Here is a 131,259-nt window from a genome sequence, read left to right on the forward strand (position 1 = left end):
GCAAGTAGGGCATGTTCTATTTCTCTCAGTGGCCTGGGGGGGGGGGGGGGGAGGGGGGAATAGGATAGGGTTGGTTAAATGGGTGGGTTGAAGTAAGAGCTAGGGCTGGCCTTCATTAAGAAAGAAAGGAGAGAGATACAGAAACAGAGAGAGAGAGAATATTTTAGGGGCTAAAATAAAGGCAAATAAAAGTAAATGTGTGAACAGGGAGGAATGATAGTTAAAGGTGATGAAGAGAGAAGAAAATGGAGCGATGAAGGGGAAAAAATAAAGAATTTGGTCAGTATGGAAAAAGTGGACTGATGTGGAGAGACAGAGACAGAGAGAGAGAGCGAGAGAGAGAGAAGGAGGAATGTAGTAAATCCCTGGGTGATTCCACAATTCTCTGGAGGAAGAAAAGAGGAATTTTTATGTGCTGCAGGTGAGCAGAACAGAGAGAGCAAGAGAAAGCGAGGGAGGGAGACCAAGAGCAAAGAGATGAGAATGTAAAGAGAAGTGATAAGCAGAGGATGAATGTGTGAAAGGGCCCAAACAGACATTTACATAATTTTTTTAAATGAGATTTTATTGAAAAAACAAAAATTGGGTGAAAAAATGGGAAACAAACAGAGCAGCGGACCGACAGACAGACTGACAGATTGACTGAAAATGGCTGAACGAAACATATGGGAAATGCATTTACTGACAAAGACAATGTATGTGTGTGTGTGTGTGTGTGGGGCGGGGGGGAATTGGGCATGGGAAAATGGGTAGAATTGCAAACTTATGGTTCTTTATTACCCAATAATGCTATGCCAAATTTAGCAATTAGCTGCAGAAGGAGAGAGAAATAAATTTGGGAGACTGGGGGAGGGAGCGGTATACATCTTCCCTCTATAGAACAAATAAAATAAATTTGGGGTAGAGTCTAAGAGCAAGATTGGGGCAATTGTGAAGGGTGAGGGGGTGGGGGGAGGTCATGTGTTAACAACCTCTCCACATATAGCTATTGTCTATTTTAAATACATGTTGGAGAAACAAAGGAAATTTGTCTAATCTGACCATTTGTCATGTTTTGATCATGTAGACACAATTTTTACTCTTTGTTTATCACATTGTGTATATAGCCATTTATTTATCATCATGAAAGTTCATAAATTAAGAATTTTTTCTGTTTTGGCAAGAACCATAAGGAAACAAATGAAAATACAGAGTGGGTACACTGAGTATTGTAAAACTGATTAGAATTAAATTCACAGATGCCCCGCTGTTCACTTACACACGCACGCACAATGCAAACTTTGTTAGCCATGTGAGGTCCCCCTTAATCTTGCTGTATGTGCCACATAAGTGCACGTGTCTGTGTGTGTGTGTATATTTGTGAGCAAGAGAGAGTGTGTGTGGGCATGTGTGAATAATGTGTACATTGTGCTGTGTATTTGTTCAGTCGCACACATGCTTATTTCAGAATTCGGACATGGGCGGGATGCTCCATGCAGTGGAAACGTATCCGGACCAGCCCGCCCAACATCTCAGGGCAAACAAGACACACCGCTGTCAGTCAGTCAGCTTCTTTCTCTGGGTCAGTGACTCAGTCAGTGGTGTGTGCATGTCTGTATTATTTGGTGTTAACCCTCTCCTGCCCCCAGTGAGTCAGTCCCACAGCGTGACCGTGTGTCAGCGCTCTGGCAGCAGTGACACACAGACAGCCCTTCATTCCTTCACTTCCTCTCAGAGCCCAATCTTTTTTCTCCTCTCCTCCCCTCTTTCTTCTCTCCTTTCCTGTCAGATTTCCCTGTGGAAAAGATTATTTCTCCCTTTCACTGTTTTTCTGAGTTTTTAAATACTTTTTATTTATTTTTGGTTCAACTTATTTTTTGTTATACACTTTTAAAAAAAGTTATTTTTATATTTTTACACACACCCTTTCCATTATTATTGCCTCTATGTGCATAGCAGTGTTGGCATTGTGAATGCTCCCTAAAGCGTCTGAAGCTCACAGGTAAAGTGGTTGGTGGTGGCAGCTTGTGTGTGGTGGAGGTGGGGGCAGGTGGAGGGAAGAAAAGTAGGAATGCAGGTGTGTAGCTTGGAGGGAAGGAGAGAAGGATTCTCATTGATCCCTTAATTTAATTCCTGTAACCACAGCCCGAGGGAGTGCCAGTGAGAGGGAACGCGGTGGTGTTTCTACCTGCGTAACACACTCGAAACGTGTCCTCAGATGTCTTCTTGGTTTACCTGCCGCTGCGCCTGTCTGGGGTCCATGTGCAGGTGACATGGCAACTAGCGGCGTATTTCGGAGAAAATGGAGAGAGTGACTCATGAGAAGTTTCCGGAAGGAAAAGCAACGAGGTGAGAGGGGAGCTGTGACATGAAAGTCGGATCATAAATTTCTTTGGACAGATGAATAAAACATTTTTTATTCCTTCCTTTCCTCATTCTTTTATGTTTTTTAGTTCTTATTTTTGGTGGTAGACTTTTTAGTTATTTAATGTTGCCTCTTTTTCAAAGTTCAAAGTCATTTAAACTCTTTCTCGGTGAAAAGGCCAACTGTGGATACTACAGGGATCCAAACCTCAAAAACAAACAAAAACAAATGTTTAATTTATTTTAGCTAGAAACATTTAATTGCTTGGATGGCAGTATAGACCTCATATAGATCAATAAATAATAATATTCAATAAATATTACAGATAAAATCCATATGCAGATAAAAATGCACCATGAAGACACACACACACACACACACACAAAGCACTTCCACAGAAAAATATGCGATTCACAACCCTACTGTGCATACTTGTACACTGGTTTAGCTATAAAAACATAATGTAATGAGTTTGTTTTATTCCCCCAATGATTACTATGTTTTTTGGCACAGTCACCTTGATAACTATTCAGTCACAAATGTTTATTCAGTCCAACTGCACTGTGGACTGAACTTGAATTTCAGAAATTGCGTAACTAATTTAAGAAAGTGTTATGTTATTTTTTACACAGAATCTTTCTTTCATTTCAATCACTGCCAAACTCTCGGTACTGTGTTAAAAAAGAAAAGAAAAACACCTGCCTTATCATAGACATAGTGCAATGACCTTAGATTAAATGAGGCAATAAATTATGAAAGAACAAGCCATGATAAATTACAGTGATGGCACAAAATTATTTACCTCTGTCCAACAGGAGAGCCCCCAAAGCAGAAGAGTTAGTCTCTTGAAAAAATTTTTACCATGGGAATGCAAAACTGCAAGTAACTTTACAACACAAGTAACTTGACAGTCTGTTGACGATTGACTATCAGGCTTGTGACAAATACTTAATCTCAAATACTTGGAACTTTTAGACACCAATAAAATTTTATACTGGTTACTAGCAATTTTAAAAGGAATATATTTTTTTTACCAATATTCAGAAGAAATTTGATTTACAACAACAGCTGCTTGAAAATTCTCAGGCATCTGCATCAAATTTTACAGGCATCTGAAGAGTTAAAATTATATATATGACCCAGGTCTGTTTGATGACCAAACTATTAAATTGGCATGCTGAGATATGTTGGGAACAACTTCTAAGCAGAATGTTACTGTAGGACACGACAAACAGGGTGCTATGCTAGGCATTACAGAACAGAGAAAAAAGGATTTTTTAAAAGTAAGCGAGAGAACATGAAAAAAAGATAACATTTTCTAAAGAACACTTTTTAAGTCAATGGAGGAGAGGATGGGAAGAGATGTGGGGGGAAGTGAGAAAGAAAAAAGTGGGGATAACCTCTCCCCCAGTCTGTCACCTCACTGTCTCTCCCCTCTTTCCCATGTCCAAATGGCTGAGTCAGTGTCTGTGCATTATTTAAGCTCTCTCTCTCTCTCTCTCTGAGTTTCTGTCTGTCTGCTCTCGTATTCAGTACCCAGTTAAATTAACTGGAAAGTCCAGTTATGCAGTTTCCTCCTACGATCCAACAACCCTGTCCCCTGTTCTGTGTCTCTACACACACACACACACACACACACACTGTTCTGCCTAGGATTATCTACACTGTACCATTTTAAAATTTAGGCCCCCTTCCCCGACCTTCAGTGCAGGTGTAGCTTATAGTAGTGTCCCCACTCTCTCTCTATAAACCCACTCTCTCCCAATGCAATAATATTAATATACTGTAGTTTGCAGTCAGTGTGTATCTACTGTATTAACCCTCTCTCTCAGTGCAGTGTTAATGTATTATAGTGTGGAGTTAATGTGTATATACTATATTAAACCTCTTTCTATTTCTCAGTGCAGTGTTAATGTACTGATGTCTCCAGAAGTTGCTTACTCTGCACATAATTCATTTTCCCACCATCTCTCCATCTGTCTCTATCCACCCTTCCCTGCCTTACCCCTTCCTCCAATTCCTCCTTCAGTGCAGTGAGCATTAGCACATTAGCGGTTTTCTCAAGCTCTCAGCTTCTTTTTCAAGCGGTTGAAGTCCTTGGCCGACCTCCAAAGCCAGCTCTGCAGCTCTCTTAGAACCCAGAAGCTCTCTACCTTTCGGGAGAAGTCATTGAGGGAGGGTGGGTGGAGCAGGGAGGTGCTGGAGAGGGAGGAGAGCAGGGGGGCAGGGGGGGGAACAGCGTGAACCCCGGGGGCCAGGTCAGACAGGAGAGTATGTCCCTCCCTGGCACTGAACTGGTAGAAGAGAGAGAGGGGAGAGAGAGGAGGATGAAGGGTGGAGGTGTAGAGAGAGGAAGGCAGTGAGCGGGAATGGCGGGGATGGAGGGATGGGGGAGATGTGAAGGCGGGAAAATGATCTCTTCCTCTGTCTCCCTCCTTCTCTCCGATGAGCTCCAGCATGTCCTGGGCGTGGCTCTCCCATCCCAGGCGTAGCTCATCCTCATGGGTATTTTCCCTACTCAGAAGATGGTTGCCATTGGCAACATTGTTGTTGCCTTTGTTGTTGCTGTTGCCATAGAAACTCGGCAGTATCTCATCCATGAGCAGCTGCGTCAGGTTGACTCTGATTGGCTCCGAGACCTGTAGCTCTGCCCCCTGAGGCCCTGCCTGGGGCGTTTGTGATAGACTATGCCGGCCAGAGTCATACAGGTGGAAGCGCGATCCCAGGTAACCTTCACCAAATTCAGCCAAGCTTCTCCTGCTGTTTGTCTCTACCTCCTCCCTCAGACTCAACAGCCTTCTCTTGCCCCCCCATCCCTCCATCTCTCCATCCTCTCCCTCCTCACTCTCTCTGTTTCCCCCCTCCATGGGGTTTGCCTGCCCCTCCCACCTCTGCTGCCTTCCTCTCCTCCCTCTCTCTTCTCTGCTTTGGCTGGGATTAAAAGTAGATGCCCCTTCTTTGGCAAGCTCCCTACGGTAGTCCCCCTCTCTCTCCCTCTCCTCCCTGGCCCTATCCCCCTCCCTTTCTCTCCTGGTACCCCCCCCCACAGTCCCTGCTTCAGGCTGAACAGTGCCCCCAGTGGGCAAGCTGAAATACTGCGGGGGGAGAGAATACCCCAGCGTGGTCATGAGGCCGGAGATGGAGCCCAGCAGGCCATCCAGGCCAGCAGAGAAGTGCAGCAGTGAGCTCTGGAGGTAGGGGCACAGTGTGGCCCTGGCCAGTTCCCGCACTGCCCCCAAGAGCACGCTGTATGCCCGGTGGTTCTGTGCTAACCGCGCTCGGTTCTCCAGACCCCGCCAAAGGTCTAGCCGTGTGGCTGCGCTGGGCAGGGACAGCGCTGTGGTGTTGGGCCGTGGCGGGGAGAAGTCTGGGTCACTGAAGGGGGGGCCCAGATAGGACAGCTGAGAGAGAGAGAGAGAGAGAGAGAGATACTCTCTTTACTGTTTTACAATTTACACAGAGCGCCATAATGTTTGGGACAAAGACTTTTTTTTTTTTGTTGACTTGGATCTGTACTCCACAGTTTTGGATTTGTAATGACACAATTCACATTGAAATGAAATACACATTCTCAGTTTTTATTTAAGGGAATATTTATACATTTTGGTTTCATCATGTGGAATTACAGCACTTTTTGTAAATTGTCCCCCCATTTCAGGGACATCACAGTGTTTTGGGACGAAAAGCCTTCACAGGTGTTTCTGATCAGTCAGGTGGTGTTCATTTGCTTCCTTACTGCACGTATAAGACAGCTTTCGGTTTCTTAATTCTATTCTAGACCTTTTGTCTGCTATTGCCAGTTGTCACATGAGGACCAGAGCCAATGAAAGTCAAGGAAGCCACAATGAGGCTTAAAAATAAGGAAAAAAACAGTCAGATACATGGGCCAAACCTTAGGCAAACCAAAACCGCTGTTGGAACATCACTAAGACAAAAGCTCAGAAATAACAAAGCATCAAAGAGACGTCATGGTGAATACAATGAATTTGGAGGCATTTTGTTGAACTTGAGCAGATAAGATGCTTCAGCACACTTCAGAATTCATTGTGTTGCTGCTATAAGCAGATCAGTGAAAACAATTGAGCCAGTATCTGTGGCAGACATGCATGCCAAAACCATAACCCCCCCCTCCCCCCCACCACATTTCACACATGAGGGGGGTGCTTTGTATCTTGGGCAGTTCCTATTGGCCTCTATACTTTGCTCTGGGTATCACTCTGATACAAGTGAATCTTGGTCTAATTTAAACACAAGACCTTTTTCCAGAACTCTGCAGGCTCTTTCAGATGCTTTTTAGTTAACTGTAACCTGGCCATACTGTTTTTGCAGCAAACAAGTGGTTTACACCTTGTAGTGTAACCTCTGTATTTCTGTTTGTGAGGTCTTCTGTGGACAGTAGTCACTGATAGATCCCCACTTACCTCCTAGAGTGTTTCTGATCTTTTGGACAGCTGTTTGGGGATTTTGCTTCATTATGGAGAGAATTCAGTTTGAAGACATCAGCTGTCTTCCTTGGCTTACCAGGCTCTTTATGATTTCTGATTTCTGTGATTTCCAGTGCTCTCTTCTTAATAATGTTCCAAACAGCTGATTTTGATTGGCCCACAGTTTGGCCATGTCCCTTATTTCTCAGCCTCACAATGGCTTCCTTGACTTTCATTAGCACAACTCTGGTCCTCATGTTGACAAACGCCAATAACAGACTCCAAAGGCAATCAAAAGGCTAGATTCAAAACTAGATACTGAAGCTCTCTTACACCTGCACTAAGGAAGCAATTGAACACACCTTACTAATTAGAAACACCTGTAACACCATTTGTCCCAAACATTATGACGCCCTAAAATGGGGGGACTATTTATAAAAAGTTCAGTAATTTCTACATGGTGAAACCAAAATGTAAAAAAATGCCCTGAAAAGTGATCATGAGCACTTTAACCATACGTGATTGATTGATTACAATTATAAAATTGTGGAGTACACAGCCTAAAAAAAAATTTTTTTAAGTCTTAGTCCCAAACATTATGGCACTCACTGTATATGCTAGCACAACCAAGCTGCCTGCAATTGGCACAGATGTTGACTCGCCAGTGTTTCGCAAATTGTTTCTAGCAGGAAGTCAAGGCAAAGTGGTCAAGAGGAGAATCAGTAATGCAAAGAATAATGGGGGCTGGAGAATGGATTATTTACAATGTTTAAAAAAAATTGTTTCTGTGTTGTTATTTATTTATTTTTCTTCCCGCAGGATATGATCCTAAGTATACCTCCAAAGTTGCAACAAAATGGCTTAAACACAACAAAGTGAAAGCATTGGAGTGGCCATCACAAAGCCCTGACCTGAATCCCGTATAAAATTTGTGGACTGAACTGAAAAAGCATGTCCGAGCAAGGAGGCCCACAAACCTGACTGAGTTACACCAGTTCTGTCAGGAGGAATGGGCAAACATTCTGGCAAAGTATACTGAAACATTTGTGGAAGGCTACACCGAGCGTTTCATTCAAGTTAAGCAATTAAAAGGCAATGCCACCAAATACTAACAAAGTGTATGTAAACTTTTGACCCACTGAAAATCTGCTGTAGTACATATAAGCTGAAATAAATCTTTTAGCTATTATTTTGAAATTATCTCTTACGGAAATAAAGTAGATACCCTAATTGACTTAACACAAGAAATGTATGGTAACATGAATTGTGTGGAGTTGTGAAAAATTGAGTTTGAATGTCTTTAGCTTAGGCATGTAAACTTTTGGCCTCAACTGTACTCACACACACGCACACAAAAAATGAAACGTTGCACACAGACTTACATAAGTGTCCTTAATTTCTCTGAGTTGATGCTCGAGGTATTTGGTGAGCTCATAAGTCCTCTCAATCGAAGATCTCTCATTGGACAAGCTAAGTGCAGGATCAGACACCTGGGCAGAGACCACCACTGCTGCCAATAGTAGAGCCACCTGGAGATGATGCACTGGGAGAAACCACCAATTAGAAAAGAACAACATGGTCATTGCACTGCAGATCACAAATACAGTTGGTACTGCCTGAAGCCAGAAGCAAGAAGTTCTGTTCTTCCCTGCTGGCTTTTTTATTAATTTTATTGTGTATTTATTTCTATGTGTATTTATTTCCACTTGGCCTGTCAGTCAACATGGAAGGGTGGGATCAGCTATGATCAAAGTGCATGAATACGCAATGACCCCATGATGGGGGAAAACAATCCATAGAGTTAGTATGAGCAGTCATAAGATTTACAAGATTATAAAAATGCTGACAAGTTGTTGTGTGGTGGGCTGTACAAATAGCAAAGCCAAGAACACCAATTTTAAGTTGTCTGGCAGTCGGAGGGTTGCCGGTTCGATCCCCACCCTGGGCATGTCGAAGTGTCCCTGAGCAAGACACCTAACCCCTAACTGCTCTGGTGATTGAGAGGCATCGATTGTAAAGCGCTTTGGATAAAAGCGCTATATAAATGCAGTCCATTTACCATTTACCATATATTTGTAGTAGCCATTTTGCCACCGGTAAATACTTATAACTTTAATTAGCTGTAAGCGACTGTGTCAGAAACAGTAATAATTTGTAGGCTTGTTTAACGTAATTAGTTTCTTTAGGATGTGATGTGACATGTAACTTAAAAGCAACTGAAGATATCATAGTCAAGCTTTTATGTCAAGAACATTCACCTGTCTTGTCAATGTTGATTTGATTTTAATTCCCTGGTCACAATATTGGGCCTCACAAACTTATTCTTACTTTTGTTCTTAAAAATGTTCCTACGAAAAAATCAATAGGAGATTCATGACAGATGTGGAGATCGTTGTTTTTGTGCATATGTGATGCACCAGGTGTATGAGATGATGAATGCTGGCTGTTCATAAATTTTACACGCAATCCTGTTCATGTGATTTGCATAAGGAAACAGCAATGAACAAATACAGATAAGAAAAAAATGCTGAATGCCGAAATATTCTTGGAAACGTTCTTATACACAGTTTACAGTCACATGATTCGTGAATGAGGCCCATTAACTAACATAAAATGCCAGATGCCATATGATAACACCATATAGGAGCAAATATAACATCACAAAATTGTTGTAATAACATTAAATACCATCCATTATCTATATTCACTTATTCCTGGTCAGGGTCACAGGGGGTGCTGGATCCTACCCCAGGCAAGAGGCAAGAGTACACCCTGGACAGGTCGCCAATCTATCACAGGGCACACACCATTCACTCACACACTCAAACCTATTGACAATTTAGAGTCTCCAATTAGCCTACCTGCATGTCTTCGGACTGTGGGAGGAAACCGGAGTATCCGGAGGAAACCCACAGGGACAATCTTGCTGTGAGGCAACAGTGCTACCCACTCAACCACCCAACATTAAATACATCACTCCAATACTTCATGACAACAGTATTAAAACAATAATTTCAGCTTTATTGTGGAATTCATCCAAATATTTAAGGTGAAAGTTTCTGACATAAAAGCTTGACTAACTAATATCTTCAGCTGCTTTTAAGTAATTGTGTGAAAACTAAAAAGTGTTAAAACTGCCCCACCTAGCAAGCCATATACTCCATTTGCTTCAAAACTGCAGCTACACTGTCATATAAATCGTAGCGAAGGAATTAATAGATGATTTTAAAGAGCACTATAAGATCAATTTTGACAATATTCTTGATTAGTTCATTGCTTTAAAGTTACAATCTCGAAGATTTCAGTTTCGTTCCCTTTGGCGGTACCAATGGCGAGAAGCGTAATTGCAGGTGTGTTTTTTGGACCTCACTTCCCATAGATCCAACCGGATCCAACCAGTGTCGCCTGTGTGACGTCAATGAGTTGGCACCTGGGCCACGCCAACTATTACACTTACTATTTACTGAAAAATGGTTGTTATAAAAGTAACGTTATGTACATACTCATTAATTGTCTAACATTAGGCCAACTTAAGCTGTCTTTACACTGCCGAGCCGGGTTAAAATGCTGTAGCAGACCTGGGGTAGAATTAGTGATGATCAATTTCCACAAACGTTCTTTATCCACCTTTTGCTCGGTATGAACATCTTTACACTGCAGAGAAGAATTCGCAGGATTCGCTGTGGCTCGTGAAATTACGTATCTCGTGCATCATCATCGTGAATGATTGTTGTGTGATATTTTTGAAACAACTGCCTTGTTTCTGGTTTTGCTAGCTAAACTGTTTGAGAATAAAGCTGAGCTGGGTGTTAAATTAGCAATCAGAATAAGAAGAATAAAACAAAAACAAAGGAGATTTCATCAAAAAAGGGCATCAAGGCTGGAACATATGAGGAAGCGTAAAAAAATAATAACAACGCTGTATTCTTTTATTTAGTTTTCTCCGGCTTGACATCTTTATACAGAAATAAGACCCGGCTCTGCTCCACCTATACCCCGGCTTATATATTGATGAACTTGATGGCAATGTAAATAACGGTAACGTTAAGGCCCAGTTAAGTTCAATGATTCGCAACGCGACAAACGGTTTAGAATGTTGCAGAGAAAATTGCAGCGGTGTGAACTGGTTAGTTGCAGAGCCTCTGAAGCCGTTGCCTAGGGTCTCAAAAGACCCACCTTGTCAAATCGCCAGTGCAGTTTTAGAACGTTTACAATCAGACGTTTTGGAATTTTGCAAGTTGCATCCAGTCTCGTTGCGAATCATTGATCTGAACTGGCCTTTAGTTAGCTACATTGCAACGCTGCAACAACGTAGCATTGCATTCGAGAGACGGTTTGCGAGGTCGGTACCGGTCGGTAGCGTTAGCTAGCGTTTTTTCTAATTGTTAGCTGACATTAGATTGTGTTAATTACATTAGCTAGCTAGCTAACGCAACGTTACCTGATATGAGAGATGGATACTGTGCGCAACGTTGTCTAAACTAATGTTGCCTTTATTGACATGGTCCGGTAGCTAGTGTTAGCTGTGCAAATAGCTATGTAATTTAGTCACCTTACATTGTCATCAAATGTAATACGAAATCTACATCAACAAATAATATGACCTCTCATGTTACACAAAAACTTATTAGGGTTCCATAACCCCCCCACCTTTAACAGTAGCAGACACCGGAAAAAACAGTACGCCGCTCACACACAAATGAGTTGAAGAGCAAGCCTGTTGCGTTAGCTCCGCCTACCCTCTCTGGCGGACCAACCACTGATGGGTGATGGGATATGCGTCACTATCTATGTGCCACTTGTGATTTTTTCCCGGGAATGTCGTCACAGACACCCAGTTCTTTAATCATAAATTATAATATTAATAATAATAATATAAATGAATATAATAATAGGCTCAATCACCATTGTGTTGCCTAATTCAGCGATAGATATTGACTTAACAGACATTTATTTTAATGAAAATCTTCGAGATTATTACTTTAACAGTTTCATCCATTCCAAACACCACTTTGTCCAGATAATAGTGTTTCCACAAAATTGTATTCGTTATGCCACCTAGTGGCATGCCACCAAGTGTCATAACGAATAAAATAATTAATAGTTATTTCATTGCTTATTTCATTATCTATTTTAGCACTTTATTTTTCAGTGCTTACATATTTCATGATCAATTAATTTGTTTAATTCCTCCTTTACTCATTTAATTATCAATTTATTAAATTTTGTCACATATAATCTTCCATATTGCCCAAGACAATTTTCCCTTTGAGGATAATGAAATGTATCGCATCTTACCTTATGAATACCAAGTACCCGTAGATATATATTCTAAAATAACCATAGATATTTATAGTGATAACCATACAATAAACACAACTGTAAACAAATAACTGGAGATTTAATTTCATTTTTGGAATATTTTTGCTTGATTTTTGTCTCAATACCAACTGACTTTTGTGTTATATATTGGCAAATTGAACATAAGCTTCTTTTGACAATAAAGCTTTTCCAGTTTAAGTTCAAATTGTAGACTCACAGTTTCATGGAGAGCTCTTCCTGAACTGGGATGAACTTTTTGAAAGTTAGCATTGTATTGCACTGAACAGACCTTGTACTATAGAGACATTTATAAACTAGTGGAACACGATCCCCACTGGAGAGCAAAGTGTTCTAAATTACACTGTGTTTAAAGTTCTCGGCCAAGAGTGCCCCTCATTTCTGAAGGATCGGGCATATGTGTTTATTCACTACATTTCCAAAAGTATGTGGAAACCCCTTCTAATTAGTAGTTTCAGCTATTTCAGCCACACCCATTGCTAACAGGTGCATAAAATAAAGCATACAGCCATGCAATCTCCATTAATGAAAACTGGCAGTAGAATGGGTCGTACTAAAGAGCTTAGTGACTTTCAATGTGCCACAGTCATAGGATGACACCTTTCCAAAAAGTCCGTTTGTCAAATTTCTGCCCTGCTAGAGATGCCCCTCAACTGTAAGTGCTGTTATTGTTAAATAGAAACGTATAGGAGCAACAACAGCTCAGCCGCAAAGCAGCAGGCTCACAGAATGAGACTACTGAGTGCTGAAGCGTGTACCACGTAAAAATCATCTGTCCTTGGTTGCGACACTCACTGCAGAGTTCCAAATTTCCTCTAGAAGCAACACTGGCGCAAGAACTGTTTGTCAAGAGCTTTATGAAATGGGTTTCCATGGCCGAGCAGCCCTCTAACAAGCCTAAGATTACCATGCGCAATGCCAAGCGTTTGGCTGGAGTGCTGAAAAGCACACTGCCATTGGACTCTGCAGCAGTGGAAACGTGTTCTCTGCAATGATTAATCACGCTTCACTATCTGTCATTCTGACAGAATGCATAGTGCCAACTGTGCTGGCCCAAATAGTGCCAACTGTATAGTGTGTTGGAGGAGGAATAATGGCCTGGGGCTATTTTTCATGGAACTAGTTCCAGTGAAGGGAAATCTTAATGCTACAGCATACAATGCTATTCTAGAAGATTTTGCACTTCCATCTTTGTGGCCCTTTCCTGTTTCAGCATGACAATGCCCCCGTGCACAAAGCAAGGTCCATAAAGAAATGGTTTGCTGAGGTTAGTGGGGAAGAACTTGACTGGCCTGCACAGGCTGGACTTCTACCCCATCAAACACCTTTGCAGACCTGCCAACCTTAGGAAAATATTTTGAGTACTAATACATAATACTAATACATAATACATAATATTGCACTGGGCTATATTATGATATACTTGCAAGTCAAAAGTTTGAGTACACCTGCTTAGAACAATTTTTTCATGATTAATATTTCATTATATGATATGTGTGCTTATACAAACTGATAACCATAGTGAATTGCATTCAATTATTTAATAAAATTTAAATAATTTATTTTGTATGTTGTAACATTTTTTCATTTTCAAGTATTTACAGAAACTTATGTTGTAATGTAAAAAAAAAAGAACTTGTTGCAATGTAAAACACTGTCAATTATGAATAAAACCAAGTTTCTGTTCATGATTTCCATTTTTATTTAATAATTAAATAATTGAATCAGCTTATATAGGCACATATCATATAGGCCTAATGAAAAAAAAGTATTCAATTGAAAAATTATCTAGGAATGTAAGCTTTTGTAACTAGAGGTTTAGCTAAATTATTACCTGAAGCTCCTTGGTGGCTAATGTCAAAATCATAATTGCACAATGTGCAAAATGCATGGTGCGGAAGTTTTGAGGGGCGGAGGCACGGCCATTGCTCCTGATATTTTGCGAGGAACTTCTGGGGGTCATGGACTCCCTTCTTTTTAGTAGGTCGCCTGCTCTCTCTCTCCTTGTCAGTATCCTCGTCATCTGAGGTCATGATTATTTTCTAACTGCAAGGCTGGTCGGGTGACTGGCTGCAATAATAGGAATTATTTGCTACGTTAGCATTCTATAGTCAAACACCTTTGCAATGATCACTTTGCTCCAACAGAGCGTGCGCGATTCAAAGTTTGAACAGGGAGTCTCCGTAGCGTTTGAGTTACTGCAACTACTACTCCGTCAGTCATTCATACGTCACGTAACGAGGCTAAATTGCATGCGAGCTACTACTACGGCTAACTATATACACAAATTTATCTTATTAGGATATACCCCTTGAAATGCATCATCTCGTAAAGTTACCGAACATGTTTTAACGTTATATATGTTAGCATTACGGTCACATTTTTGTGCTTGATTATTACTCCCCACTTCCCATTTTACATCAGCAATGCAGCGTTACGCCTGGGTGGATAATAAAGTACCGCTGCGTATCAGTGGATGTTGAGTGGGTCGGGGAGGGGTTACAGAACCACAAGCACAAGGCCGTAGCATGTGGTTCAATCCGAGGGATGTAGTTTAAATACCGAATAAATGTACGGCATTGTTTTGTATTAATTGATTGCTTTCCGTAATTAAATTACAATAATAGATTTTTTTGCAAAAGACTTAGGCACCTGTAAAAAAAAAAGCTGTACAGCTAAGATGCTTTCAGAAATAATTAAATGAAGGGTTATACATATTTAAAAAAATAATAATATAAAGAGCAGTAAATAGTTAAAAACTAAATAAAATCAATGTTTGGTGGGACCACCCTTCGCCTTTAAAACTGCATCAATTCTCTTAGGTATACTGTCCTGCAGTTTTATAAGAAAATCGGCTGGTAGGTTGTTCCAAGCATTTTGGAGAACTTGCCACAGTTCTTCTGCATATTTTGGCTGTTTCGCTTGCTTCTGGCTCTCCAGGTAATCCCAGAGACCCTTGATCAAGTTTTTATCCGAAAAGTAGTCTATTACTTAAAATATTACTTTATTTAACAAAATACAAAAATGTATCTGTCAAATTTTATTTTTTGGAAAATTAATGTTTGGAAATCTCAAATTTGCTCTTTTCTACTGACACACTAATGCAGAAAACAAAAATAAACATCTAAGACCAAATATATACTATATATTTAAAAATCTAGGGTGCCTAAGACTTTTGCACAGTACTGTAGTGTATGCATGCTCGAATTAATGAACTGTGAATCTGTTTGGATAAGAATGTGTGTGTGTGTGTGTGTGAGAGAGAGAGAGAGAGAGAGAGAGAGAGAGAGAGACTATGTGTGTGCATGAGCCCATAACGTGTGTGTTTGTTTTTGTACATGCATCTCTCTCTCCCTCCCTCACTCTCTCGGCAGTGTTAATGCACAGTGCAGTGCTGAGGTGTTAATTTGAGGGCACATCATTAAAAGTATTTTACAGGGTCCTCACTGGGAAAATGGCTTCCAAACCCCCTCTTTCAATGGTGTCAGAACAACTCTGTTCCACTCTGCCTCACCAAGACAGGTGGGGCACAAAAAGCCTCATTTTCAATCTGCTGGGATCAGAGAGCCCCTGTTTTTAACTCCCTAAAATCCCAAAATATCCACTTCTCACAGCAGAGGTTCTGTATATAAACCCACTCTCTCCCAATGCAGTGTTAATGTACTGTAGTGTACAGTCTGTTTATAATGTATTAACTCTCAGTACAGTGGTAATGTACTGGAGTGTGCAGTTTGTTTATCCTGTATTAACTCTCAGTGCAGTGATAATGTACTGTAGTGTGCAGTGTGTATATGCTGTTTTAACCCTTTCTGTCAGTGTGGTATTACTGTACTAGAGTGTCCAATCATCCATTTCATGCACTCTATGTAACTCATCACTCTTTTTTCTCAAGTTCTTTCTCTTTGACAAGAGGTAGACACAAGGACGTGATCTTGATGTGTAATTACTTGTCTATGGCATGCAGTCTATGGTCTTCTAACAAGCGTGAAATATGACAAGTTCAGAACAGTACAATCTTTCCTCATCACTCCACCTCTTTCTCCCTCCCTCCATTTGTCTGTCTCTCTTGATCACTCTTTCTGTATCTCTCCTGCCTTTCATTCACTGCTTGTCTCTATCACTCTCTCTCTGTCTCTCTATTTCTCTCCATCTCCTGGAACAGAGCCATAATGGAGGTACTCTGTTTCACACAGAGTTTGTGCTGTATCAGTTGAACAGCACTGTAAGACCGTGTCCTGTGCCTCTCAATCCATTCCACTTGAAAGAGGCATTGAGAAAGTGTTATTTAGACCCCATTATATTTTCTTTTGAAAACTCACTCGTGCAAGCACACAAACACGCATGTACATTTGTACACATGCACACACACAGACACAGGCACATACACATAAATGCATCCACACAGGCATGCGTGCACACACACATGTGCAAACCTGCTCATACTCACACATAATGTACAAATATGCACACACACAATCATTGGCTACAGTTCATAAGATTATTGTTGTTTATGTCTTCTTTACTCGCTTATATAATCTACGCCGCTGGCCATAACAACATCAGCTTATTAGCCTTGATTTTGGCTCTTTCTCTTTTCGTATGGAGTATGCCCATGCCCAGCTTCGTAATGATCTTAGTGGGTTTCAAGCAGTTTGATGTGTGGGGCAAGCCTTACATTCTTGTGCAGGGGAGGGGCTTGTTGTACATCTGACTTAAGTTTGTTAAGGGGCTGGGGTGCATAGGGTGTAAGTATTGATAGGAGTTGGAGATGTTTTGCTTTCTTTTTTTTTTTTTCTTTTTTTAAACTGTTGATTTGATTCAGATTTTTGTGTTTCTGTGTTGTGTTTTGTGTTTCAGAGGATGGTGACTGTCCTTTATCTGTAAAATACCTAAATTTCCAATTGCCTGTTGATGCCCTCAGTTGCTAAAATAAAGGAATATCCAAGGTCTCTTTTCTTTCTGTCTCTCTCTATCACTCTCTTTCTCTTAGTTTACAGGGCCAGAGTAGAGGTGATAAGATGATCACACCTAAAGGGAGAAAATGGACTGGACCTTTACATTTCAGGCTGAATTTTTGGATTGAGAAATACATTCACACACGGTAAAGGACTGATTCACATTTCTGACCCAGTTTTTAAAGTAACCTTGTGCATAGATGATGCAATCTTTTCCCTAAGGGAAAATGGCTTTGAGTTCTAACGTCTTGTTTTTTCATTTTGCCAGTCATTTAATTCTGCTTCATTTAGTGGCCAACTAAATGTGAGGTAAAAACAGCAAAAAAAATTCTCACTCTCTTTCTCTCTCACACCCACACACACATATGCTTTCCAAAATTAAAACTGGTCTGAAAGAAAGGTTTCATTACAGAACTGATGTAGAAGGACAAATACAAATTTAAGTTTACATGTCCAACAATTTAATGATTTTTTCTATAAACTGAGCAGAATACATCATAATGATTTTAATGCTTTCCCATTTAATTCAGAAACAATCATTTCAATGTTATTCAATTTTTGTCATTGACAAAATGCAGGAGAGTAATAATGAAGTTTTTCAGTCATCAAACAGATCCACACAATAGCCCATTAAGGAAGTGTAGTTCATTACAATTAATTAAAAACATAAGGTGTGATTATTTCACTCTCAATTACCCTAACCACATAGCATAAACTCAGAGGCACTCAGAATATACTCATACAGACAGACTCCCCAAACAAGTCTAGAGAAGTCTAGTTTAACGTTGCACAGGTCAACTGAATAATACTGCACATTAATACAGCACTAATGGAATGAGCATTAACAGATTTGATGACTGCACACTACAGTACATTAACACTGCACTGAGAGAGGGGGGTTAATACAGTACATGCACATTGACTGCACATTGCAATACATTAACACTCCACTGAGAGAGAGGGTTTATATAGTGTCTACACACTCACTGACTGGACACTACAGTTCATTAACACTGCACTGAGAAAGTGGGTTAATATAGTACATACACACTGACTGCACACTACAGTACATTAACACTGTACTGTGAGGGAGGGGGTTAGGGTCATTGTTGTGTGCCTGTATACAGTTAGAGTGGAGATTTATGTGCAGTCTGCACTCAATCAACTTCACATTCCTTTACTAACTCAACACACACATACATGCATACATACGCAAACACACACACACACACACACATACATACACACACATGCACAAATATACGCACACATACGTTGACACATTCAAACACATGTACATACATACATACATACATAGGGAGGCACATGTACAAATGCATACGCAAAATGTAATAGAAAAACACAAGCATGCAAATGTAAACCATACACATGTCCAATACACACACACTCACAGCCATACATAAATACACACACACACACACGGATGTACGCATCTACTTATATAATGTTGGACAGACACACACACACATGCGCACATTCGACTGGGGTCACAACTGAATTCACATAGATGTACTTGGCATTATAAAGGACAGTGTCCTGCCAAAGAATATCAATGGAATAAAAACAAGGGATATAAAAAAGACATTAAAACCCAACAACAATTTATAACAACCTCCCTTTCCGCTTCTCTCTGTCCTGAACCCTCTCTTCCTCTTTCTTCTTCTCCTTCTCTCACTTTCCTTTTTAGTCTCTCCATCTTTCTTTTTCACTCACTCCGGTGGTTTCGCTATCCATTGCACTTTCTTAAAACCCATTTTTCCCTCTTTCTTCACTCTTTTTTCTTCTGTATTTCTAATTCTCCTTCCATCCCAACTGAAGCATTCCACACACTTTCTTTTTCTTTTTACCCTCCTTCTAGGATTAATTTACCAGCTCCCCTTTGCCTCTCCCTAATTACATCCTTCTCTTCCTCTTCTTAATTATCCCCCCCTCTGCACCCCTCCCTTCTCCCCCATCTTCTGTCCCCATTTTTTCTTTCTTCCCCTCTTTTTTCAGGCTTCAAACTTCGGTTTCTAATTTACCCCCCCCCCCCCCCCCCAAATGCCCCACTCCAACTCTTAAAAAGTAAATATGTAAAAAAAAACATACAAGAGCCTCCGTTCAATTATTTCAGTCTGTTACTCCTTTTCAAAATGAAGGAGGAAAGAGGTGGAAAGAGAAAGAGAGGGAAAGACATTGAGGGAGGGGGGTAGGGGGTGGGAGGGGGGGGGGGGGGTTGGCAGAGCATGGGACCATGTTAATTTGGGAAAAATGTAAACAGCATGTGTAACTGTTCAAACCGTGACCAACTCATTTTATATCATCTCCTCTCTCTCCCTGTGGGTGCTGCACACAGTCAATAGGGAATCTGTACTACATTAACCCTCTGCCTCCTCTCCTCTCTCTCTTTCTTTCTCTCCCTCTATAGATTCACAGATTCAGGGATCTGCATGGAGGTATTTTTACTCTTCTCCCCATGCGAAATAAAGTTCAGTTGTTTTTTTTATCAAACTGCCGCTGTCTTTGGCATGTTCAGGTATTGTTCAGTTACAGACACGACTTTATTAATGGCTGAAAAGCTGACTTAGGCTTTGTGAAGTAGGCAGTGTGGCCTAGGAGAACTAGCCCCAGTGTGTGTGTGTGTGTGTGGGCATGCTGACATTGTACCCTTGGGCAAGGTAATTTACCTGAATTGCTTCAGTAAGCATCCAGGTGCATAAATAGATTGTATGCAACATCAAGTAAAAAGTAATCTGTGCAAGTTGCTCTGGGAAATACTGACTCCTAAACTGCTGTAAATATGTGTTTTGTAAATACATAAGTGTGTTCAGACCTCTTTTCATTTTTGTCTGTGGACATACATATACATATACTTGTGTATGTATGTTTCTTCATGTTTGTCTGTGTCTTTTCATTTGTGTGTATTTGTGTTCATTTATGTGTGTGTATGTGCACATGCGTGTGTGGAAGTGTGTGTGTGCTTGTATGTGTGTGTGCACATGCGCATGTGCATGTGTGCATGTGTGTGTGCATGCATATTTACATCTGTACCACACAGTTTTCTGAAAAAACATTCTGTCCTTCTGCATTTGTTTCTTTATAACGGATGCAGAACAGGACTCTGTTCACAAAGACGCTGACAGCAGGAATCAGGTACTTTCCCATATCAGTGACAATTAGTTAGACAAGGACATGGTCAATGTTCGACCTGTGACCCCCAAATCACACACACACCGCCAAATTCTGCCCAAATGACATTAGAGGTCTCATTAGTCTGAAGGGTGATACAGATGAAAAGCCATTTCCCTTAATCTGTTTAATTCATGCCAACAATAACTTTTGCGAATTTGACTGATGTCGGATGAGTTTGACAAGTTATATGAACGATGGAGCTTGAGAAGAAAAGAAGGAACAGTGTAGATGCGTTACACAACAGTTTATGCTGCGTTACTACTCCCTTAGCCTAATCGCCATCATCATCACCATCATCACCGCCCTTATGAAAAAAGATTTATATAAAATATTTTCAAAAACATTAATCATTGCATAAAAAATGCGTAGCGAATATGAGATATTAAAGTGACAATAATTGATGTGACACGTTTTTACATGTAGTCTATCAACACTACTCTTTATGTTACCACTCGGGATTGAACCAGCAGTAAATAAATATTTTCGCACGGGCTGCTGTCAATGAACGTCCAAAATAACATCATGTGTGTTAGTTGTTCATGTTTTTCTTACCTTTTGTGTGTCGCATTTCCAGTTTCGACTGCTTTTAAAAAAAAAAAAATTTCCTTTAAACGGTCGACAGGGGGAAAAAATCACCTTTTCTTTTGTGAATAATATTGTACATAACCCATTCAGAATAGTGACTCGATGCGTTTCATTATTTTTAACTTACTTTCTGAAACTTTGGTTATAGGTAGGCTATAGCCTACTTTCGAGGTTCACGAGTGGCTCAGCTCAAAAGAAACAAACTTTTTTTGTGGAAAAGTTGATACAGCTTCTTCTATCACAGGCTCCAGACAATTCAAAAATCTGTCACAAAATGTATTGATATCTGACCAATATCAATAAATATCGACAAAGATTGATTATGGGTATCCAGCGGTGATAGTTGGTTTTCCAAGCCTTGAGTAGCGCGTTTGGAAGCCGGAATAGGTGACGTTGACGACGCTGACTTGATGGGTATGCGGGTAAGACTGAGTGAGTGACGGCGGTGCGGTTTATATACAGGGGCAGAAAGAGAGAAAGTTTTGTCTCCCTCGTACCCCTCCTTCTCTCCCACACTTCTTTCGGTGAATCAGACAATTGACGCATCTAAAAAGTAGAGGAACTAAACTTTACTGAGCCAATCCTAACCCCGGCTCTTAACAATCAGTCACTCGCTCCTTGTCAGTCCGACATTTTTATCGTTTCCATCACGTTCGTTGAGTCAAACGTATTTCCCCCACGTTTTAATTACCTTCAGAATTTACACCATGAAATGTACAGGTTATAATTTTTTTCTACTTGTTTTTTTCTCTAGCATCCATTTGACCTTTACACATCTTGATTTGCAACATAGCCATATTATTTAGAATTTTACGTTTTAAAATTGAAGCTATCCCCTGCTGATAAAAACCAGCAAAAAGTGAAGATTGTTATGCTGATGACCAGCATGCTAGAACCAACTGGTCGCATGATTGGGTTTATCAAGATTACCATCATAGTGCAAACGTGACTAAGCTGTTCTACCAGCGCAGCTATTTTAATTATCAGTCTGAACAAGTTGGTCCACCAGCTTGGCCAGCATAACATCTGTACGACCTTCATTAAGCAGCAGGGAAAGTGTGTTTTTCAGCAGGGTTAATTCAACTTCTCGAGTTTATGTGAAAACAACTTGGATCAAATCTTGAAAGCAGTTTATTTACCACTGAACATTTTACTGTGTGTGTGTATGAGCATGTATTACTATCTTTGTGAGAACCAAATGTCCCCACACGGATAGAAAGATGAGGAAAATTACACAAGGTGGGGACCTTTTGCTGGTCCCCACAAGTTCAAGAGGCTGTTTTAGGGTTAAGACTTGGGGTTAGAATTAGGTTAAGGTCAGGGTTAAGGTTAGGCATGTAGTGGTTGGGGTTAGGGTTAGAGGTTATGGAATGAATGTAAGTCAATGGGAAGTCCTCACAAGTATAGCAATGCAAACATGTGTGTGTGTGTGTGTGTGTGTGTGTGTGTCTTCAGCTTTAGAATCATGTATGCATAAATATCTCCTTCACCTCAACTCTTCCCAGACTCGTATTTAGTCTACTGGCCTTTGCAACCTAGAGTGTGAAATGCATGCAATCCATACTGAATGTTTGTGTGTGTGTATGTGTGTGTTCTGCCATGTTTAATTGGTTCAGGTGCCATTTTGTCCTGCATTGCAGTGAAAACTGATTTAACCTGGTGTGGATTAATGCTGTGTAGTTAATGTGGTCAGTAGTATATTATAGTGTAAAAACCACTATTGAGAAAAAATCTGGGTTGCCAGAGTGGATACGGTTTAGTTGTGTATAGTGCAACATCATGCTGTGCATTGTTGTATTATGTAATACATAGTATATTGTATACAGCAGTGTTGTGTAATGTAGAATCAGGTAGTATATTATAGTTTAACTTAGTTTTGTTTAATGTAGAGCTTCGTATTGTAGTTAGTGTGGTGATTAGTGTGTAGTGTATTGTAATGTTTTTAATATAGTAAGTATTGAAGGTATACCATGCAGGTTTTGTTCTAGACTCTGTGTTTGTCTCCTCCTTTGTCCTCAACCCCACCCACACCTCTGCTGAGGATGCACCCTCAAGTGCTACAAGTAAAATGTCAAGGGAAGAGGTGAGGTGGTCAGCGATATTGGAAATAGCATTTTTAGCAACATGAATGATTCCAAATAGATGGTAACAGTAATTGGGTGTGGTATAACAATCTTTTACACTGAGTAAACCCCTTAACGTGTGAGAACATTGTATAGTACTCCGTAGTGAACCTATTTTGTGTTTCCTTGTTTGGTATTTAGCTATTCTGGACATTTAGTTAGAACTGTGATGTAAACATGGAATTGTGTGTGTGGAAATAGTAACATCAGCAGGCCACAGGTACATTATTACTAGCTAATACACTAGTGAAGTAAATGACTTTTTCACAAAGTTATCCGTATCCAGTTCAAATATTAGCCTCTTTTTTTCTCAAATACAACATAATGTGTATATGTTCACAGCTATGAATAGCTGATAACTTTGAGCTTGTAAGTAAAAATGTCACCAAGCCACTCCCCTCGTTTTCCCGCAAATGTGTCAATGGGAAAATGAATGGGGCAATTTTCAATAAGCGATATTTTTAGTTACAAGTCGGGAACCAGTTAGCTATTGGTATGCGGTACTCATGACATATATGACTCATGAAATATAATATCAGCAGCACGATTGACCCATCAGAAATACAAGGTACAACGTTGTGTACGTTTAGTACGCTTAGGAACTACACATACCGGTACTGTGCTCACGACGCACGCTTATATCGTCACGGCTCAGCTAGAACACGCTTGCGTCCTTCTACTTCTAGTGTCACTTTGATGTCGTATTTCAATTTCAAATTACTGGAAATAACAGATTTGTTACTATTAAGTTATATTGTTTATTTCACATCATAATTGTACGGTCGTGATGACAACAGGATTTCCTTTCAGGGATCTATAAAGTACAACCACAGACCGTATAAAAGAGTACAACCTAACCTAACTAACTTAAGACGTAATTTCAAATGGAAAATAACGTCATATATATTTTTATCACAACACAACAACAATATAGCTAGCCAGCATGGTTTTCGATAAATTACCGACAATATATTTACTACTTACTATGTTTTAATAAAACTATTTATTAGAAATTGTCTATCTCTTGCCTACTGCACCTGTCTTGTCTAAGTGCACTGTGATTCTGATTTTCACAATGTGTGTATTCCTTTGTAAGTGCTGTGAGCAGACTGAAAGTCTATGTTACACCGAAGCCTTGCGAAACGAAGTTTCGTTACATCGTGCACTGTACAGCATATTGTTTGTAATGACAAATAAACCTGACTTTGACAGCTAGCTAGCTACCTGCTGATCCAGCCCTCCCTAACGTTAACGTTAGCTAACCGAAACTTTATAAACGATATCTTTCATGCTGGCGCTGACAGACCTGCTCTACATGGTTGGATTTGGAATGATTTTCTCCCTTCTTAACATTATTGTCCTGACCATTGAAAAAATGCATTAAGCTAACCAGTGACACCGCATTTGTCGTGGGTATAGCTAGCTAGCCACCGGTGTTGGGTGAAGTTGCTCCCAGCTGCTGGCCCAGAGTCAGTTATTTTCTTCCCCTACTAATGGTTAAAGTTAAGACCTGGGATGGGAAATCTGATCCCAGACCAGCAGTTAGGGGCAACTTCACCCTGGAGCCTAGGCACCACATTTGGCGGGTAGACTTACAAGCACACGTGGTTGTGATGTGTATCGTGCGACTTTGATTTAGTGTAGTTCAGGACCACCAACACGTTGTAAATCGACATAAATCCATTTGTTCCCTCCAGAGATTGAAATAAATACAACCAAGCACATGCTACAGCATGGAATGATGGTCCCAAAAAAACGTGAGAAATCTTTTATTTTTAATCACTATAGATATTTTACAATCAATGATTTTTAAAAAGTCAATAGGACTTTAACATTGGGTTGTGACGTCATGAACCAGACGCCCCCTGGAGGCAATTTGACTTACAAGCTCAGTGGTAGCTACGTTATCTGACCTGTGTTCTGTAGTTGTTCCAGCGTCCTTCGGTATGCAGTTATTGTGCGTCGCTTCAGATAAAGCTGCTGCCAAATAAAATACAACGTAATATTAAATTGTTATATTCCTGAGGTATAGAGTTAGATATAAATTATTTAAATATTTCAAGTTATGCTGTGTTTTATAATCAGTGAACCCTGATGAGGATGGGAGTGTTTGTTTACAACTTTGTCATGCTATATCGAATTCAGTTCCCCTGATAGAAATAAACGCAGATGAACTACCGATGCCTAGGCACAGAAAAGTGTGCCATGCCCAGAACCATCGTGAACACATTAAAATAACAAATACAGGTAAAAGGTGCAGGAATTTGGTAAAACTAAGCAAAGACATAGATTGCCAGTGCATCATAGATATGCCTTAGCATGGCTATTTTATAATATTTTACAAATAAAAAATCCTGCATAGTCTGCCTTTAATGAAGTCTTTGTGTGTGCGTGTGTGCGTGTTTGTGTACGTGGGCTTCGGGGGGATAAATTTGTATGTTTGTATCTGTGTGTTCAGATATAACATCACTTTTCAGTGATGTTTTATGAGTCATTCTCTCATTATTCCCAACTGATCTGACTTATATGTTCATAAGATACATATGTTTGTGATCAATTGCTTAAATAGCCTGGGAACAAGAAGCTTCCTTCATCCTGATTTAGCAATAATAGTCTACTACATTTTTGCACCAGTGATAAGGAAACGAGCATGTACTTTACCTTGTATTTGAATATGGCTGAAATACAATTAAAAGAATAGCAGACCTGACTTCTGCCATCTGCACTGCAGTATTCACCAGCATTGCGCATACGTTGCCCCACGTAATCCTTGACCCTGCTTCGTCTGCCCTCTGGTGGCGAATTTCTTTAATTGCAGTTTCAGTAAAAACTGGTCAACACCAATCAAGTTTTGGCTTGCTGCAAGTCAACTAATAACACCATGCATTTTCATGGATTTATTCCTGAACAGCCACAGACCAGAACACCCCACAACACCTGTGAACGTTGAATATGAAAACCTGGTGGCCATATTGTTCATGTCATTGACATCATTCAAGTTCTGCCAGTTATTTAAATGGACAAACCCAACATGGGTCAATGTGATTGGCTCACCATTCAGCCATTTTTTGTTGTATCGACTATTGCTTCACAATTTCACTAGGGACTAATACACCGAATCTAACATGGACAGTATGGATTGTTCATGAGAATTGATTATAATTTCGCCATCACTGAACGTAGAAACTTTTCCTTCGTAATTTTGTTTGGCAGTTAAACAAAGTGTTCTTGTTCCAAAAGTTATCTTGATCAGACTTATGGTTCATGAGAAGATGATTTCTAAGTATCATTTTTTCAGATGAAACAATGGCCAACAATGCTAAATATACAATTTTTTTTGAAGCGGCCAAGTTTTTAAAGCTATCGAGTTTTGTCTTGTTTCGAACGACTTGCTCTTCTATTCAGAATGTGTTTCAAGGTCGATGACCATGTCTGGAATTAATTACAGCAATTTTAATGGACATGCCCATTATGAGTCAATTTTATTAGCTCTCTATTCAGCCATCTTTTGATGCATTAAGCATTGCTTTTTGTGGGGACAAGAACAAAGATGGGTCACATTGAATCTGAGATTGACCGGATGGACGGTTCATGAGAATAAGATTTTTTTGTGTTTTATTTTTTTTAAATTAGGCTACATTCTCTTTTCTTGTATTTGAAAGCTTGTAACATGGAAAGATCAGATACCCAAATGTCACATAATTTTTTTTCACCCTCTAAAAAAATATAAGTGTCTCAACATTTTATAATGTCTGTATGAGAGAATAGGAACGAATATAGATCTGAAATTGTATGGATGAAATATTACTGCATCATTGTTATTGAAAAATGTGAAATGTTTGATTGAAATTTCTCCCATGACTGAAAAGGTTGCTAACTTTTCATACTTTTTTATGATAGAAAAGTTACTGTAGTCTCTCTGACTCCATTTGGGTGAAATTTTACAGTAGTGTTTTCAAATAATCCCACTTCAAACGTTCTATGTAAATTAATACAGGTTTATTCAAGAAAGTGAAATTTTGGAATATAATTTCTCCCTAAAACGTGAAGGTCTAAAAGTTCTGAGACTTCATTATTATAGATACTGCCCTGCTGTACCTCCGCTCCATCCTGGGCGAAATATTACTGTGCCGTTTTCAAATAATCCAACTCAAAACCTGTGTAATCCAACAGAGGCCAATTCAAAAAGTGAAAAAGTGATCAGGGTACCCATAGACTGCATGTGAAAGTTGACAGGTCTTCCTTCAACTCCATTCTATGTGAGTTTAGCTGTAGTCTGTGGTGTGAAAAGAACTAGTAGTGACATCACATGTTAGAGAAACACCTGTCGACAGATGCCCTGATTGACCCAGTGGGGGTCAGTACAAACTAGAGAGCAATGAAACATGGACCCCTAACTGATTTAGCCCTCCCATAGCCAAGCGGCAATCGACTTACCAAGGCCTTACGGCCACATCTGGCACGGTCTGGATTACATCCGAAGCCCTGAGGTTAATCCATGCACCACAGCATGGTGCTTTAACCAAACGCTATCCAGCAACTAATGGAGTGGAATTATTTGAAAATGCTACTGTAATATTTCACCTAATTTAGATCAAAGGTATTCCAGGGCCTAGTCTATCATGGACAAGGGTCAAAAGTTGGAGACATTTTCATTTGGGGAAGAAATTCCAAGCCAAATTTGGAATTTCCTCGATTCTTCCATCCTCGTGTTCTTTCCTCGCTCCTAAGCTCCACCCATCAGAGGATGCAAGGAAAGGACAGGAGGATGGAGGAATCAAGGAAACATATATTAGGCCAATGGAAGGTCCTTGTTCGGTCAAGTGTCAGTCTGAAACCATGTTAATTACATACGTGCCAGATTTTTTTGAATATCTTGAATATAATTTTTTAATATATTGAATAACTTAGTTACATAAAAACTAAGCAGTCTGGTATTGATTATTAATATATGATGAAAAACACATTTTCAGCATACAAAAATGCAAAGTTACTCACACATACAAAGCACTAAGTCGTTAATTCAAACTAGCAAAATCTAGGCCTGCCATTAAAAGTATTGATATCAAAATTACGCCAAGTTACAAGAAACAATATTGGCTATAGGGGTGCAGTGGGTAGCACTGTTGCCTCACAGCAAGAAGGCCCTGGGCCTTTCTGTGTGGAGTTTGCATGTTCTCCCCGTGTCCATGTGGGTTTCTTCCGGGTACCTACCATACTGTAGATATGAGTGTATGTGCCCTGCTGTAGCTTGGCGAACCTGTCCAGGGTGTATTCCTGCCTCTCGCCCAATGCACGCTGGGATAGTCTCCAGCACCCCTTGTGATCCTGCCCAGGATAAGTGGGTATACATAAGATATGGATGGATGAATATTGTCAATCTTGCCTCACACAAATTAAACAACATGTATTCCAAAGCAATGCTACCCAATGTTTCCTAAATTGTTTAAAGTAACGTGGCCCTGTGTGTACAAGCATGCATTACGTTAAAGGGGCAAACGTGTGGATAGGTTTGTAAGAGTCCTTCATGTGTAAAAGTTTTATCAGCCTTTCAGTAGTGTGCATGATAACAAAGTATTGTATATATGTGGGTATGAATGTACAGTATTTCATTTATTTATTTTGGTTGCAAATTCACCAGTAGTTTTTTTCATTTAAATGTCTTGCCTGAGCTAATTTTTGTTATTTGACACATTGATGTGGCACAAAGTTTGAATGACAACATTGTCTTCAGATGGTAAGATTTAAAAACGCAGGGCCAAGTTACTTGAAACAATTTAAGAAACACTGGGTAGCTTTGGAATACAGCTTGCTTAATTTGTGCGAGGTAAGATAGCCAATATTGTTTCTTGTAACGGAATTTTGATAATAGGCTAATTTTAATTCCAGGCCTAGATTTTGCCAGTTTGAATTAATGACTTAGTGCTTTGTATAGACAGCGCTTTGTATGTGTGAGTAACTTGGCATATTTGTACGCTGAAAACGTGTTTTGAATTTCCTTTTGTACTGTGTTTTTTATGAGTAAGTGATAATTCATATATAAATGTATACGACATGCATACGCATAAATGTATGCAAACACATAGCCTACATTGTAGATGAAAAATACGTATAGGCATGGATTCAATAATTTTTCTCTTACCCTGGATGACATAAATGAAAGTGTATGTCATATTTTTAAATGGAAATGTTTTTAATGGGCTATTGTACGTGATATACCTACTAATTGTATGTCGGCAGAGGATCTACAGGGCTAGCTAGCATTAATTTAGAAATTAGAGGTTGCTGGGTAGCTACAGGAGCCTAGTTAAAAAGTAGGTAGGCTACCAGTACAGGCACAGCGGTGAATGTAAATCGTTTTGACTTAAAGAAAATCAGAGGTGGGTAACCCGGCTTCAAAGAGTAAAAAGACTGACCATGCATTTGCTCCAGCACCATGCACTAAACCAGCTGATTCTAATTAGCATAACTCTTCAGCATGATGGGAGAACTAATTATTGTGATCAGCTGGTTTAGTGCATGGTGCTGGAGCAAATACATGGTCAGCCTTTTTACTCTTTGAAGCCGGGTTACCCACCTCTGAAGAAAATATACATGCCACGAGAAGTCATTCTAGCGCCAGTTTCTATACAACCGGTAACTTTACCTACCGGACATAATCGCAAAGCAGTCTCTGATCGCAACGCAGATTTTGGTGCTTAATTTTGGAAGCGTCTGTAGGCTACTAACATTATACAGTCGGTCTGTCGTCTCGTTAGCAAGATAGCTAATGTTAAACAGTAAAAATTCTGAAAGCGGAAACTGTCTAGATTATGGGAGTATTTTATTTAGATTTCCAAATACATAAATTAGTTACCTGCAAAGATTATACAAATTCAAAAGCAATAGTAAATGTTTTAATTTTAGTTAGCCACCAAGCCAGTGTAATGAGATAGAGGCAGTGGTGGGCGTTCATTGGTAATTTCCCTTTTAGTTCTTATGTAGTTCATTGTGTGCTCCCCGTAAGTTTCTATTGGCGTCGCTGTCTCTAGGTCTCTACATATCATATGATATACTCTAACCATAGACTATATAACACTCACGATGCAAAAGGAAGTGAATGGCAGGTCGTAGAACCCTTTTCCGTGTCATTTCGGCCATAGAAGTGACGAGCGGTGGTTCACGCGGGAAACGGTGGACGGAGTTTTTGACAGTAATGTAAACCACGTCTTTATTTATTGTTAATGTTTATACCGTTGAACCGTCAGTAGAGTTCGGTTAGTTTTCTCTGGTGAATTGAAAAAGTAATTGTTGAATAGTCTGTCTCTATCTTTTGATTTCTTGAGAAATGCGGCTAATATGAGTGTGTAGCTTGCTAGCATTAGCTAGCGAATAAATCCGCAACAGCAGATTGTGTTTTGTCGGGACTATTGTATTTCCAGCTCGCTGTCCTCGAGGCTTGACAAAATGCGCGTGTGAGACATTCTTAAGTATGCAAGTCATTTGCTATGACAAACTAAAAGCATAGCAAGTAGCTAACTACTTAAAATGGCTTATTTGGCTAGTCTAATGTGTATTCAAACCTTGAAACTAGAAAAGCTAAAATTATAAGGGCTAGCCCCTAACTAGCCGTTATAATTTTATTTCACCACATTTTTGATTGGCAAGCACATAACTATGTTCAATTCAAGCAAACAGCAGGTTTTTGTATATTGGTTTGCTTGTAAACTTGTTTGAAAATGAAAACTGCGTTAGTTAATCCCATTTTAGTTGACACTAACTCGCGATCTGACTAGCTAACGTTATCTGCTTAGGTAGATTCTGTACGTTTTGTTTGCCACATGGCTAGCAGCTATTACGATCTCTAAAATCGAGCGAGCCAACTTTGGCCTTGGACCCATGTGTTCGGTAGCTATGGTTTTTATGGGCCAGTGATACCCCCGCAGATATGGAGGCGTTGTCGATCGGAGGGAACTGCAAACATAATTCGAGCATAAGTTACATATTAGAAGGTAACCGATTCAAAGACCGTTCATCCCTAATTTAAGCAGTCGCATCGTGTTTACTGGTGGTAGTGATCAGAATCAAAGATTCCCCAGATTTAAAGAGCGCCCGAACTGCGGAAGTTAACTTCTATTCGACCACCTGTGTACATTGATTTTAACGTGATTACTACGTGATTGTAGATGGCACCATACACTTAAGACACTAGGCTATATGGTCGTGTTGACTTGATTAATGATGGTAATAATGGTCATTTTAATTACAAGTACAGTCGCATGCGGCTTTTAACGGGGCCCAAGCTGCACTGGGCAATAGGCCCACAGCTGTATCATTTGTCAGGATGTAATGAATGACACAAAACACTTGACAATAAGCACAATATGAATATGGGGATGTGGCTTAAAACGGTAAATAGTCGTTTTAAACATTAAAAGCCTTCATTATGAAAAGTTAAAAGCTTGTTAAAATTCTGGGATTGCAATTGTGGTTGGAATGAAAACTAGCATGAACAGGGGGTGCCCAGGACCGAGTTTGGAAGCCATGATCTTGGATAAAGAATGCCAATGCAGGGTTTCCCCCAGAAAAGTTGTTAGGCCCGGTAACAAGTATCTTTTGACGGGGGCCGGCGGCCCGGCGCGGGCCGGCCGCAAAGTGTCTTTTTTGATGGGGGCCCGGCACGGGCCAGCGACAGACTGATGGCAGCATTAAGGTAGGGCCCTATAGTTTCTGTGATAACAGAATCACGGACGGAATCGCGGAATTGAGAATTTAAAAAAGCTATAACACAGATTCCATAGGGCCCTACATTATGTCAGTGCTAAAAGCTGACTGGAGATTTGAATATATAACTACGTAATGTGAATGTTATAAATAAGTCATTTATTCAACACACATTTTAAAAAATCAACAACTATTTACAGTATAGCATAGTCTTTCAAAGAATCTGACAACAATGTACAGACTTGGAATGCTGTGTTTTCAACAACAAAATAAATTAAATTAAAATAAATATTAAAGTTTTTGCACTCTACAAAAAACTTGTATTCAAGTCCTGATTGGCTACTGAATCTTACAACAAGCCTTGGAATGCTGGGCACATTTAAATAGGGATGGGAATCCCGAACCGGTTCCAAGTTGTCCTATTCATTGGAATTGTATGGCTCCGAGCTTATCGATTCCGCTTATGGAAGCCAGCATGTGTTTTATGACAGCTGCGCATTGCAAAACAATGACGTAACGCCTTGGGGGAGACATGCACGCAGGCAGCCTGTCTCAGGTGTTTGTTTGGGACGGCAGCTGTCACAACAAATTTGATCCGGACTGCCAGCCTTGATACATTTTGTTGCGATAAAGATTCTAAGACAACTCAGAAATTTCTGTGGATTAACTGGTTATTTTCTAGCCTGAAATGCGATCGTATTACCAAATGTCTACACGTCATGTAACGTGCACGTAGTTCGCTATCTCCCTGGATATGAAGTAAATGTTTTTACCAATTCATAATAATAAATGCGATTTTATCCATATAATAGCTATACAAAAAGGCAAAATAAATGTCGTGTTTGCGATTGCCGTCGTAGATGTCAGAAGGAAATGTCACTGACAAAAAAAAAAAAGTTTGCTCTCTGCAGTGGTTTGGGCTGGAAACGAGCTGTAAGAGTGGGATATGCACAACACTGCCTACTTATTGGCTACTGAATCTTACAACAATGTACAGCGTTGGAATGCTGGGCACATTTCAACGACAAAATATCTATGTATCTGTGTTACTGACTGTTTGGCTAGCTAGCTAAGTTAGCTAAATGACCACGTTGTCGTGCACATCAATGTCACCAAGCTAACGTTATTAATAAACAAGAAGTCGTTATTTAGATGGCGATTAATAAATCATGTAATCTTACAATGTATCGAACGTTACATTCATGCTACTGGTTTAACGTTACCTACACACTGCTTAAGTTAATATAAAAAATGTGCTTACCGACGAGATGAAGTGATACGAAGTTTGTAACGAGGTTAGTTAGCCTACTAAAGAAATGGTGCCTTGCTAGGTACCCTTAGCTTGTGATAGTTGGAAGCATCAAGTGTTGAACGTCACTATGTACAATGAGGGTAAAGAACAGCCCTGCTGTTTTCCTATAGTGCGTTCACGTTTTAACCAACAGATGTCGCTGGTGAGCTTTCCAACCAAGGCGCCCCACTGTAACTGTAGTTTAAAAAACATCTTAAAAATACATTTAAAAAAAAAAAAAAATTCCCCGATGCTTAGGCCCGGCGGGCCACCGGGCTTGCAATACACTGGCGGAAACCCTGCAATGTTATGTCACAAAAAAAAAAGCATAAAACTTGCTTTGCCTGAAGATGGTGCAATAGAGCACCATCAAAAAAAAAAATCCCTCATGGCCATATGCTAAATACATCTGTGAAGTATTGTCTCTTTTGCATGCAAGCGTTCAGGAGTTATGCCTCACTTCTTGTTTATGTGTATTTGCCACAAAATTTGTGAGAGCGGTACAGTAAAATGCTTTAGAGTAGCAAAATTGTTTTGATAATTTTTTATCTTCAGCTATATTGTCCCAAAAACTGACAAGCAGTCAAACTGTGTATGAAGAGTTAGAAAAAAGTAGATTTTTTAAAAATCGCAAAATTGTCAACAGTACACGTGTAGGATTCTGCATGACTCAAGGATTCTGCCAAAAAAGATCATGGTTCTAGGCCTTAGTTTTTGAGGTACTGGCAAAAATGTAAAATGCCTTGTTATAACACCAGCATGTGGTCAATGTGGACAGGTTTTGGTGACATAATAGTGGGTGACATATGCAAGCTATTTACCAAATTTTGTCCTTTTACATCATATGGTTTCTGGGATCCAGATATGTTTTAGGGTGGAAAAATTATAAAGAATGATGATAATAATAAGAGCAATCCCAATAGAGTTCTTGCTGCTTTGCTGCTTGAACCCCTAGTAATAATGTAGATTTTGTCAGATATGTATAGATGTTGACACCATTGTTGATTTGCTGGTGGGAAGAACTGAAAGTGCTGTACTTGTCTGTCTGTCTGTCTGTCACAGCTGGGTGCCAGGGAAGCAGGAAGCAGAGATGGGGGACATGCTGGAGTTTAATGAGATCTACCAGGAAGTGAAAGGCTCCTGGGTCAGTGCATAAACACACACCGTAATCTGTGAGCTGCTGAGTGTAGGAGAGAACAGAAGCATGACGTCATTAAAAACAAGCCCATGAGCAATAATGGGCAGGCACTGTGTCTGGTATCCTGCTGTATAGATCTGTACCCTAAACTCAGCAAAGCAAACCCAGAGCCACAGCCGTTCACACATGGCCATCACTGTTGCATGGGTGCCGCTCTCACATGGGCACCGCTCACAGGACGAGCGCACACTCCTTTTTTGAATGAAAAACAGCAGATTCACAACCTCTCGTCCTTCTGGTGTTCTCTCAGTTAACAGGCTGTTTATGAAGGTGATTCACAGCTTTAAAGTAATAATCTTGAAGATTTTCATTAAAATAAATGTCTGTTTAGTCACTATCTATCGCCGAATTAGGTAACAATGGTGATTGAGCCTATTATATTAATTAATATTATTAATATAATAGTTTACGATTAAAGAACTGGGTGTCTGTGACGACATTCCTGGGAAAACATCACAAACGGCGCATAGTTAGTGATGCGTTTTCCATTACCCATCAGTGGTTGGTCCGCCAGAGAGGGTAGACGGAGCTAACGCAACAGGCTCGCTCTTCAACTCACTTGTGTGTGAGTGGTGTACTGTTTTTCCGGTGTCTGCTAGCGTTACAATAACAGAGAAAAGGGGGGGGGGGGGGGTTATGGAACCCTAAAGTTTTTGTGACATGAGAGGTCATTATTTGTTGATGTAGATTTCGTATTACATTTGATGACAATGTAACGTTACTAAATTACATAGCCTAGCTATTTGCACAGCTAACGCTAGCTACCGGACCATGTCAAGAAAGGCAACATTAGTTTAGACAACGTTGCGCACAGTATCCATCTCTCATAGCAGGTAACGTTGCATTAGCTAGCTAGCTAATGTAATTAACACAATTTAATGTCAGCTAACAATTAGAAAAAACTCTAGCTTATGCTACTGACTGGTACCGACCTCGCAAAATGTCTCTCGGATGCAATGCTACCTTTATGCAACGTTGCAATGTAGCTAACTAAAGGTCAGTTCAGATCAATGATTCGCAACTTGCAAAATTCCAATATGTCTGATTGTAAACGTTCTAACTGCACTTGGCGATTTGACAAGGTGGGTCTTTTGAGACCCCGGGCAACGGCTTCAGACACTCTGCAACTAACCAGTTCACACCGCTGCAATTTTCTCTGCAACATTCTAAAACCGTTTCGTCTCGTTGCGAATCATTGATCTGAATTGGCCTTAACGTTACCGTTATTTACATTGCCATCAAGTTCATCAATATATTATAATGATCGGAATAAAGCCGTCTTTACACAGAGCATTAACCAGGGGTATAGGTGGAGCAGAGCCAGGTCTGATTTCAGTGTAAAGATGTCAAACCAGAGAAAACTAAAAAGAATACAGCAGTATGGATTAGCGTTATTATTTTATTACGCTTCCTCATATGGTCCTTCAGCCTTGTCCTTTTTGATGACATCTCCTTTGTTTTTGTTTTATTATTCTTGTACTGATTGCTAATTTAACACCCAGCTCCGCTTTATTCTCGAACAGTTTGCTAGCAAAACCAGAAACACCAGCGATAACATTTTGCAAGGCAGTTGTTTCAAAAATATCACACAACAATCATTCACGAGAGACTGTTTAGTGTGCACGAGATACATAATTGTACGAGCCACAGCGAATCCCGCAAATTCTTCTCTGCAGTGTAAAGATGTTCATACCGGGCAAAAGGTGGATAAAGAACGTCTGTGGAAATTGATCATCACTAATTCTACCCCAGGTCTGCTACAGCATTTTAACCCTGCTCGGCAGTGTAAAGACAGCTTAAGTTAGACAATGAATGAGTGTGTACATAATGTTACTTTTATAACAACCATTTTTCAGTAAATAGTAAGTGTAATAGTTGGCGTGGCCCAGGTGCCAACTGACTTACGTCACACAGGCGACACTGGTTGGATCCGGTTGGATCTCTGGGAAGTGAGGTCCAAAAACACACCTGCATTTACTGCATTTCGCCATTGGTACCGCCAAAGAGAACGAAACAGAAATCTTCGAGATTGTAACTAAGTGTTTTTTAATGCATGTTGTTAAAAAGTTCATCTCTCTCTGTCTCTCTCTCAGTACAGTGTTATTATGTCTTTCCCCCTGTAGAATGATGGGCGGCTGCGGTTCAGTAAGCAGACGGTGGTGTATAAGAGCAGTAAGACGGGGAAAGTGGACTCTATCCCGGTGCCTGATCTGACCCAGGCTCAGTGGAGGCGTGTCTGTCTGGGACACGGAATCAAGCTTGTCACCAGCACCGGCCACATCTACAAATACGATGGCTTCAAGGACTCGGTGCGTATGTGTGAGCGAGTGTGTGTGTGTGTGTGTGTGTTTGCTTGTGTGTGTATTTCCATTGTGTGCATTAGTGAATATGAGTGTGTGTGTGTGTGTGTGTGTGTGTCTGTATGTGTGTGTGTTTTTTGTGTATGAGAATGAGAGATACCATGTGTGTCTGAGACATTGTGTGAGGTAATGTGTGTGATACCGTGTGTATGCTGGGTATTTCCTGTGTTGAAATATCTAAAGCAGTATCTGCAGTATCATAAATCCGATATTGGGAATGTTTTTCCCGAAACAACCTTTTTCGATCAAGAGACGAACAAAAAGAGGCCATGTTTTCAGTTTGCACATCACAGGGTGGTGCATTCCCCCAGTGCAAATTGCTCACAGGCCATTCGCAATTGGTCCATTTGAAATATCACATGGTTGGTTTTGTCATGGCTGACCAGCCAGGGGTAGAGTTCAGCTTTGTTTTTTGGGTCATTTCATCACCGTGTAGTCCTGTGGGAGCATTGTCTTGGTTGGCTGAGTGAATGTCACGCTTCCTCCTCAGCCATGCAGTTGAGCAACTAAATGATCAACGCTTTGATACAGATTGCTTGATCAAGAGCTTTCGAAACTAATTTCATGCATACAGTACAGGCCATAAGTATTAGGCCACCTCTATTTAAAAAAAATAAAACAACCAAAAAATAAAACCTTTAGGTTGTTGTGGTGCAATTTTACAATGGTTTCATTTGCTATAAACTACAAGGTATTTTTTTTACTGTTGTGTTGGAAGCATACCAAAATTTCGATCTTGGTACCAATACCAGCTTTGGTAAATACATTAGGGAAAAAAATTAACCTCATTTGAATGAGTCAAATGAAATTGAATATTAACCAAACTATCTATTAACAAACTTGCATAAAATCTTAGTTATAATGTGACATCAGATCAGTGCGTTTCATTTGAATTCTTGAACATTTCAACATTATAAACAGCAGTTCAACTCTGTGTACCATACGAATTAAGCCGCGTTTCCACCGCAGGAACTATACCCCGGAACTAGGAACCTTTTGAGGAACTCAGTGCGTTTCCACCGCAGGAACTAGGGTCTAAATTTAGTTCTGGGGGCTTTGTTTTACCCCCCAAAAGGTTCCTGCTCGGGGGGTAGTACTTTCCGAAAGTACAGGAACCTTTTGGGTGGAGCTTGCAGCGCTGAACATTTCTGATTGGTCGAGTACTCGTAGCATTTTTTGTGTGTCTATATTTTCAGGCGCCATGTTAGAAAATATGCAGGCGCAAACCGACTTATTTTCATAATAACTTCAAATCAAACTTGTATGTTATGCGGCGCAGTAGCCTACTTTTGGTTATAGCCTGCCAACCTCTTGGAATTATAACGTGTGCTCTTCTGCTCTTTTCTTGCTTTAGTATTCGTTTTATAAAATGCTAAGCATTCGTGCTGGGACAGCATATTACGTACTAAAACATTCAAACGGATTAATTCGGTTGCTGAATATTTTCTTCCGGATTTTCTTTAGCCGCGTTTCCACCAAAATTACCCGGAACTTTCAGTCCCAGGAACTACTTTACCAGGAACTAAAAGGTTCCTTCAGCCAATGGTTGTCTGCGTTTCCACCGGGGTCTAAAGTACCGCGAAGATTAGGCAAATTAGCCCACTGACGTTGTCGTCGGTCCATCTGTCATATGATTTTTTCTGTAACCCCATACTACCACCGAAGTAGCCTACATTTTTTTCTAATAACCGGGACAGCCCGGAGGGGTTTATTCCACTTAGGCTATATACAACGGGTTACCAACAATGACTATATATGGTTACTTTTGTATTTATTTATTTTCATATATCCTCTCAAACACATTCATTAACGTTGTAAACAATTTGCTGTTTTATTAATTTCCGTCGTCAATTCCATATAGGCTAATCGCAAAATGACAAGAATAGAACGAAAACTCGGACTTGCGTGAAAATGTAAATTAGTAGTGGTACAGCCACCGTTTGCTTTCCTTCGAAGTTACTGCTAGCCGAGCAGCGAAGTGTGCCCTCCAGATGCGAACTATGCACCATAAATGAGTCCATAGTCTTCCTGGTCTTTTCGTGGAATTGAAAAATGGCAGTAAAATTGAGTAAAATTACGGCAGTCTGAAAAAGCTAATACAGCTTGATACAGTTATGTGAGGTATGCGTTAGTTCTGCGTAATTCACATTGGTGATACAGTAAAAGCAAACTGGAAATCACCTTCCGCACTTTTTGTCAGGGTAAAATAACAGGTTAATTCTAGTAATCGTCCCTTTAGCTTTTTCAGACTGCCATAATTTTACTCAATTTTACTGCCATTTTTCAATTCCACGAAAAGACCAGGAAGACTATGGACTAATTTATGGTGCATGGTTCGCATCTGGAGGGCACACTTCGCTGCTCGGCTAGCAGTAACTTCGAAGGAAAACAAACGGTGGCCACTACTAATTTAAATTTTCACGCAAGTCCGAGTTTTCGTTCTATTGTCATTTTGCGATTAGCCTATATAGAATTGACGATGAGAAAGTAATCAAACAGCAAATTGTTTACAACGTGTGCATGTTTTCTGCTGTTGTTGCCAGTTATATTGGAAATGTCAATGCATTCTGTCGCTTCGGATGTCAAGACATGAAAGCGAATGTTCGCATAAAAACATAATGAATGTGTTTGAGAGGATATATAAAACAGTTACAATCTGACTATTGGTCTGTTATATCCTATTTGTTGCATAACGGTCCAAGTTCAACTACCAACGACAGTTTTGCTTGACAACGGTAAAATATGCCCAAATGGCTGCAGAAGAATATTTCAATTCCATGTGATTCAATCGATAAAAATCAATAAATACAGAAGTAACCATATATAGTCATTGTTGGTAACCCGTTGTATATACGTGGAATAAACCCCTCCGGGCTGTCCCGGTTATTAGAAAATAATGTAGGCTACTTCGGTGGTAGTATGGGGTTACAGAAGAAATCATATGACAGATGGACCGACGACAACGTCGCTTTTTCATACGTCAGTGGGCTAATTTGCTTAATCTTCGCGGGACTTTAGACCCCGGTGGAAACGCAGACAACCATTGGCTGAAGGAACCTTTTAGTTCCTGGTAAAGTAGTTCCTCGGACTGAAAGTTCCGGGTAATTTTGGTGGAAACGCGGCTTTAGTGGTGTGTTTTGTTTTTATGGTCTATCATTGGTGCAACCAGGCAAAAAAGATTCCAATCAAAAGAAAGCAATACAGCCAAATATACAATAAAGAGAATACAGTGGGGGACACCTTTCCTGGAGAAACAATCCAACTTAAGCCTGGGGCAAATGTTAATGGAGGAAATGTCCTGTAAATACATAAATGTATGCCGTTCATAATTTTATCATGACACTTCTAACAGACGTGGCATGGAATAGCGGGATTATCGGGATGAACTAAGATATGTTTTGGCATTCTGATCCAAATAAATTTTTGCCACACAGGCTAGTAATATTTTAAAAAACAAAACCCTAGGCATGATTTTTGTTTTACTCATGTTGAGAAACCAGGGTAGTGCTTGACATATTGTTTTTGCTGGTCGCTGCGTCTTTCAGATTGGAAACTTAAATTGTGCCACGGGAAAATGAAGTAGTACCGTGTAAATGAATAATAGAACCGATGTAGGTAGTCAATATAGCTACCTACACTGGTTAACATTACATAACTGTAACCAGTGTTGCTAGCTACTACCTACATCGGTGCTGATGAGGGCAATTGTTCTTTGAAGTATCGCCCTCCTCCTTGCTCTATCTCAGAAAACAATGAAAACACAGATATGATTGTTTACAATGAAATGACAAGTTTATTATTGGGTTGACTGTTCACTGTAAGCTATCCAAACTGAAATGAATATTTTCCTACCCATCGTTGCCTTCCACTTCTCTTCTGACGGCAAAAAGATGATTTCAATTTAAGTGACTAGCTATACCAGCTATATGTTGCTGATATTATTGGTTATATCAGAATATTTCAGTAACACAGTCTGCTACTTATATAATACAGTGGCAGCTAGTGATAGGCAAATGGTTAGTAACAACCTCTACCTAGTTATGTAGGAAAAAAATGTCCTTGTTAATTTTTATTTTTTCCCCCAGTAGTGATTTTTTTTTCTGTGACTACAAATATGAATATTGTGTATTTCAGGTTAATATGAAAATGGTGGTCCCTACCAGCATTTCTAGAAATTAGTTCCATATTCACAGTTGCAACTCAAGTCACAGGAAGCAAAATAGCCGTTAGCAAAGCAGTTGGAAACTGAAATGACATTTGCGCCAATGCACTTAATGGTTGCAATTAAGGAATTTAAGCGTTTTCCTCGTCTAAAAGTTGCTATTATAAAAGAGGCTGTATTCATTTAACTAAATGTATATGTATTAAGTTGTTTTTTTCTCAATTTAGACAGTTTATTATGTATTATTATTTATTCTTTAAAACAACAAAGAAATGAGAAAAATATTTTGTTTTCTTTATTTTGTAGTGATTATATGTACTTCTGATACTGGACCAAACTAGATTTCTTTTTCCAATTGTACCCCAGGATGTATACAACACCAGGAAAAAAATTTGGAGTGGATTGAACGAAGCAGTAAAATTATATAGGCGGTTTCCCAAAGGTGGGCCCAAATTTCCTGAAAACCTCTCCAAATGGTAGCAAACCTCTCCAAATTGGAATTACTTATTTATTTTTCCCCAGCCATATTCCACTTCCAGACGCTAATTCCATTGAGGGTGGTACCCTCTGGAACCCACAAAACAAATTCCCACAAATTCATGTTTTTCACTAAGCCCTGTATTTCAGTCTAATGCTGTCCTTTTGGAGAGCTTCTGTGTACAAAATGTGTTCTTCATGGTTAGTTATCACACAAACTAAATTCACTTAAAAAAAATAAATAAATAAAAACACTGTTACCTTGCTGTGTACAATAAAACCAAATCATAAACAAGTTACAATAGTGACCTTTATCACTACTGCATTGTCTTTTATGCAGAGCATTCGCTATAAAAAAACAAAACCAAGCAAAACCGTGCACTAAGCTTTCTCTCTTGTGCTATGCAAAAACGCAAAGTGAAAGTAAGTCGGTATGCAGAATATCTAAGTCATAGTTCCAGCTAGAAGGAAGCTGTAAGCTGCGCTCAACTTGATTCTGTATGATTGCTGTAATATATACCGGGTTTCCAGGCAGGGGAGAATATGGGTCATGATGGGAAGATCTTAGAGAGTTTAGTGGTAGCTTGCTTTTAGGCCATTTGCTCAGCACTGAAATGGCTAATTGAGACTTATTTGCTCTTTGTGAAGTAAGATGTTGCTTTTTTAGAAAAACCACACTTTTTTGCTTTTGTCATTGGGATGGCAGGTATGCCATCCAGCCAAGTTACGCCTTGGCGTGGCATGCCCCATACCAATTAGTTGGAGGAATTATGCGAAAAATCGTTATGCGGTGGATAGAAGCATGAAATTTGGTACATATGGCTGCCTAAACAGTTGGCAGTTGACTCAAAAGGCACCTAAAGGACCTCATAAAAGCATAAAATTTGGCACACATGTTTCTTGGATGATCATAAGACATCCTAGAACGGGTGCCCAAAAATATTTTAACAGGAAGTGAGCTATTGAAGAAATTGAAAATGGCCACCTAAACAGTTGGCAATTGACATAAGGCATAGAAAGGACCTCATAAAAGCATTTGATTTGGTACGTACATTGAGTGATCCGAATATATCCTAGAAGGGGTGCCCCCAAAAACTCTTAAACAGGAAGTGAGCTATTGAAGGAATTCAAAATAGCTGTCTAAACAGTTTTCAATTGACCTATGATGCACCCAAGTGGACTCATTTCAATCTCAAGGTTGCTAACATTTGTCATCAGGTATGTGAAGGAGTGGCCCTTCACTAGCCTGTTAAACAATAAATACTATCAATTAAATAATTAATTGATTTAATTTAATTGTTTAATTGAATGTAATTTGTTAATCTGAGGCAATTGAAACTAGGTGCAATTGATTGGCTCAAGCTATTTAACTGTCAGTAGGGACAGAGGGGAAGAAGTTGAGCCACAACGATCATTTGTACTGCTAGTGTTTTTAAAATAAATTATTCGTCTTTTTAAAGTCTTGTTTTACTCGGTTGTTTTTAAGCCTTTTTACAAGGTAATATCAAATAAAAAGCTTCTAACATGCAGTATCCCCTCTTATTTGAGGGACATAATCTAATAGTGACTCACATGTGTGCCAATTCACATGTTCCAGCACATTGGCATAATGCTGTGCAAGGTAACCCAGCATCTCGGCATCGACACTTCCGAGAACAGAGGGGCTCAGTTTTGCAGCCACTCTTTAGGAGTTCTCTACAAACTTTGGCAGCCTCTGGCAGGAGTGTCCATGAAGGTGTCCGCGAATCAGCTACTTTGGTCCATCCATATTTTTCAGGAGAAGGTACAGGTTGGATAGCTTTCAGACTTTTGGACCAAATGCTAGCTTGGTACCCGGCTCGATTTGAATGTTGTAGCAGTGCAGCCTGTGTGGGAGGAATGTTTTCCATTGAGAGACATTTTTGAGAAAACGGGTCCTTCCTTAGATCATTGACCTTTTCAATGTCTTGTCATACAGAACATAGGTGTATCTTTCCAGCAATGCAAAACTGTTTGATTCCTGGCTAAGTGGTTGAACCAGGAGAAAGAGTCCAGGGTTTAACTGATACCCATGACACTTTGACAGCATGCATTTACGACTGTCTGCATCTCAGAGTATTAATCAATTCAGCAGGGAAACCGATTCAGTTCAATGTCGAGAGCTGGCATCCGTTCAAAACATTGACAGACAGGGGCAGTATGGATGACATGATTGATTATAACTTAAATATTGGATTTTTTCAAAATCACAGACACATAGCCAGTGTGTCACAGGTGTCATCTCCAGTCATTCCGATTCCTTCATGGAGAGCCCCTGAAACATCTGCACTGGATTGTCAAAATTGTCATGAGGTCCTCATGCCACTCACCCCCATGTACCCCTCGTCCCTATTTATCCCATCAGCAAAAAGATGCTATTTTCCTAAGAGTCACTGTCTCAATTTGCTAATAGCACGCTAATGTGCTAACGTTACTCAGTCAAACCCCTATTCAAACAGATTAGCTTGCACAATTGCTAATGCAAGACATGGCATGCTATATTTTTGATGGTGATGAAAGCAACCATAATCAACTGTAAAATACCAGCACATTGTACAGTTATCTAGCAAGACAGGTGATAGATAAGTTGGATAACCAGATTAAACAACAAATGCAAAGAATAGCAAGAAACCGTGGAGAAGCTATACCTTGTGCAATTTGTAAACAGCACCCTTCTGTGTTCTTATCAGTGAGGAACAGTTTTTTTCCCCCAGTGTTCACAGATTGCTGATACCTTGTTCAACATGCTTTGGTATGAAAGCGTCTGCTAAATACCTAAATTGTAAACCGTGTAAGTTACAGTAGCTCAAGTTTATTCGGTGCCAATGGGAAACTAACCTAAGGTAGTTGCATGCTAAACGTGAACTTCATAATCCAGGGGGATTGTTTTTTCCAGCACAAAATACATGGCTAATCGAGTCACCGAGCACTGTTCTGATATACTGCCTTTATTGATTAGTTAAGTCCTGCCCCCTCATACCCCCCCCTTCCCCAAGGGTCAGACCAGGGTCAGTCCAGGGTCTTGTTTGCAATGATAAAACATTTCTATACATTCCCAATAGTGTCTTCACCCAACTGTGCTTCTGTCCACAACATTTTTTGGCATTAAAATGCTAATGAGTTGTGCCCCAATAGAGGGCTTGATCTCTGGTTATATGAAGATTTTAACAATAAATTATCTATAGATTATCATTCATTGGGTCTTTTAAAAACTTTTAAAAACAATTATGTATATATGCCATTGAAAATACACCACTCAGAAAAGCATTCATTCATCTCATTCTGACTGTTTTTTAAGCCTATGTTTGGTGTTTAAAGTGGTTTAAAATGTATTTAAGAAAATTTCCATGGGTTATTTTGGGCAAATCTTTTAATACTTGTCTATTTACTATAAATGTAAAAGCTGACATTAGCATAATAAGCCAAAATGTCTAAATTATATCACGTTTTAGGAATTTTCTGGTGGCCATTTTGGATTTTCACTTTTAAAAAGCCTTTAATGGGTCCAAATTTTTGGGCACCCCTTCTGAGATGGTGAGATACATCCTGAAGAGTATCTGTACCAAATTTGGTGCTTCTATCCACCGCATAACGAGTTGGCCTTTTTTTGGGTTTAATTCTCCCTACTATTACAGGACTGAAACCCAGGTTCAATTCCCCCCCCCCCCCCCCCAACTTAAGCCAATCAGAGGGAGAGTAGGGGTGGGTCTTTGCAGAATGCGGGTGTGGAAAAAAAAACAACAAAAAAAAAACACTGCTACGACGGAGTTTTAGAGATTTTGAGAATAAGGTTGTAATATTACGAGAATAAAGTCGCAATTTAATGAGAATAGTCATATTTCAAGAAAAAAGTCGTAATTTTCCGAGAAAAAATCATAATAGTACGAGAATAAAATCGTAAAATTTCGAGAGAAAAACCATTTAAAATTTTTAATTTAAGTATTTCGTTATTTGTGAAACCCATGCTAAAGTTAAAGCTAAACTTAAGATGCTCCACCTTCCTCATTTTAATGCAGGCGGCAGGCTGCTCTTCTGTTATTTCCCCTCTAAAATAACATGTAGCCTAAAATTACGACTTTATTCTCGTAATATTACGACCTTATTCTCGAAATCTCAGAATTTTCCTCTGTGGCCATAATACTCCGTCGTAACACACAGAGACAGACCTGCTAAATGTCAGGCGCACCGGTGCACCCAATGAAAATGTTTAGTCGCACTTGACAGATTTCTGGTCACATGTGCGACCAAAATGGTCGCATTCTGGAGCCTTGCTGCATAAAATCTTTTTGTCTCTCTGTTAGCTAGTGCGATGCCAGCTGACGCCATTAGATGGCAGTGGTCACCAGTCAGTGTGAGATCCGCAAGAACAGAACGTCTTGCTTGGTAGCAAGCTTTGCTGGAATACTAGGAGCAAGCTGAGAGCAAGTGTCTGCATATGTGGTCAGCTAAAAGGTTTTGTTATATTTTTAGGTGAGACCGTATGAAGCATGAATTTTCAATAGTTTTAGTATGCGTACGAATTCCTGTTGACTTTTACATGCTTATACACGACAATGTTGTAAGATATTGTTGGTTAAACTGGTTAGTAATGTAACTACCTTGTGTGCTAGCCACAGGCTATATTGTTGTTCACATGGTTTGGTTAGCTATGTTACAGTGCGTTCTTCACGAACCATGTTATAATGCTTATTTATGCGTTGTAAAAACAGGCCTTTATTACTTTGTGACATAATTTCTGTTTGAGAAAAACAGTGCCATACAGAACAGTATTGTATTGGTAGCAAGCTTTACTGGAATACTGAGAGTGAGCTGAGAGCAAGTGTCTGCGTATGTGGTCAGCTAAAAGCTTTTATATTTTGTTTGCAATGAAAAAGAACTGCTTGTTCTCATTAAAATATGTGGCGCTGTGTCGTTATTCTGCGAGTGCAACATATGCTTGTCTGTCATAGCCAACATTTATATATGAATTATTACTCATTACAAACTCGGTGCAAAAAGAAATCTCATTGAAAACACATTTTCAATGTACAAAAATGCCAAGTTACTCACATACAAAGCACTGTCTATTGTTTCACTTGGCCCTGTGTTTTTTTTTTATTTTACCATCTCGCACCATGTCGTAATACAAACTTTTTGTCACACCAAAGTGTAAAATAACTAAAATTTCCTCATGCAAGACATTTAACTGAGTGTACAAAACTGCTGGTGAATACCTACAGAAAGCATATTCCTCCAGAAAACAAATGTTTACACTTGGTTGTCAAGTTCATTTTACTAAATGAACAAATTCCTGTACATTTGCTACTGACAATAAATGCTGCATGTAAAATAAATATTGTACATACATACATAGAATACTTCATTATCCCCGTGGGGACATTTCCCTCGCAGCATGTAACATTCACATGTACAAACAGACATTTATACCAAGAAACAGACTATCATTGATGCAACAGAAAGGCTGGGCAGCTGAATACATACATACAGATAAAAATTGGACACATTGAGGCCTATTCAATCAATCTTGACTCTTAGAAACCTATTCACACGTGCACTGTATGCTTCTACACACAAGGCCAGGTGGCTTGAAACAATTTAGGAAACATTTGGTTGCATTGCTTTGGAATACAGCTTCTTTAATTTCGGTGAGGCATATAGATGGCCTATATTGTTTGTAGAACAGTAATTTTGCGTCATTTTGATATCAATACTTTTTATGGCAGGCCTAGATTTTGGCAGTTTGAATGAATGACTTCTAGACAGTGCATTGTATGTGTGAGTAACTTGGCATTTTTGTACATTGAAAACATGTTTTTCAAGAGATTCTATTTGCATGCATAGAAATGCTCGTTTTCAAATGCCCATGAAAACGCTTTCAGTTCAATGGAAATCACGCATAATGAATATTGGGTTGGGTTTTGCTAGCCTGTATACAATGAGCAAATAGATTTTTTTGGTGGGGGGGGGGGCTTATTAGCAATATTGATGTCATCACTGTAGCATTAGCAATTGTTTGAGTTGTGGAACATAATTAGATTATAGAATACCATAATTCACCTTGGGTGTCAGTTTCAGCCCTCCTTTGGGGAAGGGGACTGCCTTGTCATCTTTTTGTTGTCTCTAGTGGTTTCACCGATCGAGACTGGGTTTTTTGCATCAAAGTGCAAAGAGTCTGCTCTTTACAATGGTGCACCTTAAATCAGTGATCGATGAAAGCAATAATTTACGAGAATACTATTTTTAGACGCCTACAACTAATTGGGGCTTAAGAAATTAATGTTTTGTACGGTACACGGGTACACATGCATTGTGCTGGTCTCTTGAAGACTAAAACATAAATGTAGCTAAATCTAGGGAGACAACATGTCAAGTTGATGGTGGCAGTAAATTCGGATCAACCGCAGTCGCTGTCACACAAAGTCACCGCCTAAGCTCTATTTAGAGCCAGGCTTTGGCTTTCCAATTGGTCCCAAAGGTGTTTGATGGGGTCAGGTTTAGGGCTGTGTGCAGGCTTGTCAAGTCCTTCCACACCGATCTCAACAAAACCATTTCTATATGGATCTCACTGTGCCCCCACAGACATTGTCATGCTGAAACAGGAAAAGGCCTTCTCCAAACTGTTGGGCTTGCACAGAATCGTCTAGAATATGATTGTATATTGTAGCATTAAGATTTGCCTTCGCTGGACGTAAGGGCCCATGCCCAAACCATGAAACACAGCCCCAGACAAAGGGGTGTCCAGATACTTTTCAGATCGGTGACAAATTAAATAAAAAACCAACATGAAGTGCCTTAGTCTCTGGAACACCATTCTTCCAAAAGATATTTCTTCATTTGGTGTTCTGATGATGGTGGTGAAGAGCGCTGTCTAACACAGTCCAAAATCTCCCATTGGTGTTCAATTGGGTTGAGATCTGGTGACTGTGAAGGCCATGGCATATGATTCACATCATTTTCATACTCATCAAACCATTCAGTGACCCCTTGTGCCCTGTGGATGAGGGCATTGTCATCCTGGAAGAAACCACTCCCATCAGGATATAAATGTTTTATCATAGGAGAAAGGTGATCACTCAGAATGACTTAGTATTGATGTGCAGTGACCCTTCCCTCTAAGGGGACAATTGGATCCAACCCATGCCAGGAAAATGACCTCCACAGCATAACAGAGCCACTGCCTGGACCGTTCTCTTGGTGTTCGCCACACATGCACTAGCCCAATTGTCAAGAATATGGCTCTTGTATCTTTAGCTCTGTCAGAGCTAAAAGAAAGATTTAGATATAAAAAAAAAAAAAAAAACCTCTAAGTTGTCACAAGAGGTTATGTTTTCATAGTCTTACATTTTTTTGCCTTTGCTACACTAACCCCCCCACCCCCAATCAATTCCACAGAAAACACTGTGTAGATACAGTGTGTGTGTGTGTGTGTGTGTATGTATGTATGTGTATATATATATATACACGCGCGCGCACACACTCACTGGGGCCACTTTATTAGGTACACCTGTTCAACTGCTCGTTAACGAAAATATCTAATCAGAAAATCATGTGGCAGCAACTCAGTGCATTTAGGCATGTAGACATGGTCTGCCAGCAGCCATACCTCCATGCACTCTGCTCCTGCCAAATGGCTGAAGCTAAGCAGGTGTGGGCTTGGTTAGTACTTGGATGGGAGACCACCAGGGAATACTGAGTTGCTGCTGGAAGTGGTGTTGGGTGGGCCAGCAGGGGGCAATCTTTCCTCTGGTACAAATAAACCCCAATGCCCCAGTGCAGTGACGGGGACACTGTGCTGTAGGAGATGCCGTCTTTCGGATGAGACGTGAAACCGAGGTCCTGACTCTCTGTGGTCATTAAAGATCCCATGACACTTATCGCTAAGAGTAGGGGGTTCCCCGGTGTCCTGGCCAAATCCCAGATCTGGCTCTCGGAAACTTGCCACTAAAAAAAAAATCATCCTCAGACTTAATTGGCTAAATAAATGTTCTCTCCCTCTCCACCTTCGCTAATGTGTGGTGAGCGTTCTGGCGTAAATTGGCTGCCGTGCATCACCCAGGTGGGTGCTACACATTGGTGGTGGGTGAGGTGAGTTCCCCTTCACTGTAAAGCACTTTGAGCATTTGGAAAAGTGCTATATAAATGTAATTAATAATAATAATAATAATAATATTCTGAACTTCAGCAGACAATCTGCTGAAGTTCATACCAAGCATCAGAATGGGGAAGAAAGGTTATTTAACACCTTAGCGCACAAGCTAAATCTTGCCAATCCTTGCCCATTTAGGGGGTACCCTATTTAAAGCTTTATAACTCCAGATGTGAACACCCCAGAGACTTGAAAAATGGCTTAAATGAAGCAAGACATTTGTACAATTTACAATACTAACGCAGATTAGTTTATAAGAAATAAAGTGCCACAAATGCAATTGTTTTGACAAAATCTAAAATAAATTTGCACTTTTTAAGTTTGCAATGAAATACTGAGAGATTGCATATATACAGGAGGTTAAACTACATGTGCTATATCAAAAACTTCTTGACCACAAGTTCATAAAATCTAAGGGTGGATATGTAGAACTACTATAGATGTATGAAGCAAAAACTAAGCAGTGTACCCAGCGTCTCCAAATCTATCCAAAATGTCTAAATTATGCATTGTTGTACATATTATATTCACGTATTTCACTACAAATCAATTGTTTTGACTCAAGAAAATCACTGTTGCATAATTTTCAAATAGGAATTACAAGCTTTCAGTCAGTACAGTGGTCTAAAATAGCTAGGTGTCCAGAAACATATCCAAAATATCTCCAAAATTGAATAAAATGCTGTTTGTCCATTATAAAACATATAAATGAGCCCCTTATGAAGGTCTAAGATGAAACATTGCTATCGGATTAAAAAAATAATGCAAAAATATTGTCACACAATGCGGTACAGTACCTAAATGTGTAATAATTAACTCGTGTGTATTTCTATACTCTGTACTCTCGTATGTTTTCTTGTATGGGGATGAGACAACATGAAAACAATTTTCACCCGTCCACCACGTTTTGGCAGTGTTCCAGCTCTGACGTCATCACTGTTGCATGCTTCACAAAAACGATTACACTTCCATCTAACGCTTACATTACAGTGTGAAATATTTACATTATATAACACCACTAACCTATTTAAAGATACTCTATTTCAAAAATAACGTATATAACCGAAATATTTCGAGCAGTAATACGTACATAGCAATGATGGAATCTCATCTATGTGGAGTAGAGACCGTATCAGTGATACTGTTCTATTCGCTTCGGTTTTGCTCCAGAAAACGATGTCAGCTAGGTCTATCAGCAAACATATGGCTTAGCTATGTCCAGAAGTCCTCAATAATAATAGTATTTTCCAAGAAATTACGAAATATCGTTGACCACGTTTCGTTAGGTGCAGCGTATTTTTATGCTAACAGAGTGAATGCATAAGTGAATGCGATGCTAAGAATATTTTCTGTTACGCTGGCCTATAAAACGCTATTACAAAAGCAGACAAAACGACCTGGCATCGCTCCCATGTCCCACAATCGGCAGCTTGTGTCACCTATTTTTTGACAGACAGTTATGTTTGTTAAATGTTGACCAGGTTTAATGTTGTATTTCATGTTATCATTATCCAGTTTGAATAAAAATAAAAAAGGATGAAAATGTAAGATTGCATTTTGTATTTGAATTATTATGGTAGACTAGGCTCCCTTTTTAATTTTGTGATTTAAATTTAATATCAAATAGGATCCATTCCTGCTTGTTTTCAAAGTTTTGGAGGGACAGCACTGTATAAATAGAAGTAGTAGTATTGGTTTTTATCATTATCTGAAATGTCATCAAAGTTAGATCTGGTTAGCTAGCTAATTGGCTGGTAGAAATTATCACAAACAACTAGCAACTAATTAGGGGTCCAAGCAGCGAAGCTGGTGGAACCCTATTGTATCTGTTAGGAATATTATTATTATTATTATTTTTCTCCGCTAAAAGTGTCTGAGGCTCAGCAACCATAAGTCCTAGAGCAACCAAATTTGGTAGGTGGGTTCCTATGGCCCGCCACTACTCAGGCACTACAAATCACCTGTGTCGGCCAGATGGTGGCGCTATAACAAAGGGTCATGCGTAAAAGGCCCTAACTCCCACTCCGTAAGTCAGATAAACACAAAACTTAATCGACCTATGTATCTGAATGTGCTCCACAACTTTGCTATTGGGACCACCTATGTCCGCCATATTGTTTGCCCGCCATTTGGACTTTTTAGTTGCGGCGTGGAAGCTTTCTCTGCTAAAAGTGTCTGAGGCTCAGCAACCATAAGTTGTAGACCAACCAAATTTGGTAGGTGGGTTCCTATGAACCCCCACTACTCAGGCACTACTACTCTAAATATTTCGGTTATATACGTTATTTTTTAAATTGAGTGTCTTTAAATAGGTTAGTGGTATTACATAATGTGGATATTTCACACTGTAATGTAAGCGTTTGTTATTAGTGGTGTAATAGTTTTTGTGACTCATACAACAGTGATGAGGAGAGTGTTGGAACATTGCCAAAATGTGGTGGACGGTTGAAAATTATTTTCATATCGTCCCATCCCCGTCCGTCGCTATGCTGAGATTTTAGTTTCTCTACAAACGCGCAAAAACACTCTGGTATAATAAAACAATGAAGGTAAATATAGCCTATGTATATAGTCCACTTCCTTCTGTTGCTACCATAATATAACAAACTTTCTTGTGTCTACAGCACAGATTCTCGCTGCAATTACTAATATTGAATATAAACAGAAGACGCAATTTATGCTGTAGTCTGCCAATGTCGAAATAAATAATACGGTACTCTGCGCGCTGGTAGCAGGGATGGCGAGTTGATATTTCGTTTTGTTTCTTTTTTTTCAATGTCGTATTTATTATTTGAAATTATTATCTGTTATTATATTATTATTATTATCTGTCTCTGCGGCTCTGATATGTGCATTCTCTGCTAAACTGAGCAATGGATTGGAATATGTGTCTGACGTAGTGTTGAACGGTATACCGAAACTTCGGCACTTTTTCGGTAATTAAAAAAAAAAAAAAAAAAAAAAAAAACTGTTTGGTATTAGAATTTTCCGACGTTCAGTACTTTTAGGACAAATGTGAAAGCCAGGGAAATGTGGCTGCCGCTTTACCGATTGAGAGGATGAAATGTGTAATTTGTTAGAATCTTCGCTAGAAGGCAGTAGCAACTAAGGTAGCCAAGTCAGGTGCCGTGCCCTTGTGCATTCATGTGTTGATACAGCGCAAGCTTCGACTCGGTTGACTTCAGTAGCAATAGGTGTTCTAATTTTGAAATATTTTATTATCGGAAGATGCTGTATTGTTATTAAATTATGCTGTTTAAAAGTGAAAGACCTGTTTAAAGATTATTTAGTTTACAATTGTTTAATTTTTTAAATATATTTTTCTATTGTCTAGTGTTGTAACACTATAGGCCTATGCTTATTAATATGTTGAAGAGGCTTCAACTTAAAGGTTGTTAATGAACCAGGTTGTTAATAAACCGTGAATTCGAAAATGAGGTCAACCCTTGTGGACATTACGTTTCTGATCTATTAAGATAATTTCAGTATCGTTAGGTACCGAGTACTGAATCAGTATCGTTTAATTTTCAAGTATAATTTCAGTATCAAGTGTCGTGATACTAAACCTGGTATCGGTTTCAAAGTCAAAATTTTGGTATCGTGACAACACTAGTTTTATTTTTTTTTTGACGCCTTTTTTTTTGTTGCAGCGGAAGCGCTGCAGCTCTACATACATGCTGGCCCATCTAAGTGTTACGACATGCCATCTAAGTGTTATGACATAGTAAAGGCCTTTACGGCTAGGCGGCCAGGACACAACCATGGCGACGCAACTAAGTAATCCGACAGCGTCTCTTAGCACAAAATTGGCCACAAGTCATCTGTATTTTATACAATCATCATGATATTCAGTAGATATGTTGGGTGAAGGTATATGATCATGAGGACACAACCATTTTAAAATCACTCCATAGGGGGCGCAATAGTGCCAATGCTTGGACCCCTCCCAACGCTGCTTGCGGCTTTAATTCATTATTAGTTTTATGGTCACCTTGATTTCACTTGGTCTACGTTTCTCTCACAACAAAATCAGTTTGTGCTTCATTGTCATCTGATGAACGTTATTGTTCAGAATAATCGTGCTTCATTGTCATCTGATAAACGTTATTGTTCAGAATAATCAGTTTTTTGGGTAAAACATTTGTGCTGCTATCATTTATTCATTTATTTTTAAATAGAATTGTTTGCAATAGAGCACAATATACATTTGTGGGCATACATGCTTGTTTGACCACGACTAGCCATTAGCTCATCCGCAGAATTGCATCTTCTGTGAAAATTACACTGTATCTGTATAGCCTAATGGCATACCAGAGACCACCACCAACAATTTCATACACTTTCCTCCACGCTGCTTCCTCTTGTCTGTGTCTCTGTAGGAGGGCAGCGCAGGATCGTATAAAGTTGGGAAACCCAACATGGCAATTACGAGGGAGTCCTCCATTGTGGAACTATAGAATGTGGAACTAAAATTTGGAAAGGGGGACAATTTACTTGACAGATTTTTAGATCAAATCTGATTGGTTACCGCGACGCATAGCTGTACCGCCTGGGGCTTGAAGATACTTAGGTCATCCCCCCCGCCGCCTCGCCTCGCACCGCCTGCAATCCCAACATGGCTTGCGGAGGTGACCGCCTCCGTTGGCGTGTACAGTGTGGCTTCACTGTTCCTTTCAGGGACATGAATCCTTTGACTACCTAAAATGATTTTTTCCTGGATTCGTTCACTGGTTCCTTCACAGCTCTGGTCCTGACTCCGACTTCTGACTCTTCGTTCACTGACTCCACTTCCTAGTGAACAAGAACGACTCATGCAGTGACTAATTCTGACTTCTGACTCAAGTTCCTTGTGAAAGAAATGTGACACTGGTTTATATGTGAATTCCTACATTAACATGGCATCGGCCGACACTGTTATTATGCGATTCACAGATATTTTCGAAATATTTCACAGATTTGGATATTTTTTCCTTGCTATTTACTCAAATAGCATTTACTGTTTGCTCGCAAATAGGCTAAGTGGCACGAGTTGGCCTCCTAAATAATTTGCAAATAACAGAAGGTATGATGAATACAATATAATGTAGCCTATTGGATATTTTATGGTTTTATAAAGAGCGCATGAATTGCCAGTGTGCGACAAATTCTTATGAGTTTGTAGTTTTATGGTACAGATGTTTTGTAGTGGATCAAACGTGCCAAAATTGATTTTACATTTCAGTTTTACATCTTCATAGTTGGTGGCTGTCCAAATTTTATGACCTGTAATTCAGAGATTCTACAGAACTGCCGTGCCGTGCGTTACTGCAGCGGTATTAACGGATATGATTTTATGTGCCTCGGCTATAGCTATTTAGTGTTAGGTAACTGCGTTGTCATTTTCCTGCATCATGAATTAATGGCCGCTTGTTCACGGTTTATTTACGTCACGCAAATAACAGAGTAGGCTAGGCTACTCATTGCCTATAGCGTTTCTTAGGTGTAACTGGGCTAACCAGCTAGTGTAAGCCTGAGGACAGGAGAGAGGGAGTCTGAGATTGATAAACAGAAAGAATGAGAATGGAGGGAGAGAAATAAGGAGAGAGGGAGGGAGAGACACTGAAGGAGATCAGGGTTGGGAGCCCATGAGGAGTGCATTAACGGCGTACCTTACACCTGCTGTCCCACATGTGGAACCCATTCCCCCCAACCCCTCGAGGCAGTGTTTGGCGTTAATAAGCCCAACAGGATAAATAAACGGGCTGATTGTGTGTCCAGGCCGGTCATCAGGGAGTGTGGGTGCCCTGACACAGCTGGGTCAGCTGGGGTAATTGGGCTCTGATTATCCCGGTCTCCTGGTGCACATTACAGTCCAGACTGAACCCCGATGATGTATTTATTACCCACTGAAAGACGGTAATCACCACAAACTTAGAGCGGTAAACATGAGGACTACAGCATTTCAGCTGCCGTTGTTCCCTCTTCCCTCATCTGGCCCCCTTTCTCCCTGTCTGCAGGATTTTGAGAAGATCTCGGAGTACTTTAAGGCTAATTACAAGGTGGAGCTGGCAGAGAAGGACATGTGTGTGAAGGGCTGGAACTGGGGCACTGCCAAATTCTCTGGTAAACCATGTTTGTACTCGCGTACACACCTGCTCATACATGCACGCACACATACACAAACACTTTCTTTTGCTCGCAGTTGTCTGTGCAGATTGCTGAATTAAGGGCATGTCGTTTACTTGCATTAAGAAATGAGCTCAAATTTGGCCCCATTCTGTTCTCTTTTTAAAACTTTTTGTCTTTAAAAACCACTTTTTCTGACCTCATTAAAATGAGATGAAAACCACTTTAAAATGCTGGGGGGGGGGGTGGTTCTATTGAGAAAGTAAATCTGTTGATCTGCCTGTAAATCGTTGATCTGCATGCAAATCCATGTATCTGAACTGGTTTCAGTTCAGATACATGGATTTTGCATTCCAACCACAATGTAAATTTTTCTCAATTGGGTGCTTTTTAGGTTTTGAAGCATTATTTACACTTTTAAGCCACATTATGTGAGAAATATCTATGCATGCCATGAAGAATAAAATTTGTCTTCCATGTTCATATTGTGCTTACTGTGCTGTAGCAGGGGTGGCCAACCCTGGCCGTGGGGAGCTGCAGGGTCTGCTGGTTTTTGTTTTTACTTAAATACAACAACCACTTAGACCAAGGAAACCAGGTGAAAGGAGTTAACTGTAATTGACTGCTTTAATTGATCAATTAAGTGCCAAGTAAAAACGAAAACCAGCAGACCCTGCAGCTGTCCGGGACCTGGTTTGGCCACCCCTGTGCTATAGGGTTGCATGGTATTCTGATACTAAAGTACCACTGTACCAAAATTTTGTAACCAACATTTTGCAAAATTCAATATTTTACCAAAATGCACTTGACATTTCTTTGTATTACAACAAAATGATTGTTATCCATTGGAAAAGAAATACTGTGGCTTTGAGAATTGAAGGGAACGTTGACATAGGCTGTGTTTGAAACTATACTAGGGCTGGGCAATATATATCGCAGTGATAATTATTTTGTGCAATAGCGGTCGTCACCACCGTGTGGCGTACCGCCTTTTTGTCTTTTTCTCTTATATTAATTATACCTGAGGCAATAGCAAACAACCATGCTTTTGGAGGCCGTGTGAAATTGGTGGGGCGCAAAACTTTCCTTTAAACTAATCATTGATCTCAAACTGTTAATTTATTTTCAGTGATTAACAAGCATGCAAATGATCTGATTAATCAATTGGAAAGTGACACAGCGTCTTTGCATTGTGTTAGGGAGATTAAATGATAAATGTGATTTAGAAAAATTTGTTTTAATCACTAAGCAGTGGCGGAAACTTCCCCTGATTTTACTTGAGTATCAATACAATTAATCCACAAAACAGGCTACTCAATATTATCATATATAGCCAGCTCTCCCCAAATAGGCAGTTTTAGCAAGTAGCCTAGGCCTTATAGCCTACATTTTTTTTCATTTGCAGTACGAAATTGCACATTTTTAATAAGCATTATTTGCGGATACATGCACTTCTTTCTCCACACTCGTATTAATTGCAAATATCTGAAATGCGTAAATCAGGGGTGGCCAACCCCGGTCCTGGGGAGCCGCAGGGTCTGCGGGTTTTTGTTTTGACCTTAAATACAACAACCACTTACACAAAATTAACCAGGTGAGGTGAGTTAACTGTGTAATCAACTGCTTTAATTGATCAATTAAGTGCCGAGTAAAAACAAAAGCCAGCAGACCCTGCGGCTCTCCAGAACCTGGGTTGGCCACCCCTGGCGTAAATTGTAAACAATCTTGCAGGTTTTGTTTTTGCTGGTTATTCTGAAAGCTAACACGGTAGATAACAGACTGGTGTATCTTGTTTGTTAAGTTTAGACTACTTGGTGATTAAAACAGATTTTTAATGAATAAATTGAATTTATGATTTAATCCCCCTAACATGGTAAGATGCTGTGTGTTAGGCTACTTGCTATTTGATTAATCCGATCGTTGACACACTTGATAATAAAGGAAAATTAATGAAAACCCCTGTGTGCCATCTTCTTAAATAGTAAAGGGACACTAATAAATATAGTTTAAATTATTTAATTAGTACTTCATTTATTTGTTATATTTAGTATTTTGCTCACAAATCACAGATGTATAATTTTATTTTTTATTTTTATTTAGTTTCCCCACTTTTTAGTATTTTCATTTTTTTATTTCCTATTTTCTTGCTCTAATATTATATTAATTGTATTTCTATTTAGTATTTTCCTTCTATTTCCTATTTTCTTGCATAAACGTTACTAGGTTTTACATCTTTTATAGACAATTTCCCCACCTGTTTGGGGAAATTTCTGTCCGAATGATTTATCCTTAGTTTGGCTAACAAATGAGGTCAGACTTCTATCACAGTGAACCAATGGGATAGGACGCCATCTTCAGACCAACCCTCAAAAAAGTTCTCTGATGCATTTTTGTTCATCCATTACAGCCAAATCAAAGGCAAATGACCCAAACAGGATGTGAGCTCATATCTCAGTTACACCCAATCTTTGGTCAATTGGAATAAAACTTGCTATCAGTGCTTACAGCCACGCTTGTAACATGATCAGATCAAGTTGCCATGGCGACTGCCCTGCTGGACTGCTTGGCCCCCTTATCGCTGCTTGCAGCTATATTTATTGTTATAATGTTGTTGTATTAATAATAATAATTAAAGCCGCAAGCGGTGGTTGGGAGGGGTCCAAGCATTGGCACTATCGCGCCCCCTATGGAGCGATTTTAAAATAACTTTTTCCTCATGATCATATGCCTTCACCCAACATATCTACTGAATATCATGATGATTATATAAAATATTGATGACTTATGGCCAATTTTGTGCTAAGAGACGCTGTCGGATGACTTAGTTGCGTCGCCATGGATGTGTTCTGGCCGCTTCCAGTAAAGGCCTTTACTTTGTCGTAACACTTAGATGGGATGTCGTAACACACATATGGCCCGGCGTGTATGTACAGCTGCAGCGCTTCCATGCTGTAACTAAAAAAGGCGTCACACTAGTGTTGTCATGATACCAAAATTTTGACTTTCATACCGATACCAGGTTTAGTATCACGATACTCGATACTGAAACAATATTGATTCAATACTCGGTACCTAACAATACTGAAAATACCTTCATAGATCAGAAACCTAATGTCCAAAAGGGTTGACCTCATTTTCAAATTCACAGTTTATTAAAAACCTGGTATATTAACAACCTTTAAGTTGACGCCTGTTCAACATATTAATAAGCATAGGCCTATAGTGTTACAACACTAAACAATAGAAAAATATATTAAATATATTTTAAAAATTAAACAATTGTAAACTAAATAATCTTTAAGGTCTTTCACTTTTAAATAGATCTAAAAACAGCGTATTTTAATAACAATGCAGCATCTTCCTATAATATAATATTTCCAAATTAGAACACCTATTGCTACTAAAGTGAACTGAGTCGAAGCTTGCACTGTATCAACGAATAAGTGCACAAGTGCACGTCACCTCACTTGCCAACCTTAGTTGCTACTGCCATTTAGCGAAGATTCTGACAAATTACACTTTTCATCCTCTCAATCGGTAATGCGGGAGACACATTTCCCTGGCTTTTACATTTGACGCAAAACTACCGAACGTCAGAAAAATCTAATACCGAACCGTTTCTTTTTTATAAGTACTGAAAAAGTGCTGAAGTTTCGGTGTACCGTGCAACACTACGTCAGACACAAACCTATTCCAATCCATGGCTCAGCTTAGCAGAGAATGCACATTTCAGAGCGCCTCAGAGACAGATAGAATAATAACACATAAATACACATTTCAAATAATAAATACGACATTGAGAGAAAACGAAACAAAAGGCTACTCTCGTGCTGCGCGCAGAGTAGCCTGCCGTATTATTTATTTAGACATTGGCAGATGAGAACATTTTCAGTTACGCTGACCTATAAAACGCTATTCCAAAAGCAAAATCAGACATGTTATACATCGTTAGAAAGCTTATACTCTCACCTACTGAATAAATGAATTGTCAATCAAAACCAAATTGTACTAAAAAGGGCGACAACGCCGTAAGCAACAGGTATGGTATTACGCACAGCTGTTTTTGAAGGTAGCCTACCCAGGGATCACAAATGCGCGTATATTTCAGAAACGGATTGTCCAAGACAATATATGACCACTCAGTCGCAAAAGGGACATCTCTACGCGTAAAACCAGTGGTAAGATTGTATATTTATTCAATGTTTAGTCCCAGATATTGACTGTAGAATGACATGGTATACTTTTAAAAAACTTAGTCTCGCTTATTTCGTTATTCGTTATTTTCACTGCTGTATTGGCATATTTTAGGGCTAATGTCAGGTTTATCTTGTTGCTACGGAATATTACATTACATTACAGGCATTCGGCAGACGCTCTTATCCAGAGCGACGTACAACAGAGTGTATAACCATAACCAGGAACAAGTGTGTCGAAAACCCTAGAGAGAAGTACTGTTCCAAGTGCAGAGAACAACCGCATAGTTCAACTTGGACCCTGTAGGTTAAACTGATTAACACTCACACAAACAAGAACAGCAACAACGCAGTCTATCCAAAAATACAAGCAATAGTTAAGACGAGTGCATTAACTAAGTCACCTACGAAACAGCTACCTAGTTACAACTCTAAGCTTGCAGTCAATTTAGAGATTAAATTGAGAATACGATTTCTCTCAGCATAATGATGGATTTAAAGACTAAACGAACCCGGTACTGTATGATTCATCCTCTCAAAGCTTTTACTAACAAACTTTTAGTAGCAAAAAATGAAATCTCAACTCGCCATCCATGCTATCTGCTTCCTACGCTCAGAGTACCATATTATTTACTTCGACATTTGCAGAGTACAGCATAAATTGCGTCTTTTGTTTATATTCAATATTAGTAATTGCAGCGAGAAACTGCAACTGTAGGCTCAAGATAGTTTGTTATGTTATGGTAGCAACGGAACGAAGCGGACTATATATGTATTGCCATCATTGTTTTATTATACCAGCGTGTTTTCGCGCGTTTGCACAGAAACTCAAAACCTACCAATAAAATGGTTTAGCTATTTCTCAGCATAATGACAGATATAAAGACTAAACAAACTCACCCGGTACTGTCTTCAAATGGATCCATGCCAAAGAAAAGTAATTATTCATCCACTCAAAAAGATTTTACTAACAAACTTTTAGTAGCCTAGCATGCACTCTGGCTGGCACTGTCTTCCATTGCTTCCTCGACGTTCAGACCCTCCCCTCACTGATAAAAACTAGACCATACGGTGTCGGATTACTTGCGTTGCCATGGACTTTGCTTGCCGTAAAGAAGTTTACTAGATGTCGTAACACTTAGATTTGGACCTCCAGCTCTTCCGCACCCCAACTAATATAAAAGTCCAAATGGCGGGCAAACAATATGGCGGACATAGGTCCCAATGGCAAAGTTGTAGAGCACGTTCAGCTGCATATGTCGATGAAGTTTTGTGTTGATCTGACTTATGGTGTGGGAGTTATGACCTTTTAAACATGACCCTTTGTTATAGCGCCACCATCTGGCCGACATAGGTGATTTTTAGTACCTGAGTAGTGGGGGGCCATAGGAACCCACCTGCCAAATTTGGTTGCTCTAGGACTTATGGTTGCTGAGCCTCAGACACTTTTAGCAGAGAAAAATAAGAATAATAATAATAATAATAATCCTAACCGATACAATAGGGTTCCACCAGCTTCGCTGCTTGGACCCCTAATAATAATCCTAACAAATACAATAGGGTTCCACCAGCTTCGCTGCTTGGACCCCTAATAATAATCCTAACAGATACAACAGGGTTCCACCAGCTTCGCTGCTTGGACCCCTAATAAGAAGAAGAAGAAGAACAAGAATTATTACTAATGCCAAGACTGTTAGAAGATCCTGTTCAAAGGGAAAAAATTATATTATTCCACCCATAAAATGCGCCTACCTAGATTTTCCGCCATTTAAAATTTTTGGAAAAACACAAAAAATATAATCTTTTCCTGAACCGTCCATCTGGTCGATGTCAGATTTGGTGTTTTCCATCTTTGTACTTGTCACTTACTGAATTGCAAAGCAATAGTTCATCAAAAACATCAAAAAAATGGCTGAACGGTGAGCCAATCAAATTGACCCATGTTGGCCATGCCAATTAAAATCACTGTAATTACTTCCAGACGGTCATCGGCCTTGAGACCTTGAGACCATTCTGAATCGAAGGGCAGGTTGTTCTGTTACAAGACTAAACTTGAACAGTGTCCATAATTTAAAAAACATGGCCGCTATAAAAAAAATTACAGCCAATCATATTACAGTAGATGGTATTCTGTTGAATATTTTTGAAAAGATATGTGAAGTTTGCATTTCAATTTGTATGAAATTCTTGGCTATCTGTGATTTACCGTGTTATCGATACCGAGGTACCAAAGCTTTTAATTTTGGTATTGGAACAACTCTGTTGTGTTATATTGCTAACGATTACAAACAAAAGGTAACACATTTTTTGGATCAAATGAAAGACAGGTTAATCAATAATCTCCTAATTAAGACCCATGTGCTTCTTTCAGAAATTTTTCCGTAAACTTAACACAATGAAGGTTTTGGCTTGTCATCTTATTTACTTTGCCTTTGTTGAATTCTTCCAGAGGGTTAGTTTTGGTGGCCAAGTGTCGTAGGAGCCTATTGATTAAATTCAGTCTTTAATTTGATCAGTTAAAAGTAATTAACTTATTTTATGTAATGGCATGCATAGCTATTTCTTACATAATATGGCTTAAGGGAGTAAATAATCCTGCACGTAATTAAGAGAAATGAACAGCTTGTGAAAATTCTGGAATTGAAATTGTGGTTGGTATGAAAACCATATATGGCATATGCAGGGGGGCCCAGGGCTGAGATTCGGAACCACTGGGCTGACCGAAAATCAATATAATGGTTATTAAAATTTAGCTATTACAAGTTAACCTTGTATAAACAATATTGTGGACTGAAGTTGTGTATATGTGGAAGTTTATTATGACACACCGGCTCTTATTTGTGCTTTGAAATAAGTATTTCATGAGCATTCCATCAATAATAACACTTCTGATGTAATTGTAACGAGCCACTCTGATCGCTTCGAATGACGGACAGAATCAAATGACAATGGTGTTGATTTAGGAAATATGCAACTTTTAATGATTATTGTTAGTCCTTTATTGAGACCATTTGGGGGGGGAGGGGGTGCATTTTATTTTATTTATTTATTTATTTTTTCATTTGGTCTCCTGTCCCCCCAAATGATTGGCGCCCCTGCAGACAATGCATTTATGGAGTTTTATTATTTTTTAGTTAATTTTTAGTCCCTTTCTGTACTCAATGATGTGCTTTATATGGTGCGGTTTAATTTATTCCACACACTCTGTGCCCACTGTAGTGTACCATGGCAGTTATGTTATTACCATTTTTTTTTTTTTGAACGTGTGGGATCCTGTGCCCCCTAGGGCCGCTGCTGTCCTTCGATATAAATGACACCCCCGCCTTCGAGGTGCCGCTATCCAGTGTGTCGCAGTGCGCAACGGGGAAGAATGAAGTGACGCTGGAATTCCATCAGAATGACGATGCTGAGGTGTCTCTGATGGAAGTCCGCTTCTATGTGCCCCCCAGCACCGGGGATGAAGGAACGGACCCTGTAGAGGTGCTGTACCTGTGATGGCCACCACTGTACACTGATGGCCGTACATTACATTGCGCACATTTAGCGGAAGTGTCTATTCAGGGTGATGGAGAACACAAGAATTTGATTGCGAGAACATAAGTGCATGTGTGTGTTGCAGTAAGTGACAGTGTGCATTGTTCTTTAGGCCTTTGCTCAGAATGTGCTGTCGAAGGCAGATGTGATCCAGGCCACGGGAGACGCCGTCTGCATCTTCAAAGAGCTGCAGTGTCTCACTCCCAGGGGCAGGTACTGTGAACTCACCTGCTGATCACACTGTTTACCCCATCTACCACAGTATCAACCCAAATCACCCCAAAGTGGTTTAAGTTCTGGTTTTAGTCTGTTTTTAAAGGGCCCCCCTCAGTACTGGTGTTCCCTCCCACAGGTACGATATCCGCATCTATCCCACCTTCCTGCACCTCCACGGCAAAACCTTTGACTACAAGATCCCCTACACCACTGTGCTCCGCCTTTTCCTGCTGCCACATAAAGACCAGAGACAGATGTTCTTTGTGGTGAGTGTTCATATACAGTTGAAGCCAAAAGTTTACATACACCTAGGCAAAAGACATTCAAACTAAGTTAAGTCAATTAGGGTATCTACTTTATTTCCATAAGAGGTCATTTCAAAATAATAGCTAAGGGACAGATTTATTTCAGCTTTTATGTACTATATCAAATTTTCAGTGGGTCAAAAGTTTACATACACTTTGTTAGTATTCGGTGGCTTCGCCTTTTAATTTCTTAACTTGAATCAAACGCTTGTGGTAGCCTTCCACAAGCTTCTCGCAATGCTTTGCCAGAATTTTTGCCCATTCCTCCTGACAGAACTGGTATAACTCAGCCAGGTTTGTGGGCCTCCTTGCTTGGACAAGCTTTTTCAGTTCAGTCCACAAATTTTCTATGGGATTCAGGTCAGGGCATTGTGATGGCCACTCCAATACTATCACATTGTTATCTTTTTGTTACAACTTTGGAGGTATGCTTAGGACCATGTCCTGCTGGAACACCCCCACAACATGATGCTGCCACCCCCATGCTTCACAGTTGGGATGGTGTTCTTTGGATTAAAAGCTCTCACCCTTTTTCCTCCATACATAGCGCTGATAATTATGGCCAAACAGTTCAATTTTTGTGTCATCAGACCAGAGAACACTCCTCCAAAAGTTTAGGTCTTCATCCTGGTAATCACCTGCAAACTTAATTCTGGCTTTTTTATCCCAGTCTTGGAGTAGGGGCTTCTTCCTTGTATGACAGCCTTTCAGGCCATGGAGATGTAGGATTCTCTTAATGGTGGATGTAAGTACTTTGGTACCTGATGCCTCCAACTCCTTCACCAGTTCCTTTGTTGTTGTCTTGGGGTTCAGTTGAACCTTTCAGACTAAAATTCGTTCAGCCCTGGGAGTTCCATTTGCGCCTCCATCCTGAACAATGCAGTGTCTGTGTGGTCCCAAGATTTTTATATTTGCATACAATCGTTTGTATAGATGCTCGTGGTACCTTCAGTTTTTTGGAAATTGCTCCTAAGGAGGAACCAGACTTGTGGAGGTCCACAATTTTTCTGAGGTCTTGGTTGAGTTGCTTGCATGGTATCAAGGGCAAAAAGGCAATGGCTGTAAAAGTAGGCCCTTAAATACAGCCACAGGTGCCAGTTAACTCCTAATTGACAGTTGGCCAATTAGAAGCTTCTAAAAAGCAATTACATCAATTCCTGGAATCTTCCAGACCGTTAAAAGGGACATGTAAACTTGTGTATGTAAACTTTTGACCCACTGTAATTCTAATATAGTGAATTAAAGCTGATCTATAATTGATTGTTTTACAACCCCAATTCCAAAAAAGTTGGGACGGTAAATGAAATGGAAATAAAACAGAAAGCAGTAATTTGTGAATTTACTTTGACTTGTATCCAAACAAAAACAGTATAAAGACAATGTATTTCATGTTTTATCTAATCAACTTCATTGTTTTTTGAAGATGTACATGTATTATGAAATTTATGCCTGCAACACACTCCAAAAAAGTTGGGACAGTCGAATGTTTACCACTGTGTAACATCATAATTTCATTTAATAACACTTAAGCATTTGGGCACTGAAGACACCAGTTGGTTAAGTTCAGCAAGTGGGATTTTCCCCCATTCTTCCATTATGCAGGTCTTCAGCTGTGCAATTGTACGGGGCTTTCATTGCTATATTTTGCGCATCATAATTCGCCACACGTTCTTAAAAAGGAGACAGGACAGGACTGCAGGCAGGCCAATCTAGCATCCGCACTCTGTTTATGCAACCATGCACTTGTATTCCGGGTAGAATGTGGTTTGGCCTTGTCCTGCTGGAAAATGCAGGGATGGCAGCATATGTTGCTCCAGAATTTGTACATATTCTGCATTAATGGTGCCCTCACAGATGTGCAAGTTACCCATGCCATGGGCACTGACACACACCCCCATACCATGACAGATGTTGGCTTTTGGACCTGATGCTGATATCAGCTTGGATTGTCCTTTTCCTCTTTGGCCTGAGAACACGACATTACATTACATTACAGGAATTTGGTAGACACTCTTATCCAGAGCGACGTACAACAAAGTGTATAACCATAACCAGGAACAAGTATGACGAAAATCCTAGAGAGAAGTACCGGTCCAAGTGCAGGGAACAACCGCATAGTTCAACTTGGACCCTGAAGGTTAAACTGTTTAACACTAACACAAACGAGAACAGCAACAACGCAGTCTATGCAAAAATACAAGCAGTAGTTAAGACAGGTGCATTAACTAAGTCACCTACAAAACAGCTACCTAGTTACAACCCTAAGCTTACAGTCATTTACAGGGAGGTAGGGAGGGATGGGGAGAGGTGCAGCCTGAAGAGGTGAGTCTTCAGTCGTCTCTTGAAGTGGGTCAGTGTCTCAGCTGTTCTGACCTCCATGGGGAGGTCATTCCACCATCGTGGGGCCAGAACAGACAGGAGACGTGTTCGGGAAGCGCAGGTGCGAAGAGGGGGAGGTGCCAGGCGTCCTGAGGTAGCAGAACGGAGGGGTCTGGCTGGCATGTAGGGTTTGAATATCTTGTGGAGGTATGCTGGGGCTGATCCCTTGACTGCCTGGTATGCTAGGACCAATGTTTTAAATTTGATGCGAGCTACAACAGGCAGCCAGTGGAGGGTAGTGAGCAGGGGAGTGACGTGGGAGTGTCTGGGGAGGTTGAAGACCAGACAAGCTGCAGCATTCTGAATGAGTTGCAGGGGTCTGATGGCAGATGCCGGTAGTCCAGCCAGAAGAGAGTTGCAGTAGTCCAGGCGGGATAGTACCGTTGCTTGGACCAGGTGCTGGGTTGAGTAGGTGGTGAGAAAGGGGCGGATTCTCCAGATGTTATACAGGAAAAATCTGCATGCTCGGCTTACTGTTGCGATGTTCTTTGAGAGGGACAACCTGTTGTCCATCACCACTCCGAGATTCTTGGCACAGGGTGATGATGTCACTATGGTGTCCCCTAGGGAAATGGAAAAATCGAGGAGGGGAGAGTTTAGAGCAGGAATGAAGATTAGCTCCGTCTTTCCCGGGTTGAGCTTCAGGTGGTGATTGTCCATCCAGCTCTGGATGTCCCTCAGGCAAGCGGAGATGCGGGCAGGGACCTGTGTGTCCGATGGGGAGAAGGAGAGAAAGAGTTGTATGTCGTCGGCATAGCAGTGATAGGACGGCTGTTTTGTTCAAAAACTATTTGAAATGTTGACTCGTCGGACCACAAAACACGCTTCCACTGTGCTACTGTCCATCTCAGATGAGTCCGAGCCCAGAGAAGTCGGCGGCGCTTCTGGACAGTGTTGATGTGTGGCTTCTGCTTTGCATAATAAAGCCTTAACTTGCATCTGTGAATGTAGCAGCGAATGGTGTTGACTGACAAAGGTTTACTGAAGTATTCCCGAGCCCATGTCATGATATCTATTACAGACGCATGATGACTTTTAAGACAGTGACGTCTGAGGGATTGGAGATCACGCACATTCAGAAATGGTTTTTGGCCTTGCCCTTTACGCACTGAGATTTGACCGGATTCTTTGAATCTTTTAATTATATTGTGCACTGTAGAGGGTGAAATGCCCAAAGTCCTACCGATTTGTCTTTGGGGAACGTTGTTCTCAAAGTTCTGGATTATTCGCTGACGCATCTGTTGGCAAATTGGCGATCCTTGACCCATCCTTGCTCTTGAAGGACTAGGCCTTTCTTGGAGGCTCCTTATATACTATAACATGATTGCCTCAACCGTTTAACATCACCTGTTTCACATCACCTTGTTATTTCAACTTGTCACATCGTTATTAGTCCTAAATGCCTTGTTAGGGGTCCAAGCAGCGAAGCTGGTGGAACCCTATTGTATCTGTTAGGATTATTAGGGGTCCAAGCAGCGAAGCTGGGGTAGGACGACCTGCCAGCTAAGAAGTGACCTGTACAAGCGTGATGGGCTGCACCTGAACAGAAGGGGTTCTGCTGTGATGGGCCAGCATATGTTTAGGGTAGCAGAGGATTATTTAAACTAGGGACTTTGGGGACAGGGAGGTCAGAGAGTGAAGGGTCGGGAAGTGCAGACTGCCTGGATGGAAGCTGTCATGGCTACATTATTTTGTGAACACCAATGAAATCTTTTTAAAGCAAAATTTTAGTGCGGTTGGCTTGGGGCTGAGAATGGAAGAAGGTGTGTAAAAGTAATAATCTTGAATGTCTTTGTTTAAATGCTAGAAGTATAAAAAATACTATGAATAGTGGGGGCTATGACATAGTTGGGATTTCAGTGACATGGCATGGGGAGGAGGATGGGGATGAATATAATATAGAAGGGTACAAACTCATTAGGAAGGATAGATCCAGTAAGAGAGGTGGGAATGTAGTTCTCTGTGTAAAATCTTAATGTGCAGGAAATTCCAGAAATTGAAAAACTTGTGCCTAGTCAGAATATTTGGATTAAGCTTGTAGAGCAGGGGTGGCCAACCCAGGTCCTGGAGAGCCGCAGGGTCTGCTGGCTTTTGTTTTTACTTGGCACTTAATTGATCAATTAAAGCAGTTGATTACATAGTTAACTCACCTCACCTGGTTTATTTTGTGTAAGTGGTTGTTGTATTTAAGGTCAAAACAAAAACCCGCAGACCCTGTGGCTCCCCAGGACCGGAGTTGGCCACCCCTGTTGTAGAGGAACAGTCAGCTTCAGACATTAGTGTGAATTCAATGCTCTTTGGAAACCTTAAACAGGTTTGTCAGTAAGGGACTATTATGGGTGACTTAAGTTACCCTGAATTTTTTTAGATGTTTTAAATAACCTTTTTTGGTCAGTCAGCCTACAAGAGGGAATTCAATTCTGGATCTGGTGCTATGTAATCCCAACTGAATTTGCAGTATAGAGGCAGTTCAGCCGCTTGGGACAAGTGATCATTCTGCAAGATCTGATATATTTTGGTAATACAGCAAGAAGTTTTCATTTTACATTAGCCAATTTTAACAAGATGCATGCAAATTTAAGTAATATAGACTGGGTGTAACTTTGTGATTGCAAGACTTTGAATGAAATGTGGGGCAGGTTCACAAGGGTTATTCTTGAGGCACAATGTAAATTTGTTCCAGAAGTAAGGAAAAGTAAGAAGAAGCAAGCAGTCTCCCCAGTGGATGAACAAAGCCATACAGGAAAGTTTGAGAAAAAAAAGAACTGTGTAGAAGAAGAAAAATGACAGCACTGGGAGTTAATAAGGCTGAATATTGTAAATATGTGTGCTAAAGTTAAAAAGGAACTATGGGAAGCCAAGAGGCTCTTTGAAAGGTGAATTGCCAAGATGCAAAATGTAATCCTAAATGTTTCTTTCAATACTGTTTTAGGAAATGTAAAGTGAAGGAGAATGTCAGGTGCATGACAGTAGGGTTGGGTCGGTTTCTGGTTTTGCAGGTCCGGTCCGGTGTAAGAGCTTAAACTGGTTTGATTTCATGCGACTGAACCGGCATTTGTCATTATGAGACGTTCTGGCAACTTAAAAAGTAGCCTACATCAGCAACCTGTGTGACTGTGCTAAATCCAGCTTGTATTGCATTAGTAATAAGCAATATGACAACGTGATTATCATAATATTATGTTTGTTTATAAACGGAGCCACTAGTGTCTGAGTGCAAAAAAAAATTCTACACTGTAGCTTCAGAACTGGCTACAGTGTATAACACAAAGACTAGTCGTAGGAGGGATCTTATTTGAGCAGGGTACTGCAGGAAGTGGAGTTTGGTCTTCCTCATTTATATCAATAACCTTGACAGGGACATTGAAAGAATATTATTTTAATTTGTAGATGATACAAAACTGGAAGGCCCAGCAAATAGTTTAGAAGCTGCCAAAGTAATCCAAGACGAGAATCCAGAAGTGGGCGGAAACCTGGCAAATGAAATTCAATATAGCTAAATGCAAAGTTATACATATGGGAAATGTTCATGTGGAAAAAAACATAAAGCAGGATTACTTTATAGGAGGAACAAAATTGGAATGTGCTTAGTTTGACAGCAGGGTTCGTACGGTCATGAAAAACCTGGAAAAGTAATTGAAATTTAAAATGCAATTTCCAGGCCCTGGAAAAGTTATGGAAAATATTTTTTGAAAAGTAACGGAAATATAGCTAGAGTTGCATCAAATATAATTACTAATTAATCCAATCATAAAAATAGTATGTATAGTAATAAAACGTAAATTGGCACGTAACCTTCGCGGTATTTTGGTTGTGTGAGAAGTTAATTCGGTCCGGCTCAGCCTGTTTACAGGCACGCCTCTGCTGATGTAGCAGTTGGTAAACGTAGGCCCTACTGTGCCGACAACATGCCAGGGAAGTGCAGCTTCAATAATATATCAGGGCTCGAAATTAACTTTTTTACTTGGTAGCACTGGTGCTCCCAACTTCAAAAACTTAGTAACACCCACCGAAATGTAAGGAGCACCAACAATATATGCAATAGATTTTTTATTGATAAAAAAGACAATATAACTACGGTTTACAAGTAACAGTTAAACTGTCACGCATAAAATGTGTCGACTCTTCAAGGAATTGCGTGTTATGCATTCAAGCGCTTCTCGTCACATTAATACCGCTAATTAAATCAACCGCCAGTAAACTGCATCGGAGAAATTAGCTGTTCCAACCGGGTCGCTACACAAAACGTCCACTTCAACTTTTCAGCTTTCAGTAACGTTAATAAATTGAACATAAACTTTTGTCTTCAGGTAACATTAGTTAACGCGTTAGCTCTCTGTGTCGCGTGACAGTGGAGTGCAGCGAAAGGGAGTGATTGAAGGCTAATATTAACCCATTTAAAATCAGCATTAAAGGTAAGAATGTCAAGCTCGCGATTGGTTAGAAGGGTCACCGTCAGCTCACAAGGGACATGCTGAGTGTATTAACTAGCGAATGTACAGAGAAAGAGACGTTCGACTGGAAAAAGAAAAAAAAAAAAAAGGTCGCACCAGAACAATTATTTGCACTCGCACAAATGCTCCCAATTATATTTTGAGGTCGCACAGATTAAATTTCGGGAGCATGTGCGACCAAAATGGTCGCAATTTCGAGCCCTGTTTGAGACATTGACAAAAATGTTAAACTATTCAAATTAAAATGAGAGAATGTATCTATGTAAGTGTGTCTGTCTGGTGTTTATTTGTTTTAGAGAGGCACCATATGTTTCAGATGCAGACCTAATTTTACTTGGTGTTATTTATTTATTTATTGACCTTTCAGCATTATTACAGGTTCATAAAGACAGTTGTCATTAAAAACACTGAATTATTTTGCTGTTACAATAAAACATCAATACTAAGTAGACAAAAAAATTTTAATATTGCAATTATCTAAGGTGAGATCTAATCTCGTATCCCAAATTTAAATTTAAAATCCGCTGTCATTTAGGAGTCTGCACATATAGGGGATTGGTGATCTCCTGTATCTCTCAGTTCGACATCTTGGGATGGCCAGTTTGTTGGAGTTCCTTGTCTGACGACCTGTGAGCTCCTCCCTGAGGGGGGGTAGCCAGTCACTGAAGTTGGACTTTAGCAGCTTTCTGGCAAAGCCAAGACACAGTTGAGTGCGTCTCTCTGATAGAGTGCACAATCCGAGAGTGCAGAGAGCCTCTGGGTACCCTGAGTACCTGTGGCCAAGTATGATTTTACAAGCCCGTTTCTGCGTGCTTTCCAGCCTTTTAGCCTGGTCTGTAGTCAGGGAACTGTGCCAGACGGGGACTGCATACTCCAGCACCGAGCGTACGTAGCCTGTGTAGATGGAAACCAGTTCTGGGTCTCGGACACCAAATTTCTTCAGGCGACGCAGAGCAAAAAGCTTCCTGTTCGCTGAGGTCAGCATGTGGTCCACCTGACTGTCCCAACGCAAATTACTCTGGATGGTGACCCCAGGACCTTGACAGTGTCACAGACTTACAGGATGTTCTGGTCAATAGAGAGAGTCGGCAGGGCGGGTGGATGCCTCATGTGGGTGACATGTGAAACTTTACATTTCTTTGGGTTGAGTTTCATTTTGTGCTCCTCTACCCAGATATCAAGACCATTCAGGGTCTGTTGGAGGGTACAGGGTAGTTGGAGCTGTTACAATAAATAATTTTAAATCGTCCCGCTGAGATAAAGTCATTTGTTTTGGTCATGGAAATTCAGTTAACCCTCTGGGGTCAAATGAGGCACACTGGTGATTGTGCGATGCTCTGACATTTGTGTAAATTTCATCAACTTTATATACAGTGATTCCAAAGTGTTTCATATCTTTGTTTTCAGCACAGACTCAGCTACAATAATATGGCAGCAGTAAGTAGGTCATAATCATGTGTGGATTGTAAACTGCTCTAAAAACACACAAACTGTAAACAGTAGTTTTGAACATGCACAGGAATGTTGTAATAAAGCACACTGAACAATTGTGACTAAGACTTTTGGTCACTGAAATGTGTTCATCAGGGTCTTAGGTATCAAAAGATGACAAAATATTTTAGCAAATCCAATGAGAAATATAAAATACATTGCTAAAAGTTAGTGTTGTGACTACTATTTTTCAACACCAGGTGAGAATGGGGGGGCAAATGGCCTTTCTGTAATGAATATGCATTGGGTAGGATGACCTGCCAGCTAAGTAGGCTATTCACACCTGGCCACATGCCTCCCCACCACTAAGACAAAGACTCAGTGAGCCATTTAGAAGACAGAAACAAAGACAACTTTTGATTTTCAGAACATTTATTGAAGCAAACTATACGCATGGAAGATGAGATGAGACTGGTGTACTCTTGCAACACTTGCGTGGCCTCTTAGCTAGTGGTGAACTAGGCCGTGTTTCCTTATCAGCAACTCTGTAAATATGATAAAAACAAAATTGTTAGGAAATGTGACATCAAATCAAACTTTATTTATATAGCACGTTTCCTTCAACAGGTGAAAATTAAATGTGCTTTACAAAAAAGGGGCGAACCACTAACTAATGAAAACAAAACTTAGGAAATGTGACATGGTTACATCATATACAAACAAAGAACCAAACAAACACAACCAGACGCAGAGAGGTAGCCTATAATTTTGAGAAGCAATGGTTAGAATCGTTCGTAGTGTGGGAATTTACAAGCGCGCATATTAGTGAATATTCCTACAAACACACAGAGAATGTAATACAGCACAAATTTACAAATAATGCAAGCTATCAACGAAACAACATTAGCTAAACTAAATAAACATTGCTATTCCAGCTCAACTACACGCAACTCATCAATAACAATGCCTCAATCTGAAGTAGGCTAGGTCTGTTTAGCCAAGTGGTTATTATATTGCTATTTCCCGAATTTACTTACAGTATGCCAATATCGATTGTGCGAGGACATCAGTTTTAGAATCTTAACCACGCCACGGGCTATTTATTACCAATATGATCGAAAAACATACAGTCTGCCTGATACTTGTAACACAACCAGACGCAGAGAGCCTAGCCTATAATTTTGAGATGCAATAGTTTGAATCGTTCGTAGTGTGGGAATTTACAAACGCGCATATTGCTGGATATTCCTACAAACACACAGATACGTTGCAATACAGTACACATTTACCAATATGATCATAAGAAATATACTTACGCATGAAGTTGATCCTCAGCTGGATCAGTTCGCTGTTCGAAATGACACCGCTCTTCATCAGTGTCGGCTTCCGGACTGACCATTTTCCAAAATTAAATGAAATGTTCACCTCAAAAGAAGTGAATTAGGCGACACTTTGACATTCTATCCCGCTTTCGCAGACTTGGCATTTCTCACATGGATCTCGCATCACCCCTCCTTTAGTCTCCTTCTATGGAGAGTAATTATAATGTTGTTAACATGTGAATGCGATTTGGGCGGACTTCCTGCTGAGCGAAATTCACATAGTAATGAGTAAAGTTTAACGAAGCATACATGATCTAATTAATCAAATTTAGAACATTTAAAACAATTCATATTATTTGCCAATGGGCGCATTGGAAAGTCGTGATTCTAAGGTTTCTGTCAATGTTTTTGTTGCGTCTGTATGATAACAGCACGTGAAGTTAATCATCCAAATAGAAACGAAAGTTAATTTCATCTTGTCGAGCTCCGCTGGCGGAGCTCTCGACCCCAGAGGGTTAAAGGTTGTGGAGAAGTCATGGAAAAGTCATTGAAAATCATTGGTGAAAAAGTGTATGAACCCTGGAGAGACTTGGGGGTAATGGTTGATCAAAGCCTTTCTGGTTCTAGGCACTGTGATATTGCAGTAAAAAAAGAGAACAGGATTCTTGTATATATAGTCAAAAGTGTTTAGGATAAATCCAAGGAAGTTATACTTATACATTTGTTATACCATGCTTGGATTATTGTGTGCAGATCTGGGGCCCGTGCTACATGAAAGATATAGAGACTTTGGAAAAGGTTCAAAAAGGGCAATCAAATTGATTCCTGGTATAAAAGATAAAAGCTATGAGAAAAGATTTAAGATGCTTAAACTTACTAAAAGTAGACTTAGAGGTGATTTGATTGAGGATTTTAAATTCATAAAGGGGATTAACAGTGTGAACTACAAGGGATTCTTCAGGTTGAGTTCTGTTAGAACGAGGGGACATAAAAGGATAAAAGGTAAATTCCGCACAGACATTAACAAGCGTTGTTTCATGCAGAGATTTGTCAATGTGTGGAATAGCCAGCCAGGTCTTGTAGTTGTGGCAGAAACTAGGGGTTTTCAAGACATGGCTTGATACTGTGTTAGATACTATCTAGCTTGTAGGTAATCAGAGCAGTAGGTACAATTTGTTTTGGAAAACGGGTTTTAGTTTGGGCTGAATGGCCTCGTCTCGTCATTACAAAGGGTGTATGCACGTTTGTCTATGCGTGCATGCGTGCATGTGGTTTGAGTGATGGTTATGTTTTGATATATCTTCTGCTGGTTTCTCTCTCTCAGATCAGCCTGGATCCTCCCATTAAGCAGGGCCAGACTCGCTATCATTTCCTCATCCTGCTTTTCTCTAAGGAGGAGGATATCTCTCTCACCCTCAACATGAGCGAGTGAGTAGCGGTGACAGCCTCATCCTATACACACACAGCTCTGAGCAGTGCTATAAGTCACTATTCAATTCTTGCTCTCCCTCCCCCTCTACCTCCTTCCCCTTCTCTCCTCTCCAGGGAGGATGTGGAGAAGCGTTTTGAGGGGAAGTTGAGTAAAAGCATGTCCGGCTCTCTGTATGAGATGGTCAGCCGAGTGATGAAGGCCCTCGTCAACAGGAAGATCACCGTCCCAGGAAACTTCCAGGGGTAACCACCTTAACAATCCAACCAGCAACCCAATAGGTCACCACAGCAACCCAACAGAAAGCCAGTCAGCCACCTTAACAACCCAACCAGCCACCCACCAACCCAAACAGCCACCTTAATGTTGCGTTCTTTATGAACTCGGCAGCTCGTAGCTCGGACATGGAAGCTTGGAGTTACTTGCTTGGTTCCAGTGATTACCTCGTAGCAACTGTCAGTAACATGGCAGTTGACAAGAAGCTGTCCCTAGTTCTGACACTTTCTTAGTGGCAACAGCTTCAGAGCTACTGTAACATATGCTGTTCCTTGGGAACAGTAAAATAGATATAAACTTTTATTACCTGTTACTGTGGGTGTTCCTCAATACCAAAAACGTGAAGTCTGGACTTGTGAAGTACGTTCTGTGGGAGACCACACTTCCAAGAACAGTAGGACCGAGAATGCTGTTATATGCATTTGAGATGCAGTGCTTATTTGTGACGTGCGGTTACCCTACCTCCAAATGACAGCAACGTCAGCAGCCTTTCCTGACAGTCTCCCTGCCCGATGTATTCTAGTTTCTTTTAAAGACCCCTTCACAATTGTTTGAGTGTAGTTTCCTTTCAATTGTAGTTTAATTATAGCCTTGAAATATGAAAGTGAAAAAACATCTATTTCATCTGTTGTTTTCTAGCTAGCTAATGCATTTAACTAGACTAGCTAGGTTGCTTCATTCATGGTCGCTTTCTATACCAACAAAAATCTACCTAGCTCTTTCTGCAACAAGGGCAAGCTTTGCTAACTCGATGTGGCCAAGTTAGCATTACCAACAAGTAAGTGTCGTTCCAGTCATTTAAAATTGCTCTCTGTACCAACTAACATTTAGCCAGCGTTTGCTACAGCACACAACTCTACTTGCCTCAGTTTATGCACCCCATTACAGCCGGGTCGATGAACATTTTTAGTTATGCACAGTACCTATAGTTAAAATGAGCTAGAATTCAGCTATTTTTAAATATTTCTTGGGTCGTTTTCATTTTTAGAAGATTTTAGTCATATTTATAGGTGAAATGAGAACTAAAATTTTATGACTCCGCTATTGCATAATACTAGCCTCTGCCTATGACTTAGCCTCTACGGTAGCTGACTCAACTTGGTTAACTGCACGAAATTAAACGTTTTTAGTTGTATGTTGTATGGTTAAAATGAGCTAGAATTCAGCTCTTTTTAAATATTTCTTGCCTCATTGTCATTCTTAGAAGATTTTAGTCATATTTATAGGTGAAATGAGAACTAAAATTTTATGATTTGGCTAACGCATAATACTAGCCTCTGCCTACGACTTAGTCTCTAAGGTAACTGACTCAACTTGGTTAACTGCACGAAATTAAATGTTTTTAGTGTATGTTGTATAGTTAAAATGAGCTGAAATTCAGTGATTATAACCCATATTTCTTGCCTCATTTTCATTCTAAGGAAACTTTTTGTTACATTTATTGGTGGAAGGAGAGAACGAAAACAATATTTGTGAGTTTGGCCCATCTTGTCTGCCATCGCCTAACAAATGGTGGGATACCAGGTTCATTCTCGTTGGGAAAGGATTGCTCGGATGCGTCCTTGATATTTGAGGGGAATCAGTACCTCTTTTGGGGTCTTTAACAGTTCTTGCTTCTTTGCGTTTTTTATATTCGAATAGGACTAGGGCCGTTAAATATGTTGTCACATGAGTTCACCAGACCGCAAGGACACATAAGAGAAACACCCTCTGTTTTCTGACATTTCAGCCGTTTTGAATAACTTAGTTCCTTGTTCTCGGCTACTCAGAGCTGTGAAATGATACCTGACTTTCTGACTTGTAATTCCAAGTTAATGGCCCATTCCAGTGTGTTTCTCCTGGTCAAAAACTCGTAATCGCAAGTTTCTGAGGTATGTGGAATGCCGCATTACAACTCACCTAACAACCCAGCCAGCCACCGTAACAGCCCACCCAACAACCCAACCACCCACCTAACTGACCCAGCAACCCTACCAACCACCTTAAACACCCACCCAACAACTCAACCAGGCACCTTACAATTGACCAAACAACCTAGCTAACCACCATAAATACCCACCCAACCAGCTGACTTAACCCACTCAACAACCCAGTCAGCTGCCTCAACTCACCCAATAAGCCAGCCAGTTGCCTTAACAGCTGCCCCAACAGCCCAACAAACCACCTTAACTGCCTATCCAACAACCCAACCATCCACATTAACAAATTACCCAATAACCCAACCAACCACCTAAACAACCCAAACACATTAACTACTGACCCAATAACTTAACATGCCATCTTAACTACCCGGCCAACCACTATAACAACGCAACCAGCCCCCTTAACAAATCTGACTACAGTTTGTGCTCTGTAGTCTTTCAACATGTGCTTGCAACATGTGTATCTTTTCATGTTCTTCTCAATCTTTGGTGATGTGTGCAGGTGCATTGCTCTGCCCTGAAATTGACAGGTTAATATGATGATGTTGGTTTTTGGGGTGCTTGGAAAAAGACGTCATGCTTTGTGATTGAGGGAGCTGGGCTTGTATCTAGGGGGCTGGACGCCTGCTTGATTCCCAGGTGTGGGCCATTGCTGTTGGGTTTCTGAGCAAAGGTACTTCACCCACACCACTCCAGTTAAGTATTCAGCAGGTGTCCACACTAACATCCTTTCACCCGTCCTGTTTCTTTCCATTTCCTCTTTTAGGCACTCGGGTGCACAGTGTATTACCTGTTCGTATAAGACCAGTTCAGGGCTGCTGTACCCATTAGAGAGGGGCTTTATCTACGTACACAAGCCGCCGGTACACCTGCGCTTCGATGAGATCTCCTGCGTCAACTTTGCCCGCGGCACCACCACCACCCGCTCCTTCGACTTTGAGATCGAGACCAAGCAGGGCAACCAGTACACCTTCAGCAGCATTGAGAGGTAATTGCACACACACACTCACTGCACACACACATGCACACACATACACACACTATATTGAGCTAGTCATATAAAATACACAACTCCTGTGAAGGATAAAGCCTATGATTTGTCTGTGCAGCTCTGACTCTTTATGTCCCTTGCCTTTTCTCCCTCCCTCCCATTTTCACAGAGAAGAATACGGGAAACTCTTTGATTTTGTCAACGCTAAGAAACTCAACATTAAGAACAGAGGATTTAAAGAGGTAAGTGGGGTTTGCAGCGTAATGCAGAGGCGTTGAGTTGATTTCTGCAGCCAGTTTTACTGTGATGAGTACTGACCAAAGCTCTCTCTGTTCACCATCACCCATCCTCCTGCCCCCTGGCCCTGAAGAAGAAGGTCTGTATGTGGCTGGGGAACTGCAGTGGGGGGGGTCAATACCTGCCTGAATGCTCTGTGGGTGTGGCTTTGTTCTCTGCCTGGTTTCTCCAAATGGTTTTTGCAAATGAGTGTCATACGCAGCTCTTCCTGGGAGTGGGGCAGTGGTGGGGCTGTGGCAGAGAGAGTGTGAGATGGAGGCAGAGCTTAGAGCTGAGCTACTCTTGGTGCCAGTGTTTTATTTAGGGTATTTACATTTTATTGCAGCAAGATGGCGGATAGAACATTCTGTTGTCATCATGGAAATAATTACCGTGTTCTCCCTGAGCTCTGGGAGAGGGTGAGGCATCCGGAGGTGGGTCTCAATCCTGTTAACGTTGCGCCCTGGAAATCCTGAAAGAGAAAGACTGTATGAGGAGAAACTAGTGTTCATTACCTAGGGCTGAGCGATATACTGCAACGATGATTATTGAATGGTCATCACCACCATGTGGCACTGTTAGGCATACATTTAAAACTGCCTGTCATGAGAAGACTGGGGGTCTGGGGGCCGCTGAGACCCCCATCCTGGGCCACATCCTGATGGGGGAACCAGGGGGCAAAGCCCCCCGGAAGCTCTATCATTTGCATCGTGTTTAGAGGTAAAAGGTGGCTTTACTAGTAACACTTTCCCTTAAATTGGAGTATATATTTATGTATTCGGACTTGTATGCATTAAAGTTGAAAAGTATAATGCAAATAACTTTTTTGAAAATAAAAGCATGCAGTTTTATTTCACTGTGTAGTATTTGAAACAGATAACTGAAAAGTCAGATTCACTATTGACTAGAATGCAAAACATATTACGGTTTGGGAAAATATTAAATATTATTTTGAAAGTGAGAGCAATTTTTCCCACGGCGCACAGGCAGGACTGCCGCCGTGGGCTATGCATAACAAATTGTGGCCACTCACTCACTCACTCATGGACGACCTTTGAGGGACGTTTTGTGGGATGCATGTGCAGGTGGTGCTTCCTTTAGTAGGACGCATGCGCAGGCGGTACAGCACGACATTTTTAAGCACAGCTTTATTGCCTAACGTTACTTTAGCTAACCCTAACATGTTTGCATTTCGCCTACTTTAGCTAATCTAGTTAGCGCGTACGGACGCTATCCTGCACGCATGAGTAGGAGCTAAGGACACACAGCTACAACCACCGATACAGATGTATGGGCACACGGAGGACAACAAATAAAGTTACAGATGTGAGGACATGCCATAGCTAGCTAGCTATATAGTTAGTACAGGTGTGCCGTGGGTCTGGACGGTTTCATGCTTGTTTTAGAAAATACACTACTGAATCATGACTAGTATGTTTTTGGAAAATTGACTGGCTAGCTTTTAAAATAATATCAAAGTAGTAGTGACTACTGTAATCTAAAACACAATGGTGTAAGTTGACTAGCTACTACAATTACGCTTAGAGAATAGCATCTAAAACATTGTACAGTTTGTACTGTAATTCTTACTGATTTAAACTGAAGTACAAAAACAAATAATTATTGACCAACAAGAGAGAGAGATATTCTAGGGGGTTTGGGGGCATGGTGCAAAGCACCATGGGGTAAAATGTGTAAGCAATTGAAGACCTGTCCACTTATAATTTTAAAAAATTAACAGCCAGATCTGGAATTATAATACTTTAAGGACTGCCCAAAAGTATTTTCTTTTGCCATTCATTATGCTTGATATAACTAAGTAGTTAATGTTGGCCAACTAATTTCAGCTTACTTAATATAACAATAGAAATAAATAAAATTAAACATGAAATCATAATTTGATGTCATAATCATGAGTAATTATGTTTGCTCAGACAAAATAATTAGACCTAGGTTCATGTGAAATCATAAGTCATGTAGACCCTGAACTGTCTTGGGGGGTCCGGGGGGCATAAAATCCCAAAAGATTTTGTACATTTTAACATTTAAATGAATCTGGTGCACTTTGAGAAGAAGCTAGATTTATAATAAACCCATGCAGTTGTATCATTTTTAAGATGCTTGAGCCTACACTTGATCTATCAAAGAAATTAAATATATCAGTACAACACAAGAGCTTTTACTTGGAGTGTTTGGAATCACACTAATTTTGCAGTAAAAAATGGCACCGCATGCTACGTCAGATTTAGACCTTTCACAGTTGGTATATAGCTTTTCCAACTTAATGCTGGAAATGATGTAGCCTACTAGTACAGCATACAGTGTAGCTATCATTGGTTGTTTTAAATTTATAGAACATTTTAACCACTCCGTTTAGTTAATATTCATGTAAATGTAGTAACCTTTGAGGACAGGCTACTGGATGAACCACTAATTACTGATATCATAGTGCAAATATCCACAGTATTACTCCCACACATAATCAACATAACATTTGACTTCACAGTCAGATGCAGATAGCTTTGCTAACTTCATGCTGGAAATAATGTTTTAAACCATTGTAACCACATTCACATTAGTCTAGCCAGCAAATGGATAATTAAACCATTGTCACCATATTCATATCAGTGTAGCTAGCAAATAGATAATAAACTGAATGTTATCTTCACAGAATGTGTTCTGGACCGATGGTTTGGAGATGCAGGACCTGAGCACTCTAAAGTAAAGAGACTACCAGGCTACTGCATGTAGCATGCATGCTGCCAATGGGAAAATCCCAGATACAGTAACATTTTTCTATAGACACATTTCCACCGCAGGAACTTTCCCCAGGAACTAGGAACCTTTTGAGGAACTCAGTGTGTTTCCACCGCAGGAACCAGGGTCTAAGCTCCGGGGACTTTATTTTACCCCCAAAAAAGTCCCTGCTCAGGGGGGGTAGTACTTTCCAAAAGTACCGGAACTTTTGGGGTGGGGCTCAAATGCGAACATTTCTGATTGGTCGAGTACTCGCAGCATTTTATTTCAACCGCCATTTTTAAAAATCTGCAGCCGCAAATCCGATTTATTATTTTCAAAATAACGTGAATTCAAACTTTTGTTATGCGGCGCAGTACCCTACTTTTCGTTATAGCCTGCCAACGTCTACAGATGAGAAATTAAGATTGAGGATTATAACACGTGTGCTCTTCTTTTCTTGCTTTAGTCTGTTTTATAAAATATTAAGCATTCATGCTGGGACAGCATATTACGATTTAATTCGGTTGCTGAATATTTTCATCCGGATTTTCTTTGTTAGCCCGTTATAATTGACTCAAAACGCTTGACACAGTTACGTGAGGTATGTGTTAGTTCTGCGTAATTTACATCGAGGATACAGTAAAAGCAAACAGGAAAAAACAACACCTTTTGCACTTTTTGTCAGGGTAAAATAACAGGTTAATTCTAGTAATCGTCCCTTTTGCTTTTTCAAACTGCCATAATTTTACCCTGAGATTCTTCAATTCCACAAAAAGACCAGGAAGACTAGACATGGACTTATTGTGCATGGTTCACATCTGGAGGGCACACTTCAAGTATTTAGCTGCTCCGCTAGCAGTAACTTTAAAAGATGAAGGCAAACGGTGGCTGTACCACTGCAATATTAATTAAAATTTTCACGCAAGTCTGAGTTTTCATTCTATTTATTCTTGTCATTTTGCGATTATATGGAAATGACGCTGAGAGTCGAATTAAGCAATTCAACAGCAAATTGTTTGCGACGTGTGCATGTTTTCTGCTATTGTGGAATGTGAATGCATTCTGTCGCCTCGGATGTCAAGACATGAAAGTGAATGTTCGCATAAAAACATAACGAATGTGTTTGAGAGGATATATAAAACAGTTTCAATTTGTATATTGGCCTGTTGTATCCTGTTTGTTGCATAACAACGGTCCAAGTCGAACTACCAACGAGAGTTTTGCTTGTCAATAATATGCCCAAATGGCTGTGGAAGAATATTTCAATTTTAGGTGATTAAGTCGATAAAAATCAATAAATACTAAAGTAACCATATTGTCAATGTTGGTAACCCGTTGTATAAATGGAATACACCCCTCCGGGCTGTCCCGTTATTGGAAAATAATGTACTTCGGTGGCAGTATGGAGTTAGGCTACAGAAGAAATAATACGACAGATGGACTGACGACGACGTCGCTTTTTCATACGTCAGCGGACTAATTTGCCTAATCTTTGCGGGTCTTTAGACTGCGGTGTAAACGCAGACAACAATGGGCTGAAGGAACCTTTTAGTTCCTTGAAAAGTAGTTCCTGGGACTAAAAGTTCTGGGTACTTTGGGTGGAAACGCAGCTTATGTAACCCCCCTCTCCCTTTCAGCTGCCGATAAGACATCGAGCATTAGTGCAGCTGCTTTGTTCAGGAAAGAACCTTCCCTTCTGTGGAATCAATGCGTTTTGTTTTACAGAATTGTATAGGGCTTTTCCAATTTCAATTAACAAGCCCCGTCAACGACAAAATTTGAACCCTGCCTACTGTTTGTCATAACACCATGAGCGCATACAGTTGAGGCAAAAATTTTACATACACCTAGGCTAAAGACTCTGCACATTTCATGTTACCATAGATTTCCTGTGGTAAGTCAATTAGGGTATCTACTTTATTTCCATAAGAGGTCATTTCAAAATAACAGCTAAGGGACAAATTTATTTCAGCTTTTATGTACTATATCAGATTTTCAGTGGGACAAAAGTTTACATACACGTCTTAGTATTTGGTGGCATTGCCTTTTAATCACTTAACTTGAATCAAACGCTTGTGGTAGCCTTCTGCAAGCTTCTCACAATACTTTGCTGGAATTTTTGCCCATTCCTCCTGACAGAACTAGTGTGACTCAGGTTTTTAGTTTGTTGGCCTCCATGCTCGAACACGCCTTTTCAGTTCTGTCCACAAATTTTCTATGGGATTCAGGTCAGGGCTTTGTGATGGCCACTCCAATACTTTCACTTAGTTGTCTTTAAGCCATATTGTTACAACTTTGGAGGTGGTATTAGGATCATTGTCCTGCTGGAAGACCCAGTTGCGATAAAGTTTTAACTTTCTAGCTCATGTCTTGAGGTGTTGCTTCAGTATTTCTAGATAATACTCCTTCCTCATGATGCCATCTTTTCTGAAGTGCACCAGTCCCTTTTCCAGCAAAACACCCCCACAACTTGATGCTTCCACCCCCATGCTTCACAGTTGGGATGGTGTTCTTCGGATTAAAAGCCTCACCCTTTTTCCTCCATACATAGTGATGGCCAAGCAGTTCAAATTTAGTTTCATCTGACCTGAGAACACACCTCCAAAAGGCTAGGTCTTCGTCCTGGTGATCACCTGCAAACTTCATTCTGGCTTTTTTATGCCGAGTAGGGGCTTCTTCCTTGTGTGACAGCCTTTCATGCCATGGTGATGTAGGATTCTCTTAATGGTGGATGTAGATACTTTGGTACCTGATGCCTCCAACTCCTTCACCAGTTCCTTTGTTGTTGTCTTGGGGTTCAGTTGAGCCTTTCGGATCAAAGTTTGTTCAGCCCTGGGAGTTAATTTGTGCCTCCTTCCTGAACGATGCAATGTGTGGTCCCAGGATTTTTATATTTGCATACAGTTGTTTGTACATATGCTCGTGGATTTATAATAAACACAAGGTACTTGTGCCCTATTGAAAAGGATCAGCGCTCAATGAAGAAACCCTATCCCATTGCCAAAAGAAAGTCTAACATGCCTATGAATATTTATACTATGGGACTATACATTACGAATGTATTACATGGCCCATAGCGGCCCCCAAACAGCATTGCCAACTTAAACAGACCCGTGCTCCGTTGATGCGAGCTCCAGGTATTGACAATGCCGATGCTACATACCTTACCACATGGCCCCTCATGGCCACCACAACCCAACGTGTAGATACATAGGCAGTGCGAGCCAGAATATCACCAGGGTTATCAAGTGGGCACCTCCATTCATCGGTGTTTCATCAAGTTAGGCCCACGACACCTCGGGAAGGCTCAACAGTTAGTTCCAGCGTCCCAGAACCACCCCCCTCCATGCTAGCTCTCATTGTCCGTGGTACCCACATGCAGAACTTCCTTGTGTTATCCTATCCTTATGTCGAAAATAGAACTATTCCTGATAACAATATCACACATGAAGCAGAAACAGAGAAGAAAAGGAATACTCTTACCCTTTGTTTACTTTGGCCCCCAGCTGACATTATTTCTCCTCAACCAAATCCACTGACTTCCTTTCAGTGCTTCTTCCGACATGGTGGTACCTTCAATTGTTTAGAAATGGAGGTCCACAATTTTTTTCTGAGGTCTTGGCTGAGTTGCTTGGATTTTCCCATGCTATCAAGGGCAAAAAGGCAGTGGCTCTAAAGGTAGGCCCTTAAATACAGCAACATGTGCCAATTAACTCCCAATAAACTCCTAATTATGACAATTAGCTAATCAGAAGCTTTTAAAAAGTTATTACATCAATTTATGGAATCTTCCAGGCTGTTTAAAGAGACAGTCGTATGTAAAATTTTGACCCACTGGAATCATGATATAGTAAATTAAAGCTGAAATAAATCTCTCTAATTGATGACCTCTGATGTGAACAAAATAGATGCCCTAATTGACTTGCCAAAAGAAATGTATGGTAACATGAAATGTGTGGATTTGTGAAAAACTTGAGTTTGAATATCTTTAGCCTCGGTGTGTAAAATTTTGGCCTCAACTGTATCTGCTCAAAAGTTAATAGCAGTTATTAAATATTTGTATCAAATGACCTATTTCAATATATTTCAAAATATTAATAAATTGCTAATAATTACTGTATTTTAAGTAAGTGCATTTGAGTCCTTTGTTTTGTCAACCAGTCATTTTGACCGATAATCAAGTGCTGGTGAAAATGACTGGTTGACTGGCTGCTGCCTAACACTATGCTATGTGGTGTATTGCCTTTCTTTTTTCCCCTTTTTCTCTTTAATCATACTTTTGCAGTAGCAAACATCCAAACTTCAGAAGACATCTCATGATCTTGTGGGAGCTGTCTGACCTTGCTGCTGATTGGCTATCTTATCAACACCCAATAGATAACAGTGGTGACGTTTTATCCCCGGAATCATTTCATGCGGTGTCAAGCATAAAACAAAAAACAAGCACGAAACCATCCAGACCCACAGCGCAACTTGGCGAACTATATTTTTTGGTTGATTTTACGCGCTCATATATGGCAGTTGATTCTGTCAGAATTCTGACTGATAAGCCAGGTCAATATTTTCACTGGAGACTTCCAGTGAAAATATACATTCCGCCTTATAAAGTCCCAGGTCATTTGTGAATGGTTTGAATTGATTTTGAGAATAGACACCTCATGGTACAATCATGATAACGGCAATGACTGTGCTGTGAAGTTTAGGTAGCAAACAACAAGGCTGAAACATTTTGACATAATTTGCATAGAAACTATATGCTCAGATCACCTAGTTTCACTCACTGTGGCCAAGCAGAATCAATAATGTTATAGAAAGAAAATATATAATGTGTATTATTATTTCTGATATAACCTATATAATGTTATATCAGAAAATATATAACTTTAAAAGATTTAATTCAATCTTCTACTGGGACTTTTGCCGTTTATTGAGGGTGTGACAAAATTTTGGTGCCGCTGATTATAATCGAATGTTTTTCACATTTACCGTTCAATTGAGCAAGTGCTATTGACAGTACATTTTTATGGGTTAGTGCTGTCAGATTGTGCTAGCTACTTTACATTAACCTTGTACGGCGATCAATAAAGGCTAACCGCACAGTAACACTTACTACTTGTCGCTTCTACCACCACTGTAATGAACTAAAAAAAGACTACAGACTTACCTTTTCTATGAGAAATGTGTTGTCGAGCTCACGCGCATACACTGCTTGCGACATTGTAAAGCTTCATTTTGCCCTCCGTACTATATAGCTAGCTAGCTATGGCATGTCCTCACGTCTGTAATGTTATTTGTTGTCCTCCGTGTGTCCATACATCTGTGTTGGTGGTTGTAGCTGTGTGTCCTTAGCTCCTACTCATGCGTGCTGACTAGGTTAACTAAAGTAGGCGATCCATATGCGCTAACTAGGTTAGCTAAAGTAGGCGAAACGCGAACATGTTAGTGTTAGATAAAGTAACATTTGGCGATAAAGCTGTGCTTAAAAATGTCGTGCCATACCACCAGCGTATGCGTCCTACTAAACGAAGCACTCCCTGCGCATGCGTCCCACGAAACGTCCCTGAAAGGTTGTCCGTGAGTGAGTGAGTGACCACAATTTGCCATGCATAGCCCACGGCGCCAGTTCCTGCGCACCGTGGGAAAAAGACAAAAAGAAAGACAAAACACCACATGGTGGTGATGATTGTTTTTGCATTTGATAATTGTTATTGCGGTATTTCATCCAGCCCTATCTTTAATTTCTATTTACTGTAATAGGAGGCCATTCGGTGTTTCCCACAGGCTGAGAATTTATTTGTGGCGGTCAACTCTGTTTATCTCTCTACTAATAAGCCAAGTTTTATAGGTCTCTGCCATGTGGTTAGGCCAAAACTGGGAACAGAGGAAAATGAATAATAGCATTGTCAAAATGGCGACAATCCAAAATAGCGGCAATCCAAGTTGTTGATGACAGATGATGTACAGATATATGCTCCAGCAGTGTTTCTCACAGGTTGAGAATTTATTTGTGGTAGTCATCTCCGTGTCCATGTTTGGGGCAGAAGGGGGATTGTTTGTACTGTTTAGTAAATTGTACTGTAACTATTAAAATGTTACTTCAATTTTTCTTCGCAGACAGAGTTCACATTTTGTGTTCGGCCACTTGATTTATATTTTGTGTTAGGGCAATTTTATTTTTTTTGTTTTTATTTTTGGCTGTCTTCAGAAAATGAAGCCTGTATGGCAGTTTTATCCAAACTAAAACAATTTTTGCAGTAATGGTCTCAGTTACAAACCTTTATGCAGTCTGGATGATTTGGAGATTAATATAATCACATGCAAGTTCTAAACATAAGTTAAGAGCTTTAAACTCATTGGTGCCTGATATCCAAAATGCCCTAATTTCTAAACACAAGTATTTTCATCAATTTCAATTAAAGTAAGCCTAACTGTTAACCGTAACGGTTATCATGACAGTAATGTTATGGCAACCTATCTGTGGTGCAGTTCCTCCCTCCTCCTCTAGCCTTTTTTTTTAAAGGAGGATTATTCTATACTCATCTCTGTCAAAAGTGAGAAGTAAACATTTTCATTAGCTGTCTAAGCTAATTATTAGTGGTGTGAAAGTTGATTCTTGCTAAATGCCAGGGCTCCAGACTAACTTTTTACATTGGTTGCACTGGTGCGCCTAACTTTTTCATTTGGGTGCACCAGCACATAATTTAGGTGCACCCAAACTTTTTCACCGTGCCTTTTGGCGCTGCAATAATACATTTTAAGCGTTACCTTTTTTGTCAGTTCCCATACACATTGGTAATTTCTTAACACATTGTGTAAATGATTGTAAACAGGAATAAAGGTGCAGATAAATGTTTTTTCTTTATTTAAATCACAGTACAAACAATAAATTGCAATAACCTCAATTGTTTAAAAAATAAACTTAAAAAGTGCTGATGTTTAAAGTGCTTGACGAGCTCAAATAACTCAAACAAAAGTGTGCGCTGCTCCCGGAGGAGTACAGGGCGCGGTTTCACACATACACTCTAGTGATGCACGGATTGGCTCTGACGTCATCCGAATCACATCATCCACCCGCCACCCAACCGAACGAATTATTTTCTCCAATTTAGACCCCTACAACGGAGTATTAGGGCCACATTGAGGGAGAAAAATCAGAGATTTTGAGAATAAGGTCGTAATATCACGAGAATAAAGTCATAATTTAATGAGAATAATATAAAGTCATAATATTTCAAGAAAAAAAGTCATATTACGAGAATAGTCGTAATGTTACGAGAAAAAATCATTTCGTGAATAAAATCGTTAAATTTCGAGGAAAAAAACAATTTTTAGGAAAATAAATTACCAGCAACCAACAGAACGGGCGAGACAGTCTAATGGCAGCCTGAGCCTGCAATTTCCTCCAAGTCCATGTGGTTCTTTTTTCGGAATAGAAAAGTTTCTTGCACAATCTTTTCAAAGTCCTGATACTTATGATAATGTGGTGCTGATGTGCTAAAAGATTAAGTATCTCGTTATTTGTGAAACCTATACTAAAGTATAACTTCACAAGATGCTCCACGTTCCTCATTTTAACGCAGGCGGCAGGCTGCTCTTCTGATATTTCCCCACGTAGCCTAAAATGACGACGTTATTCTCGTAATATTACAACGTTATTCTCGTAATATTACAACGTTATTCTCGTAATATTACGACCTTATTCTCAAAATGTGGCCCTAATACCCGGTCACACTTTACCGTTATTTCTCATTATTTCGCAGCTGTTGCATATGACATACCCAGCACTTGACTCGTCATGGTTATTTTACTAAATCGCTCCCACACAGAACTTTTCTGCCCTTCCTTTTTTTTTTTTAAATTCTCCTTTTTTAATTTTCTCTTGGATCTTTTTTGCCTCCATTGCTGCTTAATTGGCGCAATGAGAGTCTAGTCTGCTAATTCGTGCCTGAGGAAAAATGGAGCTTAAAATATGTTCACATTTTAGAGAGTGTAATTAATATTTTCCTCATTAAAGTTACAATCTCGAAGATTTCAGTTTCGTTCTCTTTGGCGGTACCAATGGCGAGAAGCGGTAATTGCAGGTGTGTTTTTGGACCTCACTTCCCATAGATCCAACCGGATCCAAACAGTGTCGCCTGTGTGACGTCAATGAGTTGGCACCTGGGCCACGCCGACTATTACACTTACTATTTACTGAAAAATGGTTGTTATAAAAGTAACGTTATGTACATACTCATTCATTGTCTAACATTAGGCTAACTTAAGCTGTCTTTACACTGCCGAGCCGGGTTAAAATGCTGTAGCAGACCTGGGGTAGAATTAGTGATGATCAATTTCCACAAACGTTCTTTATCCACCTTTTGCTCGGTATGAACATCTTTACACTGCAGAGAAGAATTCGCAGGATTCGCTGTGGCTCGTGCAATTACGTATCTCGTGCATCATCATCGTGAATGATTGTTGTGTGATATTTTTGAAACAACTGCCTTGTTTCTGGTTTTGCTAGCTAAACTGTTTGAGAATAAAGCTGAGCTGGGTGTTAAATTAGCAATCAGAATAAGAAGAATAAAACAAAAACAAAGGAGATTTCATCAAAAAAGGGCATCAAGGCTGAAGGAACATATGAGGAAGCGTAATAAAATAATAACAACGCTAATCCATACTGCCGTATTCTTTTATTTAGTTTTCTCCGGCTTGACATCTTTACACAGAAATCAGACCCAGCTCTGCTCCACCTATACCCCGGCTTATATATTGATGAACTTGATGGCAATGTAAATAACGGTAACGTTAAGGCCAGTTAAGATCAATGATTCGCAACGAGACAAAACGGTTTTAGAATGTTGCAGAGAAAATTGCAGCGGTGTGAACTGGTTAGTTGCAGAGCCTCTGAAGCCGTTGCCTAGGGTCTCAAAAGACCCACCTTGTCAAATCGCCAAGTGCAGTTTTAGAACGTTTACAATCAGACGTCTTGGAATTTTGCAGGTTGCATCTAGTCTCGTTGCGAATCATTGATCTGAACTGGCCTTTAGTTAGCTACACTGCAACGTTGCAACAAGGTAGCATTGCATTCGAGAGACTGTTTGCGAGGTCGGTACCATTTTTTCTAATTGTTAGCTGACATTAGATTGTGTTAATTACATTAGCTAGCTAGCTAACGCAACGTTACCTGATATGAGAGATGGATACTGTGCGCAACGTTGTCTAAACTAATGTTGCCTTTATTGACATGGTCCGGTAGCTTGCGTTAGCTGTGCAAATAGCTATGTAATTTAGTAACGTTACATTGTCATCAAATGTAATACGAAATCTACATCAACAAATAATATGACCTCATGTTACACAAAAACTTATTAGGGTTCCATAACCCCCCCCACCTTTAACGGTAGCAGACACCGGAAAAAACAGTACGCCGCTCACACACAAATGAGTTGAAGAGCAAGCCTGTTGCGTTAGCTCCGCCTACCCTCTCTGGCGAACCAACCACTGATGGGTGATGGAAAATGCGTCACTATCTATGCACCGCTTGTGATTTTTTCCTGGGAATGTCGCCACAGACACCCAGTTCTTTAATCATAAATTATAATAATAATAATATAAATGAATATAATAATAGGCTCAATCACCACCACGGATTTAACTGCGATCCGCGCATCACTAATACACACATTCCTTTTTTTTTTTTCCCCACCCGCATTCAGCGAAGAAGAATATCTCGGTCAGAGCCAATCAGAGGCAGAGTAGGGGCGGGTCTTCACAGAATGCGGGTGGGAAAAAAATAACACTACACACACAAACACACAGAGACAGACCTGCTAAATGTCAGGCGCACCGGTGCAACCAATGAAAATGTTTAGTCGCACTTGACAGATTTTTGATCGCATGTGCGACCAAAATGGTCGCACTCTGGAGCCTTGAATGCTTGTTGGCATTAATTCAGATGTTTATAACTTTGCAGTCTTTCTGTCAATTTTACATATTTTAACTTTTAAATATTTAGTTACCTGGCACAGATATGGTTGCACAGCTGTCTTTGTAATTATGTTAGCCATCTCTCCTGTGCTGTACATACCGCGACTACGAGAGGGAGGGGGTTCGGGCAAGCCCACATAAGGAAATGGTTGTGTATGTCACCATGCCATATGAATCGGTTGTATGTCATTTTGGCATTTAAAAGAAAAAAAAAAACAAATACAAAAGTATAGTGTGTTGCTTGTACAATTAAGCAACTAAATACCAGAAAATCTTCTTAGGCCGTAGGAAATCTATTTGTATGGGAAACACTGGGTCATTGGCTCTAAACTGTCTTCCTGGCTCAGTTGTGAGCAGGTGTCCACCTGAACTTACACCCGGAACAGGCTGGTTCAGTCTTGCTCATACCAGCCTGGATTTGTTCTTGCTCATACCAGCCTGGATTTGGTTTAGACCTCACCTTTCCCCCCCAGCTGAGATGTACTGAATTCCAGAAGGTATAGCACAGCGTTTCACAAACCTGCCACCCACCCCCCACCTCCCCCAACCATACCCCTTCCCCTCAACCCAACATTTTCTCAAGTGGAACTCAGGCAGACCTCAATTTCCAAAAATATGGACCCCACACACACACACAGAGTGAAAGGGGTGGGTTTGGTGTAATGAGGAGAGAATCGGCAGGGTGGAGGGGTGTGATTTGAGGCATTGATTGCTGTGTGGCCTGGTGGCTTTACTGAGACCCTGTGTGTGTGCGTGCGCGTATGAGTGTATGTGCTCTGTGCTCTGCATTAACAGTAATGATAGTGGTTAACACTCCTGATTGCAGTGTTTACGTGTATGTCTTTTTAAAAATTTTAACTAAAGTAGCTGAATGCTGGAGGCACAGGTGTGTTTAATGCAATGTAATGGCTCCTGTTGTGATTAACTAATTTTATATTCATAATTATAATTTTTTATTTAGATTTAATAGGCTCTATGCATGTTGTGATGTCACAAAAGTGGAAAACAGGCTTGTTTACTTCTGGTTACTGGGTGGTCTATTCACAGAAACATGGCAGGAAAATGTCACATTTTTTAATCAGACATACTAATTCAAAAAATAGCTAAATGTATAAAATTAAAGAAAATGTATAATTTATTAATTCAGTTAATTAGGACAAATCTGAAAATGGCCTTTTCAAAACCTTTCAAGTTCCAAATAAAAGGGAGAACATAAATACTAGTCATTTCACACATCTTGCGATTCACTTGGACACATCGTCAGTGATGTAACGTGGGGTCATGGGGTGTTTCAGGTCTTTCAACAATCATACACACTCACCCAGGCAACCCAGCCAGGGTTGATCAGGCCCTAGCTTGTGTCCATGTGACATGTGTTGTCCATGGATCCCCCCTTGATCCACAGCCATCTTGACGCCCTCTCTGCCGCCTCAGTGGTCTTGATGGCTTTCCTGCTGTGCAGTCCTGTAATGCCAAGGAGGAGCTTGAGTGCCCTGTGGAGAGACAGACCTGCGAAGCCTCTGCAGCCCACCTCTATAGGAACACATTGTGCCCTCCATCCCTGCCTTCGGCACTCGCTAACCAGGCCCTCTTCCTCTCATAGACCTCCTCCATCCAGTTCCCAGGGAACAGTCAGCTCCAGCAGAACCACCTGTCTTGATATCTGAGACATCAGGACCATGTCTGGCCTGAGCGTGGTCACTGCGATGGTGTCTGGGAACTTGAGCTGCTTCCCCTGATCAACCTTCATCTGCTAGTCCCTTGCTGTGACAAGGAGTCCACCCCGCACTCTTGGCTGAGCCTGGGGCTTCTCCCTTGCCTTAACAAACACCATGGCCTGTTTTTCTGGGCGGTGTTGCTTGGCTTTGCTGATCCCAGTGCAGATGGTATCTGCTGTCACCTTCAGGACCTGGTCATGACGCCAGCGATAGCGCCCCTCTCCCAGGGCCTTCGGGCAACAGCTGAGGATGTGTTTGAGTGATCCTCTTCTCTGACACAGTGGGCATGCTGGTGTCTCAACCATACCCCAGCAGTAGAGGTTAGCTGGGCTGGGGAGAACGTCATAGACCGACTGGATCAGGAACTTGAGTGGCTCAGCCTTCCAAAACTCCACCCAAGAGATTTTCCGCTCTGTCACTTGCTCCCATCTGGTCCATGTGCCCTGCTGCCACATGCCCACCATCCCACTGGAGCTAACTTCCTCCACCCCTGCTCACACCTCCTCCTGGACCAAGTGATGCCTCTCTTTGCCTTGGACCTTGTCGTAGCGAGGTCTTGGGATGCTACCAAGCCTTGCATGCCCAGAGGCCATTGATCCTACCAGCACGCTATGCCGCAGCTGTGACTCCACATGTTCAACTGCCTCTCGCGCCCTCTCCACTTCCTCCCAGTCCTCACTTGAATGCCGGCTGTGGAGACTCTGGTGTCGGTGTAGTTTCTGTATTGCAGCACCTGTCTTGCACGGGTCACCATGAACTCCTTAGTCAGGCTGCTGAATGGGAGCCGTAGCTTGTTCTTATGTCCGTACAAGGCGGTGCTGCTCAGGCTTCGTGGCAGGCTCAACCATCTGCGAATTAGCTGACTTTCCTTTCGAAGCCCTCGACAGTCATCAGTGGGACCTCATAGTAGTGGTCGACCGATATGGGTTTTTCAATGGCCGATGCCGATATGTAGAGAGCAGGGCGGCCGATGGCCGATAGCCTATATAATACCGATATCATGTTGTTGGTTTTTTTTTTTTTGCATCTGATAAAATACACTAATAATAATAACAAATGAGACACAAAATTGCTGAAGTTAAATGAACATTTATTTAACATTAATGTTATTGTCTGCATTGTCTCTGCTTAAGTAGATTAATTAATTAATTCCATTATTCCATGCACATTACAATCTAATATACATGGTTATTTTAGCCAGTAACATGTTGTTTTAGATGGAATTTTTATTAATTAATGAAATAGAAAAAAACATTGGGTTATGCTGTAGATTTCAGAACGTCACTGGTATTTAAGGGAGAGCGGGGTTACAGTATGTCAGAAGCGACGTCATGTAACTGCATTATTCTATACATTAAACGCTAGCCAGTAACTGTTTTAGATTAGATTTGCTGTCATTTAGGATGGGAGAAACGTGTTAACATTTAGAAAAGACGATGGTGACTGAGGAAATTTAGGCAAACGTTTATAGCAGGGTGCATGAGAGTTATAGTACAGGGCTCTAAACTTTTTCACCACCTTCCCAAAACTGTCCCAAAGCATATTTTTGTATGTTTGTTTATGTTTGTTGACAGACTCGGTTACAAGCCCAATAGCCAATCTAAGCAATCAAACACATTAAAAAAATAACTTTGTTCACTCTCATTGCACAGCCTACTCATATCATCTACCAAGTGACTAGAGGTGACAACAGTGTTATAGAGCGTAGATTCTGTCCCGCGAATCCACTGCTATCTCTCATTAAACACTGTGCCAAGTTAGCTTGGTGTATTGAAGCACAGACAAACACACACACACGCAGAGGGAGAGAGACACGCACACAAGTGCAGAAATGTTATGTTAGCTAGAAGCCCATTCGTTCCCCAAAAAGTTGTTGGCAAGTTGATAACATTACCGTTAGATTTCGGACTCCTGTTAACGTAAGCCCACTAGTTGAATCAAGGCTCTAGCCCAATTAGCAGATGCAACCGACCGTAACTAACGTTGGGTATCTTATAACTATCAAAGCAATCGCTTACGATAGCAGATTGTTGACTTGAGATGAGAGGAGAGGTTCATCAATCCTGTCTTCATCCTCTGCCTCAGCTGGCTATTAGTGTTACTCTACTGCTAGCAAACTTTTCACTGGCATGATCATGTATATGCGCGAGCGCCATTGATGAAGAAAATAATGTTTATGTAACGTGCTTAACAACAGAAGACCACAGGCTCACCAACAATAAAAGGCTTCACCGTTACACTTGCTTACTGTCCCAAATGACAAATCTGATAAATTTTTTATGGCTCGTCGGGAGTAGGAGTGGGGGCTGGGGATGCCATACAATAGTTTTTCGAGCCCTGTAAGCTAGTTTAGCTCGTTGAAAGCTTGCTAACGTTACTGTTACAATTCCCAACTAAAGTTATGTGCATTTTCTCACTAAAAGACCGGAACCAATCTAATTATACAGACCGTAAACATTGTATATGTTATTAAGATTGGCCAGTTAAATATATTGAGCTTTGAAAGCTAGGAATTTAAGTCTTACCTTTTTCTCTCAGGTACATCCAGCATTGGCACGTTTCCCACTATTCCAAAGCATACGTCTGCCCATAGAATGGCGAAATTGACACAAGGGGGAGTGCTAACATCATTCCACAGCAGCCACACTGACAAGGCTGCCTGGAGATGTGTCTGCAGATATTTTTTGTTTTTCGGCCTTGTGAGCGCAGGCATCGGCCAATGCCGATTATCTCAAAATGCCAGATATCGGCCTGATTAATCGGTCGACTACTACCTCATAGACTTGCAAGGACTGCGTGCTGGTATATCCAGGCCTTGAACTTCCCTGGCAGCCCTGATTTGTCCACTGCCATCAGCCATGACTCCAACTCCTTGCTGGTTGTTTGGAGTGATGTAGTGTCCTTCAGGGTGCAGTCAAAGACCTTGCCTATGCTATTGACTGGCTTCTCGGTGACAGATGGGACCTGGATACTTCCTAGGGAGAAGCAGAGCTTGTATGTTATCTTCCCTCGCTTCGCAACCAGTGACTTGGACTTCACTGGCTTGAAGCACGTCCACGCCCAGGGGATGTGTTCCTTAAGGCCTTGAAGGATCCATCTGCAACCAGGCACTGATGTAGTTGTCACCGTCAGGTCTGTGAGGCCACGCTAGCGGGACTCACTTGTATAACAGAATGAGTGTGACCAGGCGGTACTGGTTGGTGGTGAACAGAGACAGCGTCACTCCAGAAGTCAGATGCCGAAGTACTGATTTATTTACAGTGCTTCCCAAAAATCACCAATTAAAACAAAAACAAAACATACATCTTAAGCAAGGTACTGTACATTCCCGGGAAACAATAAAAGGGCCTTAGTAACAGGTAGAATTAGTCATTAGTAATTAGCAGATAGCTTTAGCATGATAACATTACCCAGCCTCACAGCAAGCTGTTCACCCAACGAAAAGAAGAACCCCACTGAAAGAAACTGGCCCCATTATATATATTTCCCATAATTGGGCTAAACCATTCCCCAGGGTATTCCAATTTACATAGCTACAATGGAAAAAAGTAATACATGCAATAACAGTTACAAATTACACCAATTTGAGTCATTTTAACAATACTATGGTTATTCCTTTGAAGTTCATCCTTGGACATACATAATCAATCATATTAAATCAAAATGCGTCATGTCTCAAAATATCCACACCCTCCCTTTAAATTACCTCTTCCACTCAACTGATAAATAGCCACGTGAATGATGCGCACGCCCCCTTGTAACCCAGCCGACAGCTGAATGTGGAAGTGGAGGTGTTTGTGATTGAACTGTGAGTAAAATGAATGTTTGTACTGAAATATAGGAAGGCATATGACAGAAACACAGATGGAATATAAAATGAACCATGTAAAATAATGGGTACCGCATTATTTAAACAGTGGAGATGTTCGGTTGGAATAAACGGGAATGTGAGCAAATTATTTATGGGTATGACTGAACACTCTGCTATGCTAAACACAGTTAACACATGTGCGAGCTATTCACGCTCTTGGGGACTCATAGGCTCCCGAAAAGGAACGGGGGATCCTTTTCACAAGGTCATCCATGAAGGCTCTGATGGGGAGCTGTTGGACACCAGACTTGGTCAGGGGGCCTCTACACTCCACTTCTGACTTAACCAGCATGTTCATAGCTAAGGCAAACAGGATCGCTGAAATGGTACATCCAGTGATTATCCCCTTCTCCAACTGGTGCCATGCTGATGTTGTACTTCCAGAGATGACTCTCAGACTGAAGCAGTTGTAATAGTCCAGAATAAGGTGCCTGATCTTGCCTGGAACATGGTGCCGGACCCACGGTACTTCCATCAGCTTGTGTGATATGGAGCTATAAACATTGGCAAGGTCCAGCCACAGAACAGCCAGGTCTCCTCTACCTTCTTGTGCCTCCAATGAGCGGGGTGACAACCCCTGCGTGCTCAATGCATCCTGGCACATTTGGGACTCCACCCCTTCTGCACTGAGGTGATGATGTAGGAGTACTTCAGGAGGTACTCTGTCATGCATCGAGCAACGATACTAAAGAATATCTTGCTTTCAGTGCTGAGGAGTGAGAGTTCTGAACTGCTCGATGTTACTTTAGTTCTCCTCCTTTGAAATCCAGACACCTTCTGCAAATCTCCACTGCTGTGCTACCTTCCCCTTCCTCCAGATCACCCTGAGGATCCTGCATAGCTGGTGTAAGAGCCTGGGGCACCTCTTGTAGACCTTGTATGGCACTCTACTTGGGCCAGGGGCAGAGCTTGTTCTGGCAGCTATGAGAACTTCCTGAACTTCCTTCAGGGTAGGTTCCTTGATGTTGCACTCATAGGTGGGATCTGGTGGTGTTATCAAGGCTCTGCAGTTCGCTAGGTCCTACTCCCGAGCTCTGACACTGTAGGAGCTGTTGAAGTGCTGGTCAACCTCCTCTTTAGAGCACGTGAGGTGGCCGCTTTGTTTTTGCCCAAGCAATTGCCTGGTGAAGCCAAAAAGGTTTGCAATTAAGGCTGCACGCTTCCTGGCCCTCTCTCTGCCCCTTCTTCTGTGCCGCTCTGCTCTGCATGGAGTAATAAGTTTGCTCCTGATGATGTTCCAGAACTCTGCTAATGCGGCCCTGTCTTCCTCCCTCGTTCCTTGTACTGCTGCCTTAGAGATCTCAGTTCCTGCCTAAGCTGGCTGATCCTCATCTCCCATCAGTTTGGCCCACCAGGGTTTTTGGCTGCACGTTGCTCCTTAGTACCAAACCTTTCGGCTGCAATGCTGATGATGATTGATGCCTCAGACTTGAGCCATCGGTCTGCAAGGACCCCATCTACATCCTCATCAAACTCTCTCTCCTTGTTGGCTGTTGGCCACTTGACCCGATGATGTTCTGACTCTGCGCTTGGAGGTGGAGCCCGTGGAACTTGAAGGTTCCGGGCACTGTGGGGTGACTCCAGGCCTGTGTCTCACCAGGTATTGCTCCTGAGCGTTGCACCACTTGTTCTCCCCTTTAGCATCTCATCTTGGCCTGGTGGATCTTCAGGCCGCATGGGTTTTTGCAGACCTTTCCACATATACACTGCACTCATAGTCGATAATAGTAATCATTGCTGCATCCCGCAATGCACAACTGAAGGTTCAACTTCTTCAGTAGTTTTATTCTCCTTCCGAGAGATGAATAGCTTTAAAAAATTTGGATTTATGTGAGACGTGAAGATTACTAACGTAACAGAGCTACAATGAGAGGCAACATTGTAGCTTTTTTTACTAATCACCCGGCTTACTAAGTAGTAACCTAAATCATTACAGGGCTGCCAACTTTGAGAGAGGCTTTTCCCCATTCAAAATGGGATTGTTCTACTGGCGGAGTTTGGGAAGAAAGTTGCTCGCTTTACTTACAATAACTTCTCTCACATCAAGCCCATCTGTACAGCGGGATGACAGGTGTATGCAAACGCAAACTGCAAACACACAGAATTAAGTTCAAGAGCCAAGATTCCATTGACCTGTTGAACGAATTTCTAGCAAGCCACCTCAAACGCTAACATAGTTATTTCATATTTATTATTTATTCCAGAGGACTGAATGCTGTTACCTATTAAATTGCAAGTTTTGCAGAAATACACACATTAAACTGTATAAATGAACAAAAATCACATACAAATACATTTTGTCAACTTTCAGACTTGGGACATGAACATTACTTAGTCGCAATGATGAAATGCCTTTCTCACACCTTTTTCATACCTTTCATATACAAAGGCGGGGCACTTCTAAAATATGATCTCAGTAAAGTTACATTAATTGCTACCGGTGGTACACGCCTCTGGCAATGCGCTGGGCAACTTCCAACATATTTGCTGGCACAGAAAGAATAGCCCCCGGAGGATAACGGATACATGTTTTCTACATGACAAGGTAGGTTACAGAGTGCTACCAATAGTTTGCCTATTTTTATATACAGTAGCAAATGTTTATATTTTGCCTTCTAGCCCGCAGCCCTGATCGATAATAGGTGCTCTCATTCTTCTGGGGTATAGCCAATTAATGTTAAAACACATTTAGCTACCTTCGTAATCACACAGGTTTGACGACTCATAGAATTTAAAGCCCTTTTATAATTTACTTTTTGTTGTAAATCGGGTTAAACATCATTTTCAGTTAATTTGGGTGAGTGAAAACGGGTGTCTCTGCCATCTCCCTTCCCTTAACTTCACTAGCTTCAGCTTTGACCAGAAGTAAGCGAGGCTGTGTACCCAAATGTGTTGGTTGTTTGTGTGCATAGAGCATATTGTTTGAATGTGTAGGGGGTTGGGTAAAGGTCCAATGACACCCACCCCCCTCCCGGTTTGAGGTTCACAGTAATGACTATGTGGGCGGTGTGTTGTGAGAGTTGCATTGTGGGAGGTGCACTTAATGCCTGAGGCCTTGCTGATGGCACTCCACTGCCTATGCTCTTCCTGCTCCATCTGCGCAGAGAAAGCAGCCCAATGATGCCACAACTGTGCAGCCAAGCTAAATGCATACAACATAAATATTTTCACAAATTAAAAAATCAGGATCAAAGCATAGATTGCAGCAACTGATTTACTTTATTTAACTTGAATTTTTACCTGCATGTGACACAAATTTCTCGGGATGTATTTATCACCTAAGGTGAAAGAACTTTCCCATCTAGTGACTGACCTCTCCATGACCTCTGACCTGTTTGTCTCTGTCCTCTGTAGGGCATGAAGGGGAACGAGAACATGTACAGTGACTCCGACGAGGACCAGCACGATGCCTACCTGGAGAGGATGAAACAGGAGGGGAAGATCCGAGAAGAGGCTAACGACAGCGATGACTCTGAGGGAGAGAGCGGTGAGGGGCGGGGCTTCTGAATCTGGGCTCTGGGTGACCCCCCCAGGCGGTCCACCAATGAGTCCTAGGGGGGTGTGTGTGAAGTGGGGGGGGGGGGGGGGTTTCATCCCCTTTCTTTTCTATAAATTTGGTGCCCAATGTGGGACTGAGTATATCCAATTCCCGTCCTAACTTGGAAAATCCAATTGCTATTCATAGGCGCCACATTGAAGTACGAACCCTCGCTGCTGATTCGAGAAAATTGAGACCTATGCGTTTCTCCTTCAAAACATGTGGTGTTGCCAACATGTGATCTCATACAGTGGAGTTTGAGGAAGACATTTCATATGCAGCTATTAGCGTGCAGTCCACAGGTCCCTGACCAACTAGTGGAGGTCGCTAGAGAGCGATGAAATGAAGATACCTAATGCTAGGCTCGGACTACACAACCAAGAATATCTTTATAGTGCTATACAGCTCACTCTACCCAAAATATTATCCTGTACATTTTTGTACACTGCATTTTTGCAGTGGTAATAACATCACGTTCCAGACATGCTATGATGGTTTGGTGTGATGAATAGTCTCGGCTGCAGCCTGCAGAGGTCTCTGTATGAAGATGGCAAAGATGTGGGGTCCGCAGTTTACAGAGTGGTCATTTTTGGGGAACCCCCATGATAGGGTTTCAAAAAGTGGTGTAGCCTGCTGGTGTTCCTCGCGGGGGGGTTGGTGGGCAGACAGGACAGATCAAGTTCTCACAGAATACTGCTTGATTGTTTTTTTTTTACCCTGTCTCTCCCCTTCAGATGAGTCATTCAACCCAGAAGAGGAGGATGAGGATATCGCAGAGGAGTGAGTGAAAAACTTGTCCATCTCCTTTGGCCCTTCCCCTGTTCTTCTTTCCCCCATGTCCATTCCATTTTCAGTTCTCTTAACTTTCTTTGCAGACCGTTTCTTTACATGCGCACCCCCCCACACCCTGATATTACTGTCAGAGCTAAATGAATGGCCCTATTTTCTTTCTCCCTCTCCCTCCCTCTCCTCTCTGTCCTCCTTTCTCTTTTCCTCTCTATCCTGCTCTCTCTAGATTTATGAAAATATAATTGAAATATAATATAACTGAAATGTAATTACATTTTGGCCATTTCTTCAGAGGTTAAATATTAAGGTACACTAAACTACCCTTTAAAATAGCTGTTTTATGAGCTGTTTTACAAGGTGTTTTAAAGCATTAGAGCAATTAGAATATAAGAGGAGAGACTGGCTGTCAGATCAGACAGCACTCTACAGCTGTACACAGCCTCTATCCCTGTGTCTGCTTCGTACCAGGCTTTTAGTGCTATTCATCTTTAATTCTGTTAATCCAGGCGAGTAAAATAGGGATTAGACAGCCGTAACTACAATCCATAATTGCAAGAAATGGAGAGGACCTCCTGCAATCACTGAGTACTTGAGTAACTACTGAGTCTGACAGTGATTGGTGGTTATAATGTTGTTGCCAACATACTCTGATTGGGGGAACTTTGTTTTTACCAAGGTTGACATTGCAGCTGTCTTATCCCTGAATCAATTCAGGAAATGAATTTGGAAACAATTCAAACCGTTCTGTGAAGACTTCGCAATAATTTCTTTGTTTTCCTGAATTTATATTTAAATAGAACTGACCCTTAGCTCCAGACTACTCTGTGTAGTTGTTAACCCCAGAGACTCAAGCTCTGTTTCCTTGGTAACACTGAGCTCTGGGATCTGTCCCCACCCCTCACAGGTATGACAGCAATGCCTCGGCGAGCGACAGCAGTGCAGATGACAGCGATGATGGCGGCAAGAAGAAATCCGCCAAGAAACCCAGAATCACTGAACGCAAGGAAAAGAAACCGCGCAGGAAAGAAGTGAGAGTGAGCATGAGCGTGAGAGTGGGAGAGAGAACGCAGGTGCAAAGATGGAGTGAAGGAAAAGGAGAGAGGAAACTGACTAAAAACTAATGCTGACTCGGAGTTTAGTTGCCTCATGCATGTCTGCCCTCAACTTTAAGGGGACTGTACTATACACACCCTATGCTGGGGCTCTGCTATATACACACTAGGGGGGCTCTACTATATACACACTATACAGGGACTCTACTATACACATTATGCAGGGACTGTGCTACACACATACTGTAATGGGGCTCTACTATATACACACTATACAGGGACTACTATACACACTATACAGGTACTCTACTATACACATTATACAGGGACTGTGCTATACACACACACTACTGGGACCTCTAGTATAGTATACACACTATAGTGGGGCTGCACTATACACACTATGTAGAGGCTCTATTGTACACACATTGTAGAGGGGTGTAGATCGTGGGTGTGCAGAGAGATGCTGTTTTGGGGAGGGCCATAGATCCAGGGATACACTCATTTTTATGTCTCATAGAAGAAAGCGAAGGACGCTGGCGCCCCCAAGAGGCCAATGAGTGCCTACATGCTGTGGCTCAACTCCAGCCGTGAGCACATCAAGGCCGAGCACCCCGGAATCTCCGTCACTGAGATTTCCAAGAAGGCTGGCGAGATGTGGAAACAGCTAAGCAAGGATAAGAAAGAGGTGAGAAGTCATCTTGTGTTTTCCTTTCCTCTTCCATCCCATCATTCTTGATCTCCCTGCGTCTTTCTTTCTTTGAGTAAAAATACTTGAGGGAGAGCTTGATCACTGGTTTACAGGAGATATTTTCTTAGGGAGGTCTTGATAAGAACACACTTAAGCATCCAGTTGCATTGATTGCAATTTATATGTGTGTGGTAATTTAGGCTTTTTTTGTGTGTTAATGGTTTGTGCAGTAAAAGGGTTTTTCGAATTCTTGCCCATTTAGGGGGTGCCCTATTTAAAGCTTTATAACTCCAGGTACAAGCATCACTGAGACTTGAAAGATGGCTTAAATGAAGAAAAACATTTGTACCATTTACAATACTAACAGTTGGATTCGTTTATATTTATAATTTTGGTAGAAATAAAGTGCCACAAATGCAGTTATCTTGTTGAAAATGCAAAGATTAAGTTTTTTTAGTTTGGAATGAAATACTGAGAGATTTCATAGGTAAAACAGAAAAATGTCCTGCATCGTAAACTCCTTGCCACAAGTGTGAAAAATCTGAGGGTGATGGGTATGGGCTCAAATTAATGCCAAAAGTATTTTGTACTTGTAAGCAATGACTTATGCTTGCAACTCATGGTTCGTGTTTGTACTCTGCAAGTTGAACCTGTAAAAAAACGTTGTGTTTGTGGATGTAGATTTTCGTGAGGGGGGAGGGTCACGTCTGTAAATTAAAATCTACATGTGTTTTGTGATCTGAAGTGGTTTATTAACATTTGTGAACAGAAAAAGTATGAATGCAAAACAGTTTTTTACGTGCGACACTCCCTCTACATGCAACGCCCAGTTTACAAAAAGAAAGCTATAGACAGACTTTTGGCACTGTTTTTACGCTTCCGGTATGGAGAGCCAATCGTTCAAGGCATTTTCAACTATCCAGTCAGCGCTCTAGTAGAGACCAGGGTTGCCATGTTGGGCAATTTTCCCCCATTGAGTCTCCAAGAGTCGTTATTAAAGGGAATATTGCAGGTTGGAGAGCCCAGTGAGTCAATGTGTAGGAAAATGATGTAGATTTTCATAAAAAACTATACTTATATATACACTACCGTGTCTTCTGGAGTCGTTTTTGTGAGAGAATTTTACTTACCGCATCTTTAAAAAAAAAAAAAAAAAAAAAAAAAATTTAAAACGCCAAACCCGGAAGTGACGTAACAAAAGGGAGTGAAGTCAAGTTTTACAATAAGAAGAATGGGTATCATGTCATTCTACAGTCAATATCTGGGAATAAATATTGAATAAATATACAACCTTTCCATTGGTTTTACAAGTAGAGATGTCCCTTTTGAGACTGAGTGGTCATATATTGTCTTTGACAATCTGTTTGTGAAATATACATGCATTTGTGACGCCTGGGTACCTTGCAAAATAGCTGTGCGTAATACCACACGTGTTTACAGTGTTGTTTCCGTTTTTAGTACAGTCTGGCTTGATTGACAATTCATTTATTCAGTAGGTGAGAGTATTAGCTTTCTAACGATGTATAAAATGTCTAATTTTGCTTTTGGAACAGCGTTTTATAGGTCAGAGTAACCGAAAGTTTTCTCATCATCGCATTCACTTACACATTCACTGTGGTAGCAGACGCTGAACCTGACGAAAACGTTGTCAACGATATTTCGTAATTTCTTGGAAAATACTATTATTATTGAGGACTTCTGGCAGGGTTCGTACGGTCATGAAAAACCTGGAAAAGTAATTGAAATTGAAAATGCAATTTCCAGGCCCTGGAAAAGTTATGGAAAATAATATTTTTTGAAAAGTTTTGGAAAAGTAATGGAAATATAGCTACAGTTGCATCAAATACAATGGCTAATTAATCCAATCATAAAAATAGTATGTAAAGTAATAAAACGTAAATTGGCACGTAACCTTCGCGGTATTTTGGTGGTGTGAGAAGTTAATTCGGTCTGGCTCAGTCTGTTTACAGGCACGCCCAACAGGCACGCTTCTGCTAATGTAGCAGTTAGTAAACGTAGGCCCTACTGTGCCAACAATATGCCAGGGAAGTGTGCAGCTTCAATAATATATCAGGGCTCGAAATTAACTTTTTTTACTTGGTAGCACTGGTGCTACCAATTTCAAAAAGTTAGGATCACCCACCAAAATGTAATGAGCACCAACAATATATGCAATAGATTTTTTATTAATAAAAAATGACAATAACAGTACGGGTTACAAGTAACAGTTAAACTGTCACGCCTAAAATGTGTCGACTCATCAAGGAATTGCGTGTTATGCATTCAAACGACAAAGCGCTTCTCGTCACATTAATACCGCTAATTAAATCAACCGCCAGTAAACTGCATCGGAGAAATTAGCCGTTTCAACCGGGTCGCTACACAAAACGCTACGTTAATGTTTCAAAAAAAAAAAAATGCCGTAATTGTTCGCTTCAACTTTTCAGCTTTCGATAACGCTAATAAACTGAACATAAACTTTTGTCTTCAGGTAACAAGTAAACGCATTAGCTCTCTGTGTCGCGTGACAGTGGAGTGCTGCAAAAGGGAGTGATTGAAGGCTAATATTAACCTATTTAAAATCAGCATTAAAGGTAAGAATGTCAAGCTCACGATTGATTAGAAGGGTCGCCGTCAGCTCACAAGGCACATACTGAGTGCACTAACTAGCGAATGTACAGAGAAAGAGACGTTCGACTGAAAAAAGAAAAAAAAAAGGTTGCCCCAGAACAATTATTTGCACTCGCACAAATGCTCCCAATTATATTTCGAAGTCGCACAGATTAAATTTTGGGAGCATATGCGACCAAAATGGTCGCAATTTCGAGCCCTGTTTGAGACATTGACGAAAATGTTAAACTATTCAAATTAAAATATGAAAGAATGTATCTAAGTGTGTCTGTCTGGTGTTTATTTGTTTTAGAGAGGCACCATATGTTTCAGATGCAGACCTAATTTTACTTAGTGTTACAATAAATAATTTTAAATCGTCCCGCTGAGATAAAGTCATTTGTTTTGGTCATGGAAATTCAGTTAAAGGTTGTGGAGAAGTCATGGAAAAGTAATTGAAAATCATTGGTGAAAAAGTGTATGAACCCTGTTCTGGGCATAGCTAAGCCATATGTTTGCTGATAGACCTAGCTGAAAGTTTTTTGGAGCAAAAAGAAAAAACAAGCGAATAGAACACTATCATTGATATGTTCTCTGTCTCCATCTACTGAACACAGGTAAAATTTCATCATTGCTATGCAAGTGTTACTGTTCAAAATATTTCGGTTATATATCCTACGTTATTTTTGAAATGGAGTGTCTTTAAATAGGTTAGTGGTATTATATAATGTAGATATTTCACACTGTAATGTAAGCGTTAGTAGTTTAATAATTTTTACGAAATGTAGGCCTATATTTAACCTTGTCTGAAAATTACCATTTGAAAAGTTAATGCAGGATTTAATCATTTTTACAAGACATAAGGGCACAAATTCAGAGGAAATAGAGGGAGGGGAGAGAGATGCAGCAGTGAAGTCCCGTCTCTTCACCTGCACAAAACGCTGATTATGATTAAATCCTGCATAAATTCTACTAAATCTATGAAGCAAAAAGTAAGCAGTGTACCCTGTTGTCTCCAAATCTATCCAAAATGTAAAAATTGTGTATTGCTGTAAATCACAATATAATAATCTATTTTACTAGAAATCAACTGTTTTGACTCAAGAAACTCGCTTATGCATCATTTTCAATTGGGAATTACTATCTTGCCATCAGTACAGGGGTCTACGATATCTAGGGGTCCAGAAACACATCCGAAATCTCCACAAAAATGAATAAAAGGCTTTTTGTCCATTATAAAGCATATGAATGAGCCCCTTATGAAGGTTTAAGATGAAACATTAATATCAGATAAAAAAAAATAATGCAAAAACATTGTCACACAATGTGGTATAGTACCTAAATGTGTAATTAATTCTCGTATGTATTTCTGTACTCTACAGTATGTAATGTTTTCTTGTATGGGGATGAGACGACATGAAAACAATATTCAACAATCCACCATGTTTTGGCAATGTTCCAACTTTCACGTCATACTGTAACAAAACTACTAAGCTACCAACAAACGCTTACATTAGTGTGAAATACAACTAAGCACAAAATTATTCATACCCATGCCAAATTTTGAGTTATAGTGAATTTTTATTTGACAAATAAGTTTCTTCTGACTGGAAAAGACACAAGGTGGTGACAAAAAACGGTAAGACATTGCGTTAGAGATATTAATGAAAAATGTTACCTATTTCTGTTTTTTTACATTTTTACAAAGAATACCATGTCCAAAATTATTTATACCCTTTCTCAGTAATCAGTCAAACGGTTCTTATAATTGCCAACAAGCTTTTTGCACGTCTCCACTGGGATTTTGGACCACTCCTCTTTTGCGAAGATCTCCAGGTCCTTGAGGTTGGAAGGCTTCCTTGCCATCACTCTGGTCTTTAGTTCCCTCCACAGATTCTCGATGGGATTCAGGTCTGGACTCTGGCTGGGCCACTCCAAAACGTTGATATTGTTTTCTGTTAACCATTTCTTGACTTCTTTGGCTGTATGTTTCGGATCATTGTCTTGTTGGAAGATCCAGTGCTGCCCAAGGCCAAGTTGTTCTGCAGACTGCCTGATGTTTTCCTCCAGAATCTTAATGTAGTCCTCTTTTCACATGATACCATTTACTTGGCAAGTTTGCCTGGCCCATTGGCTGAAAAACACCCCCAACGCATTACATTCCCACCACCACGCTTGACCGTGGGGATGGTGTTCTGGGGGTTGTGAATGCTTCTCCTTTCTTTCACCTGATGAAAGCCACGTTCCTGTGTCCAAACAACTCCATTTTCGTCTCGTCAATTTTTCCAGTATATTAATGTGCGTCTGTAATGTAACGATTTTCTAGTGAATGTCTGTTTCCAGTGTATTAATGTCAGTTTGGGGGGGGGGGGTAACTGGGGTTTTCCTGTGTATTAATGTGTGTTTGTGGGGTAATTAGTGTAGTTTTGTGTCCCCTGGCAGGAGTGGGAGCAGAAGGCGGAAGAGGCAAAGAGGCATTATGAAGAAGCCATGAAGGAGTATAGAGAGAGTGGAGGCGGATCCTCGGCCTCTGCCAAAAAGTATGACCCTGCAAAGACATGGCAGGGCTCTGCCTCTGTTTAAGCACTTATACTGCACAATTAGTACTTTATCTGTTACAATCCTCAGCCTTTATTTTGTCAGTCAGTGTTTCATCAATCATTATTTCACCTGAGTGATGATTTGGTTGCAAGGTTGAGGCAGCACTGAGGTTGGGGAGGTTCTCCTAATTAATTTCATCCTTGTCCCTCCCTCGAACCCTTGTTTCAGAGAGACAAAGAAGAAAAGGGGAAAGAGTGATGAGAAGAAGAAGAAAGGAGGGGGACGTGGAGCAGAGCGGGAGAAGGAGAGGGAGAGGGCCGGGGGAAATGACAGCTTCAAGAGCCGCGAGTTCATCTCCGACTCTGAGAGCTCATCAGCCTCTGCTCGCGGCAACACCAGCAAAGCCAAGGTAACCCAGTTAACCGTCCCACCCATAAAGTTCATGTTAATATAGTGTGTATGTGTGTAGTGTATGCAAACAGTTTATTATGTTTCATTGGTTATCGGAGTCTTGTACTGATAATACTGTTATTTTAGTTGTGTGTCTGAATTGTGTATGAGGTATTGGCTTGATTTTCAGTTGTTTAATTAGAATTTGATGCCAATTGGAGTCTTGTCATCATAGGCTAAAAGGCATCACCATTAGTATGTATAGTCAGTGTTTCCCATAAAATGTATTTATTTCCACGGTCCCAAACAGATTTCTCCCCGCCCAAAAAGATTTTTCGGTACCTAGTTGCTTATTTGTACAAGCAACACACTATACTTTCGTATTTGTTATTTTTCTTTTAAATGTTGAAGTGACAAACAGCTGACTCTTGTTTTGCTGCATGAGCTGGCCATCCCCTCTTCCTGTTGTAGCTGGCGTATGTAGAGCAGAGCAGGGAGGACAGTCCCTGAATGCAAACATAATTAGGAAGACAATTGCGCGAACATACCTGTGCCAGATAACTAAATATTTTTAAGTTTTCCCAAATTTAGCTGTTGCTTTGCATGTGTCCTCTGTCAGAACCGAGACTGCAAAGTTATCAGCATTTGGATTAGTGTCTGCGTTCACCCAGCTGTTATAGTAACAAACAATTTACAGTTAGGCCTGCCTACTTTAATTGAAATTGATGAAAATCATAGTGTTTAGAAATGAGAGCATTTTGGATATCACCACCAATGACGTTAAAGACCTTAACTTATGTTTAGAATTTGTATGTGATTATATTATTCTTCAAATCATTCTGATAGCATAAAGATTTTTCTGAGACCATTACTGCAAAAATTGTTTTAGTTTGGGTTTATTTTACATTCTGTTCATTCTCTTTGTGGCCAGACTCGAAAAATTGACCCCCCCCCCCCCCCAAACACATTCACATCGACCACCACAAATAAATTCTCAACCTTTGGGAACAGCATGTCTATTGTGCAGTGTGTATACTACAGTCCCAGAATTGTAATGTGTATAGTACAGTTTGTAGAGTCCCAATATCGTCTGTGTGTTGTATAGTCATATATGTATGGTAGAGTCTCTGTGTAAAGTAGTGTGCATTGTAGATTCCCAGTATGTGTGTGTAGTAGTGTGTATAGTAGAGTTCCAGTATAGTTTGTTTGTAGTACAGTGTGTACTGTAGAGTCCCAGTGTAGTATGTGTATAGTAGTGTGTATAGTTCAATTCCAGTATAGTATACATGTGTTACGGATGTTAAACAGTTAATCGATCAACTGTTAATCGTGAATAAGAATGTTGATCGACTAATTTATTAAACTTTTAAATTCCAATAAGCCATTTCAATGAATAACCTCATACTGGAAATTAGATTTTACATAAGGGAGACATTTCTCTGTCATTAGACACAAATGCCCTCAACTGGTGGGAAGCTGACAAGTTCCTTTGACTGGTAGCATTAACTAAATGTCATTTCTCCATTCCTGGTAGTATTAACTAAACGTTATTTCTCCATTCCTGGAACATCAGTGCCTCTGAGCACGTCTCCTCAACAGTTAGTACCACCTACAGTAGCACACCAGACGTGTTTGTTTTGTTCTTCTGCTCTGTCATCAGATTCGTTGTTTCCATTTCTGGTTACTCGATTTGAAAAAGCCGCCATTCGCCATTTACCGCTGGAGGCTAGCTCTCAGAACTTGAACTGTTTTGTGGACAGTGATTACCTTGTTTGACTTTGCGTTTTAACTCATTTTGTTTGATTTCATGTAGCCCTTCAGGTTTGTTGTTGATTGGATTTTCTGCTTGACAATTCACTCATTCTCAACCTTGACTCTCGTTTTGCCCTCTGTTCGCCATATAGTGACTCTAGTTAGGTAGAGTGTTCTAAGCTGGACTACAAGTCCTTCCATCAACACTTATTTTTATTTACTTTGTTATGTTTCCTTTATTATTTTTGAAGGTGCTCTGGGTGGAATTTTGAATCTGCCTTGGAGGTACACTATTCGCACTCTTGGTCTCCAACTGCTGACTTATTGTCCCGAAGCTCAGTGTTGAAAGCTGCCCCATGCCCAGCAACCCTTTGAAGACTAGCCAGGTTTCAGTTTGTATAAAATGACTCTGACAGAGAGCTCTGTCACCAGCCGTGGCTACACTCATACGTAGCACATACTCTGTCCACAAACACTTTTCACCGCATTTAACCAGATAGCATGTCGCGTTCTGTGAGTGCACGCACAGGATTCGCAGCTAACTCTCCAACCCTCATACATACAAACGCAATCACGTAGTACCTTAAAATGGGGGGACCATGTACAAAAGGTGCTGTCATTTCTAAAAGGTTCATCCGATATGGATGAAAATACCCTCAAATTAAAGCAGACAGTCTGCACTTCAACCTCATTGTCATTGTATCCTTTCAAACTCAGTGCTAGAGTACAGAACCAAAATAACAATAAAATGTGTCATTTTTCAATCTGTCCAATGAATTATGGTGCTCACTAAGTTCTTGAACAGAACGGACAATTCCCAAGGGTTTTAGTATATGCGGTGTGCGTCAATACCGATGAAAGTAAAAACGTTATATGCATGTTATTGTCTGCATGGGAATATAGCTGATTGTACAAGGTTAATCTGTTGAACAGTCGTGGTTCCTTTTATTCCACACGGGAATTACCTTATGTTTACGTGCTTACCTTATGTTTACGTGCAATGAATTTTGATGTCGTTGAACTTTGCTTGATCCAAGGAATCCAACGCTAGCTCTTTTTTTTTTTTTTAATCGGGCATACGGCTCAAAACTTACATGCATGTAGTGGCGCTAGAGCGCTTGAGGTGGAGACATGAATCTTCGTGAAAAGAATCATGGGACTGTCCCTAATCAGCGTGCCAAATTTCAAAACTTTTTACCATACGGTTTTAGGGGCTGCCATAGACACCCTAGCCAGAAGAAAAAGATAATGATGCATAATAAGAAAAGGTAGAAACACAATGGGTGCCTACGCAGCTTCGCTGCTTGGCCCCCATTTACCTCAGAAATAAAAATGAAGTGGACACATATAGCCTAGCCTGTATGTATTCTATAAGATAAGTATGGAATCAGTGCCGGTTCTTCTGAGCAGTGTAAAGAGCAAATATCGGGTAAAAGGCGGTAAACAAACATCAGTTTTAATTGGTCTTTGTAAAAAAATTTCCCGGCTTTGATCTGGCATTCTTAACCGGTATAGCAGTGTAAAGACGGCTATGGAGGACAATGGGCTAATTGAGGACAGCGCTTCATGTGGTCACCAACAAAAACCCTGAGTGACCATTAACTCTTCCTTTTCACTTTTTACTCTGTCTTCCCAACATCCCTTTCTCCCTCCCTTTCCCTTTATCTCCCAATTCCCTAGGGTTCAGATGAAGAGGAGATTGCCAGCACATCCCCAAGCTCTGAGGAGTCAGGGTCAGACTGAATTTTTGTGGTTACCATCAAAGTAGTGATGCCACTGCACGCCCACCAATTGACGGGTGCATTGGGAACTGGAGAATCCTCGGTCATTCATTCGCACACAAACACACATACACAGGCTCTTTACATTGACCAACTCTACTTTCTGTAAATACCTTTTTGTTACTCAACGGAACAGACATCAATATTTTTTTCTCTCTAAGTTGCCAACAGTGTGTTTTTTTCCAGTATTCCTGTGAACATTGGTGTTTATTTTTTTGCGACCACCATTTTACCTCTCCATTCTAGATATGGTTATTTAAAATACCGGAGAATAGCATCCTAACCATTCACTGAATTGTTGTTGTGAATTTATCTGGGGTACAGACGTGTGGGCTATATTCCTACCACCTTGTGGGTTATGTTTGTATTGTGGGACTTGTAGTGTTCCCCACTGTCTGCTTTTCACTTACTTGAGAAATTATGGTAAACATAGAAATATAGTCCCCAGATCAGTCTCAATCTTGCTTTAAACCATTTTTTTTAACCTCGGAAAATAGAAGTGAAGCAAACTGTTGGCATAGCACTTTTGTTTCATTTTGTGCTCAGATCAAAATAATAAAATTGTCTTTTTGTAAGAATAAAAAAAAAAGATTTGTCTCTTCCTCACCCTCTTGTATCCATCTGTATTTGTTTCTTACACTAACTGAAAGTTACTCGAACACACTCAGCTTTCCTGGACCTGAACCCGCAAACCTGGGCTCCCATTCTGGGGACAGGTTAGGGCGAGGGTTAAGCAACTGGGCTTGTACGTCTGAGGCTGTTTGTACATCAGAGGCTGCACACAGCTGTTACACCCTCTCACAATGTTACCTAACCTGAATTAAATGCATAACAACTCATAAAAATAGAAAAGATTGGGGATTCAGTAAAGAAAATAAGTGATGCATTCTCTGCCTCTCCTCCATTTGTATGGCTTTGGAGAGGCCTGCTGTCTTGCAGATGGACTGTAGTTCCTTAATTATTTCCGGTCCCTCTGCGGATGTGCCGATGCACTTCTTACAGAGCGTACCACCCCTGCGTTAATGTGCTCTTACCACCGCACTGCCCCCGCTCTCCAGTAGCGGCGCCGAGTACCGTGGACAATGAGGATGATGTGTGTGATTGCAGCCTGTGGTTCTGCGCTAAGACAAATGGAGGTGCTGTGGGTTTTCTGACTAAAGTAGAGGGACAGAGTGTGGTTTTGGGTTTTGCTGTGCAGAAGGAGGAAAGTATGTGGTTGAGATCTCCCGGGACCCTAAACACAGGCCTAATGCACCTCGTATTTATCATAAACAAACATCATAAATGCCCCTGCGTCCCGGCTGTCCCGAGTAGAGTGGCTGCTGGGCAGGCCAGATTGGGGCTCCTTTACTTTAGCTGCAGTCAGGTGCTCTGGCAGGTGTTGCCATCCACAAACTGCATTAGCTCTGTTTTGTGATTTTTACATTCATGTATTAATGTAGTCGCACAGACTACCATGGCTCCCTGCACCCTTTAGCTGCCCTCTTCCTTTTTGGATTTCCATTTGGGATAATGTTGTAGGTATAGCTGTGTGTGGATAGGTTTGGCCATGCACGTGATTCTGAGGAAGAATTTTGGGGCCTCTGCTAATAGATGGCGCCATAAGAAAATAATTTTTTTTATGTGTATGAATCTTCAACTGTTTCACGCTGCATCTCTGAAAGCCCACACCAGTGTTTTGAATGACCAAAAGTTAGCTTAAAAAATGGCCACCATCAGCCAATGACTTGTAAAATTTGGGATCGGTCAGCCATTATGGGGCACCTTAGCAAATATGCAGGTTTTCAAAGAGCATATCTTTGGCTATTGTTAATGGAAAATCCTACAATTAAAACCAGTAGGTCCTACTCCTTCAGTTGAACAACTTTGCCTCAAGAAGCAAGATCGGCATTCTTTCTGAGCCACTGTCAGCTGAGCTGAGACCAGGCCCTGTTCTCTTAAGCCACGTTTCCACCCAAAGTACCCGGAACTACTTTTCAAGGAACTAAAAGGTTCCTTCAGCCCATAGTTGTCTGCGTTTCCACCGCGGTCTAAAGTCCCGCTACGATTAGGCAAATGTCTTCAGCCTAGGTGTATGTAAAATTTTTGCCTCAACTGTATGCGCTCATGGTGTTATGATAAACAGTAGGCAGGGTTCAAATTTTGTCATTGAAGGGCCTTGTTAATTGAAATTGGAAAAGCCCTATACAATTCTGTAAAACAAAACGCATTGATTCCACAGAAGGGAAGGTTCTTTCCTGAACAAAGCAGCTGCACTAATGCTCAATGTCTTATCAGCTGCTGAAAGGGGGAGGGGGGTTACATAAGCCACGTTTCCACCCAAAGTACCCAGAACATTTAGTCCCAGGACTAAACAAACGGGATATAACAGGCCAATATACAAATTGAAACTGTTTTATATATCCTCTCAAACACATTCGTTATGTTTTTATGCGAACATTCACTTTCATGTCTTGACATCTGAGGCGACAGAATGCATTCACATTCCGCAATAACTGGTAGCAGCATTTATAGCAGAAAACATGCACGTTGTAAACAATTGGCTGTTGAAATGAATTCGACTCATCGTCATTTCCATATAATCACAAAATGACAAGAATAAATAGAACAAAAACTGGGACTTGCATGAAAATTTCAATTAATATTGCAGTGGTACAGCCACCGTTTGCTTTCATCTTTTAAAGTTACTGCTAGCGGAGCAGCTAAATACTTGGTGTGCCCTCCAGATGCAAACCATGCACCATAAATTTTGAGTCCATATGTCTAGTCTTCCTGGACTTTTTGTGGAATTGAAGAATCGCTGAGTAAAATTATGGCAGTTTGAAAAAGCAAAAGGGACGATTACTAGAATTAACCTGTTATTTTACCGACAAAAGGTGCGGAAGGTTTGCTTTTACTGTATCCCCAATGTAAATTACGCAGAACTACCGCATACCTTACATAACTGTGTCAAGTGTTTTGAGTCAATTATAACGGGCTAACAAAGAAAATCCGGATGAAAATATTCAGCAACCGAATTAAATCGTTTGAATGTTTTGGTACGTAATATGCTGTCCCAGCACGAATGCTTAATATTTTATAAAACAGACTTAATGCTAAAGCAAGAAAAGAAGAGCACACGAAATATCCTCAATCTTAATTTCTCATCTGTAGACGTTGGCAGGCTATAACCAAAAGTAGGCTACTGCTCCGCATAACAAAGTTTGAATTCACGTTATTTTGAAAATAATAAATTGGTTTGCGGCTGCAGATTTTTTTAAATGGCGGTTGAAATAAAACGCTGCAAGTACTCGACCAATCAGAAATGTTCAGCGCTTGCGCCCCACCCCTAAAGTTCCTGTACTTCGAAAGTACTACCCCCAGAGCAGGGACTTTTTTGGGGGTAAAATAAAGTCCCCAGAACTTAATTTAGACCCTGGTTCCTGCGGTGGACACGCACTGAGTTCCTCAAAAGGTTCCTAGTTCCTGGGGAAAGTTCCTGTGGTGGAAACGCGGCTTTAATCTATATCCTGCACCTTTGGCCCTGTTCACACCTGGCATTAAAATGCGTCTTGGGTGATCCGATCACAAGTGGACAGCGCTAACTACAGGTGTGAACGCACCCAAGACGCATTGAGATCCGATCACTCAGACCACATTCGTAGGTGGTCTGGGTCACATATGGCCACATTCTTTTAGCAGTGTGAACACAAATGCGGCCTGTGCCACATTGAAGGACCGCCTAGTCAACTGACATCCTCTGCCTAAGCGGAAGTACGTACTCATTTGCGTGCCAGCAGCGTCATATTAAAGTATGAAACAACAAGAAGCCACACTGAATAAAAAATTATACCATGTCATTCTACAGTCAATATCTGGAACTAAATATTGAATAAATATACAACCTTACCATTGGTTTTACTCGTAGAGTTGTCGCTTTTGAGACTGAGCGGTCATATATTGTCTTGGACAATCCGGTTGTGAAATATACAGGCATTTGTTATGCCTGGGTACCTTCCAAAATAGCTGTGCGTAATGCCACACGTGTTGTTTATGGCGTTGTCGCCCTTTTTAGTACAGTCTGGCATGATTGACAATTCATTTATTCAGTAGGTGAGAGTATTAGCTTTCTAACGAAGTATAACATGTCTAACATATCTACTTTTGGAATAGCGTTTTATAGGTCAGTGTAACCGAAAATGTTCTTATCGCATTCACTTATGCATTCACTCTGTGGTACTAGCAGTAAAAGACGCTGCACCTAAAGAAACGTCGTCAAAGATTTTTTGTAATTTCTTGGAAAATACTATTATTATTATGGGCATAGCTAAGATATATGTTTGCTGATAGACCTATCTGATATCGTTTTCTGGAGCAAAACAAGCGGATAGAACTATAATTTAGGTTGGTTCTCAAATCGCGAAGCTGGCTTTGTCCACGACGTTTGAAAATTTTGAAAAGCGCATAGAGACATATTACGAGTGCGTCAAACATCTTGAGCGATTTGGTTTGCCTGGAACACGCCAAGGAATAGACCCAGTCTTTTTTTGTTTTGATTTTGCCCACGCGCTAAGGTCTTTGCAAACTTCTTCTTTTAATTTCTGGCAGACTAGGCACAGGTAGTGCATTGCTGCAATAGACTGTATAAAAATATACCGGTTAAAAGCATATATATACCGGTTGTTTTTAACCTCCCGCATTTGATCTTTGCAAACGTAAATGATGTACGTGTTTATTTGCATATTGACCGGGGAAATGAGATCCGATCACAACTGACATCCGTCTCAACTGAATCTGGACACAATCTGGATATATCCGGATACAAAGTACAGGTGTGAACAGGGCCCTAGAATCTGGGTCGTTCCATTTCAATAAAAAAAAAAAAAAACACTTTATTTACAGTGCTTTTAAAGAAATTAATAGGATCCCCTGGTATGCTCCAGCTATAGACCATTTTCAATTTTGAATTGTGACAAAGCTATTTGCAAAAGTACTCACTAGTATACTAGATAAATATATTTCCCATCTTGTGCATCCCAAACAGTCTGGTTTTGTCAAAGGTTGTGTGGCCTCAGACAATATCAGATGTCACATCATTGGCATTGCTCCAAATTACCCATGCTCTTGTGTCGTATTCTCATTAGATGCAGAGAAGGCTTTCGAATGGTTTGCGCACGCTATGAGAGTCATCCAGGAGCGTCAGAGTTTGTACTGACCACGTCTACTAGACAAGGCTGCCCTCGTTCTCCAGGGCTTTTGGCCTTTTTCCTTGAACCTCTTCCATAAGCAAACAGGCTAAATCAGTCAGTATCTCCAATCATGAATGAATGAATCTTAGCATTCTTATAGCACTTTGCCAGATGCTCAAAGTGCTTTACAGTGATGAGGGGGACCTCACTTCACCCAGCACCAATGTGTAGCACCCACCTCTGTGATGCCTGGCAGCCTTTTTGCACCAGAACACTCACCATATATTAGCTAAAGTGGAGAGGGAGAGAACAATTTCTAGCCAATAAAAAAAGGGGATGATTAGGTGGCTGGTTGAGAGAGCCATGTTTGGAATTTAGCCAGGACATTGGGGATCCCTCTACTCTCTACGATTGTCATGGGGTCTTTAATGACACAGGACCTCGGCTTAATGTCTCATCTGAAAGACGGCATCTCCTTACAGCACAGTATATCCCTCACTGTACTAGGGCATTGGGGTTTATTCTACCAGAGGAAGATTTCCCCCTGCTAGCCCACCTACACCTCTTCCAGCAGCAACTTAGCTTTTCCAGGTGGTCTCGCATCCAATTACTAACCAAGCCGACACTTGCTTAGCTTCAGCCATTTGGCAGAAGCAGGGTGCATGGTGATATGGCTGCTGGCATCATCAAAGACACATCAAATTTCACTATATGCTGATGATATCTTGCTGTATATCACAGATTTTTTCCAATTCATTGCCTCACCTTTTAACCCCTGCAAATTCCAATATGCCTCATCCTTGCCCATTTAGGGGGTACCTTATTTAAAGCTTTGTAACTCCAGTTGGGAGCATCACAGAGACTTGAGAAATGCCTTGAATGAAGCTGGACATTTGTACCATTTACAATACTAACTTAGGTTTCTTTATATTCATAATTTAGGAAGAAATAAAGTGCCAGAAATGCAATTATCTAGGCAAAAAAGCAAAAATGAATTTGCTATTTGAATGTGTCCCTTATGAAGGTTTAAGATGAAACATTGATATCAGATTTAAAAATAATGCAAAAACATTATCACACAATGTAGTACAGTACCTAAATGTGTAATGTTTTCCTGTATGGGGATAGGACGACATTAAAACAATCAATATTCAACCGCGTTTTGGCAATGCATCCGGTGCATGAAACAAACCCTACTCGGCTAACGACTTAGCTACCAACGAACGCTTACGTTACAGTGTGAAATATCCTCATTCTAAAATATCACTAACCTATTTAAAGACGCTCAGTTTCAAAAATTACATATATAACCGAAATATTTTGAGCAGTAGCACTTACATATGGACAATGAAATCTTATCTGTGTTCAGTAGAGAGACGGGGACAGAAAAATCAATGCTGACTTTCTCCTCTTCTGACAGTCCAGAAAACAGTATATCAGCTAGGTCTATCAGCAGCGTTCAGAAGTTTTAAAGAATAATCATATTTTCCATGAAATGAGGAAACTCATCGATAAAGTTTCCCCAGGTGCAGTGTCTTTTACTGCTACCAGAGTGAATGTGTAAGGAGGCGATGATGAGAGCAAACTTTAGATTAGCTATAAAACTCTAAAACTCTATTCCAAAAGTAAAATTAGACATGTTATACATCGTTAGAAAGCTTGTTCTGTCACCAATTGGATATATTAATTGTCAATCAAGCCAGATTGTACTACAAAGGGTGACAACACCGTAAACAATACGTGTGGTATTACGCACAGAAAGGGTACCCAGGTGTCACAACGGATTGTCCAAGACAATATATGACCACTCAGTTTCGAAATTGACATCTCTGCATTGAAGTAATGGTAAGGTTGTATATTTATTTCAAATTTAGTCCCAGATATTGACAGTAAAATGACATGGTATAATTTTAGAAAAAATTGATTGTTTCGTTATTCAGTGAGCTACGTTTTCACTGCCAAATTGGCATATCTTAGGGATATTGTTGGGTTTATCTTGTTGCTATGATGGAACACAAATTTTTAGTGGTGAAAGAATATTTTTATAAATACACTGGACAATAGTGTCTGTCGTGGTTGGGGGGTGTAGTTGCAGATGAGACTGCAGGGAGGGGGTGCTTGGTAAATGGACGACCAGCGTGACAATCGTGACTCTACAATTCAGTTTATTGTCATTATACCATTCCAGTATAACAAAAAGTCTTGTTTGCCAGTCTCTCTGGGGCAATGTAAAAGTTATATATAAAGAGTTCAAGTTGTCATTGGTAGCATAAGTCATGGGTAGTATTACATAGTCATCATCGAAAGTATTGCACAGTGCCATTAATAATTCCCATTATTGCACAACCCGTGTCCATCGTTAGGCTTAGTAATCAGTGGGTGGGGGTGGGGGTCACTAGCTTTACAGCTTTTGGAAAAAAACTTCTTCAGTCTGCTGGTCCGTGACTGTATGGTCCGGTATCTCCTACCAGATGGCAGGGGGTCAAACAGGTGGTGGCTGGGGTGTGATGGGTCCCTGGTGATGCAAGGGGTCTCCTCAGACATCTCTTGTCAAAGATGTCCTGTATGGATGGTAGTGCAGTTCCTGTGATACGCTGGGCTGTTTTTATCACTCGCTGGAGAGCCTTGCGGTCAGCCACAGTGGAGCTGCCATGCCAGACTGTGATGCAGCTGGTCAGTATGCTCTCCACTGTGCATCTGTAAAAGTTAGTGAGGATCTGAGGGTGCATTGGTGAGCCTTTTTGATGAGAGAGGAGATGTGGAGGGACCATGATAAGTCTTGGGTTATGTGGACTCCCAAGAATTTAACACTCTCGACTCTCTCAACAGCAGATCCATAAATGTAGATAGGCGTGTGGTTTGTGTTGTATCTCCTAAAATCCACAATCAACTTCTTTGTTTTTTTGATGTTGAGGCAGAGGTTGTTCTTGGTACACCAGCCTGCTAGGAGCTCCACCTCCTTCCTGTATGCTGCCTTATTGTTGTTATGGATCAAACCCACCACTGTAGTGTCGTCTGCAAATTTAATGATGGAGTTTGTGTTATGCCTGGCGACACAGTCGTGGGTAAACGGGCTGAGGACACAGCTCTGCGGAGCGCCTGTGTTCAGGATGAGTGTAGTGGAGGTGTGGTCTCCCATCCTTACAGACTGAGGTCTGCCAGTGAGGAAATCCAGGATCCAGTTGCATGTGGAGTTGAGAAACTCCATATTCGGTATAGTCCAAAATCATCTACTAATAAAGCCCAAACAGAGTTTGTGTTTTTTAACTCATAGTTTGGTTGCAGGAGCACTGAAAGTATGGGTTGAAAAATCTCAGGATGCCAGCGTCATGACCACTCGGGGGTTTATGCCAACAAGGTAAAGTAAATCAATTAATTTTGTTTGATTTCTGGTTATTGGGATGGGAGGTATGCCTTCCCGCGAAGTTATTCCTTGGCGGGGTGGCATGCCCCATACCCATACACTGAGAGTTTGGCACATTTCATGGTTCCCTACAGAAATAACCACATTGTCTCAGCCCTTAAAAACATTCATTTGTGTTAGTAAGGACTGTGAATCAAAGAGCCCCCCCCCCCCAGTCTCCGTCTGCCCCCCTAATCACAGCAGTCTAGATCTGGGACTGGCTACAATGTATGTGCGTTTGCATGCATGTGTAAGCATACCTCTCATAACCTACATTTATATGCATTACTGTTCACATTTACTCACAACAAACACAGTACAAAAAGAAATATCTGTAGAAAAACATGTATTCAACGTACAAAAATGCCAAGTTACTCACACATTGTAAATCATTAACACTTGCAAAATCTAGGCCTTCCATTAAAAGTACTGATATCAAAATTAGGCCAAGTTCCAAGAAACAATATTGGCTATCTTAGCTCACACAAATTAAACATGCCATATTCCAAAGCAATGCTGCTACTCAATTTCCTAAATTATTTAAACTATCTTGACCCTGTGTTTTTAAGTCTTACCATCTCAATGTGCAAATCCAGACCAGATTAAAAAGGCTAGTGTCCAAAGTTTATAACACTGTTCTCTCACAATATCAAGCCTCTTACTATAATGAATTAATGGGAATGTGACTTTCAGGGCTGTGTCTGAATGGGATTGGAGTCAAATCTGGAATGATATATTTTCATCTTTCAAGAATCTTGCACACCAAGCCATTCATTTCAAATTTTCTCGTAGAACATATTTCATACCTGACCACAGACAAACTAATCTGCAATGATATATGTGATAAGCGAGCGCTTCTGCTGTAGGAAATGCCCCTCATATGTTTTGGTTCTGTGATACTGTGAAACATGAATGGACATTTGTGGCTGAGCTGTTGAGGGAATTTCTCTCTAAATCTTTACCTTTCTGTCCAACTATGTTATTGTTTGATTTCAATCCCAATGTAGCTTTCACTTATCAAGAAAAAATTATTTTACTGGCAGTCTCAACAGCCACTAATTATTCAAAGATGTTTGAGATATAACTTATATACTATATATAACTTCTTTAAATCATTTTGTTGTTCCTTACAGCACTCTAAAGAAAAAGAAGGAACAGCAGTAACCATTTTGTTTGTCCACCATGTTGAGTTTTTTGAAAAACCTTTTTGTGAACTAGTCTGCAGCTGTTAAATGTTAACTTTTAAAAATAATATGGCCATGACATGGTCAATCTGTTGTTCTGGACATGGCCTTGTTTTACTAAAACAGCTATTGCTCGTGAACGCCATTGCACCTGTTTGCCAGTATAAGAACCAAACCAACAGTTGAAAAGTTATAGACATTTAAAGTTTGGAAGAAACCATATTGGCAGCCGTTTTGTTTTTCTGCCATTTAGAATGTTTGATTAAACCAACTTTTGTGAACTAGTCTTTAGCTATTTAGTTGCACATCATGAAATTAGGTTTTAATGAATCTGTGGAGTCTGAAATTGAATAATTATCAAAAAATGTTGAACTTTCAAAACAATATGGCCACCAAATGCAACTCAACGGTTGTGGGTGCGGCCATTTTTACTAAAACAGCTGTAACGTGAATGCTCTGTCCGATCATGACACTTGGCATGCATATGCAGTGATTGATACTGAGGTAGCAGGCAATATAATGTCAAATTTTGGGACAGATGTAAAAATAATTTAACCACTCATACAATGGGTGTCCTTACATCTTAAAAATATCTAATTGTTGCATGCTGCTTGGGCCACATTAATTAATGCTTGCAGTTAGATACAGACGGGTGACAAATTGTGCTGTGATACACAATTAAGCAATTAACATTCTATCATGCCCTGTGGCATGTATAAAAATGCTGAGCAGGCCCAGTTGACCTCGATTTTGGATCAAGATGGCAAGAAGAAAAGATCTAAAGCCGCGTTTCCACCAAAATTACCCGGAACTTTTAGTCCCAGGAACTACTTTACCAGGAACTAAAAGGTTCCTTCAGCCCATGGTTGTCTGCTTTTCCACCGCGGTCTAAAGTCCCGCGAAGATTAGGCAAATTAGCCCACTGACGTATGAAAAAGCGACGTTGTCGTCGGTCCATCTGTCATATGATTTCTTCTGTAACCCCATACTACCACCGAAGTAGCCTACATTATTTTCTAATAACCGGGACAGCCCGGAGGGGTTTATTCCACTTATATACAACGGGTTACCAACAATGACTATATATGGTTACTTTTGTATTTATTGATTTTCATATATCCTCTCAAACACATTCATTATGTTTTTATGCGAACATTCGCTTTCATGTCTTGACATCCGAAGCGACAGAATGCATTCACATTTATATGTATAACTGGCAACAACAGCAGAAAACATGCACACGTTGTAAACAATTTGCTGTTTGATTACTTTCTCGTCGTCAATTCCATATAGGCTAATCGCAAAATGACAAGAATAGAACGAAAACTCAGACTTGCGTGAAAATTTAAATTAGTAGTGGTACAGCCACCGTTTGCTTTCCTTCGAAGTTACTGCTAGCCGAGCAGCGAAGTGTGCCCTCCAGATGCGAACCATGCACCATAAATTAGCCCATAGTCTTCCTGGTCTTTTCGTGGAATTGAAAAATGGCAGTAAAATTGAGTAAAATTACGGCAGTCTGAAAAAGCTAAAGGGACGATTACTAGAATTAACCTGTTATTTTACCCTGACAAAAAGTGCGGAAGGTGATTTCCAGTTTGCTTGTACTGTATCACCAATGTTAATTACGCAGAACTACCGCATACCTCACATAACTGTATCAAACGTTTTGAGTCAATTACAACGGGCTAACAAAAGCCGCGTTTCCACCAAAATTACCCGGAACTTTCAGTCCCAGGAACTACTTTACCAGGAACTAAAAGGTTCCTTCAGCCAATGGTTGTCTGCGTTTCCACCGGGGTCTAAAGTACCGCGAAGATTAGGCAAATTAGCCCACTGACGTTGTCGTCGGTCCATCTGTCATGATATCTTCTGTAACCCCATACTACCACCGAAGTAGCCTACATTATTTTCTAATAACCGGGACAGCCCGGAGGGGTTTATTCCACTTATATACAACGGGTTACCAACAATGACTATATATGGTTACTTTTGTATTTATTGATTTTCATATATCCTCTCAAACACATTCATTAACAGCAGAAAACATGCACACGTTGTAAACAATTTGCTGTTTTATTACTTTCTCGTCGTCAATTCCATATAGGCTAATCGCAAAATGACAAGAATACAACGAAAACTCGGACTTGCGTGAAAATGTAAATTAGTAGTGGTACAGCCACCGTTTGCTTTCCTTCGAAGTTACTGCTAGCCGAGCAGCGAAGTGTGCCCTCCAAATGCGAACCATGCACAATAAATGAGTCCATAGTCTTCCTGGTCTTTTCGTGGAATTGAAAAATGGCAGTAAAATTGAGTAAAATTACGGCAGTCTGAAAAAGCTAAAGGGAAGATTACTAGAATTAACCTGTTATTTTACCCGGATAAAAAGTGCGGAAGGTGATTTCCAGTTTGCTTGTACTGTATCACCAATGTTAATTATGCAGAACTACCGCATACCTCACATAACTGTATCAAACGTTTTGAGTCAATTACAACGGGCTAACAAAGAAAATCCGGAAGAAAATATTCAGCAACCGAATTAATCCGTTTGAATGTTTTGGTAGCCTACGTAATATGCTGTCCCAGCACGAATGTTTAGCATTTTATAAAACGAATACTAAAGCAAGAAAAGAACAGAAGAGCACACGTTATAATTCCAAGACGTTGACAGGCTATAACCAAAAGTAGGCTACTGCGCCGCATAACATACAAGTTTGATTTGAAGTTATTATGAAAATTAATTGGTTTGCCGCTGCATATTTTCAAACATGGCGGGTAATGGCGGAAAATAAATACAACACAAATGCTACGAGTACTCGACCAATCAGAAATGTTCAGCGCTGCAAGCTCCACCCAAAAGGTTCCTGTACTTTCGGAAAGTACTACCCCCCGAGCAGGAACGTTTTGGGGGGTAAAACAAAGCCCCCAGAACTACATTTAGACCCTAGTTCCTGCGGTGGAAACGCACTGAGTTCCTCAAAAGGTTCCTAGTTCCGGGGTATAGTTCCTGCGGTGGAAACGCGGCTAATGAAAATCCGGAAGAAAATATTCAGCAACCGAATTAATCCGTTTGAATGTTTTGGTAGCCTACGTAATATGCTGTCCCAGCACGAATGCTTAGCATTTTATAAAACGAATACTAAAGCAAGAAAAGAACAGAAGAGCACACATTATAATTCCAAGACGTTGGCAGGCTATAACCAAAACTAGGCTACTGCGCCGCATAACATACAAGTTTGATTTTCATATTTTCAAACATGGCGGGTAATGGCGGAAAATAAATACAAAAAAATGCTGCGAGTACTCGACCAATCAGAAATGTTCAGCGCTGCAAGCTCCACCCAAAAGGTTCCTGTACTTTCGGAAAGTACTACCCCCGAGCAGGAACCTTTTTGGGGGTAAAATAAAGCCCCGGGAACTAAATTTAGACCCTAGTTCCTGCGGTGGAAACGCACTGAGTTTCTCAAAAGGTTCCTAGTTCCGGGGTAAAGTTCCTGCGGTGGAAACGCGGCTTAAGTGACTTTGATAGAGGGTTCATTACTGGGGCATGGATGGCAGGAGCTTCAGTCACAAAAGCCGCGTTTCCACCGCAGGAACTATACCCCGGAACTAGGAACCTTTTGAGGAACTCAGTGCGTTTCCACCGCAGGAACTAGGGTCTAAATTTAGTTCTGGGGGCTTTGTTTTACCCCCCAAAACGTTCCTGCTCGGGGGGTAGTACTTTCCGAAAGTACAGGAACCTTTTGGGTGGAGCTTGCAGCGCTGAACATTTCTGATTGGTCGAGTACTCGTAGCATTTGTGTTGTATTTATTTTCCGCCATTACCCGCCATGTTTGAAAATATGCAGCGGCAAACCAATTTATTTTCATAATAACTTCAAATCAAACTTGTATGTTATGCGGCGCAGTAGCCTACTTTTGGTTATAGCCTGCCAACGTCTTGGAATTATAACGTGTGCTCTTCTGTTCTTTTCTTGCTTTAGTATTCGTTTTATAAAATGCTAAGCATTCGTGCTGGGACAGCATATTACGTAGGCTACCAAAACATTCAAACGGATTAATTCGGTTGCTGAATATTTTCTTCCGGATTTTCTTTGTTAGCCCGTTGTTGACTCAAAACGTTTGATACAGTTATGTGAGGTATGCGGTAGTTCTGCATAATTAACATTGGTGATACAGTACAAGCAAACTGGAAATCACCTTCCGCACTTTTTATCCGGGTAAAATAACAGGTTAATTCTAGTAATCTTCCCTTTAGCTTTTTCAGACTGCCGTAATTTTACTCAATTTTACTGCCATTTTTCAATTCCACGAAAAGACCAGGAAGACTATGGACTCATTTATGGTGCATGGTTCGCATCTGGAGGGCACACTTCGCTGCTCGGCTAGCAGTAACTTCGAAGGAAAGCAAACGGTGGCTGTACCACTACTAATTTACATTTTCACGCAAGTCCGAGTTTTCGTTCTATTCTTGTCATTTTGCGATTAGGCTGATATGGAATTGACGACGAGAAAGTAATAAAACAGCAAATTGTTTACAACGTGTGCATGTTTTCTGCTGTTAATGAATGTGTTTGAGAGGATATATGAAAATCAATAAATACAAAAGTAACCATATATAGTCATTGTTGGTAACCCGTTGTATATAAGTGGAATAAACCCCTCCGGGCTGTCCCGGTTATTAGAAAATAATGTAGGCTACTTCGGTGGTAGTGTGGGGTTACAGAAGAAATCATATGACAGATGGACCGACGACAACGTCAGTGAGCTAATTTGCCTAATCTTCGCGGTACTTTAGACCCCGGTGGAAACGCAGACAACCATTGGCTGAAGGAACCTTTTAGTTCCTGGTAAAGTAGTTCCTGGGACAAAGTTCCGGGTAATTTTGGTGGAAACGCGGCTAAAGACTGCTCAAGTGGCTAGTGTTTCAATAGGAACAGTAACTAATGTGACATTTGCATTTACAGTTGAGGCCAAAAAGTTTACATACACCTAGACATTCAAACTCAATTTTTCATAACTCAACACAATTCATGTTACCATACATTTCCTGCGTTAAGTCCATTATGGTATCTACTTTATTTCCGTAAGAGGTCATTTCAAAATAGCAGCTAAGAGACAGATTTATTTCAGCTTTTATGTACTATATCAGATTTTCAGTGGGTCAAAAGTTTACATACACTTTGTTAGTATTTGGTGGCATTGCCTTTTAATTGCTTAACAAGAACCAAATGCTTGGGGTAGCCTTCCACAAGCTTCTCACAATACTTTCCTGGAATTTTTGCCCATTCCTCCTGACAGAACTGGTGTGACTCAGTCAGGTTTGTGGACCTCCTTTTCGAGGTATGCTTAGGATCATTGTCCTGCTGGAAGACCCAGTTGCAACCACGTTTTAAATTTCTAGCTGATGTCTTGCAGTGTTGCTTCAGTATTTATAGATAATTCTCCTTCCTCATGATTCCATCTATTTTCTGAAGTGCACCAGTCCCTTTTCCAGCAAAACACCCCCACGACATAATGCTGCCACCCCCATGCTTCCCTGTTGGGATGGTGTTCTTCGGATTAAAAGCCTCACCCTTTTTCATCCATACATAGCACTAATCATTATGGCCAAAAAGTTCGATTTTTGTTTCATCTGACCAGAGAACCCTCCTCCAAAAGCTTAGGTCTTCATCCTGGTGATCACCTGCAAACTTCATTCATTTTATGCCGGTCTTGGAGTAGGGGCTTCTTCCTTGCACGACAGCCTTTCAGGCCATGGCGATGTAGGGTTCTCTTAATGGTGGATGTAGATACTTTGGTACCTGATGTCTCCAACTCTTTCACCAGTTGCTTTGTTCTTGTCTTGGGGTTCAGTTGAACCTTTCGTCCCTGGGAGTTCACTTTTGCCTGCTGCCTGAATGATGCAGTGTCTGTGTGGTCCCAAGATTTTTATATTTGCATACAGTTGTTTGTACAGATTCTCATGGTGCCTTCATTTGTTTGGAAATTGCTCCTAAGGAGGAACCGGACTTGTGGAGGTCCACAATTTTTGGCTGAGTTGCTTAGATTTTCCCATGGTATCAAGGGCAAAAAGGCAGTGGCTCTAAAAGTAGACCCTTAAATACAGCCACAGGTGCCAATCAACTCCTAATTATGACAATTGACTTATCAGAAGCTTCTAAAAAGTAATTATATCAATTTCTGGAATCTTCCAGACTGTTTAAAGAGACAGTATACTTAGTGTACGTAAAATTTTGACCCACTTGAATTCTGATATAGTGAATTAAAGCTGAAATAAATCTGTCTGTAATCGATTGTTTTAAAATTACCTCTGATGTCAACAAAGTAGATGCCCTAATTGACTGGCCAAAATAAATGTATGGTAACATGAAATGTGTGGAGTTGTGAAAAACTGAGTTCGAATACCTTTAGCCTTGGTGTATGTAAACTTTTGGCCACAATTGTAGATCTATGAGAAAGACATTAAGGTAAATATCAGTAAATAAGGTCATAAAATTGAGGTTGAAAGTGCACATTCGATGACCATGATGCTCATACATTTCTGTGATATGTAAGGAAAAGCAGAGGAGCAACTCTTCCACAGGTGCCTGAGAATGTCAATGCAGGATGTGATCAGCAGGAACAGTCCACTGCGTAGAGATGGATATTATTGTTGGGTAGCAGTGCATAATACCCTCATTGCAAAGACGAATGCACATTTGAGAGTTCGTGGTGCAAAAACTATAGGAAATGGTCTAAAGAGATGTGGTGAAAAAAAAGTGATATGATCAGATGAGCCATCCTTCACCATATTCTCAAAAAGTGGGCGAGTGCATGCGTGGCGTACACCAAGAGAACGGTATAGGTCTGAATCCTTAACCCCTGCAGTGAGGGGGTCCCTGACTCTGTTATGTAGTGGGGGCATTTTCCAGGCATGGTTTGGGTCCACTTGTCCCCTTAGAGGAAAGGGTCACTGCAAATCAATACAAAGTCATTTTGAGTCATCACCTTTATACTATAGTGAAAAATTTCTATCCTGATGGGAGTGGTGTCTACCAGGATGACAATGCCCTCATCCACAGGGCACGAAGGGTCACTGAATAGTTTGATGAGTGTGAAAATGATGTGAATCATACGCCATGGCCTTCGCAGCCACCAGATCTCAAACCAATTGAACACGTATGGGAGATTTTGGACCGACATGTTAGGCAGCGTTCTCCACCACCATCATCAAAACACCAAATAAGTAATATCTTTTGGAAGAATGATATTCATCCATCTTTCCAGTAGAGTTCCAGAGATTTGTAGAATGTATGTGAAGGCGCATTGAAACTATTTTGGCGGCTCGCGGCCGCCCAACACCTTACTAAGACACTTTATGTCTGTTTTTTCCTTTAATTTGTCACCTGTCAGTATATATTTAAAAAAAACCTATTTTAAAAAGACAGGACAAAAGTGACATCACATCTTGTGACTACTTGAGTCCAGCAAGCAGTCAGTCAGTTGTCCCCAGCACATTAATCAGTGCTCTTCACTGCACCAAGATCTGCCCTGAGCATCATATTATGCTTTTATATTTGCTTAGTAGACGCTCTTTCTCGGAACAGCATGACCTTTACATGTTGTCCATTTGCACAGCTGGCTATTAACTAAAGAAATTCAGCAGGCTAATGGTAGTGCCTCCCCTGGGCTTTTAACCGGCGCGCCCTCTGGTCTGCAACACTACTACTACTGCAACTACTGTCATGCTCAATTTGGCTGAGCTAAAATGCTCCATGGTTGCCATCTGGTGTATCTGCTATTGTAAACTCTCATCCATCTCTGTCTCTTTCTCTGTTTTACTTTCTTTTGCATTACCTTCCCTTGCTGTCTCCTCCTTTGTAATATGTGCCAGGTTGGGTGTTGGTTTCACCCTTGATGTGTTTATTTTGTGTCCTGCGTACGCTGGGCTATAGAGACAAATTAATTTTGTTGAATTTAGTTTTTGGGCAAGCCAAAGTGGCTTTATGGCTGGTGTGCGTACAAATAAACTGAGGCGTGCTGGGGTTACTGGTCCTGTTGTAATGTTGAGAGTGATGGTTTCTGCACCGCATTTATGAATGATTTGTAGGGGGTTTAAGAATGTTTGGGGCTTGGGAGGGGTTGTTTGTGCAGTTGAGGACAGTCAAAGTCTTGTTTTGAATTATTTATTTTTTTGGTGTTACGTAAAGTGTTTTGTATTTCTCGTGTCATTCATTTTTGTATTAAAATTTTTTTTTTCAAGGTCCTGGTTAGGGATGGGAATTGATAAGATTTTATTGATACCAATTCCATTACCGATTCTGCTTATTGATCCAATTCTTTATCAATTCCTTTATTGATACCCGATACATTTTCTGGGTGTAAAAAGCGTAGGCCTACATACAAGTTTTCAGCGTCAACTTACTTTATTTTCCAGCCTGAAATGCGATCATATTAGTAAATGGCTACACATGTCATCTGACATGCAAGTAAATCTCCCTGGATATGAATGAAATGTTTTTAACAGAAAATAAAATAATTAATGCGATTTTATCCACATAAATAGCTATACAAAAAGGCAAAATAAATGTTGTGGTCACGATCGCCGTCGTAGAAAACTTCAGTTAAATGAATTTGCATAATAAAATTTACCAAGCACAGGCTTACATTTCTTGAACCTCGTTGATATAGTGGTGTAAGCAGACTGTTTAACAATTAGCTATCTTCTAGCGCTAACCAGAGGTACGCTTCTATCAACACACCGCACACAGAACTCATAATATGTTGATATGCACTTATAGCTAGCCACCGCTACAGCATTTTCAGTATTATGGGAGCATGCAGCTGAAATCCTCTATGGAAAGCATCCTCACAGCAATCTTATCTACAATCAGTAGGCAGTTTTTTTTTTTTTGTCAGTGACATTTCCTTCTGACATCTACAACGGCAGTCGCAACCACAAAATTTATTTTGCCTTTTTTATATAGCTATTTCCATGGATAAAATCGCATTTATTATTATTATTTATTGGTAAAAGCATTTACTTCATATCCAGGGAGACAGCCAACTACTTGCACGTTGCATTACATGTGTAGCCATTTAGTAATACGATCACATTTCAGGCTAGAAAATAACCCGTTAATCCAGAGAAATTGCTGAGTTGTCTTACATTCTGTTGCAATAAAGATTCTATCAAGGCAGTGTCTGCATAGCAACGGATGCTGTAATGAAATTTTAAGTACGTCACAATGGGTATAACAGCTGTTTTAGAATGTCAGTACATCACCCGGATCATTTTTTCTGCCCAGATCAAATTTGTTGTGACAGCTGCCGTCCAAAAAAAAACACCTGAGAGAGGCAGCGTGCTGCCTGCGTGCCTGCCTCCCCCAAGGCGTTACATCATTGTTTTGCAATGCGCAGCTGTCGTAAAAACATGCTGGCATCGATAAGCGGAATCGATAAGCTTGGAGGCATACAATTCCCTATGAATAGGACAACTTGGAACCAGTTCTCAACGGGAACCGTTCCCATCCCTAGTCCTGGTTGTGCGTGGGTGCAGGTGTGCCTGTGGGTGTGCATGTGTGGGTGAGTGTGTGTGTGTGTCCATCCATGGGTATGTGTGTGGTCCAAGTTCTGGGTGATGGGTCCTTTCTGGGTCTTTTTTTGACTTGTTATTGTAACTAGATGTTTCATTAAACCCTTCACGCACATGCCAAATCTTCCCAATCCTTGCCCATTTAGGGGGTACCTCATTTCAAGCTTTATAACTCCAGATGTGAGCATCACAGACACTTTAAAAATGGCTTAAATGAAGCAAGACATTTGTACCATTTACAATACTAACAATACTTACATTAGTTTATATTGATAATTTAGGAAGAAATAAAGTGCCACAAATGCGTTGTCTAGGCAACACATCAAAAATGTATT

At 40.5% G+C, this 131,259-nt stretch overlaps 2 protein-coding genes across 16 annotated transcripts; one reads left to right on the forward strand and one right to left on the reverse strand.

The window, feature by feature from the left end:
- Positions 1-2,312: 2,312 nt before the first annotated feature.
- On the reverse strand, positions 2,313-29,705 carry clcf1 (cardiotrophin-like cytokine factor 1). Of its 3 annotated transcripts, XM_035424635.1 has the most exons (4): positions 29,614-29,679; positions 28,178-28,291; positions 8,151-8,311; positions 2,313-5,745 (listed from the first exon to the last, which is right to left on the reverse strand). In XM_035424635.1, exons 1-4 carry the CDS (start codon positions 29,618-29,620, stop codon positions 4,405-4,407), a joined length of 1,623 nt encoding a protein of 540 aa, XP_035280526.1. In that variant the 5' UTR covers positions 29,621-29,679; the 3' UTR covers positions 2,313-4,404. The 3 variants fall into 3 exon arrangements, with proteins under 3 accessions (XP_035280526.1, XP_035280529.1, XP_035280528.1); XM_035424638.1 differs by lacking the exon at positions 28,178-28,291 and having other exon boundaries at positions 29,614-29,705; XM_035424637.1 differs by lacking the exons at positions 28,178-28,291; positions 29,614-29,679 and adding an exon at positions 20,808-21,300.
- On the forward strand, positions 29,470-112,198 carry ssrp1a (structure specific recognition protein 1a). 13 transcript variants are annotated; one of them, XM_035424634.1, is made up of 19 exons: positions 29,470-29,599; positions 34,020-34,101; positions 36,279-36,464; positions 55,315-55,420; positions 62,903-63,096; positions 63,263-63,363; positions 63,503-63,632; positions 74,582-74,685; positions 74,803-74,931; positions 77,651-77,872; positions 78,045-78,117; positions 78,246-78,251; positions 99,806-99,938; positions 100,724-100,769; positions 101,683-101,812; positions 102,351-102,518; positions 107,556-107,671; positions 107,901-108,081; positions 111,495-112,198. In XM_035424634.1, the coding sequence occupies exons 2-19, from the start codon at positions 34,048-34,050 to the stop codon at positions 111,555-111,557; spliced, it is 2,142 nt and encodes a 713-aa protein (XP_035280525.1). In that variant the 5' UTR covers positions 29,470-29,599; positions 34,020-34,047; the 3' UTR covers positions 111,558-112,198. The 13 variants fall into 13 exon arrangements, with proteins under 13 accessions (XP_035280525.1, XP_035280512.1, XP_035280513.1 ...); XM_035424621.1 differs by lacking the exon at positions 29,470-29,599 and adding an exon at positions 30,011-30,160; XM_035424622.1 differs by lacking the exon at positions 29,470-29,599 and adding an exon at positions 30,011-30,160 and having other exon boundaries at positions 102,354-102,518.
- The last annotated feature ends 19,061 nt before the right edge of the window (positions 112,199-131,259 follow it).

Source organism: Anguilla anguilla, chromosome 7 (genome assembly GCF_013347855.1).
Source record: "Anguilla anguilla isolate fAngAng1 chromosome 7, fAngAng1.pri, whole genome shotgun sequence".
NCBI classification, from domain to species: Eukaryota; Metazoa; Chordata; class Actinopteri; order Anguilliformes; family Anguillidae; genus Anguilla; species Anguilla anguilla.

What these genes read in the sequence shown, in the direction of transcription:
- clcf1 (XM_035424635.1), bottom strand. An exon ending in ACACTCATATCTACAGTATG is followed by an intron (nt 8,312 to 28,177) that starts GTAGGTACCCGG and finishes GGTTTCTCCCAG; the next exon opens with TGCATCATCTCCAGGTGGCT. An exon ending in GAGAAATTAAGGACACTTAT is followed by an intron (nt 5,746 to 8,150) that starts GTAAGTCTGTGT and finishes TCTCTCTCTCAG; the next exon opens with CTGTCCTATCTGGGCCCCCC.
- ssrp1a (XM_035424621.1), top strand. Translation starts at nt 30,063, where the DNA reads ATGGCAGGTCGTAGAACCCTTTTCCGTGTCATTTCGGCCATAGAAGTG. An exon ending in ACGATGGCTTCAAGGACTCG is followed by an intron (nt 36,465 to 55,314) that starts GTGCGTATGTGT and finishes CCCTGTCTGCAG; the next exon opens with GATTTTGAGAAGATCTCGGA. An exon ending in TGTCTCACTCCCAGGGGCAG is followed by an intron (nt 63,364 to 63,502) that starts GTACTGTGAACT and finishes TCCCTCCCACAG; the next exon opens with GTACGATATCCGCATCTATC.